Source organism: Gobio gobio (genome assembly GCF_949357685.1).
Source record: "Gobio gobio genome assembly, chromosome: 6".
In the NCBI taxonomy this organism is placed as follows: Eukaryota; Metazoa; Chordata; class Actinopteri; order Cypriniformes; family Gobionidae; genus Gobio; species Gobio gobio.
In genome coordinates this window covers 13058352-13173689 of record NC_137102.1, presented here as the reverse complement: position 1 = coordinate 13173689, position 115338 = coordinate 13058352, and the positions used below count along the sequence as shown (strand labels likewise).

At 38.2% G+C, this 115338-nt stretch overlaps 7 protein-coding genes across 14 annotated transcripts; 2 read left to right on the top strand and 5 right to left on the bottom strand.

Annotated features, from left to right (window-relative positions):
- The first annotated feature begins 366 nt into the window (after nucleotides 1–366).
- On the top strand, nucleotides 367–8583 carry nr2f6a (nuclear receptor subfamily 2, group F, member 6a). Of its 6 annotated transcripts, none has more exons than XR_013816768.1 (7): nucleotides 367–472; nucleotides 1372–1959; nucleotides 2066–2160; nucleotides 4423–4983; nucleotides 6932–7229; nucleotides 7601–7662; nucleotides 7970–8575. XR_013816768.1 is itself a non-coding variant. In XM_079820075.1 (6 exons), the coding sequence occupies exons 2-5, from the start codon at nucleotides 1679–1681 to the stop codon at nucleotides 7204–7206; spliced, it is 1215 nt and encodes a 404-aa protein (XP_079676201.1). In that variant the 5' UTR covers nucleotides 367–472; nucleotides 1372–1678; the 3' UTR covers nucleotides 7207–7229; nucleotides 7970–8575. The 6 variants fall into 6 exon arrangements, 3 of the variants coding, with proteins under 3 accessions (XP_079676201.1, XP_079676202.1, XP_079676200.1); XR_013816769.1 differs by having other exon boundaries at nucleotides 4420–4983; XR_013816767.1 differs by having other exon boundaries at nucleotides 4420–4983; nucleotides 6932–7662; nucleotides 7970–8583.
- Nucleotides 8065–19604, bottom strand: LOC307128311 (occludin-like). Of its 2 annotated transcripts, none has more exons than XM_079820072.1 (8): nucleotides 19405–19604; nucleotides 16065–16823; nucleotides 14365–14529; nucleotides 10736–10869; nucleotides 10441–10647; nucleotides 10147–10318; nucleotides 9009–9050; nucleotides 8065–8914 (listed from the first exon to the last, which is right to left on the bottom strand). In XM_079820072.1, exons 2-8 carry the CDS (start codon nucleotides 16806–16808, stop codon nucleotides 8768–8770), a joined length of 1611 nt encoding a protein of 536 aa, XP_079676198.1. In that variant the 5' UTR covers nucleotides 16809–16823; nucleotides 19405–19604; the 3' UTR covers nucleotides 8065–8767. The 2 variants fall into 2 exon arrangements, with proteins under 2 accessions (XP_079676198.1, XP_079676199.1); XM_079820073.1 differs by lacking the exon at nucleotides 19405–19604 and adding an exon at nucleotides 18753–18879 and having other exon boundaries at nucleotides 8491–8914.
- A 138-nt stretch (nucleotides 19605–19742) lies between these two features.
- LOC307127783 (MARVEL domain-containing protein 2-like) lies at nucleotides 19743–25114 on the bottom strand. The gene is made up of 6 exons (XM_079819212.1): nucleotides 24995–25114; nucleotides 23496–24600; nucleotides 21776–21987; nucleotides 21164–21335; nucleotides 21014–21064; nucleotides 19743–20918 (listed from the first exon to the last, which is right to left on the bottom strand). Exons 2-6 carry the CDS (start codon nucleotides 24537–24539, stop codon nucleotides 20799–20801), a joined length of 1599 nt encoding a protein of 532 aa, XP_079675338.1. The 5' UTR covers nucleotides 24540–24600; nucleotides 24995–25114; the 3' UTR covers nucleotides 19743–20798.
- A 1537-nt stretch (nucleotides 25115–26651) lies between these two features.
- Nucleotides 26652–64498, bottom strand: kcnn1a (potassium intermediate/small conductance calcium-activated channel, subfamily N, member 1a). The gene is made up of 9 exons (XM_079818632.1): nucleotides 63424–64498; nucleotides 47414–47863; nucleotides 45112–45207; nucleotides 43851–44269; nucleotides 33542–33683; nucleotides 32972–33082; nucleotides 32654–32781; nucleotides 30796–30865; nucleotides 26652–29674 (listed from the first exon to the last, which is right to left on the bottom strand). Exons 1-9 carry the CDS (start codon nucleotides 64414–64416, stop codon nucleotides 29390–29392), a joined length of 2694 nt encoding a protein of 897 aa, XP_079674758.1. The 5' UTR covers nucleotides 64417–64498; the 3' UTR covers nucleotides 26652–29389.
- A 19745-nt stretch (nucleotides 64499–84243) lies between these two features.
- Nucleotides 84244–84796, bottom strand: insl3 (insulin-like 3 (Leydig cell); the record flags this gene model as incomplete). The annotated part of the gene is made up of 2 exons (XM_079819935.1): nucleotides 84244–84488; nucleotides 84610–84796. 2 exons carry the CDS (start codon nucleotides 84794–84796, stop codon nucleotides 84244–84246), a joined length of 432 nt encoding a protein of 143 aa, XP_079676061.1.
- Nucleotides 84797–87156: 2360 nt separating this feature from the next.
- LOC307127744 (potassium voltage-gated channel subfamily V member 2) lies at nucleotides 87157–92350 on the bottom strand. Its single transcript, XM_079819165.1, has 2 exons — nucleotides 90736–92350; nucleotides 87157–88942 (listed from the first exon to the last, which is right to left on the bottom strand). The coding sequence occupies exons 1-2, from the start codon at nucleotides 92053–92055 to the stop codon at nucleotides 88643–88645; spliced, it is 1620 nt and encodes a 539-aa protein (XP_079675291.1). The 5' UTR covers nucleotides 92056–92350; the 3' UTR covers nucleotides 87157–88642.
- A 1251-nt stretch (nucleotides 92351–93601) lies between these two features.
- rps28 (ribosomal protein S28) lies at nucleotides 93602–95088 on the top strand. Of its 2 annotated transcripts, none has more exons than XM_079820273.1 (4): nucleotides 93602–93678; nucleotides 93964–94011; nucleotides 94464–94586; nucleotides 94968–95088. In XM_079820273.1, the coding sequence occupies exons 1-3, from the start codon at nucleotides 93640–93642 to the stop codon at nucleotides 94584–94586; spliced, it is 210 nt and encodes a 69-aa protein (XP_079676399.1). In that variant the 5' UTR covers nucleotides 93602–93639; the 3' UTR covers nucleotides 94968–95088. The 2 variants fall into 2 exon arrangements, with proteins under 2 accessions (XP_079676399.1, XP_079676400.1); XM_079820274.1 differs by having other exon boundaries at nucleotides 94965–95088.
- Nucleotides 95089–115338: the final 20250 nt, after the last annotated feature.

Sequence of the window (115338 nt, the reverse complement as noted above, 5' to 3'; positions counted from 1 at the left end):
CAAATACTTGTAACATAAAAAGGATACTAGTTTAAATACTTCCAACAAGAATAAATGTTTTGTCCGATTTAAATTCATTCATGCTAATAATATTATAGAGCAGTTTAGTTTAGTGCATGGCTATCGACTACATGTTCTCTCATGGTATTTACTGGTTTGGCGTCCAGTAGGCATATTTGCAGTCCTTTGAAGCACGCCTGAGGTCACTGATCTCTCAGGAGCAAAACACCACATTCTTTTTTGTGTGCCCAGCAGAGCTGCTCTTTGACTTCTTTGCCCATATAAGGCAGGAGATACCATGGCAACCGTGGGCTTGAATAGCTGTGTCAAATCCCTCCGACCCCCCCCGCCCCTCGCACGCACACACACACACTCCCTCACAGGCACGCGGCGCGCGCACTCTACTGGACACTGGCTCGCGCTCTCTCTTGTCCTTCTCAAGACCTCGCGACTTTTGTACTTCCAAAAGCAGGTAGGAATATTGAAATATTACCGGGATTTCGGCGCCGTTAACGACACGCTAGCTTAACATTCGAAACGTCAAAGGTGAGCGGAAATAAATACTGTGTTCGCCGAAGTCAGGAGTGAGGTATGTCGCTAAAGCTATGGCTCCACCCCTCCCCCTGCTCGATGATCGCTGGAGGTTAGGCCGCATGTCTAATACTGGCTCTCATAAAAAAACAAGAAACGGGCCATTTAGCTCCGGATCACGGGGTAACCATTAACACGAGCTTACGTTAGGGTTTCACCCCTTTCGTTTTTGATTTACTCTTTCAGCGCCACGGTAACTGTTGGAGGGTCTTAAAAAGTCTGTCCTCATTTCACAACAAACAAGCGAAGAGAGCACTTCCTTGAAGAATCAGTATCGTGTACGAAGACGCTGTTCTGTTTTATTAGTATGTGAATTTTTTTTTTTTTTTTGCGCATACTTTAAGACGTTTATCTTTTGTAATATCCGTTGTGTGCGTTTATTTTGCTTTGCATTAAATTACTCTGGCAAGGAATTTTGAAATGTTAGACATTTGAGTAAAATTAATTGATAATCTACTCTGGCTACAAGCGTCCAGGGAGATTATCATAATTCATGTAAATGTTATGTATATTATCTATACATGTTGTAAAGGCCACAGTATATAGAGAAAAATCTAGTTAAACTGTCAGGGTTCCTGTTATCCTGGAAAACCAGGAAATATCCATGGCAAAAAAAAAAGTCTGTAGGTGACAAATGATTTTAGTTATTTGCTGTTAATTTAGTGCTTCCTAGGCTAGTAATTACGGTTTGTAGTGGAATTTAGATTAAAAAAATTCAGTAATAACAATAAGTGACAAATTCTTTGGTTTTGATTAACTTGGTTTTTTTTCCCCCCACAGGTCTTTGAATTGGAAACTAACTTCCAAATGACGTTATCCAAGGTGTGACCAAAGACGCGGGAGCAAAAAGTGAATATGGTCAATCAAGGCGGCAAAACAACATGCACAGGCCACTGCATAAAGACCAAAGTTGACTGACTCAGAAGTTGACTGTCTGAGCCTAAATGTGTCAGACGACGCTGTGGACAATTATCAGATCTAGAGGCCTTCATAGCTTCTCATTTTAGAACACGCAGCTGTCAAAAAAAGGGGTCAACTGAAACGTTTGGGAGTGTTTTTCCTCCTCGGTTGTGCTGAGAACTAAGCAATGGCCATGGTGAGAGGGGGGTGGGGAGATCCCAATGGGGAGACTAATGGACTTGGTGGTGACAAGGGTTACCTGAGAGGAGATGAGGATGACGGGTCACCACAAGGAGGAGGAGGCGGCGGCAGTGACATGGAGGCTGGGGAGGATGATAAAGGTTGTGTGGTGGACTGTGTGGTCTGTGGTGACAAGTCCAGTGGGAAACACTATGGTGTGTTTACCTGCGAGGGCTGCAAGAGCTTCTTCAAACGGAGCGTCCGACGAAACCTCAACTATACCTGCAGGTAATGGAGGGAACTTCAGCGCTGTTTACGCTAGCTGTACGTGTTAATTGATGTTTTCAGCATGTTAATTTCAGTCTTAACGTTAAGCTTTTTTGGTGCTTTTCAGATCAAACCGAGACTGCCAGATTGACCAACATCACCGCAACCAGTGTCAATACTGCCGTTTAAAAAAGTGCTTCCGAGTGGGAATGCGCAAAGAAGGTAACTGTCTATCCCGCTCATCATTAAACCAGTCGTAATGTCTCTCCGTCATTGTTTAATGCACACAGACTCAGTCAACTGCATTTAAACTGCATTTTTTAGCTTACACTACCAAAAATATAAAAGTCTCTTATGCTCTGCTGCATTTATTCAACCAAAAATAGAGTAAAATATTGTGAATTACAATTTTAAAAAGCTGTTTTTCTATTGTAATATATTTTAAAATGTAATTTATTCCTGTGATGGCAAAGCTGTGTCAGTGTCACATGACCCTTCAGAAATCATTCTAAAATGCTAGGGGTGTAACGGTACACGTATTCGTACCGAACCGTTTCGGTACAGGGCTTTCGGTACGGTGCACGCGTGTACCGAACGGTTACGAATGCAATCTTTAACAGTTAACAGTCGGCTTGTTTTAAGCGTGGAACACACTTCAGTCCTAGTTCCCACATGAACATATTAGGTTTTCAGTCCATTTGATCACGAAATTCAAACGATTATTGCCGTTTTGACGCTCTTTAATGTGACGACTGATCACTGTAGACATGTCAGCTCAAGCGGCCGCGGCGCGCACGTGTGAACGCGATCATCTCTTTCTAAAGAATAAACATGAATAAATATCTTAAGGTATGTTGAGGATACATTAACACTGAAACGTATCATATGTGGTGTAATCGCTCAATCAGTGTTTCAACCGCGGAAAGACGTCAATATTAAAACAGCTTACAACAATGTCATGTTGCATTTAGCCTACCTCAGGCAGTCATTCAGTGTCCACGGCTGTTAGTTCACTGGAGAAATCAACTATTTTGCTAAATATATGCACTATATTAGCCTATATATTCATTATATTCTACTTGACCTGTTAGTGATGTCTTGATTATTTCATGTATGTTTAAATAAACCTGTCATGAAAATGACACTCACTTTGCATAACTGATTATATTTCAACAACGAATTGGAGAAAAAACATAATTTTATAAATTAGATTTAGAAATTAATGCAAAAACAGCCTTATGTGAAGCTTATGAGTGTTGATTATTATACCTAAAAATAAATGGCAACTGAATTTAGGCTAATAGTTTTGGTTCTGTTGTTAACCTTTAATATTAATGTGCAAGTAAGGGCTCCCTATATAGTTTACACAGCAATATCTTCAATAAACTTTTAGTTACAATTTAATTAATTTAAGGACAGACACTTTTTTTCAGTAAACCACTGTTTAATAAAAATAAGTAAAAAGCAAATTTGTAAAACAGCTGTACCGAACCGTGACTTCAAAACCGAAGTACGTACCGAACCGTCAGTTTTGTGTACCGTTACACCCCTATAAAATGCTGATTTGGTCCTCAAGTAAATACTATTTTCTGTTAAAAACAGTTGTGTTTCCTAATATTAGACAGTATAAATATGTTTGCTGTCACTTTGATAAAAGAAATACTGCGTCCTTGGCGAATAAATGTATTAATTTCTTTTAAAAGTCTTACTGACTCCAAACGTTTGAACAGTATTTCCTGCAGCACAGGTGCTTTAACGCTTAATTGGTCTAGCGTCGTGGCAAATAAATTATATACACAAATTGTGAGTTTGCAGTCTGAACTGAATGTGACTGGTTACCACAAATGTATGCAAATACAATGAGTCTTTTTACTGCATTGTTTTCACTGACTTCATGCAAAAACAAGCATATGGCACAATTAGTGTTGTCCAGTTTACAAACATGGCTCTTAGGGGTTTTAATTACACTCAATTTACTAGTTTGAATCAGTCTAACAAAAGTAATGGGTTGATATAGCAAAATGCTGTAGGAAACACTGTTATATTTGATCGTTATAAGGAAGAGAGAGCTGTATTTTATTTTAAGCCGACCCAGATGGTGTTTGTTTACCACAGTTGCCAGTGCACATGATGAAACTTACATTAGGGCCTCATGACCTATATATTTTTGGTCTTCAACAGTTTTGCTTTTAAAATGAAGTGATGAAAATGAAGTGATGATAATGTTACAATGTCTAGCTATATTGAACATTTCCATTGCTTATTTATAAAGTCTCTGGAGGTTTGACTTTAACAGTGTTTCCAGTTTTTTGAGTGCTTGTGTAATCAGGAATTAGATGCTTCTAATCTTTTCAGTCCTCTGACTCTCTGCCAGATGTTGCATGATAGCAAAAGAAAAGGCTGTTGTTAGTTTGTAAAGTCGTCTAGCAAGCCTTTCAACTCCATCACGACTCTCCTCTTCTCTTCCCTCTCCCCCTTTAGCAGTTCAGCGTGGACGCATCCCACCTTCGCATTCGAGCCTCAGCCCATCCACGACTCCAGTGGGCGGTAATGCCGGGAGCGGCGTGAGCGAGTTCTACAACGGGCAGCCGGTGTCCGAGCTCATCTCCCAGCTCTTGCGGGCAGAGCCCTACCCCAACAGCCGCTACAGCCATCAGTACAGCCAGCAGATGCAGGGGGGCGGAGGGTCCGCCATGGGCATTGACAGCATCTGCGAGCTAGCTGCGAGACTCCTGTTTAGCACCATCGAATGGGCCCGAAACATTCCTTATTTCCCTGAGCTGCCTGTGTCTGAGCAGGTGGCCCTTCTGCGGCTCAGCTGGAGCGAACTGTTTATCCTTAATGCAGCCCAATCTGCCCTGCCCCTGCACATGGCCCCGCTGCTCGCCGCCGCTGGCTTTCACTCCTCTCCCATGTCTGCTGAGAGGGTGGTGTCCTTCATGGACCAGGTGCGCATCTTCCAGGACCAAGTGGAGAAGCTGACCCGCCTACAAGTGGATTCAGCAGAGTACAGCTGTCTGAAGGCCATAGCGCTCTTCTCACCAGGTGCGTCAGACACATTACTCTGATTAAACGGCATTTAACCGTACACAATCGGATCAAAGAAGATGTAATACATCTATGTTGCATCCAATATGGTAGAGAATAATAATGAGTATTGTGCCGGCAGTCAAATTTCTTGCTATATATTGGCACCCTCTACTGGCTAAGACAAAATCTTTTTTCCTTAAAGGGTTAGTTCACCCAAAAATGAAAATTAGCCCTTGATTTACTCACCCTCAAGTCATCCTGGGTGTATATGACATTCTTCTTTCAGACAAATCAAATTGGAATTATATTAAAGTCCTGGCTCTTCTAAGCTTTTTTAATGGTGGTGAATTGTTCCTTTTTTGAAGTCCATAAAAGTGCATCTATCCATCACATAAATAATAAAAGCCTTTTGAAAGCGATGCGTTTGTGTAAGAAAAATATCCATGTTTAAAACTTTATAAAGTAAAATATATAGCTTCCGCCCGATCAGAAAAATACCGTAACTGGTGTGCAATGTCGTCAGACGTAGCATAAGCATTTTGAACTGCGAGAGGCACTACACTTTTTCCAGAAGTTGAATATCGAAGGCGATCTGGTGGAAGCGAGATAATTTACTTTATAAAGTTTTAAATATGGATATTTTTCTTACACAAACGCTTCGCTTCAGAAGGCCTTTATTAACCCCCCGGAGCTGTGTGGAGCAGTTATATGATGGATGGATGCACTTTTATGGACTTCAAAAACAATTCACTGCCATAATAAAGCTTGGAAGAGCCAGGACATTTTTTAATATAACTGTATTTGTCTGAAAGAAGAATATCATATACACCTAGGATGACTTGAGGGTGAGTAAATCATGGGCTAATTTTCATTTTTGGGTGAACTATCCCTTTAATGTTTCCTAGATGCATAATGAAGCACCTTTATACCTAACACATTGTTCGGAATAAGGCACATTTATAGAGTAAATAAATTCATTATTTATACTTTCTTGTATATTCTTTCCTGTACTATCATGTTTGAGTTTAAATGTATACGCTTCATTCATTTTGAGAATGTATGTGCCCTTGGGAAAGAACCTATGCAGGGCTCAAATATATATATATATATATTTTTTAAATAAGGTTTTAAATATATAATTACACCTGCCCCACCACAAAATTCATAATTTAAATATAACCATTAAATATATATATACAATATAGTAATGCTAATTAAATATGTGATGTTTAATGTTTTATGTGTTGAAAATTATATATTTAAAAAACACAATTTTCCTCAGATCAATCAGTTTATTTGACAAAGAAAATGAGCTGGAATCCAAAGTAATTTCTAGAAATTATTAAACGTGTATGTATTATAACTCCAAGACATTGTAAATGGTAATCTTATGGTATACAGAGCAAACCATTACTGTTTTTTGTTGTTGTTTTTTTTACATTTATAAAGCATTCTTGCAATTTCTATAAAACATGATAGCCAGCTAGATAGTTTCCCTTTGGTGTTCCCTTAAGTTTAAATCTGCAGACACTGCAACCAGATGTTTCTTACTAAAGCATGATAACAAATGTACAACTGGTCATCACCTGGCAACAAACTCTGGTCACCTTTCCACTGTCTCCGACATTTGCATTCAATTGGTCATGAAACGGCTCTTATTCACTAGGAATAATCATGTAGTAATTACAGACTTAATTATTCATAACCTTCAATTTTACAGATATAGTATTTCAAGATTAACATTTTAGTGCAAAACTACTGGTTATTCTAACCTAACACTTGAAGTCTAAATTAAATGGTCGCATACAGTTGAGCCTTAAAAAATCGAATAAAAAAATTCCACATACGCCTGTACTAATCCTGTACCATCCTTATTGTTGAGCCCTGCATCATACGTTACACAAAATCTAGTTTGAAACCTCTGTAGTTTATAATATCTGCTGTTGTTCATGTTTATCTTTAGATGCGTGTGGGCTGACAGACCCAGCTCATGTGGAAAGCCTGCAGGAAAAAGCTCAGGTGGCCCTGACCGAGTACGAGCGCATGCAGTACCCTGGACAGCCCCAGCGCTTTGGGCGGCTCCTTCTGCGACTGCCCGCTCTGAGGGCGGTGCCCGCCAGCCTCATCTCTCAGCTCTTCTTCATGCGCCTCGTGGGGAAAACGCCCATTGAGACGCTCATCCGTGACATGCAGCTGTCTGGCAGCTCCATCAGTTGGCCGTATGCTCCAGGACAATAATCATTACCAGTCTGGACGTTTCGGTCAGATTTTCTTTATAAAACCACACATTTACATCTGATATTTGACTGTATTACCTAATGCTACAGGGTCATACTATGGGAATGGTGAATTCAGTAGTACATTGCAGATGGCTTGATTTATGTTCTGTGAACTGTTTTATGACGCCCAGATGCATTCTTTAAAATTACTTGAGAAATACTGGTTATCTACCAGCCAAAGGTAAGATGTTAGGTACAGTTTAATCACCAGTTACTATGTGGAGATTGGTTCAAACCCAAAACGACAAGCTCTGCAAGATGGGTGTGAACATAAGTCACTTTGGACTGTCTCTGGAGGCACCAAGAATTCAAGTCCCACTCATACTCTGTTCTGCCCTGTCCTTGTGTACCAGAACGCCTGGAGGAGGAAGTAGACATGATGACATCCAAAAACCAAACAAACCAAACTGAAACGGTCAGAATAGGGACTTTGGCATTTGCTTTGCCAGTGATAACTACTTGGCTTGTATTTTTAGCTCTTTTTACTCTATCAATGCTAATGCATTTCTTTGAGAAGAGATTAGAGATTGAAATTTACAAAAGCTAGTGCAAAGATTGGATTATGTTTTGTGAAATTTCCATTTGACAGAATACTTGTGGACTGTATTTGTACTTTGCGTTAAGACAGACTTATCTCTTAAAGAATAATTCATATTTCTTTAACGCACATTTGAGATAAATGACAGATGAAGTAGTCATGTTTTTTTTCTTTCTTCCCCCAGATAGAAACCAGTGAACATTCTTCATGGAAGTGGTGTTCATGTACATGCATAAGACAAGTCTTATACATGGTTTCTGTTCTGCTTTAATTATTTTTCTCATACTAACCAGTTAATGCTAAACTGGTAATAAAGTCACATTATATATATATATGTATGTCGACCAAAAGAAATACCTCTACAGTCTTTTGAGACTCAAACGGACTCTGTCATTCACGGCTGTGTCAGTTTTTTAATTTACCTACACACTTGAGCTGCTCACTTTACACTAAAGAGGAGTGATTGGATCTATCTGTCCCTTATGTTTGTGTTACGAAGGCTGTTTTTGGCAAGAAACTGGCACTTCCTGTTTTGTCTTTTGTGCTCTGGTGTGGCGTTTCACCGGTGACAGCATGTTGTATTGGCTCTAGTTGTGAGGTGTACGTTTTCTAGCCTTATCATACATCTGAATGACTAATATTACCTCATATTTAGGCCTCGAAACATATCAGACGGTCTAATATACATAAACGCATCAAAACGTCAACATGTACAGTTTTCATTTTAATATCTTTGTCTTTTTAAATACTTGTGTATGACAGCTTGATTAAACAAAAGTATCATACATTGAGTTGTGTACTTATGAGACTTTTTTTTTGCCTGTTACCTATCAAATCACAAAAGAGATGTTTCCTATTGGAGTTTTTATATATTCAAATTGCAAAAGATCTTTTTTTTTTTCCCTAACTTTACAGACACAACTTGCTCAGCTTATATACCAACATTGACGTATATACAGTGTATGCATACATTTGTACCGTTTCAGACAAAGAAATCCTGAGGATCTGAAACATTAGTCTTCTCTCTCCTCGTAGAGCCTCTGTCATAATTTTTCACTAGTTGCTTGATATGAGCCAGTTCCTGCCTCAGTGTTTTGCACCGGAGCTTCTTGGCCTGGTATTCTGGAGACTATGAGAAAGGACATGGGCATTAGGGATCTACAGACAAGCACATAGCTCTGGTTTCACAGACTATATCTGTATTGAGAAATATTTTTCTTTACCCGCTTCAAATCCTTGAGTCGATTATATTCATCAGCTACAGCCTGTGATACAAAGACAATATATATGGGTTGTATTGCGTTTATATCATACACCAAATGCACTGGCTCCCTATTAAACATTGTAAGTAATAAGCAAGATTTTAACATTTATACAAAGCACTAAATGGTTTAGCTCCCCAGTACCTGAACAAGCTCTTGACAAATTATACTCCATCACGTCTATTACGGTCTCAACTCTGGCCAGTTGATAATACCTATAATATCAAAATCAACTGCAGGCGGTCGATCCTTTTCCTATTTAGCGCCTAAACTCTGGAACAGTCTTCCTAGCATTGTTCGGGTAGCAGGCACACTCTGTCAGTTTAAATCTAGACTAAAAACACATCTCTATACTATGGCATACACACAGAATATTATCGATTTCCTTGATTTAAATCAGTTAAATGATTGTTAGGCTGCATTAACTAGGTCAGCCGGAACTGGGAACACTTCCCAGAACACCTGATGTACTCGTTTCATTATAAAAAAGAATGGCATCCATGCTAATGTTAGTCTCTCTGTTTATCCCGAGGTTTACTGTAATCTGTCCGATCCAGATCAGATGGTGGACCTGCGCCTAGACACAACCAACGCATCCCTGAAGTGTCTGCAGAGACCGTGTCAACTAGGCCTCCTTCACTTCCCTTCCCCTCTACAGATAAAAACACATGCACACATACATATCCAAACGTGCTTGCCTATAGGCTGAACACATAATGCTTGCGTACATGCCAACGCCGTTTTCACGGATTCGCCTTTTTAGGGGATGATGATGGTATAGTTTCAAAACTATTTCATGGTTTGCGTTCTCCGGCCACCAAATGCTGTTGCCGTGCATATGGGGTCCGGAACGCATTGGGGGTTTTCTGTTTTAATTGAAGATGGTGTTGTTTAAATGGCACCAAATTCAATAACTAATCAGCTTTTACAACAAAAATTAATCAAAAACTAAATTAATTTCCTATCATCACTGTAAAGCTGCTTTGAAGCAATCTGTGTCACAAAAAGCGCTAGATAAATGAAGGTGACATGACCAAAAAGGAGTTTACACAGCGGTACCATAGAAGAACCATTTTTGAATGTATTTTTTCTTGCCTACCTGGAACTTGGTGGACTCCTCATGGAGGGTGTCTAGCTCTCGGCTCAGTTTATTCATTTGATCACTGATATCATCCATTTCTGCACAAAGGTTCTTGTAAACAGTGAGGGTGACATCGAACTGTTTCTTGTACTGTCTGCGCTGTTCATCTGTTGTAATTTCTGAGGAAGAGCTGCAGAAAAAAATCAATAAGTTACTAGCTATTTTGCAAAGTAGTCTGCATTTAGAACAGTAATCAGGAAGAAAAATAGACAGATTAGCTCTTTTCGAGAAGTATTTCTGGTGGAAACTCACTCCTCCATCTCATATGTGTCTAATTCAGTGGCTGAATCTCCACCAGTGGTGTAGCCTGTCTCACAGAGAACATCCTCAACCTCGTATATGTCAGGTTTCTCTTGCACTGAGCTGCTTTGCACTTCAACCTCCTCCACAGGGCTGGAGCTCATCCACCGATTCTGGTACAACGGCTCCGTGGGGCAACTGTTCACGTTCTCAGAATACCTTTAAAACAAAATGCAGCGAAAATAAGACTAGTGTGCATTTGTACTTTATAAGAATTTCTAGTCCTGAACATGGAGGCCGCACTCACACATTGCTTTTGTATGCAGCCTCGCTGTAGACGCTCACTGTTCCCTCAGTGTAGGAGGTGAGGCTGTTCTCTGCTTTCAGATGAGGGGAAGCCTTCTCTGATAAAACCACAGTGGGAGTGTATTGAGTGCTTCGCTGGAACATACCGTGTATAAGTGTTAATGGAGCCGGAGATCCACAGAACAACACAAATGAAATCAAATTCAATTCTAGTTGAGTCAGAGACTACAACTACAGCAAAATGACCCAAGCATCAGGCGCCTACTGATGGGAAACGAGACCAGACCGGAGGGCGATCAGAGATACCATCGCAGATGTCTTTAAACAATACTGTATCTTAAGAGACCACTTGAGAAGTTTTACATCACACAATACACCAAGACACTGTAAATCCATCATAACACAATTATCCCACCCTCATGCACATGCAAGACTTCCTCTAATGGAGCGTGATTATTATAGCTTTCAGGAAACACTTGAGCGCTTCACATGGCACTGCCTGTTCAAAAACACCTGCATATTGTCTTAACAACATGTGGTTCATAAACAACATCTGAGGTCATTTCTAGGAAACTCACTGCATGTTCCAAGAATTTGTAGTCTCACCTCACAATGAACCAAATAAACTAAACTCTTCATATCAAGTAGAAGATCTGCAAATGTCTTTTAGTGAAAAATGTGTTATGTATACTATGTATTTCTGATAATCACACCAGATAGCAAGTTTGGGCCTACATTTAGATTAAAAAAAAATCATTGGTAAATCCTTATGGTGATATGCTTAACACCTTAATGGTTAAGCTGTATCCATAAAATCTCTGTTTATAAACAAATCTCTGTCTATAAAAATCCATAAAATCTCTCTTTATCAACTGATAACACAAGTTATCGTTGACAGTCAAGAGGTTTCACAATTGGCTTACTGACCTTTATTCAATATTTATTATGAAGAAATTATCACCGCCATTTACTTCAGAATCATTAAATCAGTGAATAATTAACACAAAAAACAATGCAGATCATATGGTTGATTTAATTGTACGGCACTGATGTCACAGGTTTAGGCTATTTAAATAATGTGTATAACCTTCTTAAAATATATTTTATAAAATATAAATGAATACATTAATAATTTAAAGTTTTAAACTTTCTATTCATCAAAGAATTCTGAAAAAAACATGGTTTCCACAAAAAGGATTAAGCTCTATATATATACACACACACACACACACACACACACACACACACACACACACACACACACACACACACACACACACACACACACACACACACACACACACACACACACACACACACACACACACACACACACACACACACACACACACACACACACACACACACACACACACACACACACACACACACACACACACACACACACACACACACACACACACACACACACACACACACACACACACACACACACACACACACACACACACACACACACACACACACACACACACACACAGTGGCATGGCACTCACTGTCACAAGATAAAAATGAATATAACTAGTATTGTCATCTTTTAAAATGCTGTAAATGGTTAAACATGTATTTGTCTTACATGGACCTGTTGTTACAAAAACTGCTTTGTCTTTAGATTTTTAAAATGTTCTATGGTGTGACTGTCTCAAGCATGGTTCAATAAATTGCAACTTTTATAAATTAAAAGGTAAAGTATAAAAATGTAAATAAAAAGCTCAGGCATGATTTTACAAGGTGTCTAAAAATATTACGTTTTGTTGTCCTTTGGTGTGACACCCCTAAATTATATTTTTTTAAATGAAAAATGTATGTTAAACTACATGGCCTAATCACAGGAAATTATGCAAATATCTCTTGCTAACTGCTAATGACAGGCTAGCGGCGAATAGCAAGTTCTCAAAAGGCTGAAACATCCTATGGCGTGACAGATAATGTCCACTGGCGTGACCTGTACTGTCACACTGGAGGACAAAGATGTCACACAAGAGGACAAGGTTTCTCTCTTTAAAAAGCATTTTAAATAATAAATAAGATTTGTTTAACTCCTTTTTATTCTTTTTTGAGCATTTTCAGTGTTCTTAAATGCAATAATTACATTGAATAAAACATTTTCTGATGTTTTGCAGAACATTTTTACTGTTATAAAGTGTATATATTATACATATTCTTTGTTTTTGAGACAGAAAGAAGTGAGAGAGAGAAATGAGTGGGAGGGAGAGGACACGGAAGAATACAGAGATGTCCTATGGTGTGACACACATAAAACAACCAACAGATTTGATTTGATCTCAAAATACCTTAAAAGAACAGTTGGGTATTGCAGGGGAGAAATAATCATCACTCATCTTAAAATTGTATAATTTTCAGCAGTTTTGAAAGGATGACAGCGAAGTTTGTCTCGTATTTGTTGAAAATGTCCAACAAGTCATGGAGAAAAATGTTATTCATAATGTCATATTAAATAATAGCACTATATGAAAATAAGTGTCTAACAATGAAGATAAATCTCTCTCATTCTATTTGTATATTATTAAGAGGATTTTTTTCTTAATTTTTGCTATGTCACACCATAGGACAGATTTATGGTACAGTTCAGTAAAAATGTTGTTTTTTTAAACTGTAAGATTTGATCAAGTCAGTGACCCCTTATATTTTCTCAAACATCAGGCTTCACACTACATAAATATGTGTATTTAATCTTCAAAAATGGTGTTTTACAAAAAAAAAAGCATTTTTTACAGCCTATCTGTCAACTACCCACATATATATACACCGATCAGGCATAACATTATGACCACCTTCCTAATATTGTGTTGTCCCCCTTTTGCTGCCAAAACAGCCCTGACCCATCGAGGCATGGCCTCCACTAGACCCCTGAAGGTGCCAGCATTCAGAACCAACATTAACTTCTTGAGCAATTTTAACTACAGTAGCTCATCTGTTTAATCTGACCCCATGGGCCAGCCTTCGCTCCCCACGTGCATCAATGAGCCTTGGCCGCCCATGACCCTGTCGCCGGTTCCTTCCTTGGACCACTTTTGATAGATACTGACCACTGCAGACCGGGAACACCCCACAAGAGCTGCAGTTTTGGAGATGCTCTGACCCGGTCGTCTAGCCATCACAATTTGGTCCTTGTCAAACTCGCTCAAATCCTTCCACTTGCCATTTTTCCTGCTTCTAAAACATCAACTTTGAGGACAAAATGTTCACTTGCTGCCTAATATATCCCACCCACTTACAGGTGCCATGATGAAGAGATAATCAGTGTTATACACAGATACACAGAATGTTTCACAACAAAACGTCCATAATACATTATATACCGCACGCTTCACATTATTCTGAGTGCATGTTTGCTTTAAGGACTGGTTGTCTGGGGTTGCAGTTTGCTATCCTGTCTAAACAAGACACAATATAATCTAAAATGCTAAAAAAGGACTTGAATTCTCTGGACCAGACTTGACCCAAATATGGTTTCTCTAAACCTAAGAATCCTAATAAAGATATTCAAGATATGCTACACATATTATTAGCTTGAAAAATAAACATACCAGAAAAATGTTAATAGCAATGAATTAAATAAATCTGAACTGCCAGCTATGAACTCACCCAGTCTTGTGAATTCTGGCTCCTGTCTGTTCTGAGGATAGGTGGTTCCTCCCAGTAGATATTATGTTTGCCATGATGCCATATTTTGCTTCGAGTCTTATAGGCAAAATAGGCTGCAACAGCCAGAGCAATCATGACAAACAGCCCACAAACCAGAGCCACAGCCTAAAATGAAGCAGAAACACCTGTTTATAAAAAGATTCATGTTGCATTCATGTGTCACTACACTACAAAAAATTATTTTCTTACATAGTATTTTTGACTTGTTTCACAGTATAAATATCTTCAATTAAGATACATTTATCTGACAAGTATTAAAGTGTTAGTTCGCCCCCCAGAAAATGAAAATGTTGTTACTCACCCTGATGTCATTCCAAACCTGTAAGAGTTTCGTTTAACTTTGGAACACAAATGAAGATCTTCTTAATGAACTCTGAGAGCTTTCTGTCCTTCCATTAACAAACCTACGTAACTAACTACCACTTTCAAGCCCCAGAAAGAGCAAATAAAGCACTTATGTCTAGGGTCGCCACCTTCAGTGTGGCAAAATAAGGGACACCCATTCATAGTAGGAATGTATCTTCCTATGTGTTCAACATAAAGATATTTATACAGTTTTGGAACAACTTGAGGGTGAGTAAATATAAAGACAGAATTTTCATTTTCGGGTAAACTATCCCTTTAAGCAGTCATTCTGAATCAGTAATCACTTTTTTGACAGTTCTGAATTTTGTTGTTGATTTTTTTATTAATTTACTTAAATTATGACTATATTATTATGCAATTATTTGTCCCATTTTTATCTAAATATATATTTTTAAATGTCAAACTTTAAATGACAGGATTATTTGTTATGTATGATTAATATAGCCTTGCTAGCTAAATGATAAATTAATAATAACATTAATTAGGCTATAATCTATTAATTAACCTGTCTGATATATAATAATTCTGTCTGCCAAGATCTGATAATGTATGGAATATTATATTATCCATAAAAAAATGGGCCTATAGCCAACCTTTACAGCACGTATGTGTCTGTCAGCGCTGCTGCTTTAAGTCAGGCAGTCTGAGCAACTGAAAGGCTTCTCTTCTCTGTGCAGTTCGCCTGAGGTTCATCATGAGTTACCGTACTACGGTGACGCATTGCTATCTTTCTATCCTCTTGTGTTCAAACGGTGGACGCGAGCTCGACATGTTTTTAAAAAACCGTGCAAGTTTACATGCAGCTCATGTTCTCGAGACTCCGCCGCTATGGCAACAAAGCCGCTAAAACACAGTCACGCGCAAATGAGCTTCTCTACTTACTGTGAAATTGATTTCTTTATATTTGCTATCAGTATTCTCCACACTGCAAAATCCTTATGTATTTATTGAACTATGTGTGGACCTATGTAAAATACGGGACGCGTCATTTTGCTTAAACACGGGACGATTCCGTATTTCACGGGACAGGTGGCAACACGTCGCTTCATAAAATTGAGGTTAAACCACTCGGGTCACATGGATTACTTTAATGATGTCTTTACTACCTTAAGAAGTTTAAGCACAGTCACTTGATTTTGATCCTTTTTCCCCCCAGAAAACAAGACTTCTCAAATAAATGTAGGCCTATATTAATTTAAAATATTTTACTGAAAAACAAGACAAAAATACTTTTTTTGCAGTGTACAGTGAGAATGATGTCTTGTCAAACTGACCTCCTCAGGATCCATGAAGCAGTAGTGATAGAGATATCGATTAAAGGATGGATATGCACCCGGGAAGCCAGTGCCGGCTCCAGCGCTGATGCTGGGATTCCCTAATGAGGTCTGACACATCATCAGGATGGGGTTGTACAAGATGCTTTGTGAACTCTGAGCCATGGGATTCACCCCAATGACGAATATGATGTCTATAATAAACTGAAGAATCGCCAGAACCACGTCCACCACAAAAACTGTCAGGTAAAACGTTTTTCCGCGCACACACCATAACTTTGAGAAACTAATCACTAGGATGGCCAAAGATGCTACAAAATTAAGGGCTGCCATTGAGATCATGGCTGACTTTGCTGAGTAGGGTGTCATGTAAGAGCTTTGATAGCCATAGGTGCCTCCATAATACCCAGACCCCATGCCATAGCCCCCAGATCCAGCAACATAAGCCCCGATGCTGCCCTCGTAACCATGCATATCCCAAACTAGAGTGGAAGCAACACAGGCGAAAATAACAAAACAGAGCAGAGCAGTCAGTCCCTCCATGGTTTTCACGATGCCCGGTGGTGAGAACCATCTGTAGAAGTGCTGAGGGTTTCCCTCCGTTTGAGGAGCATCAGGCACTGAAGAGTATAAGCCATACTCGCTCCGTTGAGAGTAGACACTCCTGGATGTGTACATATTTAATGGGGCAACGTAGTGTGGACTGTACTGAGGTGGGCTGTCATACTGCAGTGTTTCAAACATGATTCATGAGACAATCTGAAAAGAGAAATGAGTTCAAATTTAGATCATAAGATCATCTGGGAACAGAGCTATGCAACGCCTCTTAAGTTAAAATTAGCCTTCTTTTTTCAGACAAAGAGCTGCTCTCATTTATTTTTTTACATTTTAATCTCCTAAAAAACTATATGGACAAATAGCAGTATTATAGTGGTAAGAGCATTTATTGTTATTTTTATCTAAAACTATTAAAAAATTTGAATTGAAATAAAGCTGAAATCAAATAAAATATAAATATGACAAATTTAAACTTAAAAAACTTCAGAAATGTTGCCTAATGTGTAACTAACTGAAATAAGTTGAAGTATGAAAATTACTACTAAAACTTAAATAAAAAATATAGCTAAACTAATTAGTTTTAAGCACATAGCAAAAATTGTAATGCAAACTGAAAATATAGTAATATTAATAGTATAATAGTATATATAAATAAATAATAGTAAAATAACACTGAAACCACATTGCCACTTGACACTCATATGCTGCCCTCAGTTAACACCCACATATTCTCAATTATACATCTGATAATAATTTAATCCCAATATATAAGTAATAGTTTCAGTGTCCAGTCATCATCACTTCTGATTGGTCAGTACAGTGCTCCAATAAAATCCACACTTGTGAATGTGATATTGCTTTTCATTAAGTTGATATTGATCAACATGCATTGTAGACACACCATTGCTAGTTACTTTGTCTATTTTGCACTATGCCAATGAAACTTTTTCACAAGGAGACAAAGCATTAACCTGTCTATCTATTCACAGCCTTCCTGAATTAGTAAGTGTTTTTTAAGGAACACGCTGACTTTTTGGGACTTTAGCTAATTCAACGTATCCCCCAGAGTTAGATAAATCCATACATACCATTCTCATCTCTGTGCGTGCCATAACTCTGTCTGACGCACCCACCGCTAGCCTAGCTTAGCACAAAGACTGGAGGTAAACGGCTCCAGCTAGCCTACTGCTCAATAAGTGACAAAATAACGCCAACATTTCCTATTTACATGTTGTGATGTGTATAGTTACATAGTTTACTAAGACCGACGGAAAATTAAAAGTTACCAATGTGGCTAGGAACTATACTCTCATTCCTGCGTAATAATCAAGGAACTTTGTGCCGTACTATGGGTGCAGCAGCGCAATGATATTACGCAGTGCCTGAAAATAGGCTAACTTCCGTCAAAATAACCAACGTGACAACCAGCTTGCACAGAGAGTTTGCTGGGGACTGTTTTCAGGCGCTGCGTAATATAATTGCGCCTGCTGCACCCATGGTACGATTAGTACATGATGTAACTATACACATCACAACATGTAAATAGGAAAATGTTGGCGTTATTTTGTCACTTATTGAGCAGTAGGCTAGCTGGAGCCGTTTACCTCCAGTCTTTGTGCTAAGCTAGGCTAGCGGTGGGTGAGTCAGACAGAGTTATGGCACGCACGGAGATGAGAATGGTATGTATGGACTTATCTAACTACGGGGGATACGGTGAATAAGCTGAAGTCCCAAAAAGTCGGCATGTTCCTTTAAAGAATTGGTTTAGCTAGTGAGTGATTCAGTGACTAACTCATAAAACATTCACTTGTTCTGTTTCTGAATGAATCAGTATGTTTAAAGGAATCATTTGGATGAAAGATTCAATGACTCACTCATAAAGACACTGTTCAATGTAACCTGCAGAAAGAGTCAATGAAAAATCTCTCACTAATACACAGACCGACAATCTAGACCACGCAAAACATTGACAAGCGGAGTGATACAAACAGTTTAAAGTATACATTTTTATCACTACATTTGTTCCATGTGATTACAAATGTCCAATTGTTAGCGTAAAGCTTCACTCATAGACCTACAGGAACATTTAAGATGTAACACACCTCTTTATAGCACAAACAACATTCTTACTCTGGTAGAGTCCAGTAAACATCATTCCCTTCATCAGGCTACTGCAGTTCAGGCAAGATGCTCTGAATAATTCAGAGAAACATGAGCAGATGCAGTCATTGGGTGTTTTCATGCTGTAAGTTTTCTTCTGTTGCATCCCCCAAGTGCAATATACAGCCATTATATGTGAATAAAAGAGGTGAGGAGTTGCACCGCTAACAGGAATATTTTTAATACCGTACCCTCTCAGTTAATTGTGCTTTGGAGAGTGGGTGAGCTGCACACCTGTGGTAACTTGAAAAGAGTGAATAAATAATTCAAGAGCTGAAAATCAACCTAGCGAGCTTCATACAGCCTCACAGGTGCATGTTGAATGGACAGCTATTCTAGAATTTTTGTTAAAAAAGAGAGGAGAAAGCTCTTTTTTTGCAACATTGAATATAATTGTACAACTTTCCTCCTGAAAATAAACAGCTATTATTTTAGATAGTTCTGCTCATATAGTTATCACAACATCTGGCTTCTGACATCTACAATCACATGAATCACACACAAAAAAAGTAATTCACAAAGGAAATATCAGTGTTGTTGCATTGACTACAATCCATTCTAATTGAACCCAGTCTATCGTTTTGCGGTAAATAAATGTTGCATAAAACATTATGTAACTTACCGTAACAGCTGCTTGTCTTTTCCTTGTTTTCCTTAGTCCAGCTTTTCTAAGCTTGACAGTTTTTTGGTCAAGTATTGTTCAGTGTTTAAGTTTATCCGTTTGATGTGAATACCTGTGACAGCTGCTGCTCATGGTGACTTGTTTGGAAGACCTGGGCCTGAAACTCTAAACCCGTTGCTACTGATACAATCAGTCTTATTGGCTCCTTAGTGGGTCGAAAGTTAAGGTAGAAGAGAAGCTAAGTTAATGATTGTTAATGTTCTAAAGTGCTTTAAAGCGACAGTCCAAGTCTGATTTCACTTGTTTTTGTTTCTGTCAAAGCAGGGCAATTTTGTTTTCTGTAAAATAGGATTTATTTACAAATTGCAATAACAATTTAAAGAGACATAAAAACAGTTGCAGTGTAATACTGCAAATAAAAAATATGATCTGTGAAAGTAAAGTTTGTAGATTAATTTAAAGCTGCAGTCCGTAAGTTTTGCCTCTGTGTCGCCATCTCTGTTTGAAACCTGCAATTGCAGTTATTTGCGGAGTTATCATCTGTACGCGAGTTGTGGGTCGGTGTGGCTCCTCAGCGTGGATGAATCTAATGTTTTGAGGAGTATGTGCGGCTTTGCTGTCAGACACCGCACCGGTGTGGATACTGTTCTTCAGAATAACAGATTCGACATCTTGGAGTATAACCTAAATAAGAATTTTCACCGAAAAATGTCATCTGAACAAAATAAGTAACATGGCTGCCACTTTTGGGAACAAAACATTACAATAAATCGCATTGATTAAATCTAACGATCAAATTATTATCATCGTTCTCAAATTGTTAATGTTAACAGCATTAGCATTGCGTATACGTGCATTTAGTGTTTATTAGCATTACCTGTAGATTTCAATTTTCCGTACAGTCTAATCTTTTGCTTTTGACAACGGGTGAATCTCCAGTTATCACTGAAGATGTCATTTGGGCCTTTCTGGATTACAATCGGCCATCAAAATGATACGTTTAATTACTCCAGCTGCTGTGAGAAAAGGCTATAAATGATCCGCTGAAGAACATGCGGTATACATGCTCTTCTTGTGCGTTACTACTACTAGCCGGACTCTTTCTTTATGTATACAGACGTGACGTAATGACGCAAAGAAATGCTTGAATTTCCCATGGAAATCCACGTACCACTCTAATTATAACACATTATTACAAGCTTACCGTTGTGAATGGATCTAAGGTAAGGAGATAGTTTTGAATACTGGCTTGTTGTGTACTTACTCAAATTTATTTTGGATCATTTTTAACCCCAAAAAAGTTACGGACTGCAGCTTTAAGTTTAAATCTATTTTTTTGTGATTTGTTAACACTAACAATAATACAATAGAGGCATCATAATAATTATACAATTTTAGTAATTGCTGTCCTTTGCAGTGAAATGTTGATCAAAATCCCGAATCCTCATCTTGATGTGGCTCAGTTTTGCTTTTAGATATTCACACCGTTCCTTCTTCTCCAGAAAGTAGGGATCCTTGAGGAAGCACATAAGAAGTTCAAATTAACAACATTAAATAATTACATCTCTTGTTTTTTCTCATTTAGTTTTTGTCGCAAGAGGTGACTTACGTTCTTTTTTTGCTCGTATGTTTTCAGTAAGCCATTGATTTTCTTACTCTCCTAAATAAAACATCCACAAACAATTGAAACAAATTATTTGAATAGTCTAATAAAAGGTAATACAGAGACAATCTAAATGACTCTAATATCACGCCTCACCTCAGGGTTTCTCTTGTTAGTGATGAGTCGTCTCATCATGGTGTCTAACTCCTGAAACTTCATTAAAGCGGCTGTGATCTCCCTATGCAGTTCCTTGTACTCCTGGTATTGGTCATTAAAGACTGCTTTGTATTGCTCTCTGTCTTCTATCGAATGGATTTCAGGATATTTTCTGTTTAAAAAGAAATTAACATTTCTTAATAATATTTCTTAAATAGTTCGAATATGTTTTACATATGGCACCTTTTCTTGAGCCACACATCATTATAAAAATAAATAAATAAATAAAGAAGTCATAGAATCCAATGCAAGGACTGAGATAAGGGGTTTTACCTAACCATCAGGTGCATTTCTAAGTAAATAACCAGAAACAGCAGCATGAATCAAACAACACCACATGACACATTATCCATTAAGTTGTTAAAAGCCCTTCCTTTTGTCTAGATATATACATACTATTTGGTTTTAAATAATCTATAACACCTAAAAATATTCATAGAGGCTTAAATGGGTTAAAACCAAATTAATATACCCAACACCTGTTACATTTGTTTGTCCTAAGTATATCATTTATTTTTATTAGACCAGAAATACACCATGAAGAATACTAACATTATAAAATCAGCGACAACTCTGGGTTTAGGAATGTGTCCAATTGGAATAGCTCCAGTTAAAATCTTTCGCTCTTCAGCTCTCTCTGAGACATAAGCCAGCCTGCTCTCATTCACAGAGCTTTGATCCATTTCATCTTTGAATGAAATTTTCTTGGATCTAGTCAAGGAGCTGCCCATATTGGATGTGGATTTCAAAGTCTGCTGCTGTAACTGAAAGATAACAGCCATTGCAATTAGTACAACTTGATAAGAATAGTGAGGATTTTGTGGAAACACGGAAATTTCATTAGTGTTGTCTCTTAAAAGTGAAGCAAAAACCCTGTGATCACTATTGTAGCATTTTTATGACAAAAGACATTCATATTCTAATTAATTATAAATACACACACACACACACACACACACACACACACACACACACACACACACACATATACATATATATATATATATATATATATATATACATATATATATATATATACATACACACACCGATCAGGCATCTCTTCATCACAGCACCTGTTAGTGGGTGGGATATATTAGGCAGCAAGTGAACATTTTGTCCTCAAAGTTGATATGTTACTTAGAAGCAGGAAGCAGGAAAAATGGGCAAGTGTAAGGATTTGAGCGAGTTTGATAAGGGAGAAATTGGGATGACTAGACGACTGGGTCAGAGCATCTCCAAAACTGCAGCTCTTGTGGGGTGTTCCTGGTTTGCAGTGGTGAACCGGTGACAGGGTCATGGGCGGCCAAGGCTCATTGATGCACGTGGAGAGCGAAGGCTGGCAACAATGCTCAAATTTCTCAAGAAGTTAATGCTGGTTCTGATAGAAAGGTGTCAGAATACACAGCGCATCGCAGTTTGTTGCGTATGGGGCTGCATAGCCGCAGACCAGTCAGGGTGCCCATGCTGACCCCTTTCCACCACCGAAAGCGCCAACAGTGGGCATGTGAGCATCAGACTGGACCACGGAGCAATGGAAGAAGGCTGCCTGGTCTGATGAATCACGTTTTCTTTTACATTATGTGGATGGCCGGGTGCATGTGCATCGCTTACCTGGGGAACACATAGCACCAGAATGCACTATGGGAAGAAGGCAAGCCGGCGGAGGCGGTGTGATGCTTTGGGCAATGTTCTACTGGGACACCTTGGGTTCTGCCATCCATGTGGATGTTACTTTTATACATACCACCTACCTAAACATTGTTGCAGACTATGTACACCCTTTCATGAAAACGGTGAATTCCCCAGATCTCAGTCCAATCGAGCATCTTTTGGATCTACTAAGCAAACAAGTCCGATCCATGGAGGCCCTACCTCGCAATTTACAGGATCTGCTGCTAACATCTTGGTGCCAGATACCACAGCACACCTTCAAGGGTCTAGTGGAGTCTATGCCTCGACGGGTCAGGGCTGTTTTGGCAGCAAATACTTGCCAAATCGGTGTCCAATATTTGCCTGATCGGTGTATACACACACACACAACTCACAACCATTTCAAATATCTGAGATTTTTTTTTGTAAAAATAATAATATTGTGATTATATATAAATTAGATATGATATATATATAAAAACTTAGAATACACTTGGTGCTCAAGAAACATTTCTTATTATTACCAATGTTGAAAACAATTTAGATCTTGCTGGATAAAAGTATACTTTTTTCTTACTGACCCCACACTTTGGGGCAGTAATTTAAAATGTGCATTTACCTGGCTGTTTATGGCCTCCCTCTGACGGCGGGCAGCTTCATGCTTCCACATTTTAAGGCATGCCAGGAAGCTTATCAAGTACAAGAGCATGTTAATGAATATAAACGAAGTCCCAGCCATCTGACCCCCCTCAACACGACACAGATTAGACAGGACCGGGTTGACGCCGACCGTCATGAAGCAAAGCCCACCACGATTCAAATCATTTACGTAGACGATACCCACTGCCATGTACAACACCGAAAGGACTAGATTCATTACAGCCTCGGTGAGAGGCCACCATTTGGAATCCAGAAGGATTGTTCGGTAATACATTGTAAATCCCAAAACCATCAGGATAACGGTCAGCATCCATGAGAGTCCAACAATGACCAACACAAAGTTTGTCATGGGTCCAGTGTAACGGTATCCTTTATCAGTGAATCCATAATTTGGCCTGTAATAGTTGGACCACTCACTGTCTCTCTGAATATACGCACATACACAGGCCAAAACCATCCCGCCGAATACAAGTTGAAGGCCAGCGAGCAGCCTTAAGAGGCCAGGCCAAGACTTCAGGTAGGAGTATTTTAACTGGTATACTTCTAACTTCTCAGCGTAGTACTCTGCCGGATGGATACTGGTCAGTTCGGATTCAAGGGTGTCATATGTGTACCCCACTGAACCTGGGGGGAAGTTTGGCTTGACGTCACCAGAAAGCCAATGTTTTCTGTCCGGCAAAGGAGAAACAGGCGGACTACATTTTGTGCCGTTGGGTAGTATTTTAATTCCCCCTGAAGATGTTGAAAGCGATTCAGCATCAGCCTTCTTCCATTTCTCAAACACACCAGTCCATGGTTTCAGAAAGAAACTTTTTTTAGTCTTCTCTACTTTCGTGTTGTCCTTCTGCTTGGCTGAACTGCCCTGATAATAAGATGGGAAGCTTGAATCCTCATTGTCATCATTGTGAATATTTGTAGGATCCTCCTCCGCATGTGCTCTGTTTAAATCTTCACTTTGAGAGGATGAGACGTCATCAGAATATAACCTGCCAAGGTCCGTCATTTTGTTGTAGCTGGTGAGGGAATCAGGGTCTAGGAGCTGTACACAGTCATCTTACAGAGAACTAGAACAAATATAAAGAAAACCTTTTCATTTTAATCTCACTTCACACATGTAAAGTTATCATTCTCAAATATATTCAAACTTGGATGAACTACGAATAATAACATAACTTAAGCCTATATATTGTGTTTTAGAAGCTGGTGTGAGCATTTTAGCAATCCAGTCCAACAGCTTCACCAACAGGACTTTGCTGATGGTCTCGATCTTCAGCGGGTATGGTTAAAGTTGTATTTGTTTTCAAAGTACATCGAGAACAGTCATAAACATACTCATATATACTCAAGAGTATTAGATTATCAACTGTAAGGAAGCTGAACTTTGCTCTCTTAAGCATTTGCTCTGTAACACATAGCCTATCAAAAACATCAGACAAACAACAACAACAAAATGCTCACCTTGTTGTCAGAACAGACTGATTTGCTGTTAGTGGGTACGGCTGTGCTAAAATGGCTTCAGAAAGTAAAAAGTGAGTCAGAGGCACTGTGGCAGGAAGCCGGAGAAGAGATTAAACATTAAACCTGCAGGAGCCAAGTCTGGTGACAGACACAGGCTGGCATTCAACTACCTGCTGTTGCCAGTGAATGCCTCCCCACAGATACTGAACTTAATAACATTCCTGAAACCCTCAAAGGAAATGATCCCAAACTACTGACTTTACTTCACTGGAATCATGTAACTACTACAAAATTCATGAACTAAAAGTATTTCTTGTCATGTGGAGCCATCGAGCCACATTCTGTTATTCGGCACCTAATCACTAGAGGGCAGTAGAGGAGTATCGACCAGCATATCTCCTCATGCATCAATGTCCGGCAAGCTACTTATTTAAATGGATATGTTTTGTTATATGTTGTCTGTAAAATAATTTCCATAACATATGAAGAAATGCTTAAGCGTCACAGTCTATATGGTAGTCAGCAGGAAAAATGTTGCAGTTATAGCCTACAGATTTTTCATGTAAACACAGAAGCAGCCAGTCAGTTTACTGTGGATGTTGCTTTGCATTTGCTCACTACACTACTAAAGGGATTTTAAGTGTTGTACAAACACTATTACCACTAGCTGTGGAGAAGAAATGCTTCATCAGTATTTTGTCTTTTAGCAGAAGAGATCATGAGGCCTAAAAAAAAGTGTACTGGCACATATATTTCAATACTCCTGAACTGATTTCACATTTCTTTCTCTGGGTTATTCCAAATGAATATGGTAAATTGGCAAGTGTAAAAAAATAATTGAAAAATTAAAATAGGCTACTCCATTTTGGGCTCCTCAGATTGCCACACGTGGTGAAATCATGTGGAGAACTTACAGGGTCCCTTAAATGTCCTATTATGTGCTTAATGAGCTCCAGTACATATCAAAGCCTTTAATTAGGTTACTGGAGGAGTCTTTTTAACTTCATGTAACTTATGGACACCTGCCCTTTTTGAAAGGGGGGCTAGAGGTTCTCCAGAGGGTTCTGCAAGTGTGGCGATCCGAGGAACCACAAATTACCAGAACACTTTAAATGCTGTTCAGCTGTAATTAAATCAGTGATCAATTTAATGGTCGTCAATCTTTCTGTGTTCTGTCAACGATATGTGTTGTAGGCTAATTCACCTTGGAAAATGGCCTACAAAAGGGTCGTTTTTGTCCCAAGACAGTTGCCTGTGGTTTAGCTTAATTCCTCGTCAATTAAATGTTTATAAGGTCCGCTTCACTGTTAATAGGCATATGTCTTACTCTCACATGCTGTCATTACCAACTTGATGTGGCCCATTTTCTTCTCTCTTTTGGGATCGCCTCCCTCTGCACCATTCTCACACTTCAGGATCTAGGTCTGCCTCCTTCAACACCACATCAAACACATCAAGAATATATATTTATTTTGATGAGGGATGAGGCAATGCATATCAACTTAATTGTTAAGACAAGACGTTCACACGATATTTAAAAATAATTTTACTGTATACTTTAATATCACTTATCCACAGAAGGCGGCTCTGATAGGCTCTTTCATGTTTTCATCCTCATTTGAACGTTCATCCAATATCACAGTGCCACAGTGTATTTCTCAAGAGTTTGATGTTTATTATCTGAAACATGGGCAGATTTTGTCCACACTGTAGCTTCTTGGGCTATCTCTATGTAAACAAAATAAGAAGATCTCAACATACGAGACCATGATAACCCATGCCTTTATGTACAGTCAACCTGGGAGGATACAAAATGCAAGTCTTCTCTCTGTATTTAATCATTCACAGGTATTTCACAAAGAAAGGCAATTAGGAAGAAAAAATAAACAAGAAAGGAAATTAAATGATGTAGTCCGATAAAATACGTTCTAGTGATTTGGTGTCCCGTCTACTCGTGTTTGACATCAGAAGGCATCTGAGTCTTACTTCATAATTGGCACATCACAACATTTAGACTGTGTTGACAGTGAAAGAGAGAGAAAGGCATGAACAAGGGTCATGGTCATGTTAAAAACCATGCAATCATCAAATTATTTGTATATATCAGCGTCTAAATTGCACTTGATTTTGGTCATCAACAGCAGCTTAAATAGTAAAGCAGTCTGTTCCTCTATTTGTGTCTACATTAGGAATTTAATGTTATGACTGGCTTTCTCAGTTCGTCTTTTATCTTTGTTTTATCAAAATGTGCTAGAACTGTCAAGTATATTTCAAGGAAAGCTGTGAGAATTCTCCATCCTTTTTTCCATCATCAAAGTTTTCAGTTTAAATGTAGTCATAATTGTTTGGCAAAGTTGCTAATTTTAGGCATCGTTTGTACACAAGAACAGAGGACTGAAAATACACAAGACTTAAACGCAGTATTGACAGGGCTGAATCAAGCTAAATAGGAGTTGTGATGAAATCTCCGAATGGTAAATCATGTAAGTCTTTTTCTCATTGAATAATATTTCAAACAAATGTTTTACAAGCAAATCAGAAAAAGCAAACATGCATTAGTAAAAGTATTTTGGCGAGAATTTGGCTTCAAACTCACATGAAATGTGCACAAAGTCTGTGTCTTTGAGTGAGTGTGTGAATTAATTTCCAAGTGATCATAGGCTGTATAAGATGCATTAGTTTTTAAATTATAGACTTTGGTTAGAAATCTAATGTCTTGCAGGATAAAAAAATCGAATCATTTATAAATATTAAATCGAGCACAAATAATTAATACCCCATGATCTTAACTAGGTGTCTCCAAAAAAGATTCTCGGAATTAAATGGCTAAAACAACGTCTCAGATGTTGGAAAACGAAGTTAAATTCAAACGCAAGTTGCAATGCGATGGTTTGCAGTCATTTACCATTGCTTCTAATCTGTGACAATTACATCATCAAACACATAACATTGTCAGTTGTTTGAAGGTTATGCGATTATTTAAAACCATAGATGTCAGTAAAATACAAGTGAACAGGAGAGACAGATTTTTAATCTAAGCTGCCATAATGGTATATTTTGAAAAGTGCAAATGTGAGCCACAATAATGTCTTCCATAAGCATCTCTATCAGACGTGTTCTCTCAGAGAAGATCTTCTCATGATTATAGAAAGATTCGTTTAGTGTTAGTCCTATTTTTTACTGATTCATCAATCGCTTGGTCGAGAAATTCATTTAGGTAGAACAAGGAATGCATTAAACATACATTACCACATTACTGCACTGCTATATTTGCAACTCTAAAAATACTATCCAACGTTTTAAAAAGGAATCTCTGTGTAAAAAATAAATGAAATCAAACAAAAAAGAACACACGCACACACACACACGTTTGAAAAACCATCCATAAACCATTCGTCACATTTGCACTGAAACATGCAAGGTTTAAATCTCAGTCCTGTCATACATTTGTGCCTACCACAGCATTTAGCACTCAGTGCTGTCATTTCAAATTCAAAAACGCAGCCTCTCGGTAATGTGAAGACTTCTGGAAGCTCAGATTTCGTTAAAATGAAAGTGTTACCAGCTTGAGTAGAAACAATTCCTTCTTTTATTCCTTCCTTCCTAGATTTCTTTCCCTTTTATCCTTCCTTCCTTCAATTCCTCCTCACTTCCTTTCCTAACCGATGGAAGTATTGAAAGGCTTTGGAAAATAAGAGAAGACTGCGACAGAGTTAATGGTATTTGTTAAGACAGACGAGTTAATTGTCTTCAAGAGGAATGTATCTGAAAAAGGAATGCAATGCTTGTGTTAACATTGTACAAAAACGCGCTCCAAAATTTGTAAATGGACAACCCTCAACAATCTATACATTCAGGCACTGAAAAAAATAACATGCCAATATGTAACTAAAAAAGGTTAGTTGCACCCAATTTCCCTTAAAGGAGCAAGGGAACTGAATCCTTAAGGTTGGCATTCCTGCATTATTCTACTCAGTAGTAAGGTCATGTGCTCCTCCGTCTCCAGCTGAATGCTGAAGTGATCGCAAAGCACCCAAAGCGCTCTCGGTGCTCATCCTGGCACAGGTGTCTTATAGGACCAGTGAATCTCTTCCATGTGGGTGCGTCGCTCCTTTGTGGTCTATGTTGGTTCACCTTCCTGTGGACCCCATGGTGTCGCAGTTTGAAGGGCCAGTTTCCTGGACTCACTCCAGCTTCCTGAACTCAGTCTCGTAAATATATGAGGGCTTTACAAAAAAGCTAACTTGAACAGCCATACAATGGCTAAACATAAACCATATATCTACTATTTTTGAATTCTTCTCTACTATTAATACGAGTCCTCAATCTCGGCTTGATCATCTCACGTGATTAAGTCTGAGACCTTTGGAAGCGGCGAGGAGGTCCAGGTCGGCGTTAGCCGCTGTCGGAGGAAGTGTGCGGGGCAGTGGAAGGGGAGCGCCGTCGTCTGGAGGGGGTCCAGGAGCGTTCTGAGCCCAGCGAAGCGGGGCGGAAGCGGTGCACGAAGCCATCCAGGAGGTCCTGCTGCTGCTGAGTTATGGCTTGGGAGATCAGACAGGGCAGAGCCTGCAGGCTGCCGGTGACTGCGTCCAGTTTGTCCTCCAGCGTGCCAATACGCTTGTCCAGCTCCTCGCTGCGTTCCTGCAGCTCTGACACCAGGTCGTACATCACATTCTGTGTCTGAAAGATAGCACAGAGAAAGGGTGAGATCAAATGAAATCAATGAATGAATCAATGAATATCAATCCATCCATCCTTTTATTCCTACATTTAGTTTAAATATATATATATATATATATATATATTTTACTTTAGGACTACACTTTAGAAGAAACTTGCATGTTTCCCAGATACCAAATTTTGGTACAATTTTCCCAGCTCATAATGTTAAAAATCCCCCCCCAGTTCTTGAGCATCAGTGAATGTTTGCATCTTTTGCACAAGCTGTGTTTGAGTCCCTCAATTGCCAAAGTAATTGCTACTTTCAAGGCCCAGAAAGGTAGTTAAGACATTGTTAAAGTAGTCCATGTGACTACAGTGGTTCAACCTTATGCCGAGTTCACATTGCACAATTTCTAAAGTAGTCAGATCACTGTTCTTTTCACACTGCCTGACTATCTATCTGGGGTAGCATTTTAATGACTTTACAATAGGAAGAATCGCGGACAAATCTGTCCAGTCCGCAAACTACGTTTCACAAATAAACGCATGTGAGATGTGATAAGGAAACAACGGAAGATCTCGTGTGCGTCAGACCGGAGTTCTCAAGCGAGACTGAAATTGTTATTGAAAAAGATTTGCAGCGAAAAGGCTGTAAGTTATTGTTGATGTAATTTTCAGTCAAAACACATTTCTCACAGCAGGATTTTGAATTGCTGACAGGTCCAGATATTCAGCATGCCAAATATCTCAAGGGCATCTGCGACTCATCTACGATTCTCTCAGATTGTGTCTTTGATAATTCACACTGCATATTTGTAATTTGCGTGAATGAGCACTGATTTGCCTATGATTTTGGGCATTTGTCAGCGATTTCGCAAAAACCAGAAGGAGAGTCAAAATCGGGCAGTGTGAACTCAGCATTAGTAACTGCAGTGCAGCGCTTCCAAGTTCTACGTCAGAACGCCGGCTTTGTATTGGCCGACGCTGTTCATGTGAGCACCGCGACGCGTGCGTGTGATGCTGACGCAGGAGCTGGCCAATACAAAGCTGGCTTTTAATTCGATTTTTATTTTCACATTTTATTTGATTTTGTTGAAGATGTAGATGGTTACGTGCATGACCCGAAGCCTTTAACGTACCTTCGCCAAGTCCACCAGAGTGTTGGCCTGGTCATTGAGTTTCCTCTGCTCCATTTTCACACTGCGGAGCCTGGGAGGAGGCAGGGTTATGGAGGGATGGGGGGTTGGGAGGAGGGGGACGTTAGGGAAGAGTAACAGATTCCTGTCAGGAAGACTTGATAAGGATGAGGGATAGAGAGAGAGTGGCCTGCATGCAAGCATTCACAGTCCTGTTTGCCATACCAGTCATGCAAACCCAATCTATGAAATGTAAAGAAGAGAAAACTCTTAACTTAACGTTCAAACATGACACATCTCCTTTTGCCCCTGCAGGCACGCGTCAACCATTCACAAAAAAAGCCATCCGAGAGCCTCGTTTGTGGATGAGGTCAAAGGAAGTGGCAAACAGCTGAGGTAGAGGTATATGTGACACCGCTGAAAATGCTTGTGAGAATGGCATTGCTTGCTGTGGGCTTGGTTCTGAACAAAATTTTAAAAGAATGTGTTAATGAATGTTTTTTTTAATTTGTGCCATAGCAACTATGAAAGAGTACAGGGATGACTCTGACCATGAGGAGACATTGTAAGAAAGGCTGCCTTAATATCCTGCCAGTTAAGTGTCGTAAAATCAAACAAATGCGAATCTTCCGCTCCGATTTGTCATTCATTAGCTAAATGCCAAGCTTTGAAAAAATGTTAGCATTTTTTCTTTTCAAGCTTAATGGATTTATTTTGGAGTATCCAAAAATAAAAATCTGGAGATGCAGGACATGGTCAGCATTCTTTCTAATGCAAAAACTCCATATCATCTTGCATCAAAGCCCTGGATGACCCTAAATGTCTTTAGCTAAAGTTAGTGCCTGTGGTGGAAGGGAACACGGCATCAACCGAATACATGCATTTGTCTATAGACACACAGTCTATAGAGGTTAATTGCAAGATTATTCAATGAAAGTCAATGTTTAAAGGTGCTGTTTATGAATGTCCTGAACATCCTGTCCCACATACTGAGCTTAGCTGTCCTCTGGACACACGAGGTGGGGCTATCAATGCAAGTTAATACAGAGGTTTACGCTGTTGAATAATGGATTTGGTGCAAATGAACAAATCAACAGTTCCAAAGATGCTTCTCCTTCAGAAGGTTACATAAAACCATACAGCATTAAGTAATGTTGCATCTTTTTCATTCTAGACTTAGAATGGAGAGAAGCAATATAGGTAACCAAAATCGGCATTCAGCTTCCGACTCCATGCATATGAAACAGAGACAGGGAGGATGTGGGGAGAAAAACACAGAGGACAAAACTTACTTCTGAGCTCTGCAGTGATAGAGCAGAACGAAGACAAAACACAGTTCAAGTTTAGAAACCACAACATATACACAACATGTGAGCCATTACACTGCGCTAACCATAACCACAAGGTAAGGGTTTGGGGAAGGAGAGGGGAGAAGGACAATCATCACATTACAAAGAATAACATGCTGACTGATTCTCCTGAGAAGGTTCAGAACTCAACCCTAATGTCTTCGACACTTGATTGACAAGAATTTATGATACAATATGGGGGACAGTGATTTTGGGAACTGGATTATCAAATACCTGCCCCTTCTAATTCAACATGACTTTAGAAAATATACAACAGTTCCTTAAAAACAAAAAGACACAAAACCAAAACGTTCAAAACATGAAACAGTAGTTTCTCGAATTAGTGAAGACAAACAAAACATACAGTTGAACATCCATTATAAAAGTATATCCACAAAATTACTACTACATTTTAGCTTTTAATCATACTGATTGTTCAATGAATCATATCTGCAGTTTATCATCAATAAATAGCCTGCAAAAATTCTGAAGTGTAGAAACATTTTGCTTACTGGTGAATGGCCTGCAAGAACTTGCGCTGATGTTTGCGCACTTTGGCATGATCTATCTTCTTCACTAATTTTGTGTGTTTGTAGATGAGCCATGTTTCCCTGAGTACATTGGCAGCTGTGTTCTTTACCTGGGAGAAATAGATGAAAATTCAACATTACTACAGAATTGCAATACATGACCATTGACCGTTATGCATTTTCCAGAGAAACTGTATTTTTTGCACTGAGAGAAAGTTTCATTTAAAAAACAAACAAATATCAGGATTGGTTAAAAATACAAACACATATTCTTATCTAATAAATACTCTTATCACTTACTCGTTTACAAAGTTGGGTGTCCATCATGAAATTGTGGACGTGTTTCTCAGCTTTTGTCAGTTCTAACTTTCTGGCCACCACCGCGACTACAAGTGCAGTGCAACCAGCTCCCTACACGAAGAGATAATTAATAATTTCTGTTTTCAACATAAATATTAACACTCAAAATGGGACAAAAAAGTTAATTCCACAAATGCACACTAAATTCTATTTGAAATACTCCATTTAAAGTTGCTGTCCGCAACTTTTTTTGTGTTCAAGATTTGCAAAAATTATATAATGAGAATGTACAACATGAATCCATTTTCCATACCGTGTTTTTGTCTTACCCTGAATAATTATGGTACACTTATAATAAGTGTTTATATTGGGACTATTTCAGACCGGTCTGGTAGGAACCGCTGCGGAGGAGCACAGTCCCTGCGTGACCCGCCATAGACATAAACAGAGAGAAGTAGCTCCGGCTGCAATGTTCTTCCGCAAGACACATGCAGTTCTGTTTATTAACCACTACAGCGCAAAAAGTTACGGACTGCACCTTTAAATATAATTCCATTTTTAAAGACGTACCATGATTCCTGTGAGAAGACAGACCCCTTTCCCACAATATGTATGAGGGACCATATCTCCATAGCCAATTGATAGGAAAGTTATGGAAATTAGCCACATAGCTCCAAGAAAGTTACTAGTGACTTCCTGTTTGTCATGATACCTAGAATAGTAAGAACAGAATAGGCAGAAAATCTAAATCAGGCTGTGGAAAAAAGGCTAAAAGTTTAATTATGAACATTTTGCCCAACTGACAAAACTATTTCAAACATTTCTGGTGGAATATATGTAGAATATACAGGTGCTGGTCATATAATTAGAATATCATCAAAAAGTTGATTTATTTCACTAATTCCATTCAAAAAGTGAAACGTGCATATTATAGTCATTCATTACACACAGACTGATATATTTCAAATGTTTATTTAATTTTGATGATTATAACTGACAACTAAGGAAAATCCCAAATTCAGTATCTCAGAAAATTAGAATATTACTTAAGACCAATACAAAGAAAGGATTTTTTTTAGAAATCTTGGCCAACTGAAAAGTATGAACATGAAAAGTATGAACATGTACAGCACTCAATACTTAGTTGGGGCTCCTTTTGCCTGAATTACTGCAGCAATGCGGCGTGGCATGGAGTCGATCAGTCTGTGGCACTGCTCAGGTGTTATGAGAGCCCAGGTTGCTCTGATAGTGGCCTTCAGCTCTTCTGCATTGTTGGGTCTGGCATATCGCATCTTCCTCTTCACAATACCCCATAGATTTTCTATGGGGTTAAGGTCAGGCGAGTTTGCTGGCCAATTAAGAACAGGGATACCATGGTCCTTAAACCAGGTACTGGTTGCTTTGGCACTGTGTGCAGATGCCAAGTCCTGTTGGAAAAAGAAATCTGCATCTCCATAAAGTTGGTCAGCAGCAGGAAGCATGAAGTGCTCTAAAACTTCCTGGTATACGGCTGAGTTGACCTTGGACCTCAGAAAACACCAGCAAATGACATGGCACCCCAAACCATCACTGACTGTGGAAACTTTACACTGGACCTCAAGCAACGTGGATTGTGTGCCTCTCCTCTCTTCCTCCAGACTCTGGGACCCTGATTTCCAAAGGAAATGCAAAATTTACTTTCATCAGAGAACATAACTTTGGGCCACTCAGCAGCAGTCCATTCCTTTTTGTCTTTAGTCCAGGCGAGACGCTTCTGACGCTGTCTGTTGTTCAAGAGTGGCTTGACACAAGGAATACGACAGCTGAAACCCATGTCTTGCATACGTCTGTGCATAGTGGTTCTTGAAGCACTGACTCCAGCTGCCCCACAATCTCCCCCACATTTTTGAATGGGCTTTGTTTCACAATCCTCTCCAGGGTGCGGTTATCCCTATTGCTTGTACACTTTTTTTCTACCACATCTTTTCCTTCCCTTCGCCTCTCTATTAATGTGCTTGGACACAGAGCTCTGTGAACAGCCTGCCTCTTTTGCAATGACTTTTTGTGTCTTGCCCTCTTTGTGCAAGGTGTCAATGGTCGTCTTTTAGACAACTGTCAAGTCAGCAGTCTTCTCCATGATTGTGTAGCCTACAGAACTAGACTGAGAGACCATTTAAAGGCCTTTGCAGGTGTTTTGAGTTAATCAGTTGATTAGAGTGTGGCACCAGGTGTCTTCAATATTGAACCTTTTCACAATATTCTAATTTTCTGAGATACTGAATTTGGGATTTTCCTTAGTTGTCAGTTATAATCATCAAAATGAAAAGAAATAAACATTTTAAATATATCAGTCTGTGTGTAATGAATGAATATAATATACAAGTTTCACTTTTTGAATGGAATTAGTTAAATAAAATCAACTTTTTGATTATATTCTAATTATAATGACCAACACCTGTATGTCGAATTTGGAAAAATGTAATCTCAACACCAGGTCTTTGATTATTTTTTTCCCCAATAAAGAAAATAACGGGAAAAAAACATAAACTGATAGAAAAGTGACCAAAAGCAGTAAATACCAGACAATAGAGTATTATTTAAAATATTTACATGGTAATGTTTTTGACCATATAACATTCTGTACCTTCCCAGACTCAAAACAAAATGTTCTGCTGCAATATCTATAAAGTGAGAGCCGTAATAAATAAATGAATGAATGAATGAATAAATAATAAAATTCAAAGTGATTAAACATTTATAAAAATTCCTTTAAAACACTAATTATTATGTATTTTCAATAGGAAATTAAACAACCAGCACAAGTGGTCAAATAAATCCTGTTACTTTTCACTTTGCATATCAGCAATGCTTGACTGTGAAATGCAGTCCACAAGATCCAGATCAGCTATAGAAATGTTTAAAAATCCTCAGAGATAAATTCAATTTGACCTAACTTATTGTCCCCAGACTAGACTATTGCTAGCAGCTCATCCTCATATCTGCAGGAGGTTGAACATTTGTCAGCAGCCTGTCAAGGAGGAGCTAAGCACAGGTCAGAAGACATTTATCTGCATTTAATACAATGGGAACACTTTTGATGAGCAATAACAAAACAAGGCCCAGGCTCTTCAACAGTCATATTGAGTAGCCGGACTGACCCACAATGTTAATTCAGTATCTAATCAAACACATTTATTGCATTTAAAAAAAAAAAAAAAGTTAAATGTTCCTCAACATCCCCTCCAAGACCGCATACTCAAAACACAAGAGAGGTCATGCCACCATCAATTGCCCCGGTCTATAGCACAATTCAACTCTGTGGCCATGCTCTAAGAGCAGGAGCGTTGTAATTTTGTATTGTTCAATGTAGTGGGAGAGCCCCATTATCACATGCGAAAAGCATAGTTACCATGCAGGCATTTTAAAGAAGAATCCACATCCTGCATGCTGAATAAGCCAGTATATTGAGAGCAAAAATACAACCCCTATAATAAAACACAGTATATGCATGTCGATCACAGTATATGCAAGTTATTACAAATTTGTTCTAGTGAGGGATTACTCACAGAAATTAGGATATTTGCCCATGTGCTACATAGCTATTGTGAAACAACACACAGTGCTGGCACAAACCATTCTCATATAGGTTTAGTCATTTTCAATGATCTTTTTTGAAGCTGGTGTCAGATCTCAGAGGTATAACAAGTCTCGGCATACCAGAATGTACTCTTGAAGAGCACTGGTGAAGACCCTCTTTTACATCAGACTTGCATTCTACAATTATCTCAACAATATGCTTGCTCTCAGAAGTCTAATAGATGCTAATAATTCACATGGCACGATTCTGAGAAGAGGTCGTATCCTGTGAGGTATGTCTGTTTGCACACATGAACATGAATATGCAATGCAGGTCTGATCATGACTATGCACACTGTCTTCATCATTAGCTTGCCTTTGTTTTGACAGTGAAGAAGTGCATTAACATTTCCCTCAATGCTAATAATCGAAAGCACAAAGCTACATACTGGCCTTTTAAAGCTCTCAATATACTGTATGCAATACTGGCATAAAATGGAGAAGAGCTGGCACCACCTTCAACTTAGATCAAGAAGTCTATCTAAAAAAAAAGTCTTTCCCCAAATATCCCCGTCATATCCTAATTCACACAAAACCCCATACAGTTGTTTAGTAGCAAAATTCACAGGACCCAGCAATCCCATACCTTTAATGACTCGTACCCTGACAGCATGGTTAAAGGATGCAATGATGGAGCAAATATAAAGCCATTTAAACATATTTAACTATGTTAACTAGGGATGCCCAAATACTGACGAGCCAATCATTATTTTCGTGTTATGGCCAATAATTCATAAATGGACAATAATAAAATTCTGAAGTGAATTTAGACATCACACCATTAAATGCACAGCATGTAAAATGGATATTCAGTTTAAAATTAGCTAAAGATTACATTTGACAGTGTAATTAGTAAATTAGTAATTATTATTGTTTTGAAAGACAACTCATGTGAGCATAAGATGGTGGAAATCTAGTAATAAAAATAAGGGAAATGAGTATGCACAATGAAATATTCAATATAGCCGTATTCAAATAATAAACAAAAAATACTAACATATATATTTTGCAAAAAAAAAAAATTAAAATAGGGGAAATGATTATGCACAATTAAATATTCAATATAAATATATTAAATACAAAAAAAAGTATAAAAGTACCAACATCAGATGATAACTGATATGGTACCAATATATTGTGCAAAAAATAAAAATAGGGTAAATAAGTAAGCATAAATACATATTCAATGTACAAATATATTTAAAAAAAGCACCGACATCGGTTAATAACCGATATTTTAGCGATTATGCATCCCTAATGTTAATTGTCACACAGTGGCAATGCCCAACACATATAATCCCATAGTTTAGTCCCATATTCCCTTACATAGTTTACTTCAGTGTCTGCTCACACTGCAAGTTACAGGCCTCAGTGTGACAAAACCAAACAAGGTTGAGACACAATATTGCAATTCTCTGGAGAAAGGTAAGATGCCTTGGGCACAAGTAAAACAATCAGCAGGACACGTCAGTCCTTCTAGCATTAACTAAACATATGCTGTCAGTGAGCTGGTGTTTATTCATCTTCTGATTTCCATCCTTAACACAACACTCCAGTAACTGTGTGCACTAAAGACAGCATACATGGAGATATTGTGGAGCATCTTGACAAAATGGAAGGTATCGTACTATAATGCACCTTCTGAAATGCTCTATTCCTATCTAAGGATATCATGCGTTTCTTTCTGCTATTGTACTTTCAGCTACTATTGTTTGAGAAGGAGATAAAGATGGAATGATGCATGGAATTGTACGTACATTTGGGGAAAGGGCCTGAGAGAAGGAAACTGCCTGAATCATGCAAAATATTCAGGGAAAAGTGGGCAGGGAGGGGGCGGAAACAGGACCAAGAGATGTGAAGCGATGAACAGGAGGTGCATGAAATTCAAGTGTGAATGATAAGCCAACGTTGCAAATAGCAGCAATGTTCCTCTAATGTCCCAGCCCTTCCTTCATTTTCCCGTCCCTCCCATTCCAGACGGACTCCGTGCTCGTCCAGTCTCACACCGTTCTGCCCTTTGGGCTGGCCAGTGTGCTTAGAGAAAAGAAAAAAAGTGCAGTAAAAAAGCCCAATTTAGCAGCACTTTGGAGAAACGAGCGCCTCTTTTGAATGACGACAGAGCAGTAAACATGAAGACTACCATGCTGTTTCATAGTTTACCAGAAGTGGGAACCCAGTAGTCTAGCATTCTAAAACCTTGCTTTCTCTCGTCTCTGAGGAGACTGTGCTAGAATGGACAGCAACATTTCACCTTTTTGTGCTCAATTTGTCATGGATAAGCATGCAGCCCAGTGTTTTTCAACTGCTTGCCCATATTTCCTGTGGTAATCGTTTAGGTTTAAGCTAAACAAATGTGCGATCAAACGTTTGACCTGAGCGTTGTAGCAACCTACATTAGAACACTACAAAGATGCAAAGAAAGGCACATGTATCAGGTATTCAAAGGTTTGTTTCACAGGTTTTGCTGAAGCTCTCTTTTGTGCTGGGGCGTATTACAGTTCAATAACAGCTGCTGAAGGAATAATCGGAGAAAAAAAAAAAAGAGTTGCCCTCAGGCCTGTTTGTAAAGGTGATTTGAAGGAGCTGCTCCATTTTAACACAAACTCCCTCCTCCTCCCTCCCTCCTACTCCTGAGCACTTTAGAAAGAGACGCTTGATTCACAGTGCTGCGCAAATCATAGCTTTCGAAACCATTAGTGCATTTGCTATCAACAAACTTCTCTTTTGCGTATGGTGCCACATTCACACATGTTTTTTTTTTTTTCCTTCGTTTTTATCAATAAATTAGTCTATTAGAGTATTTTTTTTTTCGGTCAGAGCTGCTGAATCCCACCCCCTCCCCCCTCTTAGAGCAGCAGTGGCACCAGCTCAATGAACAATGATAGGTTTTCCACGGCTAGAGAACGAGGACTCACATGGCATCCCTATGGAGCAGCATAGAGGGGAAATAGAAAGTACAACAGTGAATTATAGTCACACACACGCACTCGAAACCTCCCATTCGTTCATATAGACACGCACACGCAACGCAAATTACTCACGCAAGAAAAAACCAGAGTGTGGGCAGCATCGTGTCGTGCATTGCAGCCGATGAGACTGGGGTGCAGAGTGCTGGGAAGTGGTATGGTGTAACATCAAAACCTTCACCTCGTTTACCACTCCAAACTCTTCTTTTGCCTGTTCAGTCTCTTATAAACTCACCAAAGTGAAATATGGCCAGAGACTGATCCTTTTGTGAACCACCTTTCGGAGTGTGAACCATCTTTCTGCCACAGAGATGAGAGTTACTGACACCTCTTCTTGTCATCTCTTTTCTTTTGCAAAGCATTTCTTTGCATAGATGGAACAACTGTTTTAATTAGGGCTATTAGGGCTGGGTGTCAATACATACTTCTCGGTTCAGATTCAATTTTGATTCATAAGCACTCAAAATTAATTTTGATTCTTTTTCATTTGATCGCAATTTATTTGGGCATATATCAATTATAATTTCCATTTCATTCATATATGAAAGAAATTCACTGTATGTTTATGATTCACTCAAAATAATTGATTTAAAAGGGTCATTTGTTTGTGAATTGAACTACACTGTATATTATTGCAGTCCAACTCGCGCCTTTTTAACACATTACATTCACTGCAAACTGGTCAAATATAACTTTCTCTCTTGGCGCTTAGATTAAATGATTTATCAAGAGGGATTATCCTTGAGGAAACAATATCATGATTATTAAAAACAAGATCGCAATTCATCTGAAAATAAATACTTTTTACCCAGCCCTATTATATAAGCATACTTAATTTCTAGTGCCTCATTCACACTGACAGCTTTTTGCACCATTCGTCTGTGGGCTGCATGACTGGCCGTAGCTTTTGAAAATCTGATCACAAATTAAATGTATAGCCGTTCAAAATGTCAGTCTTCTTAAGTCAGTGAAGATTGACTCAATGTCAGTGCATAAATGCGCCATACCATGGACTAGACGAAAGATTATCAGTGTATGAATCTATGAATCAAACTCGCTTAGAATGACGTCAATTTATAAATAATAATAATTTGTTACATTTATATAGCGCTTTTCTGGGTACTCTAAGCACTTTACATGGAAGGGGGGAATCTCCTCAACCACCACCAATGTGCAGCACCACCTGGATGATGTGACGGCAGCCATATTGCGCCAGAACCCCAACGCCCGAGGAGACCGAGTGATGAAGCCAATCAGTATATGGGGATTTTTAGGAGGCCATTATGGACAGGGGCCAATGGGCAAATTTGTCCAGGATGCCGGAGTTACACCCCCACTCTTTTTCCGAAGGACATCCTGGGATTTTTAATGACCACAGAGTGTCAGGACCTCAGTTTAACGTCTCATCCGAAGGACGGTACTTGTTGCAGTATAGTGTCCCCATACCTATACTGAGGCGTTAGGACCCACACAGACCACAGGGTGAGCGACCCCTGCTGGCCTCACTAGCACCTCTACCAGCAGCAACCTAGTTTTCCCAGTTGGTCTCCCATCCAGGTACTGACCAGGCTCAGCCCTGCTTAGCTTCAGTGGGAAACCAGTCTTGGGCTACATGGTGTAATGGCTGCTGGTAAGGTTCTGGATCGGTTTTCCACGCATAATTTTTTTTATTATATTGCTGCACAGATCATATAGATCAGTGAAATCACACACAGTAATATTAATGTCTTGCCTAGGGGTGTAACGGTACACAAAACTGACGGTTCAGAACGTACCTTGGTTTTGAAGTCACGGTTCGGTACAGCAGGGGGGTGAAAACTAAATATAAAATTGTCTTTTTACCTTTTTTTAATTAAACAGTGGTTTACTGAACAAATTGTGTCTCTTTCTTTGAATTAATTCAACTATAATTAAAAGTTTCTAAAGGATAAAAAAAATAATCTCTGCTAATGCTTTAAACTAATAGGGAGCCATTACTTGCACATTACTATAATATTGCAACAGAGCCCAAACTATTAGCCTAAATTCAGTTGCTATTTATCTTTAGATAATAATCAACACTCAAATAACAAATTGTATGCAAACATGTAAATTGCACATAAGGCAGTTTTTGCATTAACTTCCAAAATCATTGTTGAAATATAATCATTTTTACACAGTGAGTGTCATTTTCATGACAGATTAATTTAAACATACATGAAATAATCAAGACATCACTAACTGGTTAAGTAAAATATAATGAATATATAGGCTAATATAGTGCATATATTTAGCAAAAGAGTTCATTTCTCTGGCAAACTATCAAGCTGTGGACACTGAATGCCTGAGGTAAATGCTACATGACATATTGTTTACAAGCTGTTTTCTTGATGTCTTTCCGCCATTGGAACACCGATTGAGCGATTACACGAGATATGACACGCTTCAGTAAGTATCTTTCAACATGCCTTCAGATGTTCATTTGTGTTTATTCTGTCACTAGTATTAAAGGGTTAGTTCACCCAAAAATGAAAATTAGCTCATGATTTGCTCAACCTCAAGTCATCCTAGGTGTATATGACATTCTTCTTTTCATCTATCCATCATATAACTGCTCCATGCGGCTCCGGGTGGTTAATAAAGGCCTTCCGAAGCGAAGCGTTTGTGTAAGAAAAATATCCATATTTAAAACTTTATAAAGTAAAATATCTAGCTTCAGCCAGATTGGAAAAAAACTGAATTGTCATTTGCAATGTCGTCAGACGTAGCGTAATAATTTTGATTTTGAACTGCTAGAGGCACTACACTTTTTCCGTAAGTTGAATACGGAAGGCGATCTGGTGGTAACTGGTGATCATTTACTTTATAAAGTTTTAAATATGGATATTTTTCTTACAGAAACGCATCGCTTTGCTTCAGAAGGCCTTTATTAACCCCCTGGAGCCGTGTGGAGCAGTTATATGATGGATTCACTGCTGTTATAAAGCTTGGAAGAGCCAGGACATTTTTTAATATAACTCAGATTTTATTCATCTGAAAGAAGAATGTCATATACACCTACTAGGATGACTTGAGGGTGAGTAAATCATAGGCTAATTAAAATTTTTGGGTCAACTAACCCTTTAAAGAGGAAGAGATGAGTGCGTTCATTTACGCTCTGCATTGCCGCTTGAACTGAGGCGCCTATACAGCAAAATGTCACGCCACATTAAAGCGCATCAAAACTGAATTTTTTTTTTTTTATTTCATGATAAAATGGACAAAATAGAGAGATGACACTTAGTTTCTTATGGAAAGTAACGTGGAGCTTATTGTGAATTTTGGTGGTTAATGGTGGTTAGGCTACAACGCTGTATTCGTCGTGTACACATAAGACAAATACCAAAAATTTGTGGAAGAAATATGTGCCGTTACACCCCCTGATTACTATTTTCTATTTAAGAATTGAGACATAAGGTAAAGTGAGGTAAACCTCAACAATGGGCCAGGGCTGGGCCGGGGCAGCAGGGGGCATTCGGTCCGCCATGAGAGTAACGCGGTACGTACCGTAGGTATCGCAGTTTTTAGGTTCATTTTGAATATTGTATACACTCCTAGTCTTGCCGATACTCGCGTACAGCATCTCACAGGAGATTAATCAAGTGCAATAACTTACGGTTGGTTTGTCGTTGCAAGTTGCTGGAGGTGTGAATGGGGCTTGAAGTTTCCGCACAGCCCTATTTATTCAGATATGTTTGAAAGATTAATTCTGATTAAATTAATTCTGGTCCAAGGCATGTGTTGGAGAGGTAAAGGTGAGGAGAAGCAGGTAACACAGGCAGGAATGGCTAAGACACAGTACAGATAAAACAGTTAATGATCATTGTCTTTGGAATCTAACCCATTCATCACACTGCTGCTTTAGCCCAACAAGGCTGTGTATGTCCACTTCCTAATGTGCCTTAATATATCGAAATCTACACTGCCTCATGGGATGAGATCATGATGATGCAGTTTTTGAAGTGGGTATCCTCGGGGCTCCTCAAAATTACCAAAACAAACCATTCCGCAAACAAACAATTAGGCAGTCATGAATTATTTAACAATTGCTAATACAGCTTACAAAACATGGACTGGGATTTGTGGTGCAATCGCAGAGCTGATGGGAGAAAAGCTCTTCATACAGGCAGCGTGAGGCTGTTGGAGATGCTCCTGGAGGGAATGAGTGAGTGGGAGATGCAGAGAGAAGAAGAGCGAAAGACAGAAAAAGAGAGCGAGAACGAGTGGAGGGGAGGGGTATAGCTGTGTAGCTCGGGATCACAGTCGCTGTGGTGCCATACCTCTCACAGACCCGAACGGTCCAGGCCGCGATGATCCAGGAGGAGATGCTGAAGACCAGCAGCACGGTGCCCGGGCAGATGGTCATGAGGGTCTTCATGACGAAGCGCGTGTTGAAGTTGATCTTGTTGAGGGCACCTATACTGCGTGAGGATGCGTCGGTGAAGAGCTTGCTATGGAGGAGCATGACCCGGCCAATCAGGTAGAGGCGGAGGAACATTGGGATGGAAAGAATGATGTCTACGTCGGCGTCGGCCACAGAGGGCACGTAGGTGAAAGCCAGCCGGGCCGTCCACGTGAACACATACTGGCCCGGGATCGGGTGAATGGCACACACCAGTAACTCCAGGACAATGAAGAAGATGCGCTCATATGTCATGGCTATCCTCCAGTCATCCGCCCCATTGTCCACCATGAACAGCTGCAGGTGAAGAACAGGGTATATTAGCAGAGAAGTTGAGAGAAACTCTCAAAAAAAATGTCTGTAATGTCAGACGATGGCTTAAAGGTGAACCATTTTTTCAACGGTAAAAAAACATCTTGTATTCCAGCTTATTACGCAGAGACAACAATAAAACCAGGTTGATTCCCTCAAAAAGTGTAAACACTCACTGTAATAAAGGAATTGTATAAAATAAATAATTAAAAAAGGCAACATGATGGATTAAGATTTTTGAGTTGTGTCAGACTACTTCATTTTGCATTGTTCACTAAATGCTAAATCTTGTTCAGCCCATAAACTCTTTTTCATTTAAGTTTAACTTGATGTACTAAAATATAAAAATGACACACAACAAAATTACTAAAACTTGAACTCAAATTAAATTGAAAGTGGGAATATAGCCTAAAAAATAAAAACAAATTCAAAATATTAATAAAACCCATAATAGCATCTCAGTGATACTAAAATAACAAAAATGGATTACAGGTTCAAAAAAAATGAATTATTAATATTTTTGTATTCTTTGCAAAGATGCAAAGATAAATGTGTACTAGTTTTCTATATCAGCATTTTACACATAAACCTTAACAGTGTATAATGACAAAAATCAACAACAGGATAGAAATCAGCAAAAAAACTGCAAAACAATAATCCTATAACAGTAACAGCAAAAGGTATCCATGCTGAAATGCCCTGCACAATTGGCTCAACCAATGTCATGAATTGGGGGTGGGACTATCGATATGGCCAGCCAATGGCAGATGGGGGAAGCCTGCTTGAAAATGTTTTTGAATTCTGTTTGTTGATACTCAAGAACTAACCTGTATTTCCCGAGCGTGGTACATTATTATAAGACCAAGCAAAATAACAGTGGAAAGGCTGATAAGGCATTTCAGTGCAAATGAATATGAAGATTCCTGCAGCAAGAGAAACAAAACACACAATTAGTATGAACATAAATAACCACACAGACTTGCAGCTTATGCTAAAGTTATAAAATCACGGTTACTAAATTCAATATTTTTGGATGAACAGACGCTGTCTAAACCGTCTGCGTCACAATACACTGCATTGCTTTACCCTGGAGGAGTTAATCCCCACTGTGTAAGGAAAAAAAAAATCTCTTTCCATAATATTCCCCATAGCAACAAATGAACCTCATGCTTTTTGGAACAAAAACATCTGATTAGGTTTGATATTAGGTTTACTCTCGCCATAAACTCGCCTATGACATACAGTACATGGACAATCACGCTATGCACGTGGGTGTATTTGATGATGTGAATACTTGAACGTGTTTTTCGGCACTGTCCTGTCATCTCAGTGTTGGTGGGAGTGAGGGACTTGCTAGTTGAAATGTTAGTGTTGTACAACAGAATGAGGGTTACAGATCGGCATGTTTCATAGAGACTGATAATAAATGGTATGGTAAATGTAGTTCAGTACATAAAATACCCATTTAGGCCATCAAACCATATCAGTCAATAGTCAAATACAGTAAACCTCAGTTTTGGTACGTTACACTTAAAAGTTTGTTAGTTAAATTAGTTTCAATTCAGTTTTTTAGCTTACCTTTTTGTTATGGTAGGTACAAAATGTATCTGTAAATCGTGTCAAAATAATTATATTCTAAATATACAAAAAGTGATTGACTTTTTGAAGGAAACTAGCTGTATGCAAAGATTTTCAAATCAAAATTTCATGTTCTGCCAGTATGAGGAAGTGAGGAAAGTGTGCATAATTTATGTAACCACAGAAAAGCAATTAAAAGATTCAATTTTAACAGTGAAATTAGACTCCCTTACCCCTTCTAATTTAACCCCAGGTCCCAATGGTCCCTCTACGAAAAAATTAGGTCTGAAATTGTTATAAATTTCCCGTGTGACAAATTGCATTGTAAACTAATTATTGCACCTGTTGGTCACCGGAAGGTTTTTTTTTCAAAGGTCAGATTCCTAACAAACACATCTGGAGTGCCTTTCTTTCCTGCTGACATTCACATGCCATTGTTCCACTCTTTTCTTTTCTTTTTCTTTTTCGTGCAAGATCAAGCCATGTGATAATTCGGTTAATTCAGCTGAATGTGACAGTAGCAGTGTAGCAGTTCTCTCCCACAGGGCTAGAAATAGCACAACCATTACAAAATCCACATCTCAAGGGAACTGAGTGGTCACAGTACCAAACACCTCATTTTGTGGACCCTGCATTAAGAATTGCTTTGGGAGTTGTCTGTAACACAGGCCTACCTCAAAGTTTAAAGCATTTCTGCTCTGTAAGCCCTCCAGTACTGCTTGTGAAAAAGACTACAACAGTAAGGAGATGAGAAGAGCTACATCCCAGAGTAGATCAATGCGGTTTAGAGGACAAATATTAATGTAATGTCTGATGGTGGCTATATATGCCAAAGGTTATGAGGGATGACATGAGGAATAGTGGGCTCCAAAAGACTGAGACCACTAGTGAAAACTTCACTATTTTACATTTTAATGCTAAAGGCTGATTTATACTTCTGCGTCGGACCTACGCCGTAGGCTACGCGTCGGTTTTCATTTACACTTCTGCATCGTTGTCCGTGTCTACTAGCGTGTGCTATTACACACGCTAGTAGACAGTGTCCATGGGCATGTTGATCAAAAACTTTGTAACATTTACAAAAAGTTGTAAAATATCAAAAAAACTGATCATTTATATTCCACAAGTGGAAATGTGTATAGGAAATGCGGCCCTATCGCAGATTTTTTTTTTGACCTGAGGGATTGGTTCTAGCAGACCAATCACAGTGCTAGAATTAATGCATTGTTACATTTTTGTAATCAGCCTTTAGATTTCTTTATTAAAAATAAGATTGTCAGCTTAATAATTTGCTTGAAATTTTTTATTGTAAAGTTGTCCAGTTGTAAAATTATTGTATATGTCAAAAATTTATTTTTTAATGTACAAATGTATTAGCAACCTATAAATAGAGTATAACATTACTTATACATTTCTTTATTTCTGTTTATTTTTAGGTTTAGGTTTTCTAATCCCAGAATTTCACTGTGTTCTCAAGCATTTGGATCCTGTCATGTGCATATTTTGCATACTTATATGAAAAAAAAAAACATGAAAAGAGCAAGCACCTACCTTAGTGTAAACCCCCCAGGACAGTTCAGTCTCTGTTACCATGACAACGATCCCAAACATACCAAATATTAGGGCATAGTCACTAAGTCGCTTGCGCTTTTCAAAAAGTGCCCTCCTGTGGCCCAACTTGTAGCCAATATCTTTATTTTTTTTCTGTGGTGCGTTGCCACTCTCTCTGACCAGGCTCTCATTGGACGCCTTGCTGGGGTCCTCGCCACCTCCCTTGGAGACGACCACTTCCAGGCCGGAGCTGTGAAGAGTCTGGAGCGGCTGGGTCTCAGAGTCATGCTCTGCTAGGTTGCGTCGTGACGCCGCCAGGCTGCCCAGTGGTCTTACCACTCCTCCATTGTACTTGCAGCTGTTCATGGCTATCTGAGGGAGTGAGTGACTGCTCTCGGAGAGGGAGGGCTTGGATCCAGCATGGCTCAGCTTTGTTCGCTCAGCATGTGCCTGTCAGCAAAAATCAAATACAGACAAATAGGTGTCAGCAGCATATACACAGAAACCCAGCATTAATCTACTCTGTTGGCCCTGCTCCATGACCATGAGTGTCCCAAGGCTCATTTCATCAGAAGACCTACTGTAGCATCTTCACTCCTCGGTGTATCGCAATGACTAAATGTTAATTGTATAGTAAACAATCCATAAAGTATAAATCAATATACTTTAATACATTTGTGATCGAATTTTATAACGAGCACACTGTGAGGTCCGCTAAACATACTGCTCAGACAATATGGGTAAAAAAAGACAGTATTTCTTTTTAGTTCAGCCCTCTGAAAGTATACAATGGCAGAAATTACCCACACAGAACAGATGTGCAGAAATCGTGATGGTTCGGGGCGAAATATCCCAATATGAAGAGGTATAATGACGTTTGGATGGCTCACTGTTAGCCTGGAGTGAGGAGTGGGCTATGTGAAAGCTGTGGTACTGGTGTTCTCTCACACTCCTGGATCTCCTGGAGAGATGTGTCTCTCACAGGTGAGCAAGTAGTGAAAAAATGAAGTGGAGCTACAATTGTAATACTCACAATTAGGCCTTATTTAAATGACAAAATGTGACTGGAATTTATGTAAAATTATCGCGGTTATCCAGCCATCTCAAATAATTGCGATTATTAAATAACTTCTATATAATTCTTTTTTTATTGGATACGAGTACAGATAAACTGAACAGAAATCAAATCTCAAGATCCTTCGTATTTCCTTATGTAAACAAAAATCGAACAAAAGTTATAGTTCTTCTGCAGGTATTGACTATATAATATATAGTATTATTATAGTATATATATTATTCATATTTATACATACATATATACACATACATACACAGGTAACTAACATTCCTACATGCACATGCCACCTAAGTATACTTGTAGTACATACTAGTGCTGGGCCAAAAAATTATATCACAGTATTTTTCAAAATCATACCGGTTTTGCGGTATATGACGTAGATTTCCTCCCATTCATGACCGGGTGTTAACCACATTCCTACTGCAGTAGATTGACTAGAATGCCCTATTTTACTGTCATGGTGAGTGAATATTGTAGAAAAATGCCACACTCGAATTAATACAGGTTTGCTAAGCCCCACAAAATGATGCTGTGGGGAGACAACAACCAATAATAGCACTAGTCTCTGAACACACATCAGTTTAACATATAAAGAAGTAAGAATACAGGCATTGTTACTTTTTTGCCCATTCGTCTTTGAAATTTTCAGTCTACATCATTGTCTTCTGTGATTTCAGACGTATGGCTGTATCAGTGTCTTTATTGCACATATATTTCATTTTAAGAAGACGTGATTTAATATGTGCGCATACACTGTGCTGGTTCCTTATTTAGAGCAATAGAGAATTAGAAATATGTCAATAAAAACCACTCTCATGCGCGTTGTTTGAATTCTCCGCTGTACGATATACACCGGTATTGCGGTATAATAAAAATTCATATCATAACAAAAATAAAAACCGGCATTCGGTATGAACCGGTATACCCCCCCAGCAATAGTACATACATGCAAACATATGCACCTATTCCAATATACAGAAAACTCTTAAAACAAAACTCTTCAACCCACCCACCCATCCGCCTGCCTGATGCACACCACATAGGGAAAAAACCTAAAAATAAAACAAAAGGTCAACCATGGAATGGATCTTAGATCTAACTCAAATTAAGTCAACGTCCCTTTCCTCCAGGTCACCTCGGCCTCCTCCCCCTAAATACTAGGGGTTCCCAAGTTTTAGCAAACTGTTGTCTCTTATTCCTTAGAAAGAGCCGTATCCATTCCAGATGAAGTGTATTTGTGAGTGTGTCAAGCCAAAGCTGGAATAGCCAAAGCTATTTTTCCAGAATGTTAAAATAAGCTTTTGGCGGTTAAAAGTCCATAGGAAAGAGATTGTTGTTGTGACTTTGACACACCGCGCTCATGTCTTGAAACACCAAACACAATTAAAAACTATTCTGGTTCAATAGATTGATTAGCTATTTCAGAGATGACACTGAAAACTGTGAAGCAGGGTCGCATCAGCCGTCCTACATTTGTCACATTTTGGAGAGATACCTGGAAATATTCTGGATAATTTTGTTTCAGAGTAGTGTAGTCTATGCAAGATTTTGAACTGGATGAGGCAATGTCTGGATTTTATAGAACATCTATTAATCTCTTCCAGGCTCCCCGCCCATAAGTCATTTGAAATCTCTGTCTGACCCTAATTCTTCCTCCCATAAACTTTTTATTGAAGATGTAGCAGGTATTTGGGAGGTCTGGAAGGTATTATAAATGCAGGATATCATTTTACGTTTACCAAAAAGGTGTCAACACAAGAAACTAACTGTTGCTAAGCTGTTTAGGTAGGATCGTACGTAGTTCCTGACTTGCAAGAACCTAAAAAAATGACTTCTATGAAGTTTGCATTTTCAAAGGAGACAAAAGTACCACCTTGATTCATATCACTTACTACGTGAATTCCTGCATCTCTCCATTGCTGAAAACCTTTATCTAGTATGGAAGGTATGAAAGAGGGATTGTCAGCTATAGGAATTGATAAAGGTAACATCTCCACCCCAAAATGAGTTCTAATTTGTTTCCAAATACGAATAACACTGCTAATGACAGGGCTGCTTCTGTAAATGTCTTTTTTACAGCTTGTTGTTGAAAGAATCACAGCACCAGGATCATATTCATCTTGTTCTAGTCTGAGCCAGTCCAATTGTCCACTTTTATCATTTAATACCATTGATATAATTCTGAGGTTAGCCCCCCAGTAATAGCAGTGGAAGTCTGGAAAGGCATGACCCCTTCACATTTCTAGGTTTGGAGAGATGTAGTTGTTTAATTCTATGGTTTTTATAATTCCAAATAAAGGGTAGGATAGTTGATTCCAGTTGCTTAAAAAAGGACTTGGAAAGAAATAAAGGGGTGTTTTGTAACAGATATAATAGTTGTGGGAGAAAAACCATCTTGGCATTTACTCTACCTATAAACAAAATAGGAAGAGTCTTCCAGAACTGAATATTTCTTTGAAATTTTTCTAAAAGGGGGCATAGTTGGCTTCTCGTAAAGATTTAAACTTGATAGTTATTCCTAGCTATTTTAAACTGAAATTTGTGAAAGATCTTTAAACCCAACTGGCATGAGTTCGTTTTATTTAGATTAATTCTATAGCCTGAGAATGAGCCATATTGTTCGATCACTTTTAAGATTACAGGGATACTAGACGGAGGTTTAGTCACATATAATAAAACGTCATCCACATATAAAGACATTTTATTTATAGAGGTTTCATTATATATACTTCTTGTTTAGAACAGGTTTATAAAAGCAATTAGGGCTGCACTGATATTAAAAATCTGGCCAATATGATAATTATTTTAATATTATGGCAGATAACAGTTACATGGCTGATATTAAAATTCTGTACTATTTTGGATGAAAAAAAATAAGTGATCCATAACTAAAAGCAATCATTTCAAATCCCACACGGAATTTTATCCATTATAACATCATAATCGACAGCTAGAAAATAGATATTGGTGTTGAAATTTGTTAAAGATTGCACTTAACAGTGTTAGTAAATTATTAGTGTTCATAAGATACATTGTATGTGTTGGATAATGGAAAATCTAAATGTAAATATAGAGAAAATGAGCATGAACTAAACATTCAGTATTGGTTGATACTGATAAATAAAAATAATAATGATAATTTCAAAAATGTCTTCATGCTCATGTACTAAACATCAGTGCCACAAGTAATCATCACAGAGATTCTGGTTGTACCTGGGGTCTCATGTATAAAACTTTCTGTAGATTTCATCCTAAAAGTTTGCGTGCGCACAAAAGCCAGATTTTGGGTACGCACAGAACCGGCACAGAATACCCTTTATAAAACCCAGTCAGCGGAAGATTGTGCGTTACATGCATCTCCACCCCGTCTCCTCCCTGAAATAACCATATATGGAGCTTACAACACCATGCATAATGTCATCTGCATATCATTTGCATATGAATAGTCCCATCCACGTGATACCATGTTTAATGGTACAAGACACTAAGAAAATATGACTATAAATGCCATTTGTGCCGTCACATTACATTACTAAAAATCATTCAGTATCCTTGTCTCATTTTAGAATAAATAAATAAAAAAATTATAGTTTTAAGAGTTATTCTCATTCTTTTCCGCTGGTCAAATAGTATTTTTAATTGTTTTAAACAAATCAAATTTATGCAATTTTGCCTATAAGGTAAACATATATTTTAGGATGTTTATATATATTTTTAATGGAAACAGATAGGCCTTATTTCTGCATTGTAAATTATTGACCAACTCAGCGTGTCACTGACAAAACATATCTTACCATTTTCTTCAAAATCCGTATAAAAATGTTGTAACTTCTGGATAATAATTTAATGTAATTTCAGTGCTTAACTCCATTAATGAGAGTGACATATTTAATCTAAATGTGGAAAAGGAAATGTTTAAATGGAAAACTTTTCTTCATTACTTCACTCACTCCAGTAAAAGTGTGCGTACGCACGGTCTAGTGTGTCTGTAAGGTGAGCACATATTTGCATGGTTCATTTTTATAAATTCCGATATGTGGGGGAAAATTGCATAAACACATTTCATTTTCATTGCCTTTTTTGTGCATAAGCAATATTTATACATCAGGCCCATGCTCTACATTCTTGAATAAAAGAGAGAAAAAAGGCAAAATCTGGCTTTAGCAGAGGTTTCTTCACAAATTACTGATGTTGACTACTAATTAAATTTGTGTTAGCTGTCACCTCATATTTGCATTGGGTAATAAAAACCCAATATATTTCCACAGAACCTATTCATTAGCGCTCATGTTCTAGCTGTTTAAATGGCTATTGTGTAAACAGCAAATTCAAAACTAAATCCAAACTGAAAACATTGTTTATGTAATTCTGATCAAATGAATATGGAATAGATAAGTGTGTCCTTTCCACATACTCTGATTACAAACAATTAGACTGTTGAGGAATGTAAAATCTCATCCAGACATCTATAGTACGGCTATGAATAACCCACTTCTTGCCAAAATAACCTTGCATTTGGTTACATGTACTTTTTGCCAAATTAACGAGATGTATGATATTCCATAATGCACAAAGGCAACAGTGATTACAAGGTGCTACATTGTCATTTCTTTGACATGTTCATGTTCTAGATGACTAGTCTATTCTTGGGCTTTGGTTAGACGTCTGTTACATTTGTGTAATAGACACCTGTGCCCGTATTCATAAAGATTCTAAGAGTCCTCTCAGAAAACTCCTAATTTAGCTTAAAAACTTTTACATAGGAGTCTTAGCTTATGAGCTATTCGGGACCGATCTGAGAGAAACTCTGAGCAAGGAAAATACAAAAACTTTTATCTTAGTGAAGAGGCGGGGCTGACCCCGTTGCTACGTATGACACAGTCTTTTGAAGACTGTGATTGGTTGGTTGTCCAAAAAGGGGAAAAAAGGAGCGCTTTTAAGTATAGGGTCTATTCTAAGCCTTCACTTTGAAATTACAAGAGCAAATTGTCCTATTTTACCGTTCTCTCTCACTCACACACACATAATATATATGTATATAAATCCTTTTATTATTTACCATGCTGTTAATTTCCTAAAAGGTATTTGATTGGCTTAGAATTATAAACATTGTTCCACTATTTCCAATTGCTGGCATGTCTATTTAATTGGTTTGAAAGTTGGATTTAATGCAACAAACATGATCCCTGCACGATCTAATCTATAGTGTCTTAGTAAGTCACTGTCATCCATTGTCTGCAACACATTTATTCTCCCTCTTCGTCTTTCTGCCATTTTCTCCGCTGCTAAAGAAACTCTTAAGCATCTTAAAAGTCCTCGTCCGTGCTCCTAACAAATTTGATCTTAAGACCTCTTTTAAGGGTTAAGATGCTTTCTGAATTACTTTATTCTTTACTAGGATTTTTTTGTTAATTTTAAGAGTAAATGCCCACATTTCTAAGAATTTTCTTAGAATTTTGTCACTAGGAGCTACTCTTTGCATTAAGATTCTTTATGAATACGGGCCCAGATTTGTATACCCATTCGAACACTCCAGACAGGTTGACTCGTCCGCCATCTTGGATCGGTCAACACGAACACGCCGATGCTGTCGCCACTCACAGTAACAATCAATGAGTTTTCCAATATACCACAACCTCTAAAAACTGCTGAGATTTAAATTCCCAAAGAAATGGTATAACCTTTCACAGGTGATAATGTGTATCTACAGATGTAGATATTCATACATGCATATAACTATGATTGAATGTTGTATGACTTACATTAAAAAGTTGAAATGCTCAACTTATTTTGATGAGTTAAAATAACTTAAAAACATCTGTTGTCATAACTTATTGATTCTATCTTTTTTTTTTTTTTTACAGTGTGGCTATTCTGAACTTAATACAACACCAATTCCAAACACCCCATCAGCTAATGCAAGTTTGAGTGTGTCAAATTTGTAATGTCAGTACTATTAATAGGAGGCTCTGAACACAGAAGAGGCCACTTTGAAATTGATGGTATTAAAATCACTGCAACCGGTGCAGCGTTCGTGACGAGAGAAGATGCCAACAGAATCATCTACCTTTGTATGAAAGCTATAATGCAAAACCACATCACTATAGGCATGTTTTCCAAAAGGACACATTTTGTACTGGAGGACCAAGAGAGGGTACTTGCAGTGCATTATACAAATTCACACCGTTCTCTGTGCTTACGTGTGTTATGCAACCTTTCAGTGTTTCCTTCTAACACAACTGGGTCTGACCTGACAAGGTCACATTCAAAAAGAATTCATTGTAAAAAATAATAATAATAAACAGAACCCCGGCCGAGTGAACAAACTAGTGTGGAATACAAAATGATTTTAATGTTTGCATGCGTATAATCTAGCTAGAGACTAAAACCATTTCTTCCCTTTAACATTTTGATTTCAGGTTTAATTATTTCAGTATAGATGTTCTTTCCAAGACATTTCCATATCGTGATATTTGCATATTTAAACAAAAAAAAAACCACGTTCTAATAACTGAGGTTAAGTGTTTTCTCATATTTTCACTTTAACCAACACCCTGTCTAACACATTTCCTGTTATCACACTGACATTTTGACCATTCGGTATCACTAGTGAATGAAAAGTAATAATTCCATTTTCACCAGACTCATGTTTTTTGCAATAGCCTGTGGGGGTCGACTGAGATTAAACTATGCATTTCCTGACATGACGCTAGACAATATTAAACGCACAAAGAAACAAAACGCAGTAAATGTGCCTACCCAAACACACTGAACGCCTCTGTGATTCTTTTCTGTTGTGGTTCAATGTCCTCCGTAAAACCTTTAGAGTAAACTGATCCCATTTAAACGGACCTTTTAGTCACAGAGGAAACGAGGTGGCTAGGAAGATAAAGGAAGAAAGACTTTATTAGAAGGAGACTTTAAATGGTTAAATATAGCCCTTTCATTGTCCTCTTTCTTAAAAATTGCTTTTTTTATGGCTTTTGGAACAACAGCATTAAACCCTGAGGTGGTACAACTCTTTATAACAGGAGAACCTCTGTGACACATGCTGCTATATGAGTTTATTAAAGTTCAATTTTGTTTACATGTTAAAGCTGTCACAAATAATGCAGAGAATTAACACCGGGCCTGTTTTCATTTTAGAGAGAAGGCAGTAATGCAGGTTTAGATATTGGTGCTTAAACATATCAAACACTGCCCATAGACAGTTTGATAACAGTAACATTGTGCTAATATGGAGATAGGACCGATATGACACTAAATTGCTGATTGTTTTCTTTCATGAAGTCTTTAATTTTTCATCATTGAATCCATTAATTAATTACATTAGAGAGGTTTATCAGATGTTTCACATGACACCAGAGCAAGGATCACTGAGCAAGCAAAGGGAGGCCAGTCAAAAGGAAACTAAACACTGACAAGAAGGAAGAATAAGAAAGCATTTACAAGTGAACCACAGTTGTATGTTAAGCCTTTCAGAGCACAATGTCTGTGTTTGTGGAACTGTGGATCACACACGCCACACTAGCAAACAACTATTAGGTTTCAGTTTGTGTCAAAGGATATTGTAACTATATACTTGATCTGTCCCTCTTAGCCAAAATAGTTTTTGTTTAAGCTATTAGCCAGAACAGTGTGGTTGAACAAAAAGTATATCAGCCCACACAAGTAAACAGTTATTTTATAAAGAGCACCAGCCAAATGTTATGCATGTTGATTTAAAGTTATTTATGAAAAGTATTACACTGAAAAAAACTTAAGTAAAATGTACTTTATAATTTCTGAGTACAAAAACTTGCAAAAGAAAAATTAAGTAAATTTCACATATTGAAATAAGTAAACTCTACTTAACTAAGTTAAAGCTGCAGTCTGTACGTTTTGCCTCCTTGTCGCCATCTCTGTTTGAAACTTGCAATTGCAGTTATTTGCGGAATTATCGTCTTTACGTAGGTTGTGCATCGTCACTGCTCCGGTGTGGATACTGTACTTCAGAATCATAGATTCTACATCTTGGAGTATGACCAAAATAAGAATTGTCCCTGCAAAACGTCATCTGAACAAGCAACAAACATGTCTGCCACTTTTATTCTGACCAACTGAGAAAAAAAACATTACAAAAAATCGTGCTACCAACGGTGATTAAATCGAATGATCGCTTAGCTCATATCACATCAAACCGTGCAAATTATTATTATTGTTATACTTTGTTCTCAAATTTTTAATGTTAACGACATCAGCATTGCGTGACTACATGCATTTAGTGTGTATTAGCGTTACCTGTAGATTTAAATTTCTGTACAGTCTAATCTTTTGCTTGACTACAGGTGAATCTCCAGTTGTCACTCATGACTGTCATTTGGACTTTTACAATCTGCATTCAAAATGTTAAGTTTTATTATTGATAACACTTTAGAATAATGGTCATTAGTTAACATTAGTTAACTACATTAGTTAACATTAACTAATAATGAACTGCACTTATAAAGCGTTTATTAATCTTTGTTAATGTTAGTTTCAACATTTACTAATGCATTATTCAAATCTTGTTAACATTAGTTAATGCACTGTGAACTAACATGAACAAACCATGAACAGCTGGATTTATATGAACTAACGTTAACAAAGATGAACAAATACAGTAACAAATGTACTGCTCATGGTTAGTTCATGTTAGTTAATACATTAACTAATGACCATTATTCTAAAGTGTTACCTTATTATTTTCCAGCTGCTGTGAGAAAAGGCTATAAATGATCCGCCACTTGCAGCATCCTCACATGCGATACTACTACCGGACTTCTTTATGTAATAGACCCAAATACATGCTCGAATTTCCCGTGGAAATCCACCAGTACAACTCAAATTATAACCAGTGTTGGGGAAAGTTACTTTGAAAAGTAATGCATTACAATATTGCATTACTCCCTTAAAAAGTAACTAAATGAGTTACTTAGTTACTTTTTAAGAAAAGTAATGCATTAATGTTACCCCCAAAACTGGTTATAACACATTATTACAAGCTTACCGTTGTGAATCGGGCTAAATTAAGGAGATAGTTTTGAACACTGGCTGGTTATGTACTTGCTCAAAAATGTTATCATTTTTAAAAAGTAAAAGTAAAATGAACAAAGAAAATATGTAACTTTAATTTGGCCAGTAAAAGTTTGTTGAGTAATTTCTACTTAGTTGAAGTTCTCTTTGCAATACTTTTTCCTCAAACAATATAAAACTACATTAAACCACGCTTTCAAAGTGTATGTTTTACTGATGCCGAGATCAGACTGCCCGATATCATAGGCAAATCGGTGCTCATGCACAGGAGTGACAATCACGCAGTGTGAATGATCAAAGACGCGATCAGAGAGAATCGCAGACGAGTTGACGACGCCCGTGAGATATTTGGCATGCTAAATAACTGGACCTGTCAGCGATTCAAACTCCTGCTGTGTGAAATGTGTTTTGACTGAAAATAGCACCGGCGATGACCTACAGCCAATGAGAGAGCAAGAGACAGGGTAGCGGGAGGTTTGGGGAGGAGTTAAAGACCAGAATGTCAGTATTTTAATAACGTTAGATGTATCTACAATTAAATCAAACAGAAACAAAGCACAGACATTTGCTTGACCAGCCGTAACAGCAGCACGGTGCAAAAAGATTTATTTACCTCAAACTCTCTTTGCAGAACACAATCAGTGTCTCCCAGGGTTCCTACACAATTTTCATTTCAAAATTCCATACTTTTCCAGACTCGAATTTCCAGACTTCCTACAGATTTTTCCGACCATATTTAACTTGTTCTGATAAAATGTTTTCAAATTCAACTGCTAACAAGTGTTACATTCTAAAGATTTAGTAGTGGCGTTTTTGCCTTTTATTAGGAAAGTAGCTAGACAGGAAGTAAGGTGGGAGAGAGAGAGGGGCGGGATTGGGAAAAGTCCATGAGGCCGGACTCGAACTCGGGTCTACCGAAGCACTACAGCACTACATGGCGACACACTTACCCACAATGCTATTGGTGCCGACAAGTCTGTTACACTCTGAGTCAAAACCTCTATGTAGGCTATCTAATATTTAGAAATCCTATATTAAAATATTGCCTTTTTTTACCTTAACGATCAAAATGCTAAATCAGTCACAATTTTTTTAAAGGGTTATTAATTTACCCAAAAATGTAATTTCTATCATAATTTACTTACCCTCATGTCATTCTAAACTAATAAGACTTTTGTTAATCTTGGAAATCTTGGACACATGAAGATATTTAAAGGATTAGTTCACCTCAAAATGAAAATGTCCTAATCATTTACTCACCCCAATGCCATCCAAAATGGCACCAACTCAGTTGGTTGATCAAAAACTTAATTTATCTTTCACTGAAGAAAGTAAGTCATGGATATCTTGGATGGCATTGAGGTGAGAAAATTATTAGGACATTTTCATTTTGGGGTGAATAAGTCCTTTAACAAAGGGACTGAAATCTCTCAGATTTAAAATATTAAAAATGTTAATATAATAAAGTCTTATGGTTTTGAAAGACATGGGGTGAATAAATGACAAATTTTCATTTTGGGTGTACGATTCCTTTAAGAACTCCACTATCGACTGTTTTATCCTCAAACCCAACTTGCTTTCTCAAACTACAAAGTGCTGTGTTAACCACTGTTGAACTGTGAAAAGGAAGGAACACACAGGTCTGACCTTTACTGCCATAGCTAGGCTACAAGTTTTTCATTCATTGAAAAAAACGATTGTGTATATATTTATTATATACATTTAGAAATTCTTAATTTTATATTTAGAAAATGAAATTGGGACATTAGTCTGGAAACATAAATATTTTTCCATACTCTGATTTATTTTTTCCATACTTTTCCAGACCTGGAAATAACTCAAATCAAATTCCATACTTTTCCATACTTTTCCAAACCCCGTAGGGTCCCAACCATTTCCTCCGCCATAATTTTTTTTTATTTTTCTCTTTTTTGCTGCAAATCAGCACACAGACAATTTGGACCGCAAGTACCTGCACTGCAGTCTATATTTTTAATAACAATTCCAGTCTCGCACGAGAACTCCAGTCTGACGCACGTGTGATCTAGCGTTGTTTCCTTCTCACTTCTCGCGTGTGAAACGTACTTTGCGGACGGGATGGAGCTGTTAGATTAGATTAGATTAGTGATTCTTCCTCTTCTACAGTCATGCAGTGTGAAACCCACTGTTGCCGATCTATCATGTATGAACACAGCAGCAACTGAATGCTGGCCCAGAATCCAGATAGTCATGCAGTGTGAAAGGAGCAGTGATTCGGGAGTTTGAAAATTGTGCAGTCTGTACTAGGCATTAAAAATATATAAGTAAATAATACAATTTCTATTGTCAATATACCATATCAACATAATAGAAGTCATGCAGTATATAAATCTGAACACAGAAACTTCAATACTTGGTACACAATACACAATGACGGTAACATTCGATGGATAGTTTTTGAATTATGAAACTATGAATGTCGTTTTGAGAAGAAAATTAACTCCAAATGTCACAAAATGGCATGTTACTAAACCTAACAACAAAAGCAATGATAAAACAGTGTTAATACAGCTGGAAAACAGCGAAAAATCAGCCCTATTAATTATTCATGCCCCAGTGCATGATGGGAACACCAGTATCAGAAAAGTTGAGAACCCTTTCCACATTTACAGGTTTTTCAGAGCGGAAGTCATCATAGCTGGGTTAACTTTTATCGCGGTGAATGAGAGTATACATTAAATATATTTGTGTCCCCATTTTTATTCATATTAACCATCAAACATTTTAAAAAGTTAAACATTTAAAATATTTACAGTCTACACAAAAGTCTCTGTGCTCACAGCGTCACAGACATTAATATTTTAGCGATTTATAAAAGTTGAATCACTGTCTGGCCATCTGGAATTTTGATATGGAGATAACAGTTATGATTATATATTTTTTTGTAGTATTAGACCACATTGTGTATGTATATTAGCACCGTTTGTTGTTTTTCTTGTGGTATGAGAGCGTTCGGACCCAGAAGCGCTGCCACGTGACGTCAGACTTAACAACCGGATAGTGATTTCACAACTTTCAAAAAGAGGGAAAAAAAAGAGAGTGAGATTGATAACGGCAGTGAAAAAAGAGAAAGATGTTAATTTTTACCATCACTCCCATAGACGTTGTATTAGAAACACCCTCACAGCAGCGGTAACTTGTTTTTTGTAATTTAATGCAAAAGTAATATAATACAAAGTATTAGTGTTATAAATGTACATACATAAAAATAAAAAAATATGAAAATACAAAAAATTGCAGGATTTATGATATTGATGACCGTTAAAACGCGCCATCACAGTCTGTGAAAAGGGTCTATTTTATAACGATGATATTTAAGCTTTCATTTCTACAAGCCTGAATTGAGTACTAATATCAATTCTTTTTCTATAGTATTTACTTCACCGCAGAATAATTTTTATAAATTCAATTTATAAAATAAAGCCTGATTTAAAAAAAAAAAATCCCTCATTTTTCTGTTGGGAAAACTGCCCGTGTGTCTGAAGCGTACAGCTGGACACATCTTGAGTGAAGCACCCGTGATCTAAGGATCAAAGCTTAATTTAATGATATAATTAAATGAAATGGAGCATCAATAAACGGATGTGTGGGACAGATATCGAAGGTTATTTGTTGCAGTTCTTCAGATGAAAAATAATGGATAGTTTATGTATTCCAAAAGTCCCTTTGTTTGCGTTACTGGAGCAACATGTCTGCCATTAACAAAGCTTGTGCACAATAGGGCACAGTATTCAGAAGTAGTAAAGGTCTCTGACTCCACCTTGTACGCTTTATTCTGCCCAACTGATAAGACTTTCTGCCTAAATGAATTTCCTTTGACTGTACACTCTCATTAGTATCCTTCCTTTCAACTATCTAGCATCAGATATCAAGAGTTCTTTTTTTTTTTTGTAAAGGTCAGTTTATTTTTCTTCCTTTGTTAGCTTTCTTCCTGTCGTACCGGTGCTGCACTTGGGTTTAATCCAGCCTTGAAACAGCTAAAAAAAGTCACTTGGTGAACCATAGTACAACATTTTAACTAAAGGTGCTTAAAGTGTAACTTGTTCAGAAAACCCATTTGAATTTATATTTTTTCATAATTTAGTTTTCTGTCATTGTTATAAATCCATTTGGTGAGACAAGTGGTGCAGGAATTACAACGTTTAAAGTGAATTATTAACTACAATCTAGAAAGAAGAGAATCTAAAATCTTTTCCTGTGTACAAAAGGTGATCATTTGCATTAGAGATACCTCTGATATGGTGTGTTTTACTGAATGGACGTTTATGTTTCTCGATGAAGAACAACGAGAAAGCCAAAGTACTACTGCAGGAAATGGATTCGTGCTTTTGATCTAATCCACATTTGAATCACCGCATTATTTGTCCATATATTCGGTGTGTATAAGTCTTTACTTTATGAGCCTTGGCTACTACCACCTAAGGAGATAAGCCACTGTGATCGACCTAATAAAAGATATTTCAGGACTTGAGAGAGAGAGCATGAAGCAGAATGGAGACATGAATGGAGCCTCGGTGAGTGGCATCAGATAACAGGGTCAGAAAAATAAATGGAGCCCTGGGAGCTGTTCGAGTCTTTTGAATGATCTGCAGATGAAGGCACTGGCGCGGCAAATAATGAGGGCATCATTTGGGCACGCTGTAAAAGTGGCACAGATTCATTTAACACAGATATCTGCAGTAGTTTCAATTCGTTTGAATTCTGTACGTGTCAAGAAAGATTCAAAATTCAATAGAAAAAATGAACTGGGTAAATCATAATTGAGTTATGAGCGAAATTGGATCTCATTCGTTTGAATTCTGTACATGTAAAGAACGATTCAAAAGAAAAAATGAAGTAACTGGGTAAATCATAATTGAGTTATAAGTGAAATCGGATCTCATTTTAGACTATGTTCTGTCCTGTCGGGTGCTCAGACTAGGAGGAAACGAAGATTGAAAATTAATTTCAAATCCATCAAAATTCAATCAAAAAGCTTTTTTTTTTTTCTAGAGTTTCAGTGCTGGATTTCTACTGTGTTGTTGTGCCTTTGTGTGGCTGTAAGAATTGGTTGAAATTGTATTTTAGGAGTTTAATTAAGACAAATTAATTAAGACAATATGATTGTCAAACCTTTCCATGTTTTTTCCCCACCATTTGAATGATCATATTTAACTATATTTTAATACAGATGTGGGCACTGCAAGAAGACCCTTCACCAGAAGAGAAATGTCAAGTTTTGATATGCACTATGCAGATAAATTTAACAAACGTCTGTGTGTGTTCATGTTTTTCTATCCCGGTGGGGACTTCAACCTGAATGAACTATTCTAAATTAGATATGATTTATAAGCTTGTTTCCTCATGGGGACCTCAATTTAGCCCCCCACGGTCCCCATGAGGAAACAAGCTTATAAATCATATCTAATTTAGAATAGTTTTTGAAAATTAAAAAATGCAGTTTTCTGTGATGGGTAGGGTTAGAGTAAGGGGATAGAATATGCAGTTTGTACAGTATAAAAAGCATTACGTCTATGAAGAGTCCCCACAAAGATAGGGAACTGGGCATGTGTGTATGTGAGTGTGAAAGTGAGAGTGAGAGAGAGGCACAGTGGGTTTTTATGTCCGCGTGAGTGTATGCATGAGATGCAGTGTGCTTGATGTCATCATGTTGATAGGCTGCTTACGAATACATGTTTTAGCAAATCAAATTAGCCGACTCAAAATCTTAACCTCACGGTTATTCGTTTAAGGGCAGCAAAACAACAACATACGACAGGCGTGGTCGCATATCACGCAGCGTATTCTATAAGAGTGACATATTGAAAGCTGTGCTGGTGGCCATAAATAAATAACCTACCTTGTGTTTGCCTGCTCGATTTTTCCTTTCCTCCTTGTCGTGAGGCTCTGGCCACAGTTGACTGCTGGAGCCGTACGGGGGGCTGCTGTTTTCACTGCTAGACACCGACGAGTTTCTCTCTAGCGCGCGCTCGCATTGATACGGCTGACAGAGTGCGATTTCCCCCTCCTGGTACCTGCCGCCTCGGTCACTCTGCTGCCGCTGGAGGCTGTGTTCCTGCGCGAGAGCCTGCTGATGCTGATGCTGATGCTGCAACAGCAGCGCCTGCTGGTTTCTGCACACTTGCTCCGATCTGCCGATGCAGTAGTTGATGGGCAAGCTGCTGCCCAACAGTAACTGAGCCTGAGGCTCAATTAATTGCCTCTCCTTCTCGGCTTCCTCGCGTGCATTTATCTGTCCTTGACCAGAGTTTGGCAAGAGTAGCTCAAAGGAGGGGTCCCTTTGTTGATTATAACAAGGTTGCTGCAGCAACTGGTTTTGGTCTCGACGCCCCCCCTCCCCGACGCCACTCTGTAGAATTTCTTGTTTGTAATAATTAGCACTCTTTTGGCGCGTATCCCGCGTATAAGAAATGTGCGAAGGCAGAGGCGGCGGCAGCAGATCAGATGGGGAGGGCTGCGGGGAAACGGAAGATTTCTGCTGAGGAGAATGGCTGCTCTGCGAGAGCCCCTCAGAATGACACTGATAGCCAGATGAGGCCCCTGGAAACGGATGCGGCTGGTGGTCGCAAGACTCACGGTCACTGTGCGCTCCCGGTGCGAGGCTGCAGCGGCCGGTCAAAGGCAGGCACTCGCCGTTCCTGGTGCCGTTGTCCGGGCAAGACTGTACATCTCGGCTATGATGCGAGGAGGTGGATCGCTCCTTTATCGATGGCGGTGGGGGCGGCAGACTAAAGAGCGGGGCGACTGGACGAGATCCTTCCTTCTGACTGTCACGAGCGTCCGCGTCGTTGGTGTGCGGCTGGTGGACAGCTCCCGCGTGCCGATGCCGCATCCCCTCAATATCCGCGTCTTGTTGTGGTTGCTCCTTTGCCTTGTAAAGCACCGACACCCATTCATTGCGATGTGCCCCAAAAGAACCGATCTGCCTTGTCTCATTGGTGGGCTTGAGCAAGACCTGCCTCGTGACGTCATCACCGAGATGAACACCGCCCTCGTGTGAAAACCGCTTTATGTTTACAGTTGATAAGATTAAACCTGAAATGTGAATTGGGTATTAGCAAGGTCATGCACGCGGCGAAAGCTGAATGCCGTGGCGGGATTTTCTTTTTCAAGCCTGTGCAATTGAATGACAATATTAAAAATAACGAGCACCACTTTACGTGACAGGTGCACGTTATAAATTGGTTACTGTTACGGCGAAAAGCCTATGTTGTCCAAGCCTGCGCGTGCATACAATGATAACCAAGTGTTGAGTGCAAGACAATAGCAGCCTAAAGCGATATCTGACTGACGAGTATATTCAGTCAGGTCGATTGCGAGTCTGTATGATCTGATCTGCGAGTTCGAATTATCAGTTAATCTGTGAATCAGTTTAGAGAATAAACCCAAAAGAAAAATTTGCTCACAAAGACCAGCATGAGTAGAGAGTGGACAGCACAGCCTAATCCTTTTTGACTTTCTCAGTTTGTGTAATTCCACTTATCAGAGTATTTATTTTTCCCCACATTAATTTCACACTTCTAGTACAAATATGTGGTTTTGTTTCATTAATACAGTGTATACTTTTTTTCATGATTTACCCAGAAAGAATGGAAGTGAAATGTGACAACACCCCATAGGTGGCATATTGTAACATGACCAAATGACAGCTTAAAATGTTCTCTGATACAATAAAAAAAAAAATCCAAGACAAACTCAAATATTTTGTCAATAAAATAGTTATTAACTTTTTCAAATAAAATAATTTTTTAATAATTAAAAATAAAAAAAATTGAGTTTGATAACAAACACACTGCAAAACACAGCTATACAGCATAGTTCAAAACAATAATAATTAATAATTTCTGAACATTGACTCTCAGTCTTTATTCACCTTTTTCTCATGGTTTCTCAAGTATAGAATAGCATATTTCTAATAGGGGCTCATTGTGACAACATGCCCCACCTGTGCAACTGGGATTTAACCCCGGCTTGTGTCTTCTGCTGGTTAGATCCGAATTAAAGAACGATCTCAACTGTTAAATAACAATGAAACCTAAAATATCAGATGTCTAATTTTAAATAAACACAAAAAACAGAGATGACAAATTAACTTAAGTAGGAAATGTACTTTTGCTATGGTTAAATAAATGTTCAGTAAATGTATTTTTATTTTGCACTAAGTTTCGTCATCCTGGCATGTGTGGAAAGTTTTAAACCATGTGTGTTACAACTAGCCCCATGTTAGGTTGTGCCCCGCTCGGCCCAATTAGCCTACAACGATATCACTGAAAAGCATTAAAAAAATTAGTATATATACACTATAGAAATGAAATATTCATTATTTGTAAGATCATATTCATTCACTATCCCCAAATTCCCTGATATTTCCAGGTTTTCCATGACCGTCAGCCCTGTTTTATTTAACAGGTTCTGTAAACAAATAATGAGCAACCGTTTTAGCCAATAATATTTACACTAGCAAAAGAAATTCTGCTCTAAAAGACAATGTACTTTGACTCCCTTTCTCTCCAGACAACATCTGTTCACTACTCTGCACTATACTCACGAATAGTCTAAGATCTAGAATGCCGTTAACACAGAAAAGCAGATTGATACAGCAAAATGCCCCAGTGCTGTTATTATAAATCAATCAAATTTGGGACCAGAACAGACTGTTGTATAATGTGGAATAAATAATACTTGAAAAACACAAGGACGACTAATAAAGAATGGGTCTTCCGTTTCAACACATGGTGCTCCAATATATGCTCCTTGACTCACATCAGAAACAGTTCAGTGGCTCATTCTAGAATAAATTAAATATACTGTTGTCAAGCTGATAGTTTTGAATAAAAGCATAAGATGATGTGTATTCCAACACCAAAAATACATTTTGGCATATCAAAGAGATGGACACTGGCAAAGAGGTTTTTTTTCTTCTTTTCAGATTCACTGCTGTCATCTGTCATGTCCCACAGCGACATTTCAGAATAGTTTATGCATATGCAATTGCTAAATATTTCAACAAGTGCAGACAAACAGTTGTCATATAGAAACAATTGGTTGTAATTTTGTATCTTTGAATACATTTTCCATACACACACTCCATCTTGTGCAATAAGAGGTCTTCATTTAATTTTCAATCCTCCATCACTGAATGCCACTACATCATCCAATTTCTCTGTGATAAAGTCTTACATGTTAGAGATATAAGACTTCAAGCATTTGTGAATGACCAGGTATAAATGGCTTTCAATAATATTAATGATAGTTTACTGAGGACATCCCATTACGCTGATAATGAAAATGGAGATGTTAGAAAGAATCAGCATAAATATGGGTTTTATTACATTGCGAGTACCAAATGTCTCCACAAAGATAACCTGAAATCACTACAAATCACAGAAAAACCCCATCACATGAAAAACATCTTAATATACAATAACTATATACATTTTGAATTAAAACTATAAATGCAGAAAGATTTGTTTTTAGGGTTTAGGTTTTTGGAACAAATTTAAAAGAAAAGAGCAGTCATGGAAAGCCCAGACAAAACAAAAAAATGTTTTAACATAGTAGACCGGCATCTGCCTTTACCATAGAAACTCTCTCAGAGAATATCAGCAAACTATAAAATGAGAAATTGCGTAAAAATATAACTTGTAAAATCTTGATACATCATACACCCTAATGTTTTTAATCTTTGAAGCTTTTGAGTAAAAACAAAACTTTCCAAATCCCATTATTTATAGCCCAGTTTCAGTCACGTTGTCAGGTGGCAAAAGATATGCAAAGTAAATGTCAAGGCATTTTGCAATCCATATCCCAAATTTTTGCATAATATTCTCATGCACCATTATTGTATTAAGAGTACAACAGTGTTATAACACTGTATCAGTAAAATACAGCTGTGTATAGTTTTGTATAGGCTATTTTAGTCAAATATGGATAGAGAAGAATTTATCAGTGAGGGTCTATTTACAATAGTGCATCCTAAAATTAAGTATGACAGCATGGAAAAGTAACCTGAAACACACACACACACACACACACACACACACACACACACACACACACACACACACACACACACACGTAATGATTCAAATGCCTCTAATGTGAAAAAGAATCAGCCAGACATTGCTGTCGGAGTGTGCAATGGAGGGTATGCAGATGCACAATACAATATGCAGCATACAGTCCCTCATGTCTGATTGACTGAGAGACATTACCTCTGAAACACATATCACAGGGAAATGCAATCTATGGAATGTAATGAGAATGATACAACAAATCAGCTCTTTCACATACAAGGATATTTTGAGGGGAAATAAAGGACCTAAACTGAGCTGACAAGAGTCGTGATCCACAAAGATTATTATAAATGCCTAGTGGGAGAGGACGAGGACCAGAGTTAATGCACCAGACATGCTTGCTTTTTAAAACAGAAATTACAGTATATTGAATCTGCTCAAGCAAATATTCAAATTGCAAATTTTGTGCCACTTCATGCCACAAAAAAATAAATAAAAAATATCTAGAGAGTTGTTTGTTAAAAATAGACAGCCTTGATGTAGTATTTGCATTGTAGCTTGAATCATTTAGGACTCTTTCAGCCTAGATCTATCACTCACACTGGTTTGGATTTTTTTTTTTTGGTATTATTATTATTCATTTTTTTTTTTACTTTTTGCTCCTTTATTTATGTTGCCGTTGTCACGAACAATGAGGAAAGAATATGTTCATACTGACCAGCTTCTACGTAAAAATTTTTTTGTTATTAATGCCATAGTCAAAACACAAAATAAGACCTGAATTGGAAAGAGAGAAAAAGCACGAACATAACAAACAAAAAATAAAACAGCATAGAAGAAAGAAAGAAAAGAAGAAAAAACATGCCAAATGTGATTATAAACCAAACATGTAGTAAAAGGCACCTGGATTTATGGAGGGGTGGAGGGTGTCACATATTTTTCATCTTCCCTGACAAAGGTTGTCTGTATAAATGAAAGGGCAACACGAAGATAGGTCAGAATAAATCATCACAAAGATATGCTTCAAAGGCCTTGAGAAACCTTCTTTCATCACCTCTGGTCTGCCATTTTAAGGCTAATACTAACAGAGGGAACCACATGAAATACCAAATGTGAGGCAGGGAGCTGTGGCACTAAAACCAGTAAGTTACACAGAATCTGCACTTTCTTACCTTACAGTTTACACATCTTCATACGGATCCTCCTGACAATATCATCAGCACAATAAATCAATTAAAAAAGATATACAATCAGATTAAAAATAAGAAACGCACGTAATCTCCCCGAATAAAAAAGGGAAGTCCACACCGCCACAATTCCTCGTTGTGACCGTTGTCCTCGGTCTAGTGACGGGCATGCCCTCCAGCGCGTGAATATGCATGCGACCGATGGCGCGAGCACTCTCCGTGTTTCCCCTTCACTTTCATCTCCAGATGTTGAACGTTTACCTCTTGAAAGGCATCTCAAAACGGAATATAATATAAAACACGTCCACCGCAGTTAATTGGGCTACACACGTCGTGACTAATTGAGGAAAAAAAGCAAAACTGCACCGAACGTGTGTTTCACGTGCTGCACAGAATATTGGTTGCAAGATCTTGTCTGGACCGTCACGCCGTAGTATTGATCGAGGATCGTGAGAGGAGGGTTATATGACCTTGTGACGTGTTGTAAATTGATGGGGGGATCCCTGTTCTATTTTTAGATCTTGGTTGTTGAGAGACTAGCGGGGGTGGATGAATAGGGTGGGGGCTCGGGGGTTCCCGTGCACGCACAAACCGCAGCAAAATTGATCTTGAAATGATGCTCATGCAGCAATCGGAATAAAAGGGATTCTTACATATTGACGCATCACTGGAGACAACATTTTGCCGTTCTCTTATATGGACTATTGTTGCTTTTATATCTCCGTGGTCTTTATAAATGCATGGAGATAATTAAATAACAAATCCATTTTAGTAGCACGTGTACAAACATGTTTCAGAGATAGCATGTTTGATCAAAGCGAATATATTAGAACAAAGCAATGATATTAGAATTGAATCCTGGGATATGTTGGATAATCATTAGGAGTCATTACACCATGAGTCTGTGCTGATACATAACAACCTTAAAGGTTTATACACACTGCTGCTGTTGGACTCTGTATTGCATACTGCCGAATATGGGCAGTGCAGTGCATGAGTGTTTGGAAATAAGCTCTACATCTCAGGAGGACTGACATCTTGCATTTGTTTACAGCCTGACAGAGTATTACTTTTTAATCTGGAGGTAACTTTAGTATGGGATATCAGCTCAGTGGCATATGAACCATTTTACTGGCAATTTTACAGCTCAAGGCCCAGTCAACAAAATATTCTATCTATGGTGTAATCAGAGTAGGCCACTGTTAAAGGTGCGGTATGTAGGATTGACAGCTAGTGGTCGAAATAGATACTGCGCCCCCTCCTCCTCAGACTCGACGCTCACGCATGTTGCTAGCTTGAGGACACGCAACAGGAGCGAGCACAATTCACCCTTTGCCGCAAATTTGATTGGCAGGCTATCTGACCAATCACATCGCTGAATCTGCCGTTTTGTCCAACAAAGCAGTCAGGAGAGTTAGGAGATTAACGTTGGGGGACTTGAACTTGGAAAAACGGTGTGTACTGACGTCTCTCCGCGGTTGAAACAAAATTTATTTTAGTGTTCATTCATGTTTATTTTGTGCTTCAATGAACAACAAGGAAGAGATAATCGGTCACGACACAGGCGCTACAGCGATCACGACACATTAAAGAGCCACAAAACGGTATTCATTGTTTAAATTTATTTTTTTTTAAATTACAATTTCAAAGTTGAGACTGTGTTTCCTATCAAAAGTAACCTGCTCTGTCCTGTCTGTCGGCGTGTTGTCAGTGTCCTCTTTGCTCTGCAATGTATTTTCTCTACGTGAGAATGTGTGTGATGTGAGAACGCCATGGCTTGTCGGCATAGCAACAGTAACTAAAAGGGGCGGGTCTTTGCGAACGGTCAATTGATAATGAAAGCCACACTGTAAGTTGAGTCAATTTATCTGTGTTTTAATATGCTCTCGTTCATAGAGATTTTTAGGTGGATACAGAGGTCAGCTAGAATCTGCGATATCTGACCCAGTGTGTTTGCTGGCTTCCATGGCAACAATAATTTTGTGTTTTCCACCAACTGGCAACCTGTGGTTTCGAAATACTATTGGGTAGACTGGCAACATGCGGTGTCGCACAAACCAAAACAAAAACAGACATTCCGACACACATTTCAAAGTAAAATAACTGGCTGTAGCATTGTTTTTCAGAGCAGACTGATCTCATGAAATGGCGTATGTATGACACGCCAATTCGTATGCCATTTTGGCATCAAGACACATAATCAAGATGCAAAATCGCTTTTTAGCGTGTTTATCAACGCCGTTTCATTCTATCCCCCTACACTGCCCCTACCCATCACACACACACACACTGCCCCTGCCCCTAAACCTACCCATCACAAGAAACATTCTGCATTTTTACATTTTCAAAAAAACGTCATTTAGTATGTTTATAAATCCATTTACATTCACGTGGAATCACACGCCGTAGACATACAGCGGAATCACACGGCGTAGACATTCACGTGGAATCACACGGCGTAGACATTCACGCGGAATCACGCGGCGTAGACATACACGCGGAATCACGCGCTGTAGACATTCACGCGGAATCACACGGCGTAGACATTCACGCGGAATCACACAGCGTAGACATTCACGCGGAATCACACGGCGTAGACATACACGCGGAATCACGCGCTGTAGACATTCACACGGAATCACGCGGCGTAGACATTCACGCGGAATCACACGGCGTAGACAAACACGCGGAATCACACGGCGTAGACATACACGCGGAATCACACGGCGTAGACATTCACGCGGAATCACACGGCGTAGACATACACGCGGAATCACACGGCGTTGACATAGGCGTTGACATACACGCGGAATCACACGGCGTAGACATACACGCGGATAGCTCAAATATAGATAACACGTCATTTGGCTTTAGAAAGTGGCGTGCATGTTTACCCAAAGTCATGATGTCATGCTGTTCAGAGAAACAAGTAGGTGAATTTAACATGTTTCCTATATATATCTGCAAACAAAATGGTATTTTTATGTTTTAGTAAAAGTGAAAAACGTACATACAGCACCTTTAATTTCAGCTTATTTCAATGATCTCTTGTTTGTCACTCTTAATGAATGTATAGGTTTAGTCAAGAAAAAGAAGAATGTGTTTCAGCCCAATATTACTCAACACATTTGTAGCCTATACAGTGCAAGGTGCATCCGTGTCAAGAATAAAAGCACAACTCTTTTTTCAATTATCTTTAAGAGGATTAGGAACGTTTGTGCACCATGTTTGCCTTGGGGCCATTATTTGACATGAGAAGCCTGTCACTTAAAACAGAATTAAATGGGATTCCTTTGTTTGTGTTAATCAACCTCAAAGTGACTTTATTAGCAAAGAGGGTGCAAATATTTTAAAGGGGAAACAGCAGGGCGCCACTGTCTGACGAAGATGGGCCGTAAACATGATTGAGCCAAATGTTCATATATTTTTTTATTTGATAATGCCGTATCTTATTAAAATCCATCTTATTTCATTTCCCCACAATTCCAATCTCCTTTCACTGAAGAAATTCCATAGTAGGGACACACTGACTTATATTTATTATGTCATGCCTTGATTATCTACAATGCATAGGGAGACAAAGACTTTATGCATTGACTTTATGCATGAGTTGGGCAGTGTCATGGTTGATGTTCTTTTCTTGTGTGGAATTTACCCTTACTCACCTCGCAAAAAATTGAGATTTCAGGGCCTGTAAATTCACTGAAAAGCCATAAAATGCATTGAAAAAGCTAAATTTCTACAGTGAATGTACATTTCTCTGGTGATTCTCTGCAAGGAGGCTCTGGAAACCAGATCCTGCATTGGGCCGTATTTCAATCTCGGGCGGTTTTTGGTCATTTTGGTGACTTCTTTCTTGTATATTGTTTAACATGTTGTTTGAATCTCTAAATTCCAAGGATTGACACCTGATGTATAAATATGATTCCTTCAATCTCTATACAATAACTTTGTACTTTATAATACTTATTCAGTAATCAGTCAAAATCTGCTGAGGAGTAATTAAATCTAACAAATCATGTAATATTTATCTTTTATTGGAAAATGTAACATTTTATCAAACTTTGATAATTGCCATAATTTTTTTTACTGAGAAGGTAGTAAACTATATTTGATAAAAATCACCAATCAAATTCATAATACAGCAGCATATGAGAATGAAATTGGACGACAACAGGCACTCTTCTCAAGATCACTCATGATATAACAGTTACCCCGGTTTCACAGACAAGGCTTAAGCCTAGTCCCAGACTAAAATACATGTTTGAGCGGTTTTAACTGAAAGCAACTTGCACTGACTTATCTTAAAATATGTCAGTGCCGTGGTTTTGTCTCAAGATGCACACCAGTAATGTTTTTCTAAGGCATGATTAAAACTTAAATGTTCTAATTAAACTAAGGTCTAATCCTGGCTTAATCTAAACCCTGTCTGTGACACCAGGGGCCCGTTTCAGTAAGGAGGTTCAACCAACTCTGAGTTTAAACCAGGGGCCTGTTCTTCGTACCTCGCTTAATACATCTAAGATGATTTGACAGATCCCAGATCTTTTAATCGTGATAACTGATCTCTGGCTAATTTGGTTCTTCAAACGAATTTGCGGATTGGATTAAAATATCTGGATTAAATGATCTAAGATCACTGCGCATTCTTTTTTTCCCTGAAGAGGGCAGATGTATCGATACTCGAAACCACGATCAGCAATGCAGCGATTGGCTGGCGTCAAGACAGCAACGTAATGACATCATAATTAAAAAGCCACCTGGCAAAAAATTGACAAATTACACAAAAAACCCCCACGAATTTCTGAACCTTTATAAGGAAACAGCCAAACCACCAAACCAACATAAAAGTTATAATAGATGAATGATAAATGTTTTTTTTTTTTTTAACATGATTACCAATTATTTATATTCACGATTTTATACAGTATTTGTACACCCTTTACATTTTTATTTCAATGTTGTACTTAAATTTTTAATTCAATTTGAAACAGATTTGTAACGTGACAGTATTTAAGTTTCTTATGGGTCAAGATCAAATTATCCTCTCTTGCGCTGCATCAAGCCACTCCCATAATATCCGTGATCACTCAAATTAATGCACGGCTCAGATTAACTGCACAACATGTGTGTAAACCAATAAAAACAAAATTATATAAAGTAATTATTCCATCACAAATAAATCGCTCAATCAAGTGGCTGTGTCTATAGTATTATACATTCTCATATACATATACAATATAACATTTTTATATTATTATTTAAAATTATTATTGTTGCCCCTGGTTCAGTAATGTACTCTTGTAATAAAGTAGCAGTGGCTGGGACAGATTTTAAGTATCACCTCAAGATGCAATCTAATCCTGTTTACATGAAATAAGCCTGCTCCCGAGCAGGTTTAAGCTTACGGACCTGTTACTATGACAGCAAGTCCAGGATGAGCTTCGAAGAACCAAACAATCCAAGATCATGCCAAATCGTCAACAATCAAATCCAGCTAACTGAGTTAGCGAGGTATGAAGAACGGGCCCCTGAACTCTGAGTTGACTTACTCTGAGATGGGAAACTCTGAGTTTTGGATTTCAGAACAGCTGAATTGAGGTAGTTCAATCAACTCTGAGTAGACTGACTCTGAGTTAAGCACATGGACTCCAACTATGAAAAGCCACAATCAATGGAGCTCCGAAATTATGGTTCACCATGGCAACAGCACCCAACAAAAAGATGTTTGCATACTTCCGGGTCAATATGTAAGTTTAATTCTTAATTATTTTAATTAAGTTTAATTTTCATGGTATCCAAAAGGCAAAAAAAGAATGTGGCAGCAGCTAAAAATGAAAAATAAAAACATAATTCAATCAGGTAAAGCTTTAAGCATAACATGTTCATGGGTGTTGGTTTAATGACTTTACAAACATTTGACATATTAATTAAATATCCTTCAGTGTCCAATGTGCAGCTTTTCCCACATAGACCCTTTTCACAGTGATGACGTGTTTTAATGGTCATCAATATCGTAAATCCTGCAACGTTTTTTGTATTTTTTTTAATGTATGTACATTTATAACACTAATACTTTGTATTATATTACTTTTGCATCATATTACAAAAAACAAGTTTCCGCTGCTGTGAGAGTGTTTCTAATACAGCGTCTATGGGAGTGATAGTTAAAATTAACATCTTTCTCTCTTTTCACTGCAGTTATCAATCTCACTCTATTTTTTCCCTCTTTTTGAAAGTTGTTAAATCACTATTGTGGAGTTTTTCTTTTGCTATTTGAGCAAATGGGGACACAAAAAAAATATATTTAATTTATTCTTTCATTCACCGCTATTAAAGTTAACCCTATGACGACTTCCGCTCTGAGAAACCCAGAAATGTGAAAAGGGTCTATGCTCTTTTCACATAATGAAATGTTCTCTGATCCCACCTGTTACATTTATTAATTAGGGTAATGACATTAACATTTGACTTCTACTCAGGCCAGCCAAACACCAGCACCACTGACAGATGAAGAGGAGATGGAGGAAGAAAATTAAGATCCATCAGGAAAAAGAATAAAGTATTTGTAGGAAATAAAGATGACCATAAAAATTGTAAATAAATGTATTTAACAGCTGTGGTGGTGGTTATGGCATATATTTTGTACTATCATCTGGCAGCATCCTTCCATTCCATACAGTAATCCGTTTTCAGAAAGTGTGATGATGGGAATATTAGTGTCAACCACTGGAAATCCTAAAGGAAATTCTAATTATTAGGTTACTTCTAGAGGATTATCAAGTGAACGTCAGGATCCTTCCTGTATAAAAGGACATGCCATTTTTGTCAGTTTGACAGTGTCCCCATGATGAAAATATAAGCAATGAATGAATGTACCTCCACTGCAAAGAATGCTTTTCTCACTATGTATTTTTGTCAAGTGGCAGATAATTTAATTTGTTTTAAGTAAACTTCGCTTACTTTAGATTTAGATTAAATGTATAATTTGTTGATATTTGTACTTGAAATACGACCAAAATACTCAGTAAAAAAAAAGCATTTGTGCAGTTTGAATGAATGAATAAACTATTTAAACACAGCTGGCGCTTTAAAAAAGGGGAGGACACTTAAAGAAACTCTGGGTTTACCAAAGAAAACCTGCTCCTGACCAGGTTAGGTTCACAGAGTAAGTTACCCTGGTAACTGACTCTGAGTATAAGTTACCTCTCTTTCAGAAACGGGCTTGATTTACCCTGCTTTCTCGGGTTTGACATACCTCCCATTCTGAAATAGAAAACCCAGAGTTTCCCGTATTTCAGGGTTAACATACTCAGAGTTTTCACTTAACCTCCTTTCTGAAACGGGCCCCAGGCCTATATACACCGATCAGGCATAACATTATGACCAGGGGAAGTGAATAACACTGATTATCTCTTCATCATGGCACCTGTTAGTGGGTGGGATTTATGAGGCAGCAAGTGAACATTTCATTTGAGTTTGGCAAGGGTCAAATTGTGATGGCTAGACGACTGGGTCAGAGCATCTCCAAAACTGCAGCTCTTGTGGGGTGTTCCCAGTTTGCAGTGGTCAGTATCTATCAAAATTGGTCCAAGGAAGAAACAGTGGTAAACCAGCGACAGGGTCATGGGCGGCCAAGGCTCATTGATTCACGTGGACATCATGTGGATGGCCGGTTGCGTGTGATAGATACATTAGGATGCACTATGGGAAGGCAAGCCAGCGGAGGCAGTGTGATGCTTTGGGCAACGTTCTGCTGGGAAACCTTGGGTCCTGCCATCCATGTGGATGTTACTTTGACACGTACCACCTACCTAAGCATTGTTGCAGACCATGTGCTCCCTTTCATGGAAACTGTGTTCCCTGGTGGCTGTGGCCTCTTTCAGCAGGATAATGCGCCCTGCAACAAAGCAAAAATGGTTCAGGAATGGTTTGAGGAGCACAACAACAATTTTGAGGTGTTGACTTGGCCTCCAAATTCCCCAGATCTCAATCCAATCGAGCATCTGTGGCATGTCGGTCCATGGAGGCCCCAGTGCATGAAAAAATGTCTCTAACCCAACGTTTTTCATTTGGATTGCTGTTTATTCTCTTAAGCATGCAGTGTGAATTATTTCACTCAGTTCCATGATCATTACGATTCAATTTCAGCAAGTGAAGAACAAATTTATACTCACATGCTTCATGTCTTAAGCACGTTATCTTCTCTGACAGACACTATGTTGCTATTTTCTCCCTCTTCTCGGAAAGCGATGACGCATTCAAAGCATACAGTAGTGTGGGTTTTTCACGAAATGTGTGTACTCCCTGGACTTCTGATTTTCGTAAATTCTAACATGTATTGTGCACGTTATCTTTTGACAGACATCAATGTTGTGATATTCAAATGATGTGGATTTGAAAACAGATAGATTGTAAAGTAATAAAGATGTTTTCCTTAGTCAGCGAGTAGTCAGTGAAGTGATTGATGCCAATGAGTGTGTTATGTCAATGTTTTTAGTTCTAACAACCTGCAGCCAGAAGATTTTGGGGTAGCCTAATTATAAAACATGCTGGAGATGTTTAAAATGATTTTGCATAGTTCATTATACTTATTTTACGGAATGAAGTTTATTTGGTGGCTTAAATAAATTATGTTACGAGACTGACATGTTTGGCTTGTCAAAAAGGTTACATTTAGCAGATTTTGACTAATAATTCAAAACTTGAAAAGCCATGATCTAATAATAGTTGTGTAAGAATTTCTTCCAGAAATCCTATGATGAACAGCAGTTGCACAGAGTTTTAGTATTTTTTTTTCTTAACAGAAAAAAACATTTATCCCTGGCACCAACTGGAAGAGTCATCAGGTTATAGTGGATGAAATAATATTCTGCACTGTACCGCAGTAGCTTACTGCAATAATCTATAACATATGCATGCAAGACAGCGTCCAATTAATATTAATGGATTGTGTTCTCTTGATTGCTGAGAGGGACCACACGTTGTGATCAAGTCTCAGTGGTGAAGCAGAGCCTATTAAGAGATCTCCTGCGAGGACATCCCTCACAGTATGTGCACTATATAATTGCAAGTAGTGCTTGTCAGGGTGTCAGGCAGTGAGCCAGTTTGTTTAAACAATCAAAAATGAGCTGCATTTTCTGCATTAAATAGCAGCAATCTAAACTGGGCTCAGCACAGTTAAGCATCCTGCTTGTTCTCTGAGCAGCTACTGAGGGAATACATGCGTGAAACAGGGGTCTCTGGTGCTCTCTCTGGTGTTTAACATGGTCGCTTGTGAGCCGCAAACGTTGCAGCGGCCTGTAATAGTGCTGCAGCTCAGCACCACTGCAGTACACCTCCACTGCATCCTTAATTATGCATGGCAGCTGTAGTGAGAACACCCACTCACTCACAAGGGAAGTGCAGGGGCAGGAAAGCAGATAAGAGGAGTGTAGAGTGGGAGTGGGTGAAGTCTGTTTGCGCTGCTGCTGATGGGATGTAGGATTTGTAAAAACAGAGACCAAATATGCGTGTTCCAGTTGTTAATTATTAGAGTCAAAATCTGCTAAATGTAACATTTTTGACAAACCAGCATACTCTCTGAGTAACATGTAATTTATTTAAGCCACGAAATCAACTTCATTTTGTAAAATAAGTATAATTAACTTAACAAAAAGCAATTAACATCTCCAGCCAGTTTTATAATAACCAAAAAATCATCTGGCTGTCGGGTCGTTATAACAAGTTAATCACTTCACTGAATACGCGACTAAGAAATAAATCATCATTACCTTACGATTTATATGTTTTCAAATCCACATAATTCGAATATCACAACATTGATGTCTGTCAAAAAAACAACGTGCACAATACATGTTAGTATTTGTCTCTTGACAAGCTTGATGTCTTTCTTTTTGGCAGATCAAATTTGAAGGAAATAACTAATTCTATGTAAATCAACTAAACAATTAATTTCTACATGTTTTGCCAATGCATTCTGTTCCTTAAAGGTAGGGTAGGTAAGAATGATCTAAAACACTTTTGTCCAAATTTGTTTAAACTTTCTTTATATGTCAATACATAATTCAAATGTAAGTACTCTGAAAAAGAGAATATAAAAATCGAGTGACTCTAGACTTTTTAATCTGCAATAAACACCGCTTATTATTTTCGTTCGGGCCGAAAAAAGTGATTGGCTTGGGCGACTGTCACTCTCTCTCGCTACCATGGCTACCGCCGCTTTTGCTACAGGATCTGCCCACATGCGCGCACCCCAGTGTTGCCAAGTCGGGCTACTTCAAACACTGTTGCCGCGGGCTGTTTTTCATGTCCGCGGGTTGAAGCGACCCCAATTATGTGATATTTTGCCCCGGGATTTGCGAATTTTAGCAGGCAGCCCTAACAAAAAGACACATATTTTACCCCCCAAATGCGATTTTTACCGGAGAAACACGATTGGGCTTGTTTTGGGCTAGTTTTGAGTAGCAATTGGGCGGATTTTGTTGTGAAAACCTGGCAACCCTGGCGCACCCGTTTGATTTGAGGAGTTCAAGAGGCTGTATTTCTGCTGCAGTTAATCTTTCATTTTGAATATACATTTTTTTGGTTTATGTTTTCATGAAGCATGTCTCACTAGCACACGTAGCTGCCTAATATAGCTAACATAACATTACTTAGCATAAAGTTTCAATGTTATACACTTAGCGAACCATTAGTAGAGATGATAAATACTCAATATGCTTAGCTCAAGTTGATCGCTGTCGTGTTGAATTTCGCAAAATGTAACTTTAGATAACAAAATGCATGTGTAAAAGCTGGTACACCGCATCCAGGAACTTTTTTTTAGAACTAAGTCAGCTTTAGCTACTACCCTCTGTCTAAACTCTTTTACCATGTTCACCAGGAACTTTAGCTGCACGTTTATTTCGGCCCTTGGTTTGTTTTTATATACTCTACCAATGTTTACTGATGTTTTTATCTTGTATCTGTGTGTGTCGTAGACACTGTGTTGTGTGTGTATTTTAAACTTTACCAGTATCGTTATTCTAGCTTGATAGTGAGTACTAAAAGACATCTTATTTGTTAATATTCATAATGATAAAGTTAAGATTTTTTATTACATGTGATTCTGACATGATGTCACTACATGCACTTCTCCGCTCGCCTCAGGTAAATAATGCGTCTTTCAGCTGAGCTGATCGCGGTCGACGTAGCACGTTCATGTGTTTTGGGGGCGTGGCTTTGGAAAGAGCCCTGAAGGGAGAAGGTGGAGTGAATGGAAATAATGAGCTGTCTTTAAAACAGTCGTGAGAGGTCTACAGACACTCAATTTTTATACTTTCTTTTTCAGAGTACTTACATTTTAATTATGTATTGATATATAAAGAAAGTTTAAACAAATTTTAAACAAACTTACCTACCCTACCTTTAACTTTACAAGTTCAAATGAACAAATTTTCTATTTGATGTTCACAAGGGGCCTTACTGACGGTAGAGACTAGAAGGGATACAGCTACGGCCACTGGGCTTAAAGGGTTAGTTCACCCAAAAATGAAAATTCTGTCATTAATTACTCACCCTCATGTCGTTCGACACCCGTAAGACCTCCGTTCATATTCGGAACACAAATGAAGATATTTTTGTTGAAAGCTGATGGCTGAGAAAGGCTTCAGATAGGCCTCCATTGGCATTCAGTACATTTACACTCCCAAGACCCATAAAAGGCACTTAAAACGTTGTTACAAAGTCCATCTCACCACAGTGACTCTACAATAATTTTACGATGCGACGACAATAGTTTTTGTGCGCAAAAAAAATCTAAATAACACCTTTATCCAACTTGTTCTTGTCTTGCGTGTGTGCCTCCACGACGCATGCGCGAGAATATGACGCAGATCCGGCGTTCGGACACATGACAGAAGCGATTTGTTTACCAGCAGAGGAAGACGCGCGTATCTAAGCTGTTGAATTCTACATTGATCGTGCTTTAGGTCTCGGCGTAGTTCTCAAAATGGGGTTAAAGTGTGCATTTCATGGATTCCCGAACCCCGGCGCTACGTCACATTCTCGCGCATGCGTCGTGGAGGCACACACGGAAGACAAGAACAAGTTGGATAAAGGTGTTATTTTGATTTTTTTTTTGCGCACAAAAAATATTGTTGTCGCATCGTAAAATTATTGTAGAGTCACTGTGGTGAGATCATAGACCGTAAAAAAATATGGACGACGCGACTTCATTGACTTCCGCTGACCAAAGTTGAAGCTTTCATAGGCCCGCTCACGGCGCTGACATCTTGGGACCGAGTCTGCGCAGTAGCGATCTCGGGACCGGAGTTGCGCAGTAGAGAACAGGAAGTAGAGGCGCAATTATCAAAAGCCCGCCCACACTCTCGCAGATGCAGAACAATTCATTATGTTGGTGTGAAATAAACAGTTATGGAAGTGTAGAAATTAAAGCTAAAGCTCCAATCTCCTCCCAAAAATCCAGAAAAAAATCCGTTAGTGCCTCAGTGACAAGTTCATTCAGAGAAGCCGTCAATCTCAGCTGTCAATCATGACGTCACACCCCTCGTTTTTATAGCATCAAATAACTCACTAAAACTAAACTTATTTAAAAAACGAACACTTGAAATGAAATTATTGTAATAAAAACTGCCTAAAATGACAGAAACCATCTTTAGGAAACAATTATTTGAAGTGTAATTAAATTGTTTAGTGTGTCTCGCGCCCATTCTAATACATGGAGAGGCGGGGTTTAGGAGCTATACTGGGACCGGCCACCGGGGGGCGATCGAGGCGCGAAAGCTTCAATTTCTGACTGAAGCACTACAGGCTTGGGTGAGATGGACTTTGTAACGACGTTTTAAGTGCCTTTTATGGGTCTTGGGAGTGTAAATGTACTGAATGCCAATGGAGGCCTATCTGAAGCCTTTCTCAACAAAAATATCTTCATTTGTGTTCCGAATATGAACGGAGGTCTTACGGGTGTCGAACGACATGAGGGTGAGTAATTAATGACAGCATTTTCATTTTTGGGTGAACTAACCCTTTAATTACTTACCCTCATGTCGTTTGACACCCGTAAGACCTTTGTTCATCTTCGGAACACAAATTGAGATATTTTGTTGAAATCTAATGGCTCAGAAAGGCCTCCATTGGCAGCAATGACATTTCCTCTCTCAAGACCCATAAAAGGTACTAAAGAAAAAGTCCATATCTCACTACAGTTTTTCTACAATAATTTTATGAAGCGAGACGAGACGAGAAAAGTTTTTGTGCGCAAAAAAAAAAAAAAAAATCTAAATAACTACTTTATTCAACGAGTTCTTGTCTTCTGTCTGGGCCTCTGACGTGAACTTACGAAGCACCACTAACATTATGCATTTTTGGATGAACTAAACCTTTAATGGCCCGCGGGGATACATCGAAATACATTGGCAAATGTGCAGTAAAATATCACTCAATTTTCACCAGATCGAGCCACAGAATCACCCACTCTAAGGGCGTAACCATGGTAGTTTTACCTGTCTTCACAAGCACTTTGAGGCTCTCATCTCTCACCAGCGATTAAACGTTTTTTCGCCTTACTTACTTCCCTCCTTTCTCTCTTTCTTTAGAGTCCTCTGTATTCATACTCATTTTAGGACGTTTAGCTGGGTAAACCGTTGTTGAAAGGTAAGAACGCGCGGACATTTCGCACTTATGAACCGCTAGCCTAGCCTCCACGTTTAAACTTCGCGCTCTTTCCGGTTTCCCATATATGGACTATGCGCTATGAACGCGTAGAATGATTGACAGGTAAAGAATGCCTCAAGAGTCAAGAGTCAAACCCCTTGTAAACAAAAGGCTGTCACGGAGATTGTTGTTGTGATATTCCAGGGAATAGCATCATTTTTACCATTACATTTAAAAAAAATGCTTTAGGATCTTTGGTGCTGTTCCTATGTGTAGCTTATATAAAAAGTCGATTGATTCCCGTCATTTTGTTACCTTGAACAAAATAACTGTAACAAGGCGCTGGTGATAGTAGCCTACTTGTGCGTTTTGCAGTGTAATTTGATATTTTGGAGATTACAGAATTCTTTGATATAGCCTACACTAATCATGGTATTTTAAAAAAAACTTAGGCTACCTGATGATGTTAGAAAACAATCATTCTCATCCTCGGATAAGTGTGCATCTACTCTATTCATTTAGGCTATACAGATCCTTCTATTGTGGAGACACCATAAGTCCCTTATCTTCTTTTGTCCTGGACTGTCTGTTGAATACGTGACAGTAATAGACCGATGCCCAGAGGAGGAAAATGAAGACGTGCTATCAAGAGCAGCTGTGGCACAGCAGCTGGTCTGACAGTGTGGCCTGAATACACGTCTACTCATCTAAGGTGCCATTAGAAGGTCACTGCTTGTGTGTCTGCATACATGTTAGCGTTGATTATTTTTGAAAGTAACATATGTGGGTCTTCTTTGTGCCCTTTTCAAACAGCATCAATGTATTTTTGTTGTAGCCACTGAAATGACGTTTCCGGGGCAATTTCAAGCAAATCACTTTGATCTAAAGCATTTTAAAGGTATGAAGATGTGCTCGGAACCGATTCAGATCAATGTAAACAATAAAACACTATGTATTTTTATAAGGTTTGATGTAGAAAGTGATTTTGAAGTATTAGTTTGTACTACTACTTCTACCCCCTCTAGTGGTAAAGGTGTAGGCCTAATACAGCAGCTTGTTGAACTGCTCGGGAAAAATGTATTTGTAATTCACAGTGATCAACTCAAATCATCCATTTACAACATTTTTATTCTGAGAATTTATTTAGTCATTGATTAAATATACAGCCTACAAGTTCAATTATCTCAAAATGTACATTTTCCAAAGATTATACCAGGTATTATCTTTGATTCTTTGGATTCATTGCACAAAGTTCCCTCTGACCAATCAAATTACCAGTCTATTATTTCTGCAAATAGGCTATATAAGCAGTCTAAAATATTTATCTAAACATATATCACAACTGATCAATCAAAAGCTTATACTGTAAATTATAAAATAACACTCTTTTCATTCAGTTTCATACATACATCCTGCAACAACATTCATATTGACGGACGGTAATACTTTACAATAAGTTCCCATTAGATGACATTAGGTAGTACATCAACCACTAATGAGAAATACATTTTTTACAGTATTTATTAATCTTTGCTAACGTTAGTTAATAAAAATCAACTGTTCATTGCTAGTTCATGTTAGCTCAGTTCTATTAAATAACATAATAAATAAGTGATACATCTTTTGATTTTAATATTAGTAATATTGAAATTAACATTAACTATGGTTAATAAATGCTTTAGAATAACTATTGTTAGTTCATGTTAACTAATTAATGTTAAGAAATGGAACCTTGTTGTAAAGTGTTAATTATATATATGCATCTATATTTATATCTGTCCTAGGAGATCTGGTGTGAGCTTAGCAGTACTGAATCAGTTCACTCAGGGTACATCCAGAAGTGCAGCAGATACCCGCTGGCCCGACATCGCGACGGGTCCTGGAGGACATGGTGAGATCCTGCACAGAGGTGGAGTGTTCCAGAAGCTCTGCTGGTGTGCTCGTGTGCTGGTGGGGAGCTGGATGCTCTGTCACGCTCTCAGGGGCGACGTCCTCAGCAGTCTGGTGTGCAAAGAAATCTCTGTCCAGCCAGTTTTGTAGGTTCCCTGAAAAAGGGCAGATGGTGTTTCAAAATGAGAAGATATTAATAGAATAAGGTGAAAACATATCAAGTAAATAAAAGGTAAATGCATAGAGAACACAAATATGTGGAGAAGGCAAACCTACTATGGGGGTTTGCAAAGTGAAGGTCTGAATCGAGCACATTCCGTTTGAGTCGAGAGCTCCCACACGATGTGACCACCATCCGAATGAACTCGCGACCACAGAGCTTCACTCGTACATCTTGACTATCAGTCTTGGAAGTCTCGAGGAGAATTAAAAAAGCTAACGAAGCAAACCACTTAATGTTCATGGTGTTTCTTGGGGGTGATCAACTTAGAATACACAATATCCAAGTGTGTTCATGCACTTAACTACCAAAACCAATTCGAGGGTTTTTATACCCCCACCAGACCTTTGGCATGCATGGTTCTACAAGAATCTATCCGGCCTTGAATGAAGAAAATCATGTTCTGATCTTTGAGGCCTTCAAACCTGGAACGTATTTTAGATAAAACATGTCAGCTGTGAAATATGATATTGCCTGGGGTCAAGGAAAATTGTGATAGCTGGTCACATTTTTCGTATTTTCTTATAATATCTCTTTTATGAGTTTACAGAAATGCGTCAATGAACATGTACTAGTTTATATTAAGGGAAGATTGGTAAGATGCCACCACCATGAATATCACTAAATGTCATCTAAACACATTTATTTCATGCTCTTCTTAATCTTGACTATTTATCTGAACATCAACATTTGTGAGATTTATTCCATCTGAACAGTTCTAATCTAATAGTGATTTATGAATTGAATATAGGCCTATGCTGGATATGAAAAACAAGTATGTTGTTTTTATTTTGAAGTAAAAAGTTAATGGAACAGAAGCTCCCAGTGGAATGTTTTTGCAGGTGTTTTTCTTATTATTTATTTAAATAATTATTATAATAAATTGAGTTGTTATTTAACAATTTCGTGAATTAGACACATTTCCAAGCATATTGAAACACCGGATATATAGAGAAAAAAATTAACAGAAATGAAAAGATTTAATTCTTTAATAATTTTGTGAATTTAAAATGTTTTTCATCATAAACTTGGGTAGTATCATTTATAATTTCTCTTTTAATAGTGGGAAGATGAGGGAAGATGCCCACAGTGGGGATTTCCTGTTGAATTGAAACAGAGATAACATCACTGTAAAAAAAAAAATGAGCCATGGGTCTTGTAATTTTCACAAAATAAATTAAGTTGATAATTAAAAATAGTGTATATTTTTTCTTTAGAAAATTGTGGTTCAGTGTTTTATATAAAATATTGAGAACATTTCACTAATAAAACCAAGAGATACATTTTCCTAATTTTTTTAAGGAGATTTAAACAATTTAAAGGCTTGAATTAGGAACCGATTAAGCTGATAAAATTAAGGAAAAAAGGCTACTTATTTATTTTAAGAGAATTAGCTCAATTGTTTTATTTAGAGACACTGTTGTCAGTTCCCAGCATGCTTTGCATATGGCTGGAAATGGAGAGTTAATATTGAAATTAAGTGTTATTTTATGTATTTTTGAGTGAAGGGAAACATCTGTTGATGTTTAATGTTCAGTGGTTGACATTTAAAATAGTTTCTGTTTTGACCGCTACCATTGTGCACAGCTTATGGTTAAGTTGTGATGTGAATAACAGCATGCAGTAATAACTAAAACATTTTATTGAAACATTTCACCAGTGTGAGTATCTGTGATCACCACCAGAGGGCACTCCAACCCAGACTGTCATTCTTTCATGGACTACATTACCCATAATCCATTACCCAGACTCATCAGCACTCAGTGTACACCTGTGTCTCATTACCTCTGCCTATAAATACCATGTTCGCTCTGTCATTCACTGTGAAGTCTTGTATTGTTACACTGCATTTCTGAATGGTCTCCCCGGTGGTCTTTAGTTTTCTTGCCTGTTTCCCGGATTACCCTTTTGCCTCTGTCCCCTGCTTTGTTTGTTTGGACTGCCTGCCTGCCTGCCTGCGTTTTGACCTTGCCTGTACTGTTGACTACGATTGGAATACCCCAATAAATGCTGCGTTTGGATCCTCAACCTTTGTCTCTCGGAGCAGTTCCGTAACAGTTGCTTTGACCAGTGAGCAATAACTTTGCTAATGCCAGTGCAATAACAAGTTTGTTTCTGCTTGTGCTGTGCTAGCAGCATATAGTCTATTAGTTGTATAACATAATATAGTCAAATATAAACAGGACATTTCCATTCACTCTAATGTATACCCTTTTTTAAAGTCAACTTAAAATAAATAAGCACATTTCACTAATATTAAATTAATTGTTTCATAGACTTAGGTGATTTTACATTATTATTATTATATAGGTAGATTGCATTAAAGAAACCAAATCTTAAACTACTCAAAAATATTATGTGTAATATTGTTACCTTAATTTCTTTTAAGTAAATAGCACATCTTTTTTTTTTTTACATTGATGTACTGGATGATGATGATGCATATATCACAATCTGTAAAGTTATCTTTAAATGTTTCAATACAACAGGAAATTCCCACTGTGGGCATCTTCCCATGTTATGCATCAACAACTTACTTTTTTTTTTAACTTTTTGCAAAAATATAAATATATAATAAATATATAGTTGCAAGTCAGTTTTTTGAATGACTTTTGGCCACTGTTATTTTATTTGTTTTAAATGTTGGGGAGGGATAAGCTCAGTGGGTTAAACATATAACAAACAAATAGATACATTAGTTATTCCAGTCTGAATTCACTAGATGATCCCATAATTGACCGTTACGCAGTAATTCCCTACTGCCAATGTCAAATGCTGATCTTTCCCATGTAACAAAAGCCTCAAACATGCAGCTGTCAAGGGCTATTGTCTTTACATTCCCTTAATTAAAGTTGAACATTTCACTCAAAACATTGGCATCACAAGTCCTCTTGATCCTTAAATCCTGTTAGACATGAAGTCAGATCGCTTGACTTCTCACTGACGGTATAGCTTACCGTACATGCTCGCTTAGCACTTAGATTGTTTTCAGAGCAAGCAAAAAAATGGAGATGTTCATGGGAAAACTCTGAAAACAATACAAACAAAGCCTTTTATATAAGCCAAAGGAAAGCAACTCCACTGATATTCACATTTTGCATGGACTAAATACAGAAGATTGGACTCTTTTGCATAGTGTCATGGAGCCTAAATCTTTTTATTAATGACTATATTAAATCATTTATGTATTGACATACTTATAAAGTGAACTTTATGCAAGTTGCAGGAGTAGGCTATGTTATGTAATACAGAGTAAAGGTGATCCATTATGTAAAAGTTTCAGAGAATAGAAGTTTGACATGATGATATAATGTATTATAGGAAGGATATATGATTATACTAGGGCGGGGGGTGAAAGGGGAACAGAAATTAACAGGATTCCTGTAATCGTTTGGCTCTGGCTCACTGCAAATACAGTCTTATAAACAACAATCATTACAAATAATGAAACAATAGAGGAAATCACCCTTCAGACCTTCCATAAACAGTTCAAATGTGAGTTGGGCTAATCTGAAAGGGTGGTAAAGTGCTCACTGGAGGATATAACGTTCACAAATTGTGTTGAAAAAATAATTTCCCAATGCTATTGTCAGTCTTTCAATCTCATGGTATCCAAATTCACATCACCTATACAGAAACAATGTGAAAGCAACACTACCAAAGGTGTCTGAAGGCCACATAAGTCTCACTTGATCCTCAGAAATCCTTTATGCTTTAATTGAGGAAGAAAAATCTGCGGAATCTCAGGATTCTTGTCTGGATTTATCTGTACAGTGAACATCCACTTCCTCGGGGGACGCAAAGATGAATTAAATCATTTTAACACAGATTGTGTTGATGATGCAAATAATAGTGTGATAAAGTTTTATTTGAATCCACTTGATGCCTGAAATTATTTGACAACCGAAAAAACAGCACAAAGTATAGTCCTCAGCGACATGCCATTTGTAAGCCATCTTAAAGCTAATGGATTAATTTTCTTTAACCTGGTGCTCACCCATCTTTTAAATCCCTATTTAAGTCAAGGCAGGCTGGGAACCTAAGCTGTCTGTTCAAGGGCAGGGAAGGCAGGGTGGATGACGAGGACGTTCAGTGATGACACTGGCCGATGTGATGTCTATTGTCCTCATCAGACTCCTCGGCTAGAGGCTCGAAGCAGTTCTCACATTTCCTTTTCAATCTTTTCTTGAGGTTCAATCCACGCTGGATTTTTGTGTTAGTGCACTCCTGGGCCTTCAGCTTGGCATAATAGTCCGAAAATTTGTTAAATAGGATAGAGATTGGCATTCCATTCAAAATAATGCCGAATGATATGCACCCGAAGGCCACCACACGACCGGAGTACGATATGGGCACCACATCTCCATAGCCCACAGTAGAGATGCTCACCTGTAACAACGTTAAAAAAAAAAACAATATCTATTTATATATTGCAAATGAGGGCCAAACCACTGCAAAATACACAACAAAGACCAGCCTTTTCTAAATTAAAAGGGAAGAAGCAAAAGAGAGTTATGTTTCCATGTCAGTTGATCGGTTTGGTGATTAAAGTAACATTTTTGCATGCAAGACAACTTAGTAAGACTTACTAAGCCTCCAGGAAGTTCCAAACTAATCTAACTTTTCCAATCAGCATGGATGCCTCCAATTGAGCGGCATTACAAGGTATTATATAAGATTAACCACGGCTGCCAGAGGATAGGGACTAACAAATTAAAGAGGATAGAAGGATAGGCAGCCACCGCAAATGATGATAATGATAACAATAAAACAACAACACTCACACGCAAGTGATAGTGCTAAATAAAGCACTAACCGATGCCCAATAGCTAATATAAGTTATGCAAGTGTGTAATCTGTACATTGTAGACATACAGTCTAAACGTCCAATTAGGTTTGGCTATTTTCAGTAAATCAAGAATACAGCTATACAGTCTACTTAGAGATTTTTTGTTTTTAGTAAAATAAGCCATGCCAAAGAACTTTATTGATTCTATAGTGCAGTGTTGATTTAGTATTATTAGTATTTATTTATTATTTTGAATGAGCTTTTATTTCATATTTTCAGTTGTCATTTTATTTGTAGTTTCATTTTAGTGATTGTTTTCACCTAATATTTTTCATCTAATATTTAAATTGAATCTTAACTTTATTTCACTTATATATATAGTTGTAGTTTTTGATAACAAATAACAAGACTGGTCTGGTGTGGAAGACTGAACTGTACAAAGCCCAAACCTGATCACCATTGGTCTCCTTTGAGCCCATTCCATCGTTCCACATCAGTGTCTGACCTCACTCATGCTCTTGTCTCTGGATGAGAGTAAATCCCCACATCCATGTTCTAACATTGAGTGGAAAGCATTCCCAGAACAGAGGAAGCTAATATAGCATTAACGTCCTAATAATAGCCACGGTTTTAAGACTATATGCTTAGTTAAGACCAAGCGGCAACCTCCCGCAGTTTCTCATGAAGCCAATACAGATTACGGAAGTGACTTAAAATGCAATCCATCGACGACTGGCCGCTAGAGGCAGGCTCCAAAAGGGAACAGAATCTCATTAAGCTTCATGTTAAAATGGCCAACTTTACAGAAGAAAAAAACCTGTTTACAGCCTGGTACAAATTGTGGTTTTGGTCTATATATAATTTTGCCCTTCATGACAACTGTGAGGGGGGTGAATTTTTTTATAACTCATTCATTTACATTATATAAAGCCTTAAAGTTCTGCATAATTAAGGGTGTGGCCACTTTGAGTGACAGGTGGATTGCCATTTGTCTGCTGTCTGTTAGTCATCGCGTCACCTCAGCTCCACCCACGTCCCGCCTCTTTGTCCATTTTCTGTTATCCGGGAGTGATGCGCTATGACGCGCTGCCAAGATGGCAATGGCCAGCTCGACCCTACTTTACGCTTCAAAACTGCTCTTCAGAATCCTATGGGTGACGTCAGGAACACTAGCCTACGTCCATATTTTTTTTACAGTCTATGGTTAAGACATAGGATGAATTCAGGGTGATTGGGACACTTTTTGCCAATGAGATGGCTTGGGAAAAGTGTCCTAATTAACCTGAATTCACTCCATTAGGTGTGCCGTTTGGATGTCCGGCCATTTATATCAATATATATGAATTATACTGCAGTTCTGCTATTTGTGGTGAATGTTTTGAGACATACTCACCGCTGCCCACCACCAGGCATCTGGTATACTGCTAAAAGGTGTTCCTGCAACATCCTGCTCCACTGAGTGCATCAGGGCAGAGAAGGTGAAGATCCCCATGATGATGAACAGAAACAGACAGCAGACCTGTTCAAAACACTGGCGAAGAGTGAAGCCGAATGCCCGCATCCCCGTCGAGTGCCTCGCCAGTTTCAGAATGCGAAAGATTCGCATGAGTTTGACCACTTTAAGCACTTTGCTAATTTTGCTAACCCTCGCCATGGTTTTCAGGTCATCTTGGACACTGAGATCTTCCTGGTTAGCAAAAGCCTCAAATACCAGCTGGAGAAAGTAAGGCATGACAGCCACTAAGTCAACAAAATTAAGTGCACTCTTCAAAAAATGCTTGACGTCACAAGTTGTCAGCAGGCGAAGGAAGTACTCGAAGGTGAAGAAGAGAATTGAGGTGATCTCCACACACTCCATGTAGGTTCTTCCATAGATTTTATAATCTTTCAGTTCGCTCACTGTATTTAGAGTCATCGCTACTATGGAGATGAGCACAAAGAGGCTGGAGAACACAGCAAAAGACTTAGCAGCCAGCGAGGAGTATGGGTTCTCCATCAGGTCCCACAGTACCTTACGTACACCACCGAAAAACATTGTCTTGAAACCCGCCTCGTCGTGCTGAGGCTCAATTTCCGCCATAAGTTCCCTGTTCACTTTCAGCTGGTCTCTTATCTCGTCTATTTTCTCCTCGTAGAGAATGCGGCAACAGCGGGGAGTGTCCCTCAAGTGCAGGCCCCAAAACTGCATTTCCTCCTCAAAGTTGACAGGGCAAAGACTCTCCATTACCCATAACACATTGCTACAATAAAAGTGGAAGATGTAGTGGAAGAAAGTAGGATCTCGGTCAAAGAAAAACTCGTTAGTGATTACACAATAGTCATCGCAGAGTGTTAGCTGCTTGCCGGGATCTTTACACAGGGCTAAGCTGCCTATTCTGGTTTTAGGGTATCTGATAGCCAGGTGCTTAGGAATGGTAAAGACTTTCCCACCTACATTAACATTGATCACAGTCGAATGGCGGTGTGGCATCTTTGTTGCTTCCGTCTCACTGCCTTTCCTCTTTTCTTTATCTCTTTTGTCACTTGCCTGAGGAGATGGAGTATCAAGGTTGTCCATTGACGTCCAAGGTTTAACAGAGCTGTCTTGTGAAAAAGGAAAGGTGCTCTCTTCTTCCTCTACACTATGCGAAAAGCTGGCATTAAGTTTGACACTTGCAAATAGACTTGAACGTCTCTTTTTCAGCTTTTTAAGATGTCTTCTTGGTTGATCCATTATCACGGTAACTTAAAGGATGATGAATGTGCAAAAAGGTTATAGAGCTGAAAGATGTAGAAAAAAACAACAACTAATTTCTTGTTAGAAATAAAAACAGAAAAAGGCAGATTCTACATTCCAAGTGTACGCATCCCACTGTCCTTTAAAATGCGTATTGGTTTGAAGCTTAAAAGAAATTTTCAGACAGATGGAGAAAACATATTCCACTGCTTCTAGCTTTTAAGAGTTTGCAATATAGCTAAAAAGACAGAAAGAAAAAGCAACTGTATTTGTTTCGGCTCAACTGAAGATCAAGAGTTGGGATTTGCCCCACCTCACTGATGCCATAATCCCATTGCTGTTCTTTCTGTCCTCAACAGAGTTAAAAATACAGTCATGAGGATTAGTGTTGTGATTTAAGGATTGAGCCCTTGGAGGAGAAATGGAAAAGGATAAATAGCAGTTGCAAGGATACTAAGGTTATTAAATGCTCACCGAAAATTTCAATTTATATGTTGCTTTTAAACAACATCAGTGCATATTGTGCTCAGTCTAATATTTAAACAATTCAGCGCAAATCCTATAGTCCATAAAAATCCTTTAATCCCATAATTTCCTTATCTTGTTCTGTATCCTTTCCTCTGCTTTCATATCCTCTATGTGTTCTTATGCACATTTTACTACTGGTCTGATCGGACAAACCTGAAAATATAACATAAACAAAATCTCTATCAGTCATTGGCATGCAAATATCAGGAAAGAAAACTGTTGAAGAACTGTTGCATTTCTTTCTGACTTCTGATTTAACTAATAGAAATTGATATAGGCCTACTAATTTCGATATGTTCTGAAAAAACTAATCTGTAATATTAGCCTACTCATTTGTAAATGTAATATAAAAGGTGCTTGACAGGATCTTTGCAAAGGTCTTGTCTATTCTGGTTTTAGGGTGCGCTGAATTCTTGACATTTTAAACTAAACTAAGATATTATTTTTTACTTTATTTAGGCTACTACTTTTGTATTTACATAGGCTACCACAGATGAAAGATTCAAATAAATTAAAAGAGATTTTATTGATAAAAATAAAAACACTTCCACACAATATTTTACTTGTTCACTTTTTTTGCATGACACCCCTACACAACAAACCTTAAGTCAGTTTATCATCCGTTTATAAAACAGATTTTACATATCCCCTTACTTTACAGAATCTTTATAGACCAATTGATTTTTTATTGTAAGGTCGAATTAACGTTTAAAAATAATTGTACTGACATAATCAAAGGCCACAGTATCACCAGAAGTCTTCTTATATGTGATTTCTACAATTGTACATACAGCTGGTCCTAGATCTGCGGTACAAAAGTTTCCCCTCATGATCCCGGAACCGGAAACAGATTTGTTGTAACTGTAAAACCAACTTTTATTCATAGAAAGTATTTTTTAAAATATTTTTTTATATAATATTGTTAGCATTTTTAAAAATAATATCAAAATATAACTTAAATTAAAACATGATAAATTGAAAGTATGCAATTTATTGTGGGTATATAAAACCCGCCTGGACCACGTGACTTCCTTTCCGAACGAAGCTGAAATCATGGATGCCAGCCGCGTGCAGCCCATCAAGCTCGCCAGAGTAAGAAAAAACTATTTATTGAGTATTTCCGTTTGAATTATGCAAGTTAATACTTTTAAGATGAAATGTACACAATTTCAAGTCTTATTCGGGATGTGGTAGCCTTTAATAATCTTGTAATCCTGTCACAACACTGTAGCGGTGTATGTCGTTAGGCCTTCAGTTAGCATTAGCATCAGCATCATACAATCCAGCGGTTTGGAATGGATTACGATTGTTGTTTCCACCACATGTAATGTTTAATGATGTCGGTTATATTTACTTTTTATTGTGTCTTTATTACAGGTCACAAAAGTGCTGGGAAGAACCGGCTCCCAGGGACAGTGTACCCAGGTATGTTCAGACTGTTAATCCTCATGCTCAGATACATGTGGAACATGATTAGCGTCTTCATTAGAAAAACTATTAGATTTTTTTTGTGTGTGTGTGTGTGTGTGTGTGTGTGTGTGATGTGCAGGAATTGAGTTACATTGTCTTTTATTCTAAAGTGAATTTTGCTGGAGACGAATGTCCTAGCTTGCAGCCACAGCTCTTGTACGTTATTTAATTTTTAATAAATATTGAAACTCAGTATGACACGTTCTTGCGAAAATTATAGTATTTTATTTTAATAGTATTTTCTCTTTTTGTATCATTGTTGGTCATTTCTTATAAGATTTAGATAATTTATATTGTAGTTGGGTAGCAAAATAAAAATATTTGTGGCTTTCAATTTGTATGTAATTGAATTATTTTTAAAGTTATGATCCACAGTCATAAGACTTTTAAATATTGTGCTTCCATAGGTGCGCGTTGAGTTCATGGATGACAGCAACAGATCCATCATCAGGAACGTGAAGGGCCCAGTAAGAGAAGGAGATGTTCTGACACTTCTGGAGTCTGAAAGAGAGGCCAGGAGGCTTCGCTAGGTTAGTGCATGTTATCCACTGGTGTAAATGCATTAAACGCGTCAGATTGTGTGTAATTTAGAAGGAAAGAAAAACACTTTCAGCAAAGATTCGCAGCAAATTTAAATGCATAGATTTTGTATGGGAAGACAAGGTCAAGTTTTGATATTTAATCTATCTGACTGAAAAGTCTGAGTATTTAAACGTATCAATCCCATTTTCTTTTCAGTGTTCAAATTATTTGAAGTGTTTTTTTGACTGTCTGTTGTGTGCTAGAGAACAAATATTCTTCACATCAAATATCTCCCATATTAAAATGTAACTTGATGACTTATCACAGTTTTCCAGTCAGTATTTGCTGCTCGATGTAAGTTCTAACCATTTGCCTGTTTCCCCCAGCAGTGCACGTGTGAAGACATGCCATGGCCAAACCAGTAGATGTGGAGCACATCAACACCAGCTCTACAGTTGGCAGTACAATATCATTTGTGCGCAGTTTGAAATAAAGTGTCTTTGTGAATAAGTTGATCTCCTCCTTCATTTCATCCTAATTATTGTTTAAGGTGCTACCTTGAGATTTAAGGCCTTTGCACATTGAGTCCGAAATTCGCATGCAAAATTCTTGCACGTCAAATTAAATTCGACCTCACGTTATGTCAATCACGCTTGCACACTGCCTCCGAAACTTTCGTCCGTCAAAAAAAAAATTCGGAACAGGTTCGATTTTCTGCGTTTTTCGCATCCGTTTTTCCCATCTTCAGTGCTGATGCCCAACCTAAACTGATGGCAATGCTGGTAAATGAATCGCCAGTGCTCAGATACCCTTATATATTATTGTATCAAAAATACTACTAACATTATATCACAGCTATAATTATAGCTCACCAAGTCCCTGTAAACCGTGTGTGCGGAGACATACTGCTAGTCTTTGTTCAGGATCAATTGATTCACGGAGATTGGTGGTCTTTTTAATATGTGGCTCCAGTATCGCTAGCAAAGCATCAAACTGAGCCACTGACATTCTAAAGTAAACTTTGAATCGGTCTGGATAATCCTGCAGCTCCTTGATAAGGAGGTGGAACTCTCCTTCCTCTCTACGAAATCGCAGGAGTGGATGATGGACCCATTATTTCCTTTCTTTTTCTCTTTTTAAGACGAGTGGACAAAAAAAAATCATCCTCACTACTTGAAGACGGCATTTTGTGTTTTGCGTTTTTTTTCCGTAACGCATTCATTAATACGCATCGGACTCGGTGTGCAAGGTCTCTGTGCGTGACGAGTTTTTCGGATCACGAAAAAACGCATGCGAAAATTTCGGACTCAGTGTGCAAAGGCCTTTACAATTACTGTAGAGCAGTGGGATTCAATTGGCAGACCGAGGAACATAATTGCACCATTTCTACAGTTTAAAGTGAGCAAACAACGGAGCAGGACACCCCACAAACGCTCAGGGTTGTTTATGGTAATCATTTTCGCCACTACATCCTCTTAATATTTATTTTAATCTGGAGTCAAACGCACTTTAGTCAAGCCCTTACCGCTCTGTGCGCATTGCTTCTCTCTCGCTAAAGATGTAAAGCGTCACATTAAGAGTGTTAGTTTAACCGCAGTAGCAGAAAAAATTTACTTTTGCTAAAACACTACAGAAAACAAAGCGGCAAATACAATTATTTTAATCTTGTCATACAGATGACTCCGATTGTTTAACTAAACCATGTTTGTGACAAGTTAACGCATGCCACCTTTTAGGGTCTCTCCCCCCCCCCTCCCTATTCCTTTTGCATTTTTAATAAGCTTAAGAGCATTTCATAATAAACAATGTTATAATTTGGAAAATTATTTAGAGATGGTGAAGGAAGACAGAACTTAAAGGGTTAGTTCACCCAAAAATGAAAATTCTGTCATTAATTACTTAACCTCATGTCGTTCGACACCCGTCAGACCTCCGTTCATCTTCGGAACAGAAATGAAGATATTTTAGTTGAAATCTGATGGCTCTGAAAGGCCTCCAATGGCACGGTTCACTCTCAAGACCCTTAAAAGGTACTAAAGACGTCGTTACAAAGTCTCACTACAGTGGTTCTAAAATAACTTTATGAATCGGCGACAATAGTTTTTGTGCGCAAAAAAACCCTAAATAACGATTTGCATAGTGATGACGATTTCAAAACACGGCCTCATGAAGCTTCGAAGTGTTATGAATCAGCGAGTCGAATCAGCGGTTTGAATTGCCAAATTTCAGCAGTTTGGCGGTTTGACACGCGATCCGAATCATCATTCGGCTCACTGATTCATAACGCTTCGAAGCTTCATGATGCCTTGTTTCGAAGTAATTAATGACAGAATTTTCATTTTTGGGTGAACTAACCCTTTAATAGTTAACATTGTTTTGTGCTCCATGTTGAGAGTTTTGATTATAGATTATGTATGGTGTTTGTTTTTAGTAGTTTATTACTTTGAGCAAAATGGTCCATACATTTCTTAAGAGGTAGACCCTGCACCCCTTGTATGTTTTGTCAGTCCCAGGGCCTTGTGTGTAGGTGTCTAAAATGTAAAAAAAAAATAGCCTGATAAAACATCCGATCTAACCTTTTTATATTCATATCCTGTTTTTTTGGGGGGGTAAATATTCTTAGATATCACTGCTTTGGCTCTCGGGCCCAAGATTCTAATCTTTGGTGACTATTTTGAGTGTTGAAATGTACAGACCTCCACAGAGAAGGAAATATAGCGACCGGACCTCTTGGAACTTTAATTGAATACCCCCCTGTACTATAGTACTTATGGCAAGTTTTCCTAGTTTAATGTGAATTTCACATTAAACTGGCAAGATCCAAGTTCTGGCAAGACATTTTAGATAATAAAAAAAAAAACATCTTGTCTGACACATCTAATCATAATGTATCTGAATACACATGGGCTTAATTTTGAATGTTTTAAGCTTGGAACCAACACTAACATTCAACATGACTCAAATAATACATTGATAACAGTCTAAAAAATGTGTGGGAAATCTTGTATAGTAAAATATGTTTCTTTGTGCTAAGTTGTCGCTATGGGATATGCAGTTATGGGCATAGGGTGTAACATTATGCTTGTTTTCCAAAGTAATATGAGCAGTGAGTGAAGACTAGGCTAACCGCCTTATTTTACTGATGTTCTTGTTAAAGTAAATAAAATTTCGTCTTTGGCTGTAGTTGTATAGAGTTTATCTTGAAATGCTTTAGTACATTTTCTGTGTATTCAACACGAAGTGTTTGAATCACTATTCATTGGATGTCCACGAGGGGGCACTATCGGTCCTAAGTTTGCTCTGTCCCAGAGATTGCCAGAGTGTAGCCTAATCTTGAGCTGTTGGTGGGTAGAACAGCTGTGGAACAGTGTGATCCTGCTATAAGCACTGAACACATTTGCAGATGTTTAGGTCAGAGGCTCATAGTTTATTTTGATTAAATTTTTTTGACCACCTCCTGCTCTTCTTGCAAAAGAATAGCATCTGCACTCGCTGTTTTCACCTTTTACTTTGAATGCTGCAAGCCTGCAACAAAAATCCTTATTCCCCTTGAAAGTTTAACTGAACTGTTACATTCACTATATAATGTTTGTATTGCCCTTTTAAAGTATCAGGTCTATCGCCGCAAACCGATCCGATTAGCGAACGCATGTAAGAATGCATTTCTTCGTCAACATCTTGATTGGGAGCCTGCAGGGCCCGATTCAGAACTCGCAGCCCACCGCCTTTCTTTGGCATAATTAAGTACGGGCCGTTAAAAACCCGTCTTCAATCTCGACCGGAGGGACTGCCTTTTAGAATGAAAAGAACAGATTTAAACTAAATATTTTTGGTGTGCGCATCTGGTTGTCACAACACTGTTGTTGTCATCTGAATGTTGTGTGCATGTGTGTGTTGTGCTTATCTCCGGTACTGTCTTTGAATGTCCCTCATCCAGAGAAATCTTCTGATTAGTCTATTCAACGTTCAAACTGATTAGTCTGCTCTCTGTGGTCCTCCAGGCACAGTCCTGAAATGTTTCTGACAGTGTATGGTCTGTTATTGGCCATTCTTATCACTTTTGCTGGTGTCCAATATGTTTTGTGTCCAATTGAACTCTTGTTCTCCTTCCTGAAGAGGTCTAAGATGTTTTGCTCCTCTATTGTAGTAGTAGGCCTGTTTGCGTCGGTTGCATTTTATTGCATGTTCTGTGCTTACAACACCTGGCTGTCATGTGTTGGAAGTAATATTTCGTTCTTCTGCTCATGGGTCTTTGTGCAGGACTGGCATTGAATCCCTGAGATATAGTATTCCTGTGTTCTAGAATAGCTATGGATCAGTCTTTGCTCTCTTTGCCTTTTCCATCAGCTGTATGGCCTTCTTTACCACAGACTCAGCTTTTCTGTTACTTTGTGGATATCCTGTAGATAATGTTACATGCCTGGATTCCCAAGCTGTGTCTGGGATCCCATATCGTGCAATATGGGCCTTTAATTTGTGTATGTGCTTGACCTGGTGTCTGTGAGACAGTCTACTTCCCAGAAGTTGGAGATATAGCCAGCTGTGATGAGATGCTCTGTTGTTAAATGAAATCAAATCTGTTCCCACTTTTGCCCATCACAGGAATGTCATGTGGGCACATTGTCTCTTTCTGCTGCCGAGTTTATCCACCGCTCTGCAACCCGCACATTTTCCTATGCTCTTATGGCTGCACTCATCCCAGGCCAGTATGCGCAGTCTCTTGTTCTGTGTAAGCAGCTTTCAATGCCTAAATGTGAATTGGCTTCCACCTTGTCTGAAGTCTGATCTGTGTCCGATGTATGGCACCTCTTTCTAGCTCAGCTTGAATTTTTTAAAGATGTTTCTGTTTCTACAATTTTCCAGTAGTTGTCTTAGTTCAATGTCATAATCTTTCTCATCTGCCTCATCATTTTCACCTTCCCCACGAACGAGAATGCCATCTGCTATTATCCGGATTCCGGAGCCCCTGCAACGCCTGAGTCAACCTGTGCTGGAACACTCCTTAAGCTGGGTTGATCCCCATGGGCAATCTGATCCATCCTGCCAATTGGAGTTGCGAAAGTAGTGAGATAACTTAACTGTTCTGAAAGCCTTATGTGCCAGAATCCGTTCTTCACATCACACACTGTAAAGACTCAGAAAGAACATCATCTATAGTGGGCAATGAGAAATGTTGACGCCTTAGTTCTTTGTTTCGGGGTCTTGGGTCATTACAAATTCTTAATTTTCCACAAGTTTTCTTCACAATCACCATTCTGCTAATCCAATCCAGTCTTTTCCTGAGCTACGATGCCTCTCTACCAGGCTTCCCAGCTCATCTTTTAGGTGTTTTATTAGTGGCACTGGAACTCTACGCTTAGGAAACCTCACCAGTTTAACTTCAGGATCGGTTGTATTTCTCTTCCAGACATACATTGTCTTCAGAGATATCAGCATACTATCGTTGTATATCTCTCTTATTCCACAGTTCCTTTTCTCTGCATCTCTCTGCGGTAACAATATCATCAATCGGCCATCTTACCAGATCCATTGCACAGCCTTGTTTCCGGGGCACTGACAAACTTTTCTCTACTACAATGAATTCCAGACGATAGAGTTGTCTGTTTCTGATTTTTATTCTGCATTTCCCTATGGGTTTCAGGGTGCTCTAATTATGCATGACCAAGATCTGTTCAGTCTTTTTCATTACTGTGTCAGGGTTTAAAAGTTGAATGGTATGACGTTGCAACTGGCTCTGCAGTCTAGTTGAAATTTTACTGGCCTTTCTCCTATCAGTATGGTTGCGAACAGTTGTTTTTCTTGTTTGTCCTACCTATTTTGTGAACTAAGGCTTAGGATTTCTTGAAATGGTTCCCCTTCCATTTCTGCTGCACAGTTTATTATGGGTGTTCATGGTTGCAAAGTAGTTCAGCTTGCCACATGTTCTGCACCGCTTTCCAAACTCATGCTGTTCTCCACAGAATTTCCACTTAGTTGATCCAGTTTGTTTGGCACTCTGGGCCTGTTTAACTCTCTGAACTGCATGCACTTCAGCGTTCTCTCCCTCAATAGTCATCACATTCTTTTGACAGTTCTGATGCTCTACATATCCTCACACATTTCTCAAGTGTCAGGTCCGAGTTCGGTATGCCGCATACTTTTCTGTCTCTAATCAGAGAGTCTCTAGCCGATCCAAAATTGCATGTATCAGCCAGCACTTTCCAATCGTTGGCAATCGTTTCGTTTCTGGAGAAAAACGTGTATCTTTCCACGGTTTCATTCGTTGCAGGATTGCAATGGTTTCTGAAGTGCTTCTTAGTGCTTCCACTTTACTGCATGTGCTTGCACATCTCAATGACGTCACACACAGAACTCTCAATTCAACCATCTGTCCCACCCTGCTGACCATATATAACATAATGTAACACAGGACAGGGGCATCTTTGCCTGCCACTGCCGTAAAGAGGACAGCGTTGAACCTGGGTAGGCGCCTGGGGAACTGAATAGCATAGCTAGGTCTGATTGTCCTGATAAGCCAGCACGACGGGTTGGGAAGTGCCAACCAGGCTTCCAAATGCACGAGTGGTACCAGAGGAACAAACATTTTTGACATACCTGCAATGGGGCGGCGTACCGAGCGTTGGCCGCCATGTTGTGCATCCCGACTCCCGTAGCTGTGGGTGTACTGGAAAATGTACCTCACTACGTGAACACCAAATTAAACCAGCTGGTGTTGAGTGAAGAAGCTTTGCATCCTTGGAAACACACCACGCTGACCTGTGAGGGGTTTTGTTGTATTGTGTGTTGCGGCCGGACATGATGAAGTGAGGGGCTTGCATACATCATGTCCGGGCCGCAGCCTGTGTGACCCAGAGAGTGCGGAATCTGCTTTCTTTGAAAATGTGGGTACCGCTGCCACTTGAGCTAGCGGCAGAACAAAAAGAAACAAAAGATTATCCACCCGGCCTGAAGTGAACCAGCTGAGGAACTTCTCTGATAGTGCTCCATTTCATTAAATTTGTCTGCCAAGCCTGTCATTCTCTTCTTGTGGTCATCACGTGTCTTCTTAACTGTTGTTATTTCTGCGTTCATGTCTTCCTGTGCGTTCACACCGCCGCCGGCGAGAGCGTCAAAGTGGCCGGAAGTCATTCATTTTCAATGGGAGCCGGCGGCGCGGCGTGTCTTGGACGATTTGGCCGTCGAGAAGAGTTGAAATCAGCTCAACTTTATTGTAATGTGCTATGACGCGGTTTGGCGGCAACCGGGCGGCAACCAATCGGAATATAGAAGTGCTCCGCTTGAGAAGATTCCAGAGAACGCTGTCCTGGAAACTTTGGTTCCGACCACATTAGTTCCCAAGCAAAATGGAGGAGAGGTTGATCATTGCGGTGGCGGGTTTGATAAGAAGGCGCGCAACACTATTTATAGGCAACATTTTCGATGTGGAACGCTTGTTTTTCAGCAGGAATACAATTAATTTGCTCAAAACAACACCAATTGGCATTAATCCTGCACTTCAACAAGGACAGTTATTTTAATGTAGGCTGTACACAAATTAATGTTAATTATAGACCAAGGCTAGTAAACGTCTCCTATAAACTGCATGTTGAAATTAGACTAGCACTTAACCATGAATACAAAAGCCACACCACACAAATGACTTTGAATTGGTTTATTTCGTTAGCAAACATGTTAAGTTCTTTCAATCGATCCGTTTCCTGTGCTCAGTTTGCACAAAGGCCGAACAACATGATTGTTTGCTTTGCAGTCCCTTTAAATAAAGTTTAAATAAAGACCAAGCATTCGATCTACATCAGAGCGGCAGCGCGTCCACAAATCTTTCTACAGCGTCATTGGCAGGGCGGCCAGAGCGAAGTTTGACGCTCTCGCCGGCGGCGGTGTGAACACACAGTTCGTATTCATTGAAGAGAAACTGATTCCTGTAAGGCTTTGATGATGTCTGCATTTTTTAAAAATTGAGCTTGCAAGATTTTCCGCATTCATTTTTTTAAGCCAAAAGCTTCACAATCCCGTTCGACTAGCGTGATTACCATAATGTTTACACATTAGGTCAGTAAGTGAAGAGTAGGCAGTCTTTTGTGGCTGTTCGAATGCGTTTTTGACTACCTCCGGAAGTGGTCGAAAGTGGACAAGCTCAACACGTTTTAGTTCCCGTTTACACCAGTATTTAGCGTCGTCAACTTGTGATCCGATTGACCAAAACACATCTTAATACATAGTGTAAACAGGGCCTTAGCCTGTTTGAATTAAACTCACACTGACAACTCGCGTTGATAAAGTGAAGTGACGTGCCGTGAAGACCAAGTATGACAACCCATACTCTGATTTTTCAAATGATCTAACGGTAAACTAACTTATTGCATCAGTTAACTGTAAGTTAGTTTAATGTTAGATCAATGTCTCTTTGCTTGGATCAAAATCTTTGTTACTAGTAAAATGAATTAGTAAATGGAACAAATACTGTGTAATTTACTCATCAATAGCATTTTTCTTTCTTTGAATTGCAAATATTGGGTTAATTCATGACATGTACAAACTAAGGGTGAATCAAATACAAGCCTTTGCTAATATTTACCCAAAGGCAATAGCGGTTTAACTAGACCAAAGTACTAGGCCATTTCAACCTAATTTGGAGATTTAAGAAGGCAGGGGTCTCTAAACTCGATCCTGGAGGGCCACTGTCCTGCTGAGTTTAACTCCAACCCCCAATTAAACACACCTGAACCAGGTAATTAGTGTTTACTAGGGCCTTGTAAGACACTGGCCCTGTCCCAAATGGCACACTTCATGTGCACTTTCAGTCTTGTGGACTTACAATGGCCGCTGCTTGCGCGTGTCCGTTAAGTCCACAAGACTGTAGGGTGTCCCATTTGTCATTGTAGGTCTCAGAAGGGTGCTCGCGAGCGCCCCCTTTGAGGTCGATATGCGCCCTCGATGCGCACTTCTGCCAAGCCTGCACTGGTGCGAGCTACGCAGCGGACTTCTTCCCAACAGTCAAAGCGTCATTACGTCGTAAAAGTGTGGACTCAGAGGAAGACCGTGAGGGTTTAGGGTGTCATTTGGGACAGGGCCACAGATTAGCTGGTTCAGGTGTGTTTATTTGGGGTTGGAGCTAAACTCTGCAGGACAGTGGCCCTCCAGGACCAAGTTTGGAGACCCCTGCACTATATAATTTTTTTTTTTGCATAGCAGTGTTTGCTGACATTTTATTTTTCATACTGTATAAAGATGGGGCCTGTTCAACTGTTACTCTTACAAAATAGTAATATTACTTAATATAAAGCATAATATATTTCAATTCATCTCATCATCTAATATAAATTTAGCTTGTAAAGTTATTTAATAGAAACTTTTTGAAATAAACACAAAGCCCTTCATGTTCAATTAAAAGATTGTTTGTTTAAAAAAAATTAACTGTAGTCTTAATAAAACAAGTTCAAATCACCCTTTCTCAGCTAAAGTTCATTGCCCAATGACTATTGCCCTAAAGGAAGTCATACCACTCGAACAAGAGACAGCAAAGTTTGCGTTGAACTTCCTCTAACATCTGAAAAGAGGAAATGGGGAGACATTATTTCATGTAACTCTACATATTCACTGTGATCTGACATGAAGGTGTCTTCACAGCAGATACGTGCATGGCATAGCATACATGTTTACCCGAATACAAATCCCCCGCCTTGATGTCCCTGAGGTCTCATCTTTCTCTCAGGGGGAAAAACAGGGGTGACTGTCGGACAAACCCATCAGTGTTTGTCATTTGCAGTAAACACCCTCATGGTGCATAATGAATACAGAAAACAACTTATGTTGAATTATTGAGTTCTTCTATTATATTTACAGATTAAAATATTTTGCACCTGATTATTAAATAGGCTTGTGTAATATATTTTTCCCAATAAATGTGTAAGTAAATTAAGTAAATGTGAAGTCTTTTTTGTATTACTGTGCTTTCTTTTAAGTTAATGTGAGAATCGAACCTGTTACATCATAGATGCATAACCTTTGTTCAATGTAAGTAGAGCAGCTGTGCCTCCACATCCGTTGAAAAACAACACTGTGCCACTGGAGCGTTGAGTTTCACTTGGGTCAGTGAGCAGAGGTTTGACCCTGATTTACTGCTGCTGGTTCTGTGACTGACCCTTGTTTATGATGTTCATTTTAAGTAGCGAAGGCCCCAAGGACTGTTTGAATCATTTTCACAGAGCACCGAGGTTACTGTAGGACATGTGGAGCAACCTTTGACCTCAGAAAAAGTGCACAAAAAGTGCACTTTAAATAAAAAAATTTGCAATCCCTCCACTTTAAACCGATAATAGTATATAATATATAATCATGGTTTCTGATTCTAGACCTGTGTATTTAAGCCCTCTGTTTCTTCTGTTCAGTGTTCTGCATTAACTTTTCACAATTACGAGAAACCACTGAGAAATGCACTGATCTTCATTTGAAGTTCTTGTTTTGTCTTAAGATGGTCGTCAATATGTTAATTCAATATGTTTATTATTTTCATTAGCTTGATGAAAAACAATATGTTTTTCATCAAGCTAAGCCAATAGAATCGAAACAAGGTAAGGTACAAGGGCACTTCTGATGTTATGGTGAGCATACTAATGTTGAGAAGTACGAAACACAACAAGCCCGATTAGACAATACATGGCCTTACAAAAAACATAAAGTATAATCGGCAGTGCATGTTTTATCTGTGGAAAACAAGTCTGTTATCTAGACTTTACTGTTATTGCTTTAGGTCATTGAGAGTTTATAACTTTATGTACAACTCAAAATGAATGAATGATAATGCAATAAAAAGTGTTGCTGTAATTGAGTTATTTAACAGTGTCTGCACATGCATAATAGGATGACATACATCTCTATGTCAATCACAAGCTCTTTTATTATTTGACATGGCTTGCTGGCGCTCAGTCTTTGTTTTGATTTTAAGTAAAGGTTACTAGGCAAAAAAAGGGAACATGACTGGAAACAAAAACCACAGTATTTCAATAACTGGCTGTCACGTCAGACAAAGCAGACAGCATGAACTCTTGCATGAATCAACTGTTGCTCTTTTCCCCCCTTTTTTTTCATTGTGGTGTTTTTTGAAAGTGGCATCAATCACTTTCAAAGTTGATGTTATTCACTACTCTCCTCCTCATTCATTTTTTTAAGTTAGATATCAACCTTCTTAGTATTCCTCAATGAGGTCCCTGTCAATTCATTATAAACAATATAGCAAGAAAAAAATATTAAAGAATGCCTGTTTTTCCATTCACTTTTTGTAAAAAATTGTATAGGGTCGCTAGCGACCCGAGGTGTGTAATAGTGTACGTATATTTTTTCTGCACAACAATAATTGAATCTTTGATGACTGAATAAGGTCAATTCACCTTTATTAAATAAGGTGGCAATGTCTTATACACAATGATGAAGTGACGTTTCACTCATAGTTACCGCAGGCAGAAAACAAAAGGAAGGATCGTCAGCAAAACTTGAAATGGCTCAGTGATTTACCGCAGAGCAAGTAGTGAACGCAATCAAATATTAGTGTTATTGTCACTTGATGGTGGATCTGGTGAAGAAGCTGTCAAAGATCAAAATATTGATTTTGAAGATGTTGAAAATGATAGTTTTGAGAATATGTTTGAGATCGCGAATATGAGGCAGATGCTGAATGTACTGGAAAATGAGCTCTGATGAGGATAGTGATGAAGGTGTAAAACATTTGCTCAAACTAAACCCTTCCAAGCTCCAAAAGGTAACAAAATATGCTTTATTTTATCCTTCTGTAAATGTTACTCTAATATCAAGAGTGTTTTATATTATTGCGACAGGTAGAGATCCTAGATCCAGGTTGCTAAAGACTCCAATATGTAATAATGATTGGCGAGACATTCATGCATTTACGGTGTGAAATTTGCTGGAATATATGTATGTACATGTACTTTATTACTTTTTATACAGCAGCTATTTCCAGTACACTCTTGCAAATAAAGGTTCCAAAAGGTTTTTTTGTTGTTGCTTCAATAGAATAACCATTTCTCTCAGGACCACTATCATTAAAGATGATTGACAATTAGCATATAGTTTGGATTGGCGGTATGGTTATGTTCTGGTCAAGAACTCCCTGCGCATCCATGCAGCCTAGCATGGATAAGAGCAGGGAGAGTAGCAATAAGGAATTTAGTCTGATTCAAGGGGACTGAGAATACCAAATCTTGACTGACGAGAGGAGGAGCTGGGGATGGTGAAGGGTAATTAGCTCCGGAGAACGAGATAGCAGCTGATAATACTGAAGGAGCTTGTATGCTGTGATAGACATCGTATTCCTATAGGTAGACGTGATCAGCTGACAGTCAGCTGATGCGAGCTTGACTAACGTGACCTGCTAGAACTGATGCTATGCTTGATTTTTGGTTACCCCAAAAACTTTCAGTGGACAGTTATTAAAATAACCATTTTTTCTTAGTGTTAAGATCATTTTAATAATCAGGAGAATTTTTTTCCCACTATAAAGAACCTCCTGTGCATTGAAACCGTTGTATGGATGTTAAAGGTTCTTCATGGAGCCACTTGTCTATGTTTGCACGTTTCAGACAGTCAGTCTGTGCATTAGCAGTGGAGATTTTACAGCTACTCTTTCTGCAAGTTACATTGTTACGCCGATAGATGCAACAACTTCATGAGTCATTGAATAATTAATTTAATGGATTTGTTCACGACGTTGATTCACTGTCTTTGTGGGTGAGTCATTGAATCATTAACTGATTTACTCATTCATTCAGGAACTAAACTCTACTGTGTATTGCACAGATGTGTGATGGTTGATTCTGCTTTGGATTTGTTTGGAAAACTTATGGTTGGTAGAGCAAAATTTGAAAGTACACAGTGTAGGGTATAAAGAAAATATAGGTATATAAACATAGCATGTAAATGTAGTGAACGTAAAAGCAGTAAACGAGAGGACAGAGATGTCTCGCTGGGCTAAATATTATGTAGTTAACTGAAAGATGGCACCAATGTGAGAGGATATTGGCTAATGAACATTTTCTGTATATCCCATGAGAAGTAGTTCCCATCAGAGGTGGACAAAGTACAAAACTCCATTACTTGAGTAAAAGTAAAAATACTATTGGTTAAATATTACTCCATTACAGGTAAAAGTTGTAAAGATAGATTTTTACTTAAGTAAAAGTACAGAAGTACTTGCTTTTAAAAATACTTAAGTATCAAAAGTAAAAGTAAATGCATTATTTTATTATTATTGCATTGTTGTATGAATGCACGCTGTTCCATCATGGTGGTTTAAGCCAGTCATGCTCCATCTGACATGCTAGCATATCTTGAATTCATTTAAATACTTGCTTAAAAGGTACAAAGCTCTTATCAAAGTCAAAATCATACTAGAAAAGAAAGGTTTGTACATTGTGTTTATTTGACAGGATTATGTAAAAACATATTTCTGAAAGGACATCAGTTAACATTATTAGCCCAACTATGCTTTTGCATGCTAACTAACACCATTGTTGAACGTTACCTATGCGTTAGCGCTCTATCCACAAGGCTATGGCAAATTGGCGGGTAAATCTATAAAAAATAATTTGACCAATCATCATACTTCATACCAGTGTTAATTTTGACAGCAAATTTGGATTTAGTTTTAGTCAGTCTTTTTAGGCATCTGAATTGTTTTAGTTTTAGTTTGGTTTTAATTGACTATAATAAAATTTTAGTTTTCAATAGACTCAAATTCACTACTTGTGGTCTGGCGTCTGAGAGGCAGTTTTCTGTGTGCACTTTCGTGTCGTCCCACTTTTTCAGACTTATCCACGTCTGCTCTTCTGAATTTTTACTTTTAAGTATGACTATGGTTGCGCGAACTGCCGTCTTCTATTTTGCCATCAATTGATTGGTGTTCAAAAATACTTGGAAATCATTGAACTTCATGTGATCCTACAAGAGTGATTACTGATAGGCTTTCTGCAAAAAAAAAAAAAAAAAAAAAACCTATCACGTTTTAAAGAAGAAAACAAATCATCCACTGACCTTAAAAGCGGCTACGACTTTCTACTTCGAGAGCCTTGACATAAATGTAATGGAGTAAAAAGTACAATATTTGTCTTTCAAATGTAGTGAAGTAAAAGTCATAAGTTTCCAGAAAAAATACTACTCAAGGAAAGTACAGATACTCAAAAAGTGTACTTAAGTACAGTACTCAAGTAAATGTACTTAGTTACTATCCACCTCTGGTTCCCATAGAGTTAAACATCTTTCCGCTTCTGGAATATGTATAGACATGTGGCATATCGTCTTTGCAGATCATGGAAAAATGCATTGCCTGCACGCTCCCAGTTCTCCGTTTGTTTTGCCTCTTGTCTAGGACTCCTTAGGGGATGAAAGGTTAACAATTCCCTAATGTTGTTTATTTTTAAAGTCACAAGGGGTTGCCTATAGCAGATGTTCTGAATGTTAAATAGGAAAAGTGGACACTAGAAAAGTGTTTTGTAACATGTTGGAATCCGATCAAACTTAACTGACAGAAATGTTACATGACGGGCGGCAAACTGATTCTAGAACTGACTTGGGTGTCAGGTGAATATGCAAGAAAAATAATGTTTTTCACTCTAAGAAAATTGAGTTGAGTTGAAAATGGACAATTTGGGCAATTGGGTTGTTTTAACTCAAGCGGTTGGGTTAAATGTTTGCTTAAAACAACCCAATTACTGGGTTTGTCCATTTTCAACCCAACTTGGGTTGTTTTTAACGCAGCATTGTGTTTACAGATACACAAAGCATATATTCATTAATATGGCTAAAATAATGGGACTATTAAACTTTGGCTTATTACTATCTAAAAAGCAAATTATTTATGTGATGGTTAACACAATATATGTTTCCCATTACTCAGAAGTATTATGTGTTGCTCTAGTCATTTCACTAAACTGGTTCTTTGAACACTAAACTCCTTAAAAGTAATCCTTTAAGTCTCTCAGAAAATTACAAAAGAATATGGTTCATTCTAAAAGAAAAGAGAAGTGAAGCTTGTGTACAAAGCGTCTTGCATTTGTATGTCTGGGGCAAGTGAACGAACATCAGCATCAATAAAACCCAATTGTGCCACCAGAATCAGAATGAGAAAATAATGAGAGGTAAATGCATTGAATGTGTAAATTATGATTCAGTTTCGACAAACAGCATGTGATATTTTTTTTCCCAATAGTGCCATTTTTGTTAAAAAAAAAAGAAAAGAAAACATTTTATGGGTCCTGTATGACTAAACACAGCTGCAGCTGAAAACTGTTAAGACATTAATGCATCTGCAAAGTATGTACATCCTGTCCTTTCCCAGTCTCAAGAGTTCCACACTAATAGATTCAGCTATGCACCATGCATATTTCAGTCTGAATCAGTTGTCGGTTTGTCTCTCATCTTTGCAGGATCTGAATGAATGCCCACCCAAAATAGTACCCTGCCATGTATCACTAAAACTGAAAGGGCACAGAGAATATCCGATGCTGCCAGCAAGAGTTCAGAATGTAAATGTGCAACAGTTGCTGCATTTTGTCATATCAGTGTCATATTAAATGAGCCTAATGCAGTCACGCTGCTGTCATCTGCTGATTAATCAGACTCTTTAACTGTTGATTGAGACAAAGATTTGCACAGTCGCTCTCATTTCTTTATTTAGTGCTGCCCTAATGTAGCTATATGACATATAGGCACAAGACAAAATCTGAAATATCCTAATTATTCTGTTTAAAAATTTTGATGATCCTCTACAAAAAGTTATGATCAGAACTGAATGAGTTTTATCTGATAACTGATAATGTAAAGGGCTGGGTAAAAAAAATATTGATTTCTCGATTTGAATCGATTCTCATTTTTACGAAACAATATCGATTCTTAAATCCCAAGAATCGATTAGTCATCCTGTTTACAGTTGATGAATGAACGGGACATTGTAGCGCGCCTCCCATCCAATAAATCACATTAATCTTTGTGCTTTGTTACTATTCATATGAAACAAATGAGTACAACTTACCGAAATCCGCATAATGTCACATGGAATCAGTGTTTCAACCGCGGAAAGACATCAATAAAACAGCTTGTAAACAATATCACGTTTACCTCAGAAAAATGTGTCCATAAACTCGTTAGTCAGCTAGAAAAATTAACTCTAGAGGAGAATTTTGCTAAATATATGCAACATATTACATATTCATTATAATTGTTAATGTTCTTCAATATTTAATGCATTTTTGAATAAATTCAGCAAGTTTTTAAGACAGCCACGATTTAAAGAAAATAAATATTTTTTTTGTAGAAATATTTCATATAACTATTACTATTATCATAAAAAAAAATCACTCTTTGGGTGTAATTTAAGTGTTTGTATACAAATCAGTTATTTTTTTTGTTTTACCTTCAATATTACAGTAGGCTACAACTGACTCCCATAGTTTACAGCAGATTTGTTTTCCTTGAGAAAATTGCCATGTATTGTACCTGATATATATCCAACATAATCGATATTGAATCAGAATCAAATTGAATTGCAAGCTTGTGAATCGAAATCTAATCGAATTGTGAAATCTGTGTCAATACCCAGCCCTAATGTAAACCCATATTTATTATGATTTTTATAATGCTTTATGGAATCTTGAGCAATAAATGACTTTATTTTCATGCTCTCTGATTTTGCACAGTTGTGTTGTGAAATCATTACATGAAAATGTAAGCTACAAATTTGGGGTCTGAAAAACCTGAGGCTGAATATTAATTGATGGGCCTAGGATTGGTAGTCAAAAGTAGAGTGCAAAAGAGATTTTTTATTTATTTTAAAAATGTAATTTAAACCGGTAAATGAACCAAAAGTTTTCAAAAAAATCCTTTTTAAAAAAGTAAAACATTTGCAAAATGAGGAGGATACAACACATAATGGTGATCATGTTTGTCCATATACAGAAAGCACATCAGGGATTCACTGCAGGCCTATATGTGTTCTAACTAGAAATGAAATGTGTTATTTCCAGCGCTTTAGGAATGTTTGAATAACAGACCTTGAGGCAGTGGTGAAGGCCATGCGCTGATCTGCTGGATTTGGGCTGAGGGAAGATAACCTCTATATTTGACCACAAGGAGGCAGAAGAACTTTTTCTGGACGGTCCCAAAATGCTCTCCTTTCAAGCACGTACGCGGTTGAACACATGCCCAGATGTGGTTTAGTGTACGCTCAGAACAAACTGTTATGAAGTAGTTGAGTTCTGCTCTGAGCAAAGAACTTTCAGTAACAGTTACCTTTTAGTTTGTCTCTTTATCTTTCATTTCATTATTATTAAGCATGCAACATGTAGTAATCTATGTATGATTTATAGATCACAACAAATTGTCCCTTGTTCTGGATAAGTCTGAAAGATGTCTCAAAGGATTGCCTTACCACATTAACACGTGTAGTTCGGACATGGTTTTCACAATCACAGAAATACTACAGTTCCTACATGCAGAAGAGGATACTATGACAGTACAAATCTTATGACTGAAATCACATTCAGGACATTCAAAGTCACATGTAATCATACCACAGCATTGTTTCAGTATGAAATACCTTCACTTTCTATTCATCAAAGAATCCTGCTTTTTTTAATCACGGTTTCCACAAAAATATTAAAGGATTAGTTCACTTCAAAATGAACATTTCCTGATATTTTACTCACCCCCATCTCATCCAAGATGTTCATGTCTTTCTTTCTTCATTTGAAAAGAAAATGTGTTTTTTGAGGAAAACATTCCAGGATTTTTCTCCCCATCATAGACTTCTATGACAACCAAAATGTTGAAGGTCCAAATCAATGCAGTTTCAGACGGCTTCGAAGGGCCTCAGAGGCTCTGCACGATCCAAGACGAGGAATAGGGTCTTATCTAGTGAAACGATTGGTCATTTAAAAAATAAAAATGTATATACTTTTTAACTTAAATTGCTCATCTTGCGCTGCTCTGCGGCTCGCCAGTGATTGCGTAATCACGTTGGAAAGGTCATGGTAGACGTAGGCAGAAGTACCGCCCCAAGCGAACGTGCGAGGACTAATACGAACGCCCTTTACCAAAAAACACGACATCTTCAACTTCAACATTGTTTTACCTTCTTTGTTGTTGCTAAAGGGCGTTTGTATTAGTCTTTGCATGTGCGCTTAACACGTAAACACGGGGGCGGTACTTCTGCCTACGTCTAGTGTGACATTTTCAACGAGATTGAGCAATCACAAGCGGCTGCAGAGCAGCGCAAGATGAGCAATTTAGGTTAAAAAGTATATTCTTTTTTTTAATGACCGATCGTTTCGCTAGATAAGACCCTATTCCTCAGCTGGGATCATGCAGAGCCTCTGAGGCCCTTTGTAACTGCATTGATTTGGACCTTCAACATTTTGGTTCCCATTGAAGTCAATGGTGTGGAGAAAAATCCTGGAATGTTTTCCTCAAAAAACGTAATTTCTTTTCGACTGAAGAAAGAAAGGAAATTTTCATTTTGAAGTGAACTAATCCTTTAAGCAGCACAACTGTTTTCAACTGATATTAATAAGAAATGTTTCTTGAGCACTAAATCAGCATATTACAATTATTTCTGAAGGATCATGTGACATTGAAGACTGGAGAAATGATGCTGAAAATTCAGCTATGCTATCACAGGAATAAATTACTTTTCAAAATAAAATAGAAAACATTATTTTAAGTTGGTTAATTGAATAATATTTCACAATATTACTGTTTTTCCTGTTTAGTTTTTTGTTCAAATAAACAGCTTTGGGGAGCATATAAGAGACATACTCATATGCCAGTGTTCATCTCACTATGAATATGAGATGTGAACAATATACAGAGGAATTTGTTGTTTTACAATACTCTTAATGAAAAAAAAAAAACAGGTGTTAAAACAGTATATGGATGGGTGGCAACTGTTATTATGCAATCACCCAAAAAACAATGATGTCTTCTAGTAAATACACTCTCTTACTGTAAATATACTGTACTGTCAATACAGTTCAGCATCACATATGGCCAATCAAAATGTTTCTGACGTATGATTGAATGAAAATTAAGGCAAATACCGTTAGATAGTAGATATGGAAATATAAATGCAATAGAGAGTCATATGTTCGTCATGTGACGGCTAACAAGGGCATGATTTGTGTTGTTGAAGCATGACCCCAGTAATGATTTTGTTAACCACTGGTTACCAAAACATATGTTAACCAACCTTCTTCAATAAGAGGAACTTAAGTTTTTTAACTATGATCTATTTTGACAATGATTCTGTTAACATATCCTTGGACATCCATAGCTTATGCACCTATAGCGCCTCTTTCGCATAAATCTTGATGTTCTTCTGCGATGCAGATGTTGCGCATTTAGAATGTGGGTAAAAGGTTGTCCCGCCGGGAGCATATTAGAGTAAAAAATGCAGCTGTTCCTTTGGTTCCGGCAGCGTGACTTGGGCAGATGACTAACTGCTGTCATCAGTGTTTCTGGGAAACTCGTAGACAGGGCAGATCCTGAATATCCCTGTCATTCATATGCTAATGATTCACTTCAGGGCTACTCAGCATCTGAAAAGACTTCGGCTATGGGAGAGATGCATATGCACTGTGCATCGCAGATGATGCGCACATTAAAATCCCATGCCAAGTGTTCTGACCAGTCATTATGAAGAGTGGCAGGTCATTTGTTCATTAACTGGTTTAATATATAACCCACGGTCTTATAGCTATCCAAGTACTAATCAAAACAGTGTAAGTGTTAAAAAACAATGTGATTCAATAAGTGATCCACCAAAAGCATGCATTACGTGACCAGCTGAAACAACCGAATAAGTGTTTGTTTTATTGCTTGCTTCACGTCATTGGCATTGAGAAGCAAACACACCCTGAGAGTTGGTTTACAAGGAATGAAATTAAAATGCTTTGTCAATCCAGCATTAATCATGAAACAACCTTCAGACTTGAAATTCAAGTGAAATGTTTACCTAGATGCATCACATTACAGGCATTTTAATTTGCATTCGATTTGTTTGGATAAAGTTTTCGGCCTTTGAGTAAAGCCCAAGTCATGCTCTGCCTTTCAAAAGTTTGGGGTCAGTACATTTCTTTAAAAGTTTTTTATGTCATGGCAGCATTTATTTGATCAAAAAACAGTAATACTGAGAAATAATATTACGATATCTTTTAAGACAGTTTATATTGTGATATATTTACTGTCACTTTTGATCAAAATAATGAAAAGTATTCATTTCTTTGAAAAAAGTCATTCATAAAAGACATATCTTTATATTAGAGATATAATTCCGGTCGTGACCGACTTCCTTTTCCCCAATAATCAAGTCTTGGCTTCTGCTCCACTTACAATTTCCTAACTTCAAATCCTGTTTTGATCATGTCTGGAAAGTACACTGTAAAAACAAGCAAATCTCTCTCTCTCTGAAACCCCGAAAGGCTTTCGAAAACTGAAGGGTAAACTCTGTAAACCTTGTACTTTGATTTCACCCAACTGGAATAATCCAATCCTTTCTATCACAAGACAAAATAACAACAACAAAACATAGGAGTATTGCTTTTCTATGGGCGAGGCAAATTCTCTGGCATCACCTGAAGAGGTAGCCGAGTGTAGTCTTCAGAAGGCTCTTGTGAATGCTGGCTTTCTCTGAGCATGAACTTTCCCCTAATTCTCACACTGCTCTGTGCTCACAGTAGAACAGACCACCTCAGACCACAG

What these genes read in the sequence shown, in the direction of transcription:
- LOC307127783 (XM_079819212.1), bottom strand. Translation starts at nt 24,539, where the DNA reads ATGACGGACCTTGGCAGGTTATATTCTGATGACGTCTCATCCTCTCAA. An exon ending in GGGAGGCCATAAACAGCCAG is followed by an intron (nt 21,988 to 23,495) that starts GTAAATGCACAT and finishes GTTATCTTTCAG; the next exon opens with TTACAGCAGCAGACTTTGAA. An exon ending in GTTGTCGCTGATTTTATAAT is followed by an intron (nt 21,336 to 21,775) that starts GTTAGTATTCTT and finishes CTTTTTAAACAG; the next exon opens with AAAATATCCTGAAATCCATT.
- kcnn1a (XM_079818632.1), bottom strand. Translation starts at nt 64,416, where the DNA reads ATGCGGCATCGGCACGCGGGAGCTGTCCACCAGCCGCACACCAACGAC. An exon ending in CCTGGGGGGTTTACACTAAG is followed by an intron (nt 45,208 to 47,413) that starts GTAGGTGCTTGC and finishes CTCTTGCTGCAG; the next exon opens with GAATCTTCATATTCATTTGC. An exon ending in CTCTGGTGGACTTGGCGAAG is followed by an intron (nt 29,675 to 30,795) that starts GTACGTTAAAGG and finishes GCTATCTTTCAG; the next exon opens with ACACAGAATGTGATGTACGA.
- LOC307128311 (XM_079820072.1), bottom strand. Translation starts at nt 16,808, where the DNA reads ATGTTTGAAACACTGCAGTATGACAGCCCACCTCAGTACAGTCCACAC. An exon ending in GACACATATGAGATGGAGGA is followed by an intron (nt 10,319 to 10,440) that starts GTGAGTTTCCAC and finishes TTTTTTCTGCAG; the next exon opens with CTCTTCCTCAGAAATTACAA. An exon ending in AGGAGTCCACCAAGTTCCAG is followed by an intron (nt 9,051 to 10,146) that starts GTAGGCAAGAAA and finishes TTTGTATCACAG; the next exon opens with GCTGTAGCTGATGAATATAA.
- rps28 (XM_079820273.1), top strand. Translation starts at nt 93,640, where the DNA reads ATGGATGCCAGCCGCGTGCAGCCCATCAAGCTCGCCAGA. An exon ending in AGCCCATCAAGCTCGCCAGA is followed by an intron (nt 93,679 to 93,963) that starts GTAAGAAAAAAC and finishes TCTTTATTACAG; the next exon opens with GTCACAAAAGTGCTGGGAAG. An exon ending in CCCAGGGACAGTGTACCCAG is followed by an intron (nt 94,012 to 94,463) that starts GTATGTTCAGAC and finishes GTGCTTCCATAG; the next exon opens with GTGCGCGTTGAGTTCATGGA.
- LOC307127744 (XM_079819165.1), bottom strand. Translation starts at nt 92,055, where the DNA reads ATGGATCAACCAAGAAGACATCTTAAAAAGCTGAAAAAGAGACGTTCA. An exon ending in ATGCCTGGTGGTGGGCAGCG is followed by an intron (nt 88,943 to 90,735) that starts GTGAGTATGTCT and finishes ACGTTGTTACAG; the next exon opens with GTGAGCATCTCTACTGTGGG.
- nr2f6a (XM_079820075.1), top strand. Translation starts at nt 1,679, where the DNA reads ATGGCCATGGTGAGAGGGGGGTGGGGAGATCCCAATGGGGAGACTAAT. An exon ending in AACCTCAACTATACCTGCAG is followed by an intron (nt 1,960 to 2,065) that starts GTAATGGAGGGA and finishes GGTGCTTTTCAG; the next exon opens with ATCAAACCGAGACTGCCAGA. An exon ending in AGTGGGAATGCGCAAAGAAG is followed by an intron (nt 2,161 to 4,419) that starts GTAACTGTCTAT and finishes CTCCCCCTTTAG; the next exon opens with CAGTTCAGCGTGGACGCATC.